Source organism: Lissotriton vulgaris, chromosome 5 (genome assembly GCF_964263255.1).
Source record: "Lissotriton vulgaris chromosome 5, aLisVul1.2, whole genome shotgun sequence".
Classification (NCBI taxonomy): domain Eukaryota; kingdom Metazoa; phylum Chordata; class Amphibia; order Caudata; family Salamandridae; genus Lissotriton; species Lissotriton vulgaris.
The window spans coordinates 288259741-288403919 of NC_141693.1; the positions used below are offsets into that span (position 1 = coordinate 288259741).

The following is a 144179-nucleotide window of genomic DNA, read 5'->3' on the forward strand; positions in this document are numbered from 1 at the left end:
AGAGGATGCTGATAATTACAAAGTCTTGAAGAGTGCTCTGATTGATGGGTTTGGCTTAACCACTGAACAATACAGGATTAAGTTCAGAGATACCAAAAAGGCCCAGACTCAAGACTGGGTTGACTTTGTAGATTGTGCTACAAAGGCTCTGGAAGTTTGGATACATGGCAGCACGGTGCATGACTTTTTAGGATTGTACAATTTGATTATGAGGGAGCAGATCCTTAATAATTGTCAAAAACAGCTTTTACACCAGTACCTGGTGGACTCTGATCTGACCTCTCCCCAGGAATTAGGAAAGAAGGCAGACAAATGGGTCAGGACCAGGGTTAAGCCAAAGAACCAGGGTGGTGATCAGAAGAAAGATTATTCCAAGAACCAAGAGAAAGGTGGGGATACATCAAAAGATAAATCCACTACAGGGCCCCAAAAGTACTCACCTGGGGGTGGGTCCCAAACTCCTTCTCCTGAAAAGAAACCTTATTGCCATGTCTGTAAGAAGTCTGGCCACTTGAAAAAGGATCCCATTTGCCCTAAGGTTAGCAATAAGAAAAATGTTCCTCCCAGCAATACTACCACTCCTCCTAGTACTATAAGTAGTAATCCCCCAGGTGGTAGTAGTGCACCCACAAAGTTAGGTGGGTTCTCATAGGGAACAGAGGGGGACCATGGTTTAGAAAGGTCCCCCTCACAGGACTCCTCAGTCTGTGATGGTGGCATGGGGTTTGCCACTTTTACTGTCAGTCCCAATTCCTTGCGCAGGTACAGACAGGAGCCACTAATAAATGGTCAGAATGCTGCGGCCCTTAGGGACACAGGGGCTAGTGTCACCATAGTGACAGGGAAACTAGTACCCCCTCAACAGCTTTTACCTGAGTTTAAGTACCAGGTGACCAACATTGATGGTATCAGGACAGATCTTCCCATGGCCATAGTCAATCTCAGCTGGGGAGGGGTCACTGGCCCAAAAAGAGTGGAAGTGTCCCCAAACTTGCCTGTAGATTGCCTGTTGGGCAATGATCTGGAAATTTCAGCCTGGGCTGAAATTGTATACCAGGCCCATTTAAGAATGTTAGGCCTACCTGGGAGAGTTGGTGGGGCTGTTAGGGCCTCAGCCCAACCCCAGGGAAATTTTGGAGTGGTGGAGCCTGACCAAATGACCAACTCTACTCCACCAAAGAGCAGAAGGGTTGAAGAAAAGTCTTCTTCCCCCAGACTATAGGTAGGGGTCAGCTTTCTCAGGGAACTGATCGTACCCCTACTGAAGAAAGGTCACCCAGAGGAGCTCAGGCCTGGCCTGGCAACACCCCTGAGGGCAGGGGACCCTTCCAAGGGGGTACCCAGTCTGGAGCAGGTATACTTTCCCTCTCAACCCTACCTCAATCAGTCTAGGGCTGCAGAGGTCAGGGAGGTCAGTGGACCCCTAAGGACCCACTGTCCAGAGGAACCCCCATTATCCACATATTATGGGCACCCAGTCTAGTAGCCCTAGCCGGGTGAAAATTCCTCAACACACTGAGGGATCCCTTTTACCCTTGTGTAATGACCTCCCCCAGATGGACTCTGTTGGACACATGCAAACCTGAGACCAAGTGGTTCCAAACCTATCATGTCCCTCCAATGTTCCAACCAAAGGGACCCAACCCCCAGCTGTAGGCAGTTAGAGGTTGATCCTTAGGGCCAGATACAACGTAGTCATGGAAAGAAAGGGCTCCATGGTGACCAGTGATATGAGGAAGCTGAGACCAACTTTATTAGGGCCTCACTTCTCTACTCAGACACCCCATCAGCCTTTTACTTTGCCAAAACACACTACTTGTAGTAATCCCAACTTTTGGAGAAAACCCAATACCCTTAAAGGTAGGGACTGCTTAGTGGACCAAAAGACAGGGGGTACCCATGCTAGTGCAGGATCTTCCTTATATGGCCACTTAGTCAATAAAAGCTCAGCTCAACTGGACAAGGTTAGCCATATCTCATTTTGTTTGGAGGGGGGTTACTTATGTAGGAAGGTGAAATCTGACTGCATGGTTACCACCATTTTTTTTCTTAGTGTTTTACTGGTTTTCGACTTAGTTTGACTGGGATCCTGCTGATCAGAACCCCAGTCTTTCTGCTTTCTCCTTAAATTGGTTGTTCATGTACTTTAGGTACACTCCAGATTGGTTTCCATGGTACACTTATAAGTCCCTAATAAACGGTATACTATATACCCAGGGCATAGGTACCCCAGAGGCCTCCCAGGGGCTGCAGCATGTATTATGCCACCCCTGGGAGACCATTCAAAATGACACAACAGGTCTGCTATTGCAGCCTGTGTACGATGGTGCATGCACCCCTTACTTAGATATAGGTTCACTATATCTACGTTATCACTGCACATATAAACCTATGTCACCCCTATGGCAGGCCTTATCAATCCTGAAGGCAGGGTGCTGGGTTTAATGTGAGAGGTTGCCCATGCTTGAGCAGAGCCCCTCTGCAGCCTTCGGAATCTATTCTCCGGGGTTGTTCTGTGATGCAGCCTACCATATGCTCTTAAGTGCATTATAACCTTGCGGTAAATGCTAACTTTAAAACGGCTGCATGGAAACATGTTGTGTTTGATGTCAAACACCTTGGAATCATACTTCCACACCAGTAACTGGTGTGGGAGGTATGATTCCACCATCCTACAGGGAGAAATATGGCTACACCGGTACACCCGGTACCAGCTGTTGTTCTAGTGATTTAATATTATGTGCTTTGTTCTCTAATCTCATAAAGAGGTTAGTACCTTACATTAATTGTTTATTTCACACACAGGGGTACCTTATTTTGTATGTAGTCACTCATTCTACAGTATGTCGCATCTAAGCGCTCTAATTGACAAATGATGCAGTTACACGATTTAATGGTACTCAGTTTATTGACCCCAGAAAGATGGAAAGCTGAGACGGTCTTGCAGGAATGGATATGCTTATTTGCTCATGGTATAGGACATCTTGATTGCTGTCTCTGTTAAATACAGCATTTTTTTTTATCCCTGTATGGGGGCGAGGGGGGGGGGGTGTGCTAGACTCGTCTTAGTATGTTAAATGCCCGGAGTGGAGGATTGGGATTAGGAGACAGGCGTTTTTTTTAGTAATTCTAAGATTATATGTAAGAGAAGGGTTTCCTTTTTGTCTGAAATGTGGAATGAATAGAAAACAGTAGTTTCTTCTCTGCTGACAGTACATAATTAAAAAGCCTTTCGCACATTATGTGCCACTGGTATTGAAAGCCAAATGTACATTGGTACCACATTCTTTCATGGCTTACATTGTTTTTTCCAGAAAGATGTAGGGAACTCCAGCCTTTCTGAATAATTCCATGACAACCAGTTAGAAAAGCCCGAATACCAGTGCCAATTGTGATTGGTCAAATGGCAGCCAGTTAGATTACCTAGTTGCTTCGGTCATTCTTATTTGCTGCCTTGCTCGTGGGATAGCCTGCTTTGGTCTGTGGCAATACTCTGTCTGCTACTTGTCAACCATTGCCCTGTCCAAAGCATAAGGATATGTATAATGATGTATCTTTCTAGCTGTCTGCAAACAAAAAAAATGGGATTATTAGCCCTTCTCTATTTAAAAGTGTTCCCATGTCAGATCTTAGTTCATCAAGTCTGCTTTTTCCTTGCCATTTTGGTTCTTGTAGTTTTGTGTTATCTGCTATAAAAGGAGTACTAGAATTGTAAGAAAACAGTACAAAAATAGACTAACTTGCTATATTGCGAGTTCTGTGTATCTTATTTGCTTGGATGACACCTGGCTTGGGATCTCGTGATTTGTGTGCTTCCGTTACCAGGAGGTGTTCTGGGGAGAGCGTTTGGCTCCAGACTGGGTTTAAAACCGGCGATTGCCCCACGGGTCCCAGTGGGTCCCTCCAGAGTGCAGCAGTGTGAAAACGTGCTTACTCCACGGAAAAAGTGATGGGCTGTAAATCGAAGGCCACGTGCTTCCTGCAGAAATATTCGCCTGGGAGTCTTTGATCACTTCCACCCATTTCAAGGGCTCGAGGAGCATCCCTCCGAGGCGCAGCGGAAGGGGCTCTGAGGGCCAGGCCTGCTCAGGAAAGGCTCACAGCACGGGCAGTGACGTACACACGGGAAGACATCCAGGGTTGATACTCATATGGGACGCAAAGCCCTTTGACGTAACAGTGCGGTGCTGGGAAGTCACAATAACGTCATAATCCGCGAGGCTGAGACGGGCTACATCGGCCCGCGCATGGCTCGTGACACTGTTAGTCGGACATTACTGTCAAGATGATAACGGGAGTCCGAGGGCCCGGCCCTCGCTGACGAGGAACCAAGCTCTCCGGCCATGGGACCCGGGGCCTGTGGATGTCGCAGGCAGAAAGCAATTCTGCAGACATGCTTCTGCTCGCTGGCCTTGATGTGCCTGGGGTCCGTGCTCTACCTGTACAAGCACTTACAGGAGAAAGTGCACAGCTCCGAGAACCTGCTCTTCACGTTCAAGCAGCTGCAGGAGGCGCTCTCTGCCCAGCTGCAAGGTGAGGGGCAACTGTCAAGTGAATTATGTTTTACCCCGGTGTCTCCACTTACATTAGTTGTTCATTTCACTCACAGGGGTACCTTACTTTGTATGTAGTCACTCATGATGCCTTTAAGCGCTCTAATTGACAAATGTTGCAGTTAACACAATTTAGAGTTACTCAGTTTATCGACCCCAGAAAGATGGCAAGCTGAGATGGCCTTGCATGAATGGAAAAGCCTATTTGCTCACGGTATAGGAAACCTTGATTTGCTGTCTCTGTTAAATAAGGTATTTTTGTTTATCCCTGTGTGGGGTGGAGGGGGAGGGGGGGGGTATTAGACTCTTCTTAGTATGTTACATTCCAGGAGTGGAAGTTAGGGCTCAGGAGACAAGTGGGTTTTTAGTAATTCTAAGATTATATGATAAGAGAAGGGTTTCCTTTTTGTCTGAAATGTGGAATGAATAGAAAACAGTAGTTTCTTCCCTGCTGACAGTACGTAATTAAAAAGCCTTTCGTACATTAAGTACCACTGGTATTGAAAGCCAAAAGCACATTGGTATCACATGCTTTCATGGCTTATAGTTTTTTTCCAGAAAGATTTAGGGAACTCGAGCCTTTCTGAATAATTCCATGACAACAAGTTAGAAAAGCTTGAACGCCGGTGACAATTGTGATTGGTTAAATGGCAGCCAGTTAGATTACCTAGGTACTTCGGTCATTCTGATTTGCTGCCTTACGGTTGGTATAGCCTGCTTTGGCCTGTGGCAATACGCTGTCTGCTACTTGCCAACCATTGCCCTGCCCAAAGCATCAGGATATGTATAATGGTGTATCTTTGTAGCTGTCTGCAAACAAAAAAATCGGATTATTAGCCCACGCCTACTTAAAAGTTTTCCCATGTCAGACCAGAGTAGGTCATCAAGTCTGCTCTTTCCTTGCCATTCTGGTACTTGTAGTTTTGTGTTATCTGCTATAACAGCAGAACTACAATTGTAAGAAAACAGTACATAAATAGCCTAACTTGCTATATTGGGAGTTCTGTGTATCTTCTAGAAGGTCAGTGTTTGAACGCAGGCTTTAAGTTCCAGATATAAAGGACCTGATTCACCTCACAAAACAACGACCCTCCCTCCTGACCACGAAAACGACGTGGCAGCCGGAGCCGACCTAGACCACGTGACCAGGAGGAACCAAATGGCATGGAGTCCCGGCGCGCAAAAGGACCGCTAGATTGGCGGGGGAGGTCTATATACCTACCTCCAAGCCCAATAGTGCGTCGAAAATACCCCATGGGTAGCGCAGGACCCCAGTGGGTCCAAACACTAGCCTGTCGGATGCACCCTCATGTGGTACTAGGGTGGCTGCCTTACTATGGGGTCTCCATGCGTGGGCCGCAGGCAGCCTCATTCAAGGGCTGTGAATAAAAATTCTTCTAGCTGACGCAACAAGAATTTTCAATTCTATTAACACCTTGCGTGCTGCCCCGATTTCCCCCCTGTGTTGGACATTCCATAACTGGGTGTGGTCGTGACGGAAACATTCCGTCCGGAGTGCTCATTTCTACTCAACCCTCAACTGCACATACATACTTTTTGCATCAGATCTGAACAGCCTCAGTGAAGCCTAACAACTGGGATGGCCTGAAGGTACTTGTACGCAGTCTCTTAATTATTTTTTATCCTGATCATGCTGGTTTTACATTCCCGGCCCTGAATCCTATAAAGTTTTCTGCCTGCAAACTATCCTCGCGACATGGCGGGCTTTTCTCTCCTTTCACTCTCCATTCCTAAGATGGCTGGGGCCACATACCGGAGCCATAAATCGCCCCACTGCCCACCAGATGACCATGAGACTACATACCAACGTGGTCACAGGTCAACAAAACAGTGATAAGACTCTCTCCTCGCCTCCAAGCAGCAGGGAAACTAAGCTCTCTCCTCCCCACCTAACACAGAAGATGGACTAACGCGACCTGCCCCCAAGCAGAAAGGGAAACTATCTAAGCCACACCAAAAACAGAAAAAGGACTACTACTCTTGTCTCCATATATGCTATTCTGGCGGCCATCTTTGACTAGTCCTTCATTGGGGGTGATCACCTTAGACTAGTCATCCCTACCAACTGCCCATTCGTAAGACCACCTGGGTTTACAGCCCTGTAATTTCACACACCCACCCACGGCCACCCCCCCCCCCTCCTCTACCTACGCTTCTTCCACTATGGAACGCAGGGGCAAACACACATACAAAATAAACTACCCACCCGAGCTCTCCAAAAAAAATGCCAAACGCTACAAACACAACTTCCTGAAGGCTCACCCTGAAATCCCGTTTGTGGACACCTACTTCTCATTGACCAATGGAGCCACAAGCACCGATATCATCTTCTATACACGGCGTAGAGCACAGTGGAGGAAAGCGCTCCTCTCCACTCTCACTAGCTCCATCTCCAGCAAATCCACTCATGCCCTAACGCTGTCTATCACGCCATCCCAAGTTTTCCCAGGCAAAGCCACCATCACCATCTACAACAACGGGACCATACTATTCCAAGCCACTGATAGGAACCTCGACCGACTTGACAACCTGTTCCCTACATTCTTAGAACACATCGCCAAACGGCGGACCTCCACTCCGAACACATCAAGTTACACAACACCGTCCAACTCCAATCCCCTATCTCCATCATCTCAACAGCTGATCAACACCCACCTTTCCCATCCCCCCAGCGCTATAGTCAGTCACACACCCAACCTAACATCTCCTCACCCCGCATCTATTGGCAGAGAACACTCTCCCTCATACCCCACGCCTAACACCACGGGTTACACAACACCCCCTAACTCCAAGCGTCAGTACTTCTGGCCTAAACCATCACAGCAGAGGAGCATCTCACACCTCTCCCCTCTGACCAGCGCGGTAATCAGTCACCCACCCGATCATACTTCCCAAAATCCCCCATGCGAAGATCACCCCCCCTCGCACATTCCCCATACCCCCACCCTCCTCACCCCCCACCTCACGACTCCTGCGAACGCCGCAGATCCCACTGTAATCAATCACCCATCCGATCTCACTTCCCCACACCCCTCATGCTCTGGTGAATATCACCCCCCTTCACACATCCCCTATACCCCCACCCTCCTTACCCCCATCCCACACCTTACACGAGTCTCGCAGAACCCACCTCCACCGCACTGTGCTTATCTCCCACGCCCGCGACACGACCAACTCTCACCCTTTACCCCCCCACTCTCACTCCCCACTACCCCACTCTACCGGCTAGACTCACGGAACACACCACCTCCCTCAACCCAACCCCTTATCCTCTATCCCCCCCATTCTTAGCCCCCACCATCCTACTGTCACTCCTTCCCTCTCCAGTCTACACTCATCCCTCATCTCACCTGCGCCGCCTTCCACCAGCGCCATCACCTACGCTACAAACCTCCCCCTGTCCTCATCCATGCCATCCACGCCCCTTGCTCACGAACTCTCTCATCCATCGAATGCCACCCCACCTACTATGGCCGCAGAGCCCTGTACCCCACCTACTACGGCCGCAGAGCCAGAGCCATGTACCATCGCATGCACATCCCGCCCGATTCGATCCAGTGCCCACCCCATTGCCCCACTCAATCACCCACCCACTGCTCTCACTCCCAATACCATCCCCAATCCAACCCTGGACATGATCATATCCACCCTCCTACACGTCAAAGAAGATCTTCACTCCATCAAAGAACTTCTTTTCACACACCCCAGACACACACTACCCTCCACTTCTGCGCCCAACAAATATACCACTCGCCCCTCAAACCTTTTCACTCATCATTCCCCGCATTGGCCCTCTATCCCCGATCGCAAGGCCACCAGCCGCCCCCGTCGCACCCTAAACCCCTTCTCTGACCGAGACTTGCACACTCTACTCCGCTCATATGGCCCAGGTCCCACAAAACTCCCACCCACCACACACCTTCCCATACCCACGATTCTCACAAATCCCCTCAGGCCCGCCACAATGAGCAATAGAAGCTCCGTCCCCTGTAATCTCAGAAAAGCCCCCCTCTCCCTAGAACACTCACCCACTCTCATCACCCCCAGACTAAAGTGTATCCTGCTCAACTGCAGATCGGCCCAGAGACACTCCTCCGGCATCGCGGATCTCATCTTATCAATGGACCTCTATCTAGCCATTCTGACTGAAACGTGGCTAACTGAAGCCTCCACACCTATAATGGACATACTAGTACCCCCCAAATATCACATTATTAGACTCAACAGAAATGGCAAGATGGGCAGGGGAATCGCATGCATCTACAGGAGCAACCTCGTTGTCACTGAAGGTACCTCCCTCTCCCTCTCCTCCTGCGAACTCATCTGCCTCGATATTACTAGCGAGGGCAAACCTGTGTGCTCCCTTCATGTTATCTACCACCCACCCAGGGACAACCTCACCTTCTCCCAACAACTCATGGACACGATATCCACCAACGCCGGTCGGCAGATCAATCAAATCTACTTGGGAGACTTCAACCTCCACTGGAACGACCAGAAAGACGCTGTGGTAAACAGCCTTAAGACTTTCCTCAACGCGCTGGACCTCACCCAAATCTGCAACCGTCCAACACATGAAAAAGGCTCTATCCTTGACCTTATCATCGCGAAAGAAGACTCTACCAGCTGGAGGCAATCGAACCCTGTGACTGGTCAGACCATCACATCATCACCTTCTTCATCAACGAAAAGGTCAAACTTAACCCAGCTCAACCTGCCAAAACCAAGATCTGGAAGAGGGACATGAAGAATCTTAACCCAAACTCCTTGCCTGCCCACACAGGCAGTCTCCTTCTTCCCCCGACGGGCGTCTCTGATGTGCACTCACTGACCGACCTCTACCTAGACACTATGTCTGCAATAATCAATGAAGCCGCACCCCTGCAAATGAAGAGAGTCGCCTCCAAGAACTCAAACCCAGGGTATGATGGTAGACTCAATGAAGACAGACGTGCTATGCGCATGGCAGAGCGCACGTGGAGATCTGACCCCTCAGCACTGCACCTTAGAGCGCTTAAGAGTAAGAGAAACGCTTACTTCAGAAAAATCAAACGCTCAAAATCAGTCTTCTTTAGCCAACAGCTGGATCAAGCAAAAAACCGACCAAGAAAACTGTTTGAGTTAGTCAAAACCCAAACCAAGACGCAACCCCTACAACCTAACAGTTCAACAAAGGATATTCCAAGTTGCGAAGACTTTTCTGCTTTCTTCAAGCAAAAGACCGACAATATAAGAAGTGATCTCCTCAAAGATGTAAGTCGATATTCCAGCTCCATATGCATAACTAACACTCAACCTAAAACCAACGCTTCATGGACGTCCTTCGACACCTATACTGAAGAATCAATTCACAAGCTGCTAGGCAACTTGAAACCTGCCAATCACCTCACAGACCCCCCCTACCTGCCAACGCTGTTAAAGCCCTCACCCCCCTGCTCCTCCCACTCTGGACTAAAATCATCAACTGTTCCTTGCAACAAGGACTCATCCCAGACTCCCTCAAGATAGGGCAAGTCACACCTATACTCAAGAAACCCACAGCTGACCCGGCCGACCTAAACAATTACCGACCTATCACCAATATTCCCACTCTGGCCAAACTGCTAGAAAAATGCGTACAACTCCAACTAACAAAACACATTGAGCAGTTTGACCTCCTCAACCCTCACCAATCAGGATTCAGAGCAAAACATAGCACGGAAACGGCTATGACACACATAATTGATGACGCCCTCGAAATCCTTGATCACAATGAGTCCTGCCTCCTCATCCTTCTTGACCTCTCCTCAGCATTTGATACGGTCAAACATGAGAATCTACTGGAGCTGTTAAATACCAGAATGGGCATATCCGGGACTGTTCTCAAATCGTTCACTTCCTTTCTGCACAACCGGTCTCAGAAGTTCAAGATCAACAACGCATTGTCCTCGCCTGTGCCCGTAACACTAGGCGTCCTGCAAGGCTCCTCCCTATCCCCCACATTGTTCAACCTCGTCATGGAACCACTCACCACCTTGCTTCAAGCATCAAATGTACACTTCTATATGTACGCCGACGAAACTCAGCTCTACCTCAAGCTTCAATCCCCTGAAGACATCAAACTTTTGAATGCCACACTAAGAAACACCCAAGCATGGCTGGCAGACAATCACCTTAAACTAAATGCTCTGAAAACTGAGTTCCTTCTGATCTCACCTCCTGTGAAAAAGGCCATCACCCAAACCTGGCTCAATCATCTAACCGCACTAAATGTACAGCCCACCATCGTGGACTCTGCAAAATCCCTTGGCATCACACTTGACTCCAATCTTGACATGCAGCAGCATATTAGCAAAGCAACTAAAGGAGCCAACTTCCAAATCAACACGCTGAGAAAACTCAAACCCTTCCTACCACCCAAGGACTTCCGAACTGTTGTACAAGCCCTAGTAATTCCTCGCATAGACTACGGAATTGTGGCTCTCAGCGGGCTCCCCCTAACAACAACGGCGCCCCTACGAGCCTCCTTGAACGCGGCCGCGAGACTCATCACTGGTTCAAGAAAACACTTGCATACATCCCCTGACTTAAAAGCCCTGAACTGGTTGCCTTTTGAAGCCAGAGTTCAGCTGAAAATTGCCTGTATGACACACTCGGCCGTACACCACAAGTCACCCAACTACCTCACTCACAAGCTGACTTTATCAGGAGGCTCAAGATCCAACAGAAGCACAAAGAATCTCCTCCTGAAACCTCATAGATTCCGGAAGGAAAAAACATACAAACGCTCCTTCTCTGGAATGGCACCTAGGATCTGGAATGCACTCCCGCCAGAAACTAGGCTTATCCCCTCCTCTGCACTCTTCAAGAAAGAGGTAAAAGCCATCCCTATGGCTAAGTTCACCTGATCCCTATTGCTACTGGAACAATGACAGTACATGGCTCCTATATTATCGGCTACCTGAATGCTTATCTATGTTAGACTCTTTTATGACTGCTACTGGATCAAAATCATTGCACGGATGCTATATTATTGGTTTCCAGATTGTTTATTAGGGCTGTACACTATGACTTGAGTGCTTTACTAACTTACAATCCACTCACTACTGCCTACTATTCTGTTTTCAACAGTGTGGTTCCTCACCCTCTGGGGTGCTATAATCTTATTCGAGTCGACACTGGACGGCTTCTATATTATTGTTTCTTGATTGTATTAGTGTGCATACTCTTGTGCGATTGCTACCCTATTTTGCAACTCACTCACTACCGAATTTTATACTGTTTTCAACAGTTTGTTTATCCTACCTACTGTTTTCTGTAAAGCGCTCTGATATCTGCAAAGATCTTGTTCGCGCTATATAAAACTTAAATAAATAAATAAATAAATAAAAAGCTCAACCGTGACTGATGACGGAATTGTTCCGTCACAAGCATCGAAGGGGTTAAGGACACAGAGGCGAAGATTATGCTTCTCTTTGCTTTACTGCAAAACGACAGCAGCCAATAACAACTTTGAAACTCAGCCTACCCCGGAAGTACAACCCCAGCATAGTATGCACCAATCACCATCAGTCCACTCTAATATATAGTCCGGAGTGACAACATCACTTCCTCTTTCTTTGCATTAAACTTTAACACAGTCCACAAACTTGACAGTTGAACACTGGGCCACCGATTACATCATCGCTGCGGATCCCCCTCAAGCACGTAATAGCATCCTCCGAACCAGATTCGATGTCACCATGCTCCATATCCGCCAGTTCTGTCCTTCTTCCGAACAGTGTCATCCTGAACGTTCAGGTCTATTTACCCTGATCTCCTATAAAGAGAATGGTGGTCGTAATATGCCATCCATGAACTCTGTGCATTGCATAACTTATATGACAGTCACAATTAAGCATCTCCAAATATCAATGGGTGGGAGAAAATGAAAATATCACCATGAATTATACATGAACCATTCCATTGACCATAATCCCATTATCATATGAAACATCAGTATGTTACCTGGGTGGGATAATCCTCACCTCCGTGTCCTTAATAGAATTGAAAATTCTTGTCGCGTCAGCTAGAATTTTTTTTATTCTATGTCAGTCCATGGAGGCTCAGATTATGCTAGTTTAAAGTTGATCCATAATCACCGAAGCCACATCCACAATTGGTTTATGATAAAATGTCTTAAACGTTTAGTCAGAGGACCAGTCCGCCGCAGTCATAATATCCTGTAATCGAGAGACTGAATAAAAGGCCTTGGAAGCCATTGCTCCTCTAACTGAGGGAGCGCCAAAAATGGCAGTATCAACACCTGCTAGTCTCAGTAACCAAGTAACCCACCTGGCAAAAGTCGCTGCAGTGACTGGACGGAAAGGTCTCTGCAGAGAAATTAACAATTGTCCTGCAACATCATTCCTGAACTCTCTAGTACAATCCTCATAACATTTTAAGCATTGAACCACACATAACTTGGTATGATGAGGAAAGGCAGGATATGAAATACATCTAGAATGCGTTTTTGTCTGTTTGGATATCGTGAAAGAAACTCCTGTAGGAGTAAATACTCTACCTGCTATATCCAAAGCTCGCACGTCCCAGACACGCCTGCAGGATACCAGGCATAAATGCATTGTACGTTTCGCTGATAACTGTTCCGGGATAAGCCCTCACTGGCTGGCCAAGCTTTAAGTAAACGTAAAACTAAATTAACATCCCATAAAACAGAATACCTGGGTTTTGGGGGATTGACCAATGGAATACCCCTCACCACTTTACACACCAGGGGGTGTTCCCCCACCGGTTTACCATCCACGTGTGGATGAGCAGCCGAAATTGCTGAACGAAAATTGTTCACCATCCGATATGCCATTCCTGAGCTGGCGAGCTCCGACAGGAAATTGACTATGAGATCGACACCGGATCCCATGGGATCTGTCTGCTGTTCAGAACACCAACTAACCCATCTACACCAAGCTGATTCATATTGCTTGTGTGTAGCAGGTGCCCATGCCTGTGATAAGAAAAACAGAGACTCCTGTGAAACTCCTGGCACTTGCCATTGTCGCCTGAAAGTCTCCACGCCATGAGAGGAGGCCTTGCATCACCAAAGGATGAGTCAACCCCTGAGGTTCCTCCAGGATCTCCGGAAACGACCGAAGTCGAACCGGAAGAGCGCATGACAAAGCTAGCGCCACCGGAAACCACGCTTGCGCTTTCCAACATGGAGTGATTAAAATCACCTCCGCCCCCTGCCGGTGGAGGTGTGCCAATACTCTCGGAATAATGGCGAAAGGAAATAGAATGCCCATCGTCCATGACTGAAGAAATGCGTCCGAGCTGATCGCTAGAGGGTCTGGGCCCCAGCTGTAGAACCGAGGAAGTTGCGCATTTAGTCTGGATGCGAAAAGATCCACTGCACATGGGCCCCATTTGTCGTTCAAGTGCTTGAACACCCCAGGATGCAGTCTCCAATCGCTGGCATACCTCAGGAAACGAGAATTTCAATCCGCTACCACATTGGAAGAGCCCGGAATGTACTCCGCCGTCACCGATATATGGTGGTCCAGGCAATAATGCCAAAAGTACTTGGCTATCACCACTAGAAGACGAGACCTCGTACCCCCCAGACGATTGATGTATCGTACTGCCGACACATTGTCCATCCGCAGTAAAATACAGCAAGTCGTCCGCTGCGGGAGAGCGTCCGAATTGCAAATGAGCCCACAAGACGCTCCAGGCAATTGATATGGAGTTTCAGTTCCTCTCGGGACCACCGACCCCCAGTTTCCATGAGCCGCATCAGGCTCCCCAACCTCATCTGCTGGCATCCGATTCTATGACTATCTCAGGGTGGGCTGAGAAAATGGCTTTGCCATTCCAAGCATCCATGTGCTCCAGCCACCAACTCATCTCGGTCCGCGCCTCTTCGGAAATCGAGATCTGCTCTGCATAACTCAGACCCTTGCGTAAGTGTAGAATCTTCAAACGCTGAAGAGCTCTGTAATGTAGGGGTCCTGGGAATATAGTCTGTATTTAGGCGGCCAGAAGTTCCACCAACCTGGCTAAGGTCCTCAAGGATATAGTCTGAGAGGCAAGCGCTCACCTCAACTCCTTCTTGATATCTATTCTCTTCCTCAAAGGTAATAGTAACTGAGCTGCAAGTGAGTCTACCTGAAACCCCAAGAACTCCATCAACTGGGTTGGAGTCAGAATGGACTTCTGCGCGTTGATGACAAATCCCAACTCTTGTAAGAGTTGGACCATCCAGATCAGATGAAGAAGAACTGTGTCCATATTCTGCACCATAATCAGAATATCGTCCAAATAAATTATGAGTTTTACCCCCCGTTCTCTCAGATACTGAACCACAGGTTTTAGTAATTTGGTGAAACACCAAGGGGCGGACGAAAGGCCAAAGGGCATGGCCGAAAACTCGAACCACTGGTCTTTCCATTGAAAATGAATGAACCTCCTTGAGGGGGGAAGATAGGCACCGCCAGATACGCGTCTTTCAGATCTAAACGCACCATCCAATCTTTTTTTAACAGGATGTCTCTCAACAAGTGTATGCCCTCCATTTTGAAGTGGCGATACACTACCCAGGAATTGAATTCTTTCAGATTGAGCACTCGTCTGAATCCTTCGTCCTTTTTGGGAACTAGGAAGACGGTACTTACAAAACCCAGCGGATGTGGGCACATGTGCATGATTGCCCCTTTTTGCAATAACGACTCGGCGTCCATGAAAGACGTCTCTGCAAGGGAAAAATGTAGGGAATGAGGAACCTGAACCTGATAGGGTGAGGATAAAACTCTATTTGAAAACCTCTTACCGTCTGAAGGATCAAAGGATTCTATGTGAGGCTTTCCCATACATGATAAAACAAAGCAATCCGGCCTCCCACCTTGGTGTCCCCAGCCTGCATTAAGCTTACCTGAGTAAGAACCATCTCCGGAGGAATTATTTTGTCCTCTGTAGCCTCTATGTTGTCACCCCCTGTCGCCGCGATTGCGGGAAGGGTAGAACTTTGAACGCTGGCCACCACCTCTGCCACGTTGCTCGGAGCCTCGAGAGGTCTGGTTAAATCCATGGCCGGTCGCTCGACCCCTGTAGCACCCGGCCCTGTTAAAAAGGCCAGTGTGAAAGACTTTTTTTATATTTGCTTGAGCCTTATCCAGGGCGAAAAATGTGTTCACATACTTCCCCATCTCCTTCACGAATTTCTCCCCGAACAGCATGCCATTAGCGAGCGTGCCCAGTTCTGTATTCGCCATTTCAGCCAGTTGTGGGTCAATACGCATAATGAAGGACCTTCTCTGTTCCGCTGATAGAGCGCAGTTCGTGTTCCCGAGGAAACACATAGCTCTTTGTGCCCACTCCAAAAGCTCTGTGGGGTCCAACGGGGTATTGGAATCCTTAGCGGTAACCTCAGCATCCAAGATCTTAGTCAGGGGACCAGACACGTCAAGAAGCTTATCCTGACAACCCCTTCAGGCCCTGTCGAGCCCTTTCTTGGGATCCTTCGCAAATTTCTTCATAAAAGCGGCCATGTTTGGGTCTATTTCTGGAGTGTCAGCTACTTTTCTCATTAGTGATGGTCGGGGACATTCGGAACTTAGGGTGGCCCTAACTTCCTTCTCAAAACCTCTCCGGAGGTTGTCCTGCACATAGTGCGCCACCTCTACGCAAGGAACCCACTCAGTGGACCTTGGGTGTATAATATTTCTGCGGTCAAACAAAAGATTCTTATTGGGCGGTTTGTCCTCAACGTTGTGAGATTTGCGTTTCCGCTTTTTTATCTTCTGGGAAGTCTGCGACGCCTGATCGGAATTAGACATGTCAGGCACGGCAGAAGACGACTCATCAGTCTCATCCGTCTGTGTCACCTGTGTTTTACGTGCCTTAGAATTCACACCACCGTGATCATGCATCACATTACCGGCCATCCTAGCAAGGACCTCAGCCGAGGTATGAGCAGAGGTCTCACCTTGCGCAGCACAAAACGTACGCCTGCCATAGTTCTTCAATGGGTTGGTAAAAGGTTGCAAAGCCTTAATTAATGCCATATTGATAGAGCCCTGGACGTGGGTATCCAGGGCTTCAACCAATTGCTCCTCCATCTGGTGCTCTTCAGGTTCTTTTTAATCTGCATATTCATTAAACTCTACCCACTGCTCTTCCTCCTCGCCGTAGTACGCCATTGTTATTGTAGGAGGTCTGAAGGAGTTTCTAGGGGGGAGAACCCAGGGGTGTACACTTGTGCACCGGCACCGATAAAACTGTCCCTATACTGTAAACCAGCTGCCCCTATGCCAGACGGTGAAAACTTATTCAATTGTAGTGGAGAGAGCCACCCCTATTCTCCCCTAAGGCAATGCCCTGCTCCGGAATCTACCCCGGTCGGCGTTCTCTTGGGACCGGGGATAGAACAGTCACTGACACTCGCTGATGCGCGAAGAGCCGATCGCGAGCGCTAGAATTGGCTCTCCGCACATGCGCGAGTCGTGGGAATAGAAATAGGACTGCTCCCCGCAAAGCGCGTCTAGCGCATCCCACTCCCGCTCCACAGAAGTACCGCTATCTGTACTAAGCGAAACACATGCAAGCTAAATGGGCACAATATTGCACAATGTTAACTGCACACACACCAAATACGAGCTGCCAAAAAGCAGTTGAAACACAGCACCACGCTGACGCGCGCCTACTCATTAAACAACACCGTAACGGCACCCCCCGGTTACCATAAACAAATTGAACAATAAAAGCATTCACCTTAAAAACTTTCGCAATGAAAGAAAGGGAAAGTACTTAACTCGCTGCTGCAGCAGCAAAGAAAGAGGAAGTGATGTTGTCACTCCGGACTATATATTAGAGTGGACTGATGGTGATTGGTGCATACTATACTGGGGGTTGTACTTCCGGGGTATGCTGAGTTTAAAAGTTGTTATTGGCTGCTGTGGCTTTGCAGTAAAGCAAAGAGAAGCATAATCTGAGCCTCCGTGGACTGACATAGAATTACTGCAAGTGGGAGACGCGTTAGCACCTGAGCACATAGAGAGTGACTTAGATTGTGTGTTCATGATGGAAAGCCCTAAAACATTGTTTGTTCCTATTTTTTTGGATGCCACCTGGCTCGGGACCTTGTCATTTGTGTGTTTCCGGTACCAGGAGGTGTTCTGGTGTCAGATCTGTTGAGAGCGTTTGGCTGCAGACTGGGTTTAAAACTGGCGATTGCCCCACGGTCCTCTGGTCCCTCTGGACGCACAGAGTGCAGCGTTGTGAAAAAGTGCCTACTTCCACGGAAAAAGTGATGAGCTGTACGTCGAAGGCCACATGCTTCCTGCAGGAATGTTCGCCTGGGAATCTTTGATCACATCCATCCATTTCCAGGGCTCGAGGAACATCCCTCACAGGCGCAGCGGAAGGGTCTCTGAAGGGCCAGGCATGCCCAGGAAAGACTCACAGCATGTGCAGTGATGTACACAAGGGATAACAAAGCTGTACTGCTCAGGGTGCGGACATAAAGTAGTTACCAGGGTTGATGCTCGTATGGGACGCAAAGCGCTTTGACGTAACAGTGCGGCGCTGTGAAGTCACAATAACGTCATAATCCGTGAGGCTGAGCAGGGCTATATAGGCCCGCACATGCCTCGTGAGACTGTTAGTCGATCATTACTGTCAAGATGATAACAGGAGTCCGAGGGCCTGGCCCTTGCTGACGAGGAACCGAGCTCTCCGGCCATGGGACTCTGGGCCTGCGGATTTTGCAGGCATAAGAGGATTCTGCAGGCAGGCTTCTGCTTGCTAGCCTTGCGGTGCCTCGGGTCCGTGCTCTACCAGTACAAGCACTTACAGGAAAAGTGCAAAGCTACAAGCACCTGCTCCTCAAGTTCAAGCAGCTGCAGGAGACGGTCTCTGCTCAGCTGGAAGGTGAGGGGCAGCTGTGCAGTGAATGGTGTTTTACCCTGGTGTCTTCACTTACATTAATTGTTTATTTCATACACAAGGGTAGCTTTTTAGGTCTCGCCTAGCAGCGCGGAAGCGCTGCTTTAGAGACCTCTTGGAATCTCTCCAGGTTTTATTGGGAACTCCTGCACATTTTGCACTGTTCCCAATGAGCTCTCGTGCACGTTTGGCGATTGCCTTGCGGGAGCGAGCAGCAGTGCCAAATGTTAGTAATTATCGTGCTGGCTCCCGCAAGGTAAACGCCGTGCACCACAGGAAAGCCTTCGTCCACACAGCCGCCCGCTTTAAACGGTGCCTTGGTTTCACGCCGATACCTCGGTGCAGCTTTGGGTATTTTACTTCCAACGGAGGAGGTGTCAAAGCCCGCCCTGGGGACGGTCTCCGGGTGGACACAGGGGGTTGTATCCGCTGTAAAGGGAAATCTCCTCGGTTCGGTTTCAAAATTCCTGAAGCGCTTCATAATTTACATAAGTTATACATGACGTGCATTGTCCGGAGGGAAGCACGAGGCACAGACGACCAATATGCACCATTTTTAAAACATCAAATGAAAAGTGCAAGCCATAAATAGAGATGGGGGCAGCGGAGTATGTGAGCGATTAGGCGGCTCTTCGCGTGACTGTTAGACCTGACATCATTGGCTTGAGTCTCTCCTCCATTTCTTTCTGTTTGCCTCCACTGTTTTACGATGTTTTTGCTGGTATATGCTTTTGGCACTGTGCCACTGCTGATCAGTGCCACAGTGCAAGTGCTCCCTATGTTAAATTACTGTATTGATTGAATTCCATGTTTGGCTTATTTGGTTTACTGTCAGTCCCTAGTCTAGTGCACCAGGAGTGCCAGGGCGTGTAAATGCAAATGCCGCTCGTGGGCTTGCAGCACACGTTGTGCCACCCACAAGAGCGGCCTAGTAAAAGTATGTCTGAGGGTCTGCCATTGCCAGACCCACGTGCAGTCTAGTATTGTCACGCTGACTGCGCAAGTACACCTACTTGCCAGTCCCTAAACCTTCCCTTAACTTCATGTTAGTCACCCCTATGGTAGGCCCAACGGCACGGTGCGTTGTAAGCATAAGGTAGGACAGGCCTGACCAAGTTGGCATGTCCTAATAGTGAATCACAGCCATATTCGTTTTTCACTATTACGAGGTTACCTGCTCTCCATTAGTTAGAATGGGCTGCCCGGATTATTAATGCTATAATCCTAGCGGGCTCGGGGAGCATGGTGCAATGTCGAGTTTGGTATCCCTGAACTCAGGGTTTAATTACGCATCCGTTGGTGTGGATGGTTTTTGGACTCCGGTTTTGAAAATAGCACTTTTAAAAAGTGGCTATTTTCTTGTCTAACTATTTCTGGTTTCTGCTGGTTTGGTGTGTGTGTGACAGGAGCTGGGTGGCTCCAGAGATCTGGATGAGTCAGTGTGGGATGAGTGGGACATTTGCGTTGAGAGTAGGGGGAGAGTAGTTGCTGATAGCCTGCCCTGCCTGATACAATGTTGGCTCCACCTCCTGCCAGGCGACTGATGGCTCTGTGCCTGCCATGGACCATCCTGGCCCCACCTCCTACCAGGAGGCCGATTACTCTGCTCCTGCCAGTGACAATGCTGGCTCCACCTCCTGCTGGGCGTCTGAGGACCCAGCCCTGCGCAGTGAATAGGCCAGGTGCCTCTGCCTGGCTACACCCACAACAGACCCAGGATGTTGGGAAATCCCCCTGCATGGACAAAGGGATTAAAGCCAAAAAGGGGTATAAGAGAAGGACCCCTGAACCAAGAATTTAGATCACTTCTGACAAGGAACCCTGAAACCAAGGACAAGAAGCCTGCTGATCCAAGGACTTGCCTACCCCTTCTGCCTGTGTGCTGTTTGCTGGGGGGAATCCTGCATTGCTTCTTTATTTTTGCCAAGGAACCAGGAGAGAGGAACTGTGTGTGTACTCTCACGCTTTGCTAAGAAAATCTCCAAGGGCTGGAAGAGGCCAGTCTCCTGTTGAAGTCACAGGGCTAAAGGACTTCATCTGCTTAAAGTGCTATTTGCTGGAACCTGTGAATCCAGCACCTTTGAAAGAATCCAGCAATCTCGACGCCGACGGACGTCGCCAAATCCAGCTCGACATAGTGAGTAACGGCTCCAGTGTCCCGCTTCCTCGACGCCGGCCGCCGGGCCCGATCGACGCCAGCAGCAACGCCAGTGAGTAGTGAGTTCGGCTCCAGCTCCAAGGGACCTTGTGTCTGCACCGCTGCTGATCGCATCGACTTTGAAGCCCTCTCGACGCCGTGAGCGCTGCTCACACTTCGTAACAGCATCATCGACATCGACGACCACTGAGGCCTGATCGACACCGACGACGCGACGCCGAATTGCTCGACGCCGCTGATTATCGTGTGCTTCATTTTCCTAAGGTACTGTGTTGTTGGGGGTCCGTGTGACTCCGGGCTCGACGTAGCGCTCCTCGCGGTCGACGCCGAACCTTTGGATTAACTTTGCCTCGACGTCGTGTGACTCCCGTGTGGGTTACATTGTTGCCAAGAACTGTGTTTTCAGGAAGAAGAGTTGCTTTTGATACAAAAGACTTTGTGCTAAAGAAGAAACTATATTTGAACTATTATTTTCCCTTCCAAGAGTATTTATTAAGATTGTGCATATTTTTGTCGTTATTTGGTCTTGTGCTAAGCCTTATATAAAAATCCTTATTTTTATAATACTACTGTGTCGTGTCCATTTGTAGTGTATTCACTTTATTACTGTATGTGGTCATAAATGCTTAACGCACAGCCTCTGAGATAAGCCTGTCTGCTCTGCCAAGCTACCAAGGGGGTGAGCAGGGGTTATCAAAGGGTGTGATCCCCTTGCCCTGACTAGAAAAGGTGTGTCCCTATTTGTCAGAAGTGTATACCTCTGCCAACTAGAGACAGCCGGTTCTAACATTGGTGGGTCAGCGGTGAGGATTTTGAACTTTGCGTTTATGACCCATGTCCAGTGATTAGTGTGCGCTACATAGTGAAAGCAGACCATAGCGCAGCCACAATCTAATTTTGAAGGATCCTATTTTTGTTCTCCGCTTTTCTGAAGCTTGATTTTTTTAACACTGCCAGTTTTGACCACGAGTGACACCGGAGTCGCTACCCCTGTTGTTGTTGTGGAGGAATTCGATAGAATTAAAATCCCGGATTACAGCAGGAAGCAATTAGACCATTATTGCAAGCAGTTCAATGTTCCTACCAAGAGCTGCAGAAACAAACCGGAAGTTGTCAAAGCCTTGGAGGCCTGGTTAGAGTCCAGAGATCACTCTGATGCGGTGGTGGTACCGCCAGGGGAAGGGGATGAGGAGGTGCCAGTGAATGGGCCTGTGTCCTCTCCCGGCAGAAGTGTTTCCTCCAAAGGTCTTTCCCCTGAAGAAAGAGAAGAAAGGGCGAAAGAGCGAGCATACAACATGGAAATGGCAAGGCTTAAGATAAATGGGCAGTTGGAGTTAGAAAATGCAAGAGGTAGGAGAGAAGCTGATTTGGAGACAAAAGGTTGGATTTTGAAAGAGCGTGATACCAAGTTGAGGGAGTTGGAGATCCAAGCTAAGAAGTTAGAATTGAATCCCTCTGGTGGCAACATCCCATCTGTGCCTGCAGAAAGTTGGTTTTATTTCCCTAAAGATGTGATAAAAGATTATCATAGGAATGAAGATATTGGTCAATGGTTTAAAGCATATGAGTTAGCATTGTTGGCCCACCGGGTCCCTGAGAAGGATTGGGGAGCGGGATTGTGGGGTCGCTTTGTGAATGAGGGGAGAGATACCCTGTTAGACATGCCTGTTGAGGATAGGATGTCGTATGCTCATATGAAAGATGCTTTAATGTTGCGGTATGGCCTAACCCCCGAGAAGTACAGACAAGCTTTTAAAGAATGTAAGAAGTTGCCTGGTACGACGTGGGTTGAATATGTGTCTTATTTTTGCAGAGCCATGGATGGTTGGGTAAAGGGCAGCAAAGTGGAAAGTTATGACGCTCTTTATGATTTGTTTGCTTGGGAGCATTTGTCTAATAACTGTTTTCCAGAGCTGCGCCAGCACCTTATTGATAGCAAGATATCTAACCCTAGAAAACTTGCTGAGGAGGCGGACCGCTGGGTCAGTACCAGGGTCCACAAGGGTCCAGTGGGAGACTCAGCCAAAGGTGGGCAGGGTCCCCAGCAGAAGAGTGGGGGGGACAAGGGTAAACAAAAGGAGTCCCAGAAAGGGCCCCAAAGTAATCCCCAAGGGATCCAAGGGAAGGGTTCCCAGCCTCCCCCTGAGAAGAAGCCAGGGGCCCGACAGGTAAACCTGTTCATAGGGGCCCACTGACCTGTTACGTTTGTGGACAGGTGGGACACCGGTATTATGACCCCCAGTGTCCCATGAAGAATTCGAATGCACCGCCACGTGCACCCCCCCGTCAGTTGGCGAGTGTAGCCCTGGGAGGGGAGGAGATGGTTGTCCCTGGTGGGAGGGGTCCCGCAGAAATGTCCCTGGTCTCGCTAGGAGACATGGAAATGGTCCCTCCACCCCCTCTGCCTAGTAACATTAAGAAATATAGGCAGTGGGTGACCATTAATGGCCATAGAGTGGAAGCTCTCAGAGACACCGGAGTGAGTGTGACAGCTGTCAAGTGTCACTTGGTGTCCAGAGAGCAGGTGGTTCCCCACACATTTTACCCCGTGATAGCTGCTGACAACTCCCAGAAAGAGTGTGAGGTAGCTCAAGTTTCCTTTGAATGGGGGGGAGTTTCAGGTACTCTTCAAGTTGCTGTAAAGTCCGCCATGCCTGTTGATTGTCTCCTGGGCAATGATTTAGAAGACTCCCCTTGGGCTAAGGTGGAGAGGGAGACGCAGTTGAAAATGTTGGGTGTGCCAGAGTGGGTGTGTGCAACCACTCGATCCATGACAGCAAGTTAGGGTGTTGATGGGGTCCCGGAGCCTGAAAATATGGCCCAGGACCCAGCTGTGAAGAGAAGAGGCAGGAGGCGCGGGAAAGCAGCCTCCGTAGTTCCCGTGGTCCAGGAGGAGGTAGACCTTGAGGGGGATGCCCTGGAGCCCACAGGGGAACAAGTGGCCGAACTGGTAGACCTGCCCGAGCTGACCCACTGGCAGCAGGATGGTGGTCCCTCCAGGGAGGAATTTTGTGCAGAACAAAAGGTGTGCCCTTCTCTTGTGGGTATGAGGCAGCAGGCCTCAGCCCAAACATCAGGTGATCAGTCAGGGTCACATTTTGTTTACTGGGAGAACGACCTCCTGTATAGCGAGCCTAAGGCTGCTGAGCCTGGGTCAGCCCGTGTGCTGGTGGTACCCCAGCGCTTCAGAGCCTTCCTACTGGGTTTGGCTCATGACGTTCCGTTAGCTGGACATCTGGGGCAGGACAAGACCTATGACAGGCTTGTCACCCATTTTTATTGGCCTCAGATGCGACGGGATGTAGACATCCATTGTAAGACTTGTCACACTTGCCAGGCAAGTGGGAAAAGTGGAAGGAAGCAGAAGGCTCCCCTCCAACCTTTTCCAGTGGTCAGTACCCCCTTTGACCGGGTGGGGATTGACATTGTTGGGCCCCTGGACCCCAAGACAGCCCTGGGCAACAGGTTTATCCTGGTCTTGGTGGACCATGCCACACGGTACCCGGAAGCCATCCCTCTCCGAACAGTGACGGCCCCCATGGTGGGACGGGCACTGATGGGTGTTTTTTCCCGAATGGGGTTCCCCAGAGAGGTGGTGTCAGACCGGGGCACCAACTTCATTTCCAACTATATGAGGTCTCTGTGGAAGGAGTGTGGGGAAACCTACAAGTTCACCACTCCTTACCACCCTCAAGGAAATGGGCTGGTTGAGAGATTCAACCGGACCCTTAAAGGCATGATCATGGGTCTTGAAGAACCAATGAGGCGGAAATGGGACGTCCTCTTGCCATGCCTGTTGTTTGTTTACCGAGAGGTGCCACAAAAGTCTCTAGGGTTCAGCCCCTTTGAGCTTTTGTATGGTCACCCGGTAAGAGGACCTTTGAGTCTGGTCAAAGAAGGCTGGGAGCAATCTCCCAGGAAACCTCCCCAGGATGTATACAGTTACATGCTGGCCTTTAGGAACCAGACTCGGCGCTTCAGAGATCTTGCTCAGGTGAATCTGGAGGCCAGCCAGGAAGAGATGAAGCGGTGGTACGACCGGAATGCCACTCTGGTTGAGCTTCAGCCTGGTCAGGAAGTTTGGGTCATGTCCCCTGTGGAACCTTGTGCGCTCAAGGACAGGTGGACTGGACCGTTTAAGGTTGTGGAGAAGAAGAGCGATGTCACCTACTTGGTGGACTTGAAATCTCCCAGGAACCCTTTGAGGGTCCTGCATGTCAACCGGTTGAAGCCCCACTTAGAAAGGTCCGAAGTGGGCATGCTCCTAGCTACAGATGCTGGAATGGAGGAGGAGAGTGAGGCTCTTCCTGACCTCCTGTGTGCTAAAGAGCAAGATGGGTCAGTGGATGGTGTTGTCCTCTCTGACACACTGACCCTTGAGCAGAAGCAGGATTGTCGCCAACTGTTGGGACAATTCCCTGATCTGTTTTCCTTGGTTCCGGGTGTCACTCATTGGTGTCTCCATGATGTTGACACCGGAGACAGCCCTCCTGTGAAGCACAAGGCTTACAGGGTGACTGACAAGGTCAGAGCGTACATTAAGGAGGAGGTTTCCAAAATGTTCGCCTTAGGGGTGGTTGAGTCCTCTAGCAGTCCTTGGGCCAGTCCAGTGGTCTTGGTCCCGAAGGCTGCAGCGCCTGGTGCTTCACCAGAACTTTGGTTCTGCGTGTATTACCGAGGACTCAATTCAGTCACGAAGACTAGCGCGCACCCCATCCCCAGAGCTGATGAGCTCATCGATCGGTTGGGGGCTGCACGGTACCTTTGCACGTTTGATCTGACGTCTGGGTACTGGCAGATCGCCTTAACCGATGGGGCAAAAGAGAGGTCAGCATTCTCCACACCAGATGGGCTCTACCAGTTCCGGGTGATGCCCTTTGGGATGAAGAATGCCCCTGCCACCTTCCAGAGGTTGGTCAACAAGGTCTTGGCTGGACTGGAGGATTTCAGTGCCGCCTACCTGGACGACATCGCAGTGTTCAGCGCCAGCTGGGAGGAACACTTGCGCCACCACCAGGAAGTGTTGTTGGCCCTGCACCGAGCAGGCCTCACAATCAAAGCCAGTAAGTGCCAGATTGGGCAGGGTTCTGTGGTGTACTTGGGGCACCAAGTAGGGAGCGGCAAGGTTGCCCCCCTGCAACCCAAGATTGATACCATCCTGGCTTGGGCGCCGCCCAAAACCCAAACTCAGGTGAGAGCCTTCTTAGGACTCACGGGTTACTACAGGAGGTTTGTCAAGGATTACGGTAACATTGTGCACCCCTTGACTTCGCTGACTTCCAGGAAGCAGCCACGAAATGTGATCTGGACTGATGCCTGTCAAACGGCCTTCGACACCCTGAAAACTGCAATGTGCACAGCACCTATACTCCAGGCACCCGACTTTTCTAAAGAATTTGTTGTCCAGACGGACGCTTCAGAGCATGGCGTGGGGGCTGTTCTGGCTCAGGTGAATGAAGAGGGCCGAGACTTACCTGTAGCCTTCATCAGCCGGAGGTTACTTCCCAGGGAAACGAGGTTGAGTGCGATAGAGCGAGAAGCATTTGCTGTGGTCTGGGCGCTGAAGAAGCTAAGACCCTACCTGTTTGGGACTCACTTCCGGGTTCAGACAGACCACAGGCCCCTCAGATGGTTGATGCAGATGAGGGGTGAGAATCCAAAACTGTTGAGGTGGTCCATTTCCCTAGAGGGGATGGACTTTACGGTGGAACACGGCCCTGGTACAGATCACGCCAATGCTGATGGTCTGTGCAGATTTTTCCGCCTTAGTGATGAGGACTCCCTAGGTCAAGGGTAGTTCTCCCCACATTTCAGCTGGAGGGGACACGTGTTAGACCTGACATCATTGGCTTGAGTCTCTCCTCCATTTTTTTCTGTTTGCCTCCACTGTTTTACAATGTTTTTGCTGGTATATGCTTTGGGCACTGTGCCACTGCTGATCAGTGCCACAGTGCAAGTGCTCCCTATGTTAAATTACTGTATTGATTGAATTCCATGTTTGGCTTATTTGGTTTACTGTCAGTCCCTAGTCTAGTGCACCAGGAGTGCCAGGGCGTGTAAATGCAAATGCCGCTCGTGGGCTTGCAGCACACGTTGTGCCACCCACAAGAGCGGCCTAGTAAAAGTATGTCTGAGGGTCTGCCATTGCCAGACCCACGTGCAGTCTAGTATTGCCACGCTGACTGCGCAAGTACACCTACTTGCCAGTCCCTAAACCTTCCCTTAACTTCATGTTAGTCACCCCTATGGTAGGCCCACGGGCAGGGTGCGTTGTAAGCATAAGGTAGGACAGGCCTGACCAAGTTGGTATGTCCTAATAGTGAATTACAGCCATATTCGTTTTTCACTATTGCGAGGTTACCTGCTCTCCATTAGTTAGAATGGGCTGCCCGGATTATTAATGCTATAATCCTAGCGGGCTCGGGGAGCATGGTGCAATGTCGAGTTTGGTATCCCTGAACTCGGGGTTTAATTACGCATCCGTTGGTGTGGATGGTTTTTGGACTCCGGTTTTGAAAATAGCACTTTTAGAAAGTGGCTATTTTCTTGTCTAACTATTTCTGGTTTCTGCTGGTTTGGTGTGTGTGTGACAGGAGCTGGGTGGCTCCAGAGGTCTGGATGAGCCAGTGTGGGATGAGTGGGACATTTGCGTTGAGAGTAGGGGGAGAGTAGTTGCTGATAGCCTGCCCTGCCTGATACAATGTTGGCTCCACCTCCTGCCAGGCGACTGATGGCTCTGTGCCTGCCATGGACGATCCTGGCCCCACCTCCTACCAGGAGGCCGATAGCTTTGCTCCTGCCAGTGACAATGCTGGCTCCACCTCCTGCTGGGTGTCTGAGGACCCAGCCCTGCTCAGTGAATAGGCCAGGTGCCTCTGCCTGGCTACACCCACAACAGACCCAGGATGTTGGGAAATCCCCCTGCATGGAACAAGGGATCAAAGCCAAAAAGGGGTATAAGAGAAGGACCCCTGAACCAAGAATTTAGATCACTTCTGACAAGGAACCCTGAAACCAAGGACAAGAAGCCTGCTGATCCAAGGACTTGCCTACCCCTTCTGCCAGTGTGCTGTTTGCTGGGGGGAATCCTGCATTGCTTCTTTATTTTTGCCAAGGCACCAGGAGAGAGGAACTGTGTGTGTACTCTCACGCTTTGCTAAGAAAATCTCCAAGGGCTGGAAGAGGCCAGTCTCCTGTTGAAGTCACAGGGCTAAAGGACTTCATCTGCTTAAAGTGCTATTTGCTGGAACCTGTGAATCCAGCACCTTTGAAAGAATCCAGCAATCTCGACGCCGACGGACGTCGCCGAATCCAGCTCGACATAGTGAGTAACGGCTCCAGTGTCCCACTTCCTCGACGCCGGCCGCCGGGCCCGATCGACGCCAGCAGCAACGCCAGTGAGTAGTGAGTTCGGCTCCAGCTCCAAGGGACCTCGTGTCTGCACCGCTGCTGATCGAATCGACTTCGAAGCCCTCTCGACGCCGTGAGCGCTGCTCACACTTCGCAACAGCATCATCGACATCGACGACCACTGAGGCCTGATCGACACCGATGACGCGACGCCGGATTGCTCGACGCCGCTGATCATCGTGTGCTTCATTTTCCTAAGGTATTGTGTTGTTGGGGGTCCGTGTGACTCCGGGCTCGACGTAGCGCTCCTCGCTGTCGACGCCGAACCTTTGGATTAACTTTGCCTCAACGTCGTGTGACTCCTGTGTGGGTTACATTGTTGCCAAGAACTGTGTTTCCAGGAAGAAGAGTTGCTTTTGATACGAAATACTTTGTGCTAAAGAAGAAACTATATTTGAAGTGGAAGCCCTCCCGCCGCACCCAAATTAATCACCACCCCCAGCCGCCATTAGCGCCTTCTGCACTTAGGGTAAAATCAAAGTGCTCTCTGCCTGTCCGCTGCAGAAAAGCACACTTTCCCAAACCTGTAATTCAGAGCTTTAAGTCCGTGCTCTGACAACCCTTCTCCCTTGCACCATTGATCTGCCGAAACCAAATCCTACAAATCAAAGGTGCAGCAGCTCCATTAAGGATGTATTTGTTGCAAGGAGCACCCGAAAAAATAAATTGTGAAATGCCCCTTTTCTTTAACCTCAAATGAATCCTTTTTCTGCCTCCACTGCACTGCATAGTATTTCCCTTACTGCATGCAGACTCAAAGGGACTTTTCATCATAATTCCAAGTAGTAGACTGGTGTTCAGAGCCCTTTACCGCCACATGAAGAAGTGAAATACTTTTATTGAGGCATTGACAAACAGCTTGAGTTTGGAAAAGTGACCACGGTGACACCAGGCTACAGCTGCATAAGTACAGATTATTTATTATCATATGCTTAACCCAGTTCACTCTTCTCGTTGGCACGGGTGAGTGCGCCAACAGCGCACCTGTAATTTGAGTCAATTGCAGAGCCGTTATAGCTGCATTTTTTTTGTGTAAGTAGACCCGGGTGCGTTTCTGGGCTTTTGGATCTCACCCCCCACCCCCACAGGATGAGAGGTGGTACCTCCCTCTCTCACATAACTCAGTTCCAGACGTGATTGGGCACTGAGGGGCCAAGCCAAGTACATTGGCCTGTAAAGTGGGAATGGGCGCGCGTGACACCAGTCAGAGGACATTAACAAAATCAACACGTGCGTCCTCCCCTGCCTCCTCTCTCCACCCATACACTTGTTTGGCCTCCATCTCCTGGCTGTGGGGCGCTCCCTGCTCCCACCGCGAACAAGCATTTGCAATGCAATAGATCTCGCATTTACGTGAGTTTTAGCTATTGGCATTGTAAATGACAATGCCTTTTATTTATGTTTGGTTTTTAAATGTAAATAAAAGGCATTGTCATTTACAATGCCAATAGCTTAAACTCGCATAAATGCGAGACCTATTGCATTGCAAATGCTTGTTTTGTATGTAGTCACTCATTCTACAGTATGTTGCCTCTAAGCGCTCTAATTGACAAATGTTGCAGTTACGCAATTTAAAGTTACTCAGTTTATCGACCCCAGAAATCTGGAAAGCTGAGATGGTCTTGCAGGAATGGAAAAGCTCATTTGCTCACGGTATAGGAAATCTTGATTTGCTGTCTCTGTTAACACGTTTACCGCTGCGGACATTCCGCCGCGGTGCGGGCGTTTGATGAAGTGGGCGGGGCTGCGTCGGCCGTTGGCCATTTGCAGCACTACGGAGGTAGTGCTCCCGTCGGCCAACAGCCGACAGGAGCACGCAACGGGTTATATAAAAAATAAACAAAGGAATAAGGAGACTCTAGAAGTCAGATGGGACCAAGGGTAAACATCTACTGGAAAAAAACAAGGGTTCCATACTAGTAGGATAGGTACAATAACACAGTTTTTACAATCAAAAATTGGGGTATAAGCATGTATTCACAGAATGAAAACATTTTGTTAAGCAATAGTTTACAGCACAAATTATACAAGAGGTGAGTGAGCAAACCGTGACGAGGTACAAGGAAATCAGCCAATTTCCTTACCACAGGCAAGTGACTTAAAAGGGTGAAAAATCAGTTAGCATCTCATACTCAATAATGTGATACAAATTGTAGTATAGAGTTAGAGACGTTTGTCGACGACGTTTCGATACCTGAGCGATAGTGGGATCTAATCAGGAGAAGGTGATGGAACAAGTGCCTGGGAAGTTTGCCTGGGCAGGTATAAGTAAAAAAAAAAGGGGGGGGGTTTAGAAAAGTAAGGGAGGAAGGGAGAGTGGAGTAGGGATTAGTAAACAGCAAGGACAATCAGGTTAGGTAGATCAAAGAAATAAACTATTGCTTAAATAAATGTTTCTATTCTGTGAATACATGCTTATACCCCAATTTTTGATTGTCAAAATTGTGTTATTGTACCTATTCTACTTGTATGGGACCATTGTTTTTCCCCAAAAGTCTCTGTTAAATAAGGCTTTTTTGTGGATCTCTGTTTTGGGTTGGGGGTGGGTGTTAGGCTTGTCTTAGTATGTTAAATGCCCGGAGTGGAAGTTAGGGCTCAGGAGACAGGTGGGTTGTTAGAAATGGGATTTTTGGTAGGCTAGGGTGCGGGCCAAAGCCAGGCAAAAGGCACTACTGTAGTCAGGATAAGGGATTAAACATCTAAAATAACCCCTGCTCACCCCCTTGGTAGCTTGGCAGGAGCAGCTAGGTTTATCTTAGAGGCTGTGTGTAAAGCATTTGCACATCACATAACCCACAGTAAGACAGTGTACCCACCACAAAAGGACACCACACCAGTTTAGAAAAATATCAAATATTTTTATATAATTAAACCAAGACAAAAAATGATGAAAATCCACAATACTATACTTAAAAGTTCACAGTTCAAAAATATTTTGATTAAAAAGGGTTCCTTGTGTGGATAGCTCAGTCCGGGCTTCCACGGCGTCATGAGCACACGATCAACTACGGTGTCGGGAAGACCCTCAAACAGTACCTTTTTAGAGATGCAGGGCGATGGAGCCCTTGAAGTCACTCGCATTGCAGGTCGAGCTTCTTTCTGATGGGGTCTGGAGCGCTCGCGCCAGCAGGCGTCCGGACCTGTGGTGTAAAGTACAGCGGTGTGGCTTGAGGTACCCCCAGGTTGCGGTGCGAGCAGCGACTCGGTGGCTGAGTCCGATAGCGTAGTCAGTGAGCCCAGGATCGCTGTGCCAGATGGAGGCGGGGCTCACCACAGTTCTAGCAGGTCATGGTGCAAGCAGCGGCGGTGTCAATGCTGAAACTCTGTCGTCGGCTGACGAACTGGAGTCGATGGTGCCGGTGTCGGTAGGCCAAGGCTGCGGTGCGGGATGAGGGTGGTGCGTCGTGTAACTTATGAGTGGTGCCCCCGAACCATGGTGCAAGCCTCTGCGTCGATTTCGGCAGGAAGTGGCGGTGTCAGGAAGGCCATGTCGTTGTTGTGTAGTGAGGTGGTGCAGAGTGCGGGCCCACAGGTCTCTGTGCGAGCAGCGGCTTGGTGATTGCGTCAGCAGGCATCATAAGTGGGACCAGGATCGCGGCGTGGCATGGCGGCAGTGCCCTCTGCGGTGCCAAAGCTTTGGCGGGAAGCAAGGTGGTGCAGAGTGCGGTGCCCACTAGTCGTGGTGCGAGCAGTTGCTCGGTGATGGCATCAGCAGGCGTCTTCAGTGAGACCAGGTTTGCGTTGCAGTGGGTGTCCTCTGCGGGACCTTCAGCACACCGGGTTCGGCAGGGTTGTCATATTCTTCGTCGAGTGGCGTTCTTCGGGTTGCAGCACAAAACACACAGTCTCCAGTGCTGTGGGTCGAAGAACCTGAAGTCTTTGCTGTTCCTGAGACTTCGTGAACAGGGAGCAAGCTCTACCTGAAGCCCTTGGAGAGTCTCATCAATTTGGTTGCAGAAAGTCCAGTCCAGGCCTTTCACTGCCCAAGACAGAATCAGCCACTGCAGGTCAGCCCAGCAAAGCACACAGCAAAGCGGTCGTTCCTTTTAGCAGCTTCTCCAGCTCTTCTTCTGGGCAGTCTTCTTGATCCAAATGAGTTCTAAAGTTCAGGGGTCTGGGACCCAGTATTTGTACACAAAAATCCTTTGATCTTCCAGGCAGAGGGTGTCGGTTTCCGGCCAGAACCAGTTGGGCCTTCTCTGGTGTGAATTCCTGGCAGGAGGTGGAGACTGCTTTGTCAGATGCAGACTAGGTCCTTTGAGGTGCAAGGAAATCTCCCCCCTGCCCCCCATCATAACTTAGGTCTATTTAGCCCTTTCCTGACCTACCTAGGCTATGGGGAGCCACCATGCTCCCCAGCCATCTGTCGTCTAGAAACCAGACTGGCAATCCACATTCCAGCAGTGGCACATGGGATGACCGAGCAAAATAATACCCACTTTCTAAAAGTGGCCACTATGAACTCCTCCGAATGAAAAGGGCACCCTCGCTAAAGGCTGCGTCTTTAGACGCTGAGTTCGTCATACCTAACTTCCTTTACTTATAGCTATTTTGGGCTACATACGTGGGTGGCACAATCCGTGCTGCAGGCCCACGAGTAGCGGTTGACTCACAAGCCACGGCACCTGTAGTGCCCTTTACTGGTGATTGACAAGTAAGTCACACATCCAATCATAACACAATTTACCACAGGAGCACCGGCGCTTTACCACTGACCAGCAGTGCGAAAAGCACGCAGGAAAGTTATACCAACAAAAACAGAGTCAAAACCGGGAGGGCAGAAAGCAAAAACTCAGGGGAAACACCCCAAAAGATGCCAAGTCTAACACACGTCCCCTCCAGCTGAAAGTAGGGGGAACTACCCACACTCCTGGAAGTTCTCCTCACTAAGGCGGAAGAACCGGGACAGGCCATCTGCGTTGGCGTGTTCTGTCCCTGGATGGTGTTCCATCGTGAAGTCCATTCCCTGTAAGGAGATGAACCACCTCAGCAGTTTTGGATTCTCCCCCCTCATCTGCATTAACTACCTGAAGGGCCTGTGGTCGGTCTGAACCCGGAAGTGAGTCCCAAACAGGTAGGGCCTCTGCTTCTTCAGTGCCCAGGCCACAGTGAAAGCTTCCCTTTCTATGACACACTACCTTTGCTCCTTGGGGAGTAGTCTCTTGCTAAGGAAGACTACCAGCAGGTCTAGGCCCTCCTCGTTCAGTTGTGAGAGCACTGCTCCCACTCCATGCTCTCACGCGTCAGTCTGCACTCTTCAATAGCAAGGGGAGCTTAGAGGGAAGTTATGGGTACTGATAGGGAAAAGCCCTCCACTCAGTGAAATCAATCCAAAAGAAATCCCTGTACCCAGGACACTAGTTATTAATTATCTAACGGGCATGAGACCATTGTCCGCCTGAATTCTCAATCGTAAAATTCCGGACAACACCTATTCTTATTTATATGTTTAGGTGTTCATTGTCTATAATGCCCTACTGTCCCAAACAAACATAATGGTTTGTAAATACTACTAATTATGGGGGGGTTCAATATGTTTTCAACTCGGCGCGACCTAAAAAATGTCAGCCCTACATAGGACCATACATATATCCACACATACACCCATTAATCCAGAAAAAATGTGTGGCGGAGAGGAAGGCACATCACGGGCGAACACCCTCGGGGCGATCTGGTCAGATGTTTACCAGAGACTTGGCCCTTTTCTCATCATAGGTGACCATTCCTATTCCAGAGTTTTGTGAACAAGTGAAAAAAGAGAGGAGTGAAGAGACGGTGCAAAGCAAGGAGCTTAGAGCGTGACTCCTTAAACAAACAAAACAGAGTGAGAATAAAATCAACAGTCAAACCTCTAAAACTACTTTATTACCGACTGAGGTATGCACAGTTGAAGTAAAAAGGCTGGTAGCTTAATGTCGCATACCACTACCTGCAACCGACATGTTTCACTGCCCAATAAACTGAGGTTCCTGGGATGATACAACGTTCCTGAATCAAGTTGGTACGGTTGAAATTACAACCGACAACCAGGCGGAGAACTGCCTTTTCAGCTGGTACGCAGGAGCATAGCTGAATTAGGCTCCCTGTTTTAAAGATGTCGGAAGTGGGTGCAGCAACAGAGTACTAACCCTGATGAATCTGCCATAAAGTTTATTGGGCAGTGAAACATGTCGGTTGCAGGTAGTGGTATGCGACATTAAGCTACCAGCCTTTTTACTTCAACTGTGCATACCTCATTCAGTAATAAAGTAGTTTTAGAGGTTTGACTGTTGATTTTATTCTCACTCTGTTTTGTTTGTTTAAGGAGTCACGCTCTAAGCTCCTTGCTTTGCACCGTCTCTTCACTTCTCTCTTTTTTCACTTGTTCACTAAACTCTGGAATAGGAATGGTCACCTATGATGAGAAAGGGGCCAAGTCTCTGGTAAACATCTGACCAGATCGCCCCGAGGGTGTTCGCCCGTGAGGTGCCTTCCTCTCCGCCACACATTTTTTCTGGATTAATGGGTGTATGTGTGGATATATGTATGGTCCTATGTAGGGCTGACATTTTTTAGGTCGTGCCGAGTTGAAAACATATTGAACCCCCCATAATTAGTAGTATTTACAAACCATTATGTTTGTTTGGGACAGTAGGGCATTATAGACAATGAACACCTAAACATATAAATAAGAATAGGTGTTGTACGGAATTTTACGATTGAGAATTCAGGCGGACAATGGTCTCATGCCCATTAGATAATTAATAACTAGTGTCCTGGGTACAGGGATTTCTTTTGGATTGATGAGCGTCAGTCTGCACGACAAATTCTTCGGAGAAGTCGGGAGCCTTGAGCACGGGGGGCCGTGCACATAGCAGCCTTCAGGGTATCAAACGCCCACTGGCAGGACTCCTTTTTCATCTGCTTCTTGGAAGTCAGCCTCAGTTAAGGGGGCCACGATGGCGCCATATCCCTTAACAAACTTCCTGTAGTATCTGGTGAGTCCTAAGAAGACCCTCACCTCAGTCTGGGTCTTGGGGGATCCCAAGCCAGAATGGTGTCAACCTTGGGCTGTAGGGGTGCCACCTGGCCGCTCCCTACCTGGTGTCCCAAGTACACCACAGACCCCTGCCCGATCTGGCACATACTGGCCATAATCGTGAGGCCTGCCGTCTGCTGTGCCCTCAACAGTTCCCTAAATGTGTTGCTGATGTTTGTCCTAACTGGAACTGAACACAGTGATGTCGTCCAGGTATGCGGCGCTGAATTCCTCCAGCCCGGCCAACACCTGGTTGACCAACCTCTGAAATATGGCAAGGGCATTCTTCAAGCCAAAGGGCATCAAACGGAACTGGTAATGCCCGTCCGGGGTCAAGAATGCAGATCTTTCTTGGGCCCCCTCTGTTAGGATGATCTGCCAGTACCCTGACGTTAAATCGAACCTACTCCGGAATCAGGCCACTCCCAACCGATCGATGAGCTCATCGGCTCGGGGGATGGGGTGTGCGTCAGTCCACATGATGGCATTGAGCCCCCGATAGTCCCTGCAGAACCGCAGTTCCGGAGTGGCACCCGGTGCCTTTGTCTTCGGGACCAAGACCACGGGGCTGGCCCAGGGGCTGCTGGATGGCTCATCCACCCCTAACGCCAACATGTTCAAGACCTCCTCTTTGATGCTGGCCTTGACCCGGTCAGCCAACTGGTAAATCTTATGTTTCACTGGGGGGCTGCCACCGGTATCCATGTCGTAGGTACACCAGTAAGTAACACATGGGATCAAGGAAAACAGTGGGGCAAACTGCTCCATCAACTGGCAACACTCGCTCTGTTGCTCTGCCGTCAGGGCCAGGGAGTGGGTCACACCATCCACCGATCCATCCCCCTCTTGGGTGTACAGCAGGTCAGGGAGAGGCTCACTCTCCACTTCCTCACCGTCGTTTGTCCGCCAAGAGCATGCTCACTTCAGACCTCTTGAAGTGGGGTTTGAGGCGGTTTATGTGGAGGACCCGCAACGTGTTCCGAGGAGCCCGCAAATCCACCAGTGAGGTGACCTCACTTTTGCGCTCCACCACCTCAAAGAGCCCCGTCCACTTGTCCTGCAAGGCACTAGGTTCCACAGGGGCCATAACCCACACTTTCTGTCCAGGTTGAAACTCTACTAGAGTGGCATTCTGGTCATACCACTTCCCCATTTCTTCATGACTGGCCTTGAGGTTCGCCTGAGCGAGTTTCCTGAAGCCGGCAGTTTGGTTGCAGAAGGCCAGCATGTAGCTGCACATATCCTGGGGTGTCTTCTTGGGAGCTGCCTCCCAGCCCTCCTTCACCAAGCTGAGAGGTCCTCGCACGGGATGATCGTACAACAGTTCGAAGTGGCTGAACCCAAGAGGCTTCTGGGGTACCTCCCTGTAAGCAAAGAGCATGCATGGTAAGAGGATGTCCCACTTACGCCTCATGGGTTCAGTGAGATCCTTGATCATGCCCTTTAAGGTCTGGTTGAACCTTTCCACCAGACCATTACCTTGGGGGTGGTAAGGAGTGGTGAACTTGTAGGTAACACCACACTCCTTCCACAAGGATGTCATATACTTCGATATGAAATTGGTCCCCCTGTCGGAAGCCACCTCTCTGGGGAACCCCATGTGGGAAAAGATCACCATTAATGCCCGGCCTACCACTGGCGCCGTCGTTGTCCTGTGAGGGATTGCCTCTGGGTACCGGGTGGCATGGTCCACCAAGACCAGGATGTACCTGTTGCCCATGGCCATCTTGGGAGCCAGTGGCCCCATGATGTCCATCCCTACTCTTTCAAAGGGTGTCCCCACTATGGGGAACGGTTGGAGAGGCACTTTCACCTTCCTCCCACTCTTGCCACTTGCCTGGCAAGTTTGGCAAGACCGACAATGCACATCCGATTGCCTCCGCATTTGAGGCCAGAAAAGTGGGTGACAAGCCAGTCAAAGGTCTTGTCCTGCCCCAAGTGTCCTGCCAAAGGCACGTCGTGAGCCGGAAGTACCACCAGCACCCGAGCTGATCCTGGTTCCGCGACCTTGGGCTCGCTGTACAGGAGATCATTCTCCCAAAAGATCCATTGTGATCCAGACTGATCACCAGTCACCTGGGCTGCGGCCTGCCACCGCAGACCCTCCAGAGAAGGGCACTCTTTCTGCTCCCGGCAGAACTCCTCCCTGGTGGGACCCCATTCTTGCTGCCAATGGGTCAGCTCAGAGATGTCCTCCAGTTCGGCTACCTGCTCCCCTGTGGGCACCGGGGCATCCCCCTCTAGGTCCGCTTCCTTCCGGGCCGTGGGAAACCTCAGGGGGAAGTTTCCCACACCCCTTGCCCTTTCTTTTGGCAGGGACCTGGGCCACTGTCTCAGGCTCCTGGTCCCTCTAATCACCTTCTCGGGCTGCCATCGACTGAGTGGAAATGCATGTGCACTCTGCCAACCCAAGCATCTCCAAGTGGGGCCTGAGCTCAACATCCTTTCATAAGGACTGCTCCAGGTCATTACTGAGCAGACAATCGACAGGCATGGAAGGGCTCACAACTACCCTCAATGGACCTGAGACCCCCCCACTGGAAGGGAACCTGCACTACTAGACACGGGCACTCTGAATTGTCGACTGCGATCACCTGGTGGAATACCCGGGGACTACCTGCGTCTCAGGGACCAGGTGACACTGAACTGAGGTCACACTGGCTCCAGTATCCCTGAGAGCCTCTTCCCTTTTCCCGTTGATGGTCACCCAGGTGCTATATTTCTTTGTGTTAGGGGCCCCATGGTCTCCTGGGACCATCTCACTGTCCCCTAGTGAGACGAGGGCCATTTCTACGGGCTCCCCATCCTCCTGTTGGGACTCCTCCTCCTCCCCAAGCGCTATGCTGGCCAACACTTTAGACTGCCCACCGGTGAGTGGGTGTGTCCCCTTTGGGCACCTGGGGCCTCCCTTCCTGTACCTCACCTGGTCACATTCAAAATATTTCCGGGGGCCGGTCTCAGCAGGCTTTCCTGTCGAGGCCCTTTGCTTCCTATGTCCGGGGGGATGGGAACCTTTACCCTGGGTGTTATTTTGGGGCCCTTTCAAGAACTCCTGTGTTTTACCCTTGTCCCCCCCACACTTTTTGGCTGGGGACCCTGTCCACCTTTGGCTGAGTCTCCCCCAAATGCTTTATTGTGGACACTGGTAGTCACCCAGTGGTCTGCCTCCATAGCAAGGTTCCTGGGGTCAGTCTGCTTACTATCTACTAGGTGCTGGTGCAGATCTGTAAAACATAGACTGGACAGGTGCTCCCACGCAATCAAATTGTAGAGCCCTTTAGCATCTGTCACATTGCTGCTCTTCACCCAGCCATCCAACGATCGACAAAACCCATCCACACATTCATGCCACGTGTTGGCATCAGGTTTCTTCCAGGATCTAAACTGATCCCTGTACTTTTCAGGGGTGGGACCATACCTGGTGAGAAGGGCTTCCTTCATATAAGCATTGGTGAAGTTAGGCCCCTTGCCCAATGCTGTCAAAGTATCCCTGGCTTCCTCTGGAAACAGAGACCACAATCCTGCTCCCCAATTCTCCTCAGGGAACCCCATTCATGTGTATCGCTGCCTCGTAACCCTGAAACCTCCTCTGTACTTCATCCCCCTTCTTGAAGTCTCTGCCCACGTTCTTCGGGATGTGTACGATTCGGTCTGTCTTGGCGAGTACTGCCACCATCTGAGATGGTTCTTTTCTCTCGATCCAGATCCTTCATCCTAACTTCATGTTCCGATACCATTCTCTTCTCCTCCATGGCCAATCTAATCTTTTCCAGCTCAGGGGCGGCTTTCCTTGCGTCCCGCCTGTCCTCCAGCTCCTATAGGGACAGGCCATTGCTGATTGGTCGGAAGGGTCCCCCCCCCTCCCAAAAACACATCCATCCTAGGACTAGGCCCTCAGTGCCTTTTGTAGCTCTTCCTTCTTAGTGAAGCCTCTGACTTGGACATTTAGGTTTTTGCACACAGACTTCAGTTCTCTCACAGTGTAGAGCTCCTCAAAGGCGATGTCCATGGATGCAACGGATGACGATATTGATTCCGGCATGATGAAGCAGAAAGTTCACCTGGCAAGATCACAAAAATCGGCCAAAAAGAAAACTGGTTAGTATGTGGCACGTAATGGTCTGCAATATGGCAGTAGGGCACACCAATCCCTGTAAGTCAAGTGCAAACGCAAGTCCGATCCTCACCGCTGACAACCAATGTTAGAAATGGGATTTTTGGTAGGCTAGGGTGCGGGCCAAAGCCAAGCAAAAACCACTACTCTAGTCAAGATAAGGAAGTTACACATATAAAATAACCCCTGCTCACTCCCTTGATAGCTTGTCACGAGCAGCCAGGTTTATCTTAGAGGCAGTGTGTAAAGATTTTGCACATAACCCACAGTAAGACAGTGTACGCACCACATAAGGACACCACACCACTTCAGAAAAATATAAAATATTTTTACATAATTAAAACAAGACCAAAAACGATGAAAATCCACAATACTATACTTAAAAGTTCACAGTTCAAAAATACTTTGACTAAAAGGGGTTCCTTGTGTGGATAGCTCGATCCGGGCTTCCACGGCACCGTGAGAACACAAATCCCAAAACAGTTCTGGCTGACCACGGGGTCGCAGGCCAACTACTGTGTTGGGAAGACCCGCAACCACTACTTTTCTGAGATGCAGGGCGATGGGGCCCTTGAAGTCACTTGCACTGCAGGTCTAGCTCCATTCTGATGGGGTCCGGAGCGCTGGTGCCAACAGGCGTCGGGTGCTGCGGTGTGAAGTGCGTCGTGCGGTACCCCCAGGTCGCGGTGCGAGCAGCGGCTCAGCGGCATCAGATGGCGTCATCGGTGAGACCAGGGTCGTGGTGCGAGATGGAGGCGGGGCTCGTCACGGTGCTTGCAGGTCACGGTGCAAGCAGCAGTAGTGTCCCTGCCGAAGCGGTGTCAGTAGGCCAAGGCTGCGGTGCGGGATGAGGGCGTTGCTGACCTATTTCTCTGGATCGGGAGCGGCTCTGTTGACCTGGTTCTCTGGCTCGGGAGAGGCTCTGCTGACCTGCTTCTCCAGCTTTACAGCTGCTCTGATGACCTGGTTCTACAATGGCTCTGCTGGCTCTGGTTCTCTGGCTCTAGAGCAGCTCTGCTAGCCTGGTTCTCCGGCTCTAGAGCGGCTCTGCCGACCTGGTTTTTTGCCCCTAGAGCGGCTCTGCCTATCTGGTTTTCTGCCCCTAGAGCGGCTCTGCTGACCTTGTTCTCAGAGCTCAAGAGCGACTCTAAAGACCTGGTTCTCTGGCTATACAGCATATCTGCTAACCTGGCTCTCTGGCTCTAATCAGCTCTGCTGACCTGGTACTAAGTCTCTAGTTCTGCTGACCTGGTTCTCTGGCTCTAGAGCAGCTCTGCTGACCTGGTTCTTTGGCGGATGTATGACATCACAACGCATGCTTTTAGCACGCATGCTTTTACATTGCAAGTTTTACAACGCATGCCTTTACAACGCATAGTGTTGAGGGGTGCTGGATAGTGAATAGTTTAATTTACTATTCCAAATGCAGTCCCCGTGGATAGTAGGGAAGGTGTTGGATAGTAAATTAAATCTATTCCCTATCCTAGAGCGCCCCCCAGCTCAATGCGTTGTAATGGTTTGCGTTGTAAAAGTTGCGATGTAAAAGCACTGCGTGGTAAAAGTTGCGTTGTAAAGGATGTTTCCCTCTCTGGCTCTGGAGCCGCCCTGCTGACCTGGTTCCCTGGCTCTAGAGCCGCCCGGCTGACCTGGTTCCCTGACTCTAGAGCCGCCCTGCTGACCTGGTTCTCTGGCTCTAGAGCCGCCCTGCTGACCTGATTCTCTGGCTCTAGAGCAGCTCCGCTGACCTGGTTCTCTGGCTCTAGAACAGCTCTGCTGACCTGGTTCTCTGGCTCTAGAGCAGCTCTGCTGACATGGCACTAGAGCAGCTCTGCTGACATGGCTCTAGAGCAGCTCTGCTGACCTGGTTCTCTGGCTCTACAGCAGCTCTGCTGACCTGGTACTCAGTCTCTAACTCTTCTGACCTGGTTCATTGGCTCTGGAGCTGCCCTGCTGACCTGGTTCTCTGGCTCTAGAGCAGCTCTGCTGACATGGTTCTCTGGCTCTAGGGCAGCTCTGCTGAACTGGTTCTCTGACTGCAACAGCTCTGCTGACCTGGTTCTCTGACTCTAGAGCAGCTCTGCCAACCTGATTCTCTGGCTCTAGAGCAGCTCTGCTGACAATGCTCTAGAGCTGCTCTGCTGACCTGGTTCTCTGGCTCTACAATGGCTCTGCTGACCTCATTTTCTGGCTCTGCAACTGATCTGCTGACCTGGTTTTCTGGCTCTCCAGCAGCTCTGCTGACCTGGTTCTCTGGCTCTAGAGCAGCTCTGTTGGCCTGGTTCTCTGGCTTTAGAGCCGCTCAGCTGACCTGTATCTCTGGCTCTACATCGGCTCAGCTGACCTGGTTCTCTGGCTCAACAGCCTCTCTGGTGACCTGGTTCTCTGGCTCTACAGCATCTCTGGTGACCTGGTTCTCTGGATCTAGAGAGACTCTGCTGACCTGGTTCTCTGGCTCTAAAGCGGCACTGCTGACCTGGTTCTCTGGCTCTAGAGCGGCTCTGCTGACCCTGTTCTATGGCTCTACAGCGGCTCTACTGACTTGGTTCTCTGGCTCTAAAGCAGCTGTGCAAACCTGGTTCTCTGGCTCTACAGCAGCTCTGCAGACCTGGTTCTCTGGCTCTACAGCAGCTCTGCAGATCTGGTACTCTGGCTCTAGAGCGGCTCTGCTGACCTGGTTTTCTGGCTGTAGGGCGTCTCTGCTGACCTGGTTCACTGGCTCTAGAGCAGCCCAGCAGACCTGGTTCTCACGCTGTACAGCAGCTCTGCTCACCTGGCTTTCTGGCTCTAGAGCTGCTCTGCTGACCTGGTTCTCTAACTCTGCTGACCTGGTTCTCTGGCTCTACAACTGCTCTTCTGACCTGGTTCTCGGGTTCTACAACATCTCTGCTGTCCTGGTTTTCTAGCTCCAGAGCGACTCTGCTGACCTGGTTTTCTGGCTGTACAACTGCTCTTCTGACCTGGTTCTCTGGCTCTACAACGTCCCTGCTGTCCTGGTTTTCTGGCTCCAGAGCGACTCTGCTGACTTGGTTTTCTGGCTCTAGAGCGACTCTGCTGACCTGGTTCTTTGGCTCTAGAGAGGCTCTGCTGACACGGTTCTCTGGCTCTAAAGCGGCTCTGCTGACCTGGCTCTACAGCAGCTCTGCTGACCTGGGTCTCAGCCTCTACAACGGCTCTGCTGACCTGGTTCTTTGGCTCTAAGTCAGAGAACACATATAAAATAACCCCTGCTCACCTCCTTGATAGCTTGGCAGGCTTATCTTAGAGGCAGCGTGTAAAGCATTTGCACATAACCCACAGTAAGACACCACACCACTTTAGAAAAATATCAAATATTTTTATATAGTTAGAACAAGACCAAAAACGATGGAAATCCACAATACTATACTTAAAAGTTCACAGTTCAAAATACTTTGATTAAAAAGGGTTCCTTGTGTGGATAGCTCTGTCCGGGCTTCCACAGAGTCGTGAGCACACAAATCCAAAAACAGTTCTGGCTGACCACGGGGTCGCAGGCCAACTACGGTGTCGGGAAGACCCACAAACAGTACCTTTCAGAGATGCAGGGTGATGGGGCTGTTGAAGTCACTTGGGTCTGATTGGGTCTGGAGAGCTGGTGCAAACAGGCGTCAAGTGCTGCTGTGTGAAATGCAGCGTGCAGTGCCCCCAGGTTGCGGTGCAAGCAGCGGCTCAGCGGCATCAGATGGCGTCGTCGGTGAGACCAGGGTCGTGGTGCAAGATGGAGGCGCGGATTGTCACGGTGCTAGCAGGTCACGATGCAAGCAGCGGCAGTGTCGTTGCCGAAGCGGTGTCGGTAGGCCAAGGGTGCAGGATGAGGGCAGTGCTGACCTATTTCTCTGGCTCAATAGCAGCTGTTGACCTGGTTCCCTGGCTCGGGAGAGGCTCTGCCGACCTGGTTCTCCGGCTTTACAGCAGCTCTGCTGACCTGGTTCTCTGGCTCTACAATGGCTCTGCTGACCTGGTTCTCTGGCTCTAGAGCAACTCTGCTGACCTCGTTTTCTGGATCCAGAGCGACTCTGCAGACCCGGTTCTCTGGCTCTAGAGTGGGTCTGCTGACCTGGTTGTCTGGCTCTACATCAGCTCTGCTGACCTGGTACTCAGTCTCTAGTTCTGCTGACCTGGTTCTCTGGCTCTAGAGCAGCTCTGCTGACCTGGTTCTCTGGCTCTGGAGCCACCCTGCTGACCTAGTTCCCTGGTTCTAGAGCCGCCCTGCTGACCTGGTTCTCTGGCTCTAGAGCCGCCCTGCTGACCTGATTCTCTGGCTCTAGAGCATCTCCGCTGACCTGGTTCTCTGGCTCTAGAGCAGCTCTGCAGACCTGGTTCTCCGGCTTTACAGCAGCTTCTACTGACCTGGTTCTCTGGCTCTACAGCATCTCTGCTGACCTGGTTCTCTGGCTCTACAGCAGCTCTGCTGACCTCGTACTCAGTCTCTAACTCTGCTGACCTGGTTTATTGGATATAGAGCAGCTCTGCTGACCTGGTTCTCTGGCTCTGGAGCTGCCCTGCTGACCTAGTTATCTGGCTCTAGAGCAGCTCTGGCTCTAGAGCATCTCCGCTGACCTGGTTCTCTGGCTCTAGGGCAGCTCTGCTGAACTGGTTTTCTGACTCTACAACAGCTCTGCTGACCTGATTCTCTGGCTCTAGAGCAGCTCTGCTGACATGGCTCTAGAGCTGCTCTGCTGACCTGGTTCTCTGGCTCTACAATGGCTCTGCTGACCTGGTTCTCTGGCTCTGCAACCGCTCTGCTGACTTGGTTCTCTGGCTCTACGGCAGCTCTACTGATCTGGTTCTCTGGCTGTCCAGCAGCTCTGCTGACCTGGTTCTCAGGCTCTAGAGCAGCTCTGTTGGCCTGGTTCTCTGGCTCTAGAGCCGCTCAGCTAACATCTCTGCTGACCTGGTTCTTTGGCTCTGCAAAGGCTCTGCTGACCAATTTCTATGGCTCGGTAGCAGCTCTGTTGACCTGGTTCCCTGGCTCGGTAGCGGCTCTGTTGACCAGGTTCTCTGGATCGGGAGCAGCTCTACTGACCTGTTTCTCTGGCTTTACAGTGGCTCTGCTGACCTGGTACTCTGGCTCTACAATGGCTCTGCTGACCTGGTTTTCTGTCCCTAGAGCGGCTCTGCTGACCTGGTTCTATTCCTCTAATTGACATTGTGTCCTCTTTGGGCAGGTACTTGTTTGCGGCGGGCTATTGAGGGAAAACAAGTACCTGAAGTTTTATGCCATATCACATTGGGCTTCTATGTTCTAACTAGCTAATATTTGCTTATGAAAGATTTGTTTTCGTTTTAATTGACGTATAGTTCTTATCCTTCTTTGATAAATAGACCAGTAGTGGGTACTTGCACTTTACTATGCCCACTATTAGAATGTCTGTACAGTACCCTCTACGTTTGTCTGAAAATATTCTTTTCATTAGAGGGCTAAATCACTTTATTATGGTGAATGTGTGTTTATTTAAATGACAGTATTGATCTATGAAGGTCTTAACTATTGGTATATTAGATTGCCTTTTGTATGCATTGTTTTATGAATGAAATCTGAATAAATAATTTGACTGACAGTGCTGTCGGGTGAAAAATTCTGCAACTAGGACTGAAAAATTAGGACGAACCACTGACTCTCCGGGTGGCAAATCCCATTCCATAGAGGATAGCTCAGAAAACAATGTTAATTCCAATCCCAAAATTACTGATACTCATAAAAGGTATGAAATACCCACATAAGAATTGGCGATGCCTTAGTAATAAGGACCTCTGTAATCAGCTTCCACCGACCATCACACTTTATTGCAATAGAGTACACTTTGGGGTATCCCAGCCGTCCAGCACAGTATTGCACTGTTCTGGAGGCACAATGGAAATATGGAGCAACCTCAGGGAACTTGCAAGTTGTTAAATTCATTGGGGGGTACAACATGGCGGCCATAGGAAGATGAACAGACGGAAGATACCACACAGCCCTGCCAAGTGTCACGCTTCAGACGTGACACTAACGCATTTCAGTGTGGTGGTCCGTATCACTGCACTGAAATGCATTGTCACGCATTATGGCACCTCTCAGCTGTGAAGCCGGAGCACTTATAATCCACCAATATTGAAATCTGCAGTGGTAGCGCGATGTGCGACTCCACACCCTTCCGTCCAGCACAAGGTTTTTCCTCTCAGTGCTTCGTTTCCGAGTGTGGTTGCCAGTGGTGGACACAGGGACTCATTTTCATGGATCCGGACTCACCTTCTGCTTCGATGCAGCGTAAGGGAAAGTAGGAAAAAGATAAAGATAGGAAAGCAGTGAGAAAGGAAGAACACAAATGAAAAAGATCTCCGTGTGAGATGCAGAGACAGGAAGTGTAAGGCGCCGTAATTAAGAGCAAAGCACGGCTTTCCCCCTACAAGAACACTCATTGATTACTTCAAACTGAAAATATGGATCACAAAACTGGGCAGGCCATTTACCCTATCATAACCTGCCAGACTCCTGATGTTCCACTTAACAGGGTCAGACTAGCACATATCACCTTTCATTGCCATAAAATGGCCAATGGATGATATGGCCATCATGTCCAGACTGTAACAGGCAACGCTCTGAAAAGAATTGTTATTTCCATGTTCAAAACCAACACAATTTCAAGGGGGAAGAAGCAAAAGGTCAAAAGGTCAAAAAACTAATTACCTTTGCTGGGCTGTACATTGGCATAAATGCACAATCCTGCAGTGTCTGCACTCCTTCAAACATTGCCCAGATGAACAGTGGTGCTGGGAGCTCTGGGCACTTGTGGTAACCTCTCCATGCTTCTTGTTTCTGCAGTGGAGTATGAGTACCAGTCCTGGCTGAAGCAGGCCATCCAGAAGGAGATTGCGGAGCACAAGAAGACTAAGGAAGGTAAGAGCCGTGTGGAACAAGGGGTGGTATTTAATGAATCAATACCATGGTGGGGAAGGCGATACTGCATGAGTTGGTAGATCACGTTCTATATTCATAACACAATTATTTAAGCTACTGTCAAAATGAATAAATCATGTATTTGGTTACTTAGAAAATCCATCCAGTGATCATACTTCAATAACACCCAGAAGAACTCATATCCACTAAAACAAATTGAGACATTCCATTTACTGTATCAACAATTCAATTGATAGGAAATCTTCTCATCGAAGGTAGCTCAACAAGAGTTAACTCATAGGTTAATCTTTCAGCTAATGCAGCGGTTCCCTGGTGCGCGTCTGTACATTTCCTGACTGCTTTCCTATAAACAGTCTGACTACGCACATTTCAGACTTTAGGTTGATCCATGATCCTCCATCAAGGAAAAATTGACCATAATATTGTTTTCCATTCTGTTTACTGGTTTTGTATTGTCAAAAAATGTTATTACGGTACCTAATTTGTAAAACAATATGTTCCTGAGGCAAACGTTTTCCCCAGAAGCCTGATCACGGCGCTATCCAAGGTCAAGTTGCCGAAAAATCGAGGCTGCTGAGCCTTGATTGAACCGCATGCCTTGTTAATCCTCCATTGGTCACTTTTTCTGTTTCTGTTTCTGTTTCTTTTTCTCTCTCTTGTCTAATGAGGGAAACTATGTGCCAGCCCCCCAACATGAGTGCCAGTGAGGCCCACCTGCATCCACTGGCTCAAATTAATTACTGCTTATACACCATCATCTGGAGATTTCCCTCCCAAGCTCTATAGTGCAATTTAAACCATGTGAGATCAAATTTGACTTCTACATTCTCTATTATCACTTTTTTTGGTCAAACGTGTATTTATTATCATTTCTGTTAGGCATACATTTCGTACATTATAGCAAAAGAAGTTTCGAAGTCAAAAGTACAAGGCATTGCAACATGAAAAGTAGTGAGGTTGTATTCGCTTATTCAATCATATCCAAGCCTTCCTTTATGGGGATTCTATAATATCCGGTACAGTTTTCGGTAGTGTACAGGCCTAGGATATCCCCTTCATGAAAATGTGAAAAGACAACCTGTCTTTCTTTTGTGAGAGTATTTTGCCCTACCCTTACAACCAGGAAGGTCCCCCAATAAAATCACAATTGTAAGAAAAAGAAAAAAATCCTAAAACAACAAAAAGAGAAACACCCGCCCCCTTCTCAGTGGCGGCAGCTCTAAATATGGATGATATTTCACCATCTGGTCATGTGCTAGATGTTTAGAATTGGAAGAGATGCATATCCCTGATTGAAGGTGGACATACTGCCAGTGGCAAGCCCCCTGTAAGAAAATCAACCAGTGGTCCCCATTTGTATTCAAAGCTCTTATAATTATCGCAAAAGTTTCCAGAGTCACGAGTGCCATAATGAAAGGGGGGGGGCTGATGTTTCCAAGCAGCTGCTATTGTTACATTCGCAGCTCCTATGCACGCACACAGAATGGCTTTATCTGCTTTGGTTTGGTGTTTAAGAGAAGGATCACGGATGCCTAAGAGGACCCCCTCCACAGTAGTCTGTATGGGGTAGTCTACCATGGTCTTAATTTGTGCTAGGATTTCCTCCCAAAATGGTCTTATGATGGGGCAGTCCCACCAGATGTGTTGGAGATCCTTGAGCAAACTACAGCCCCTCTAGCACCTATCTGATGTGTTCGGGAAGAATCGTTTAAGTTTGGCGGGATATAGGTACCAGTCCATCAGTGTTTTTAAATGTGCTTCCGTTAGTTCCAGAGAGTGATGACCATAGTGCAGCCCACTCTTTATCGAATATTTCTCTTTGTAACACTCTCTCCCACATAGACATGTATCTTGGAAGTGCTGAGTGTGTGGAGGAGAGCAGATAATTGTATAGGAAGGAAATCGCCCCTTTCATGGATCCAACCGCCCTCACAAATTTTTCAAAGCCCTTTTTCTCCCTTGTAGCTGCATTATGAACGTAAGAGGTAAGAGCCCAATATCGGAGTTGGAGGTAGTGGAAATGTTTGTCCTGGTTTATATGGAAGTCTCTTCTACAATTGTCAAAGGTGAGAATGTCATAATTTTGAAATAAGTGATCTAGCATAAGGCAGCCACCTTCTCTCCAGGCATCAAAGGGGCCTTCCCGCTTTGCCGGTGTAAAGGACGGATTGAAATGGATTGGTGTGTAGGGGGAAGGGAATTTGGCCCACTGTTCATTCCCCGTCACCGAGTCCCACACTCTCAAAGTGGTGCGTGTGGGGATGCTGATATACAAATTTGCGGGTCTCTCTTTCGTGGGCTTCCATATTCGGTCTCAGATTGTCCTCCCCGCAATAGCTCTATCCATATGGAGCCAGTGTTTCTCAGACTCCCTTTTAAACCACTCCCTCACTACTTGCAACTGAGCGGCTTTAAAATACAGACCTAGATCTGGTAGACCCACTCCACCCTCTACTCTTGGGCACCGCAATATTGAAAACTATAAACGTGCCCTCCTTCCTTGCCATATGAACCGTGTAAGCTGGACTTAATTGTAGGTAGGAATGGTGTGTCCAGCTAAATAGGCAGAGCCTGAAAGAGATGTAACAGTTTGGGAAGAACCGTCTTTTTGATCGCTTGCATTCGGCTGAGCCAGGAAATGAACAAAGTCTTCCAACGCTTAAAATCATATTGGAGTTGAAGAAGAGCAGTCGGGAAGTTCGGTTTTTAAAGCCCTTCCACCCGTGGCGTCAATTGGATCCCCAGGTACTGAAGAGAGTGGTCAGTCCATTGTAGTGGGGAGTGAGACTGTAGGTCGCCAGCCTTGTCATCTGGGACCGTGAGGTTGAGTATAAGTGATTTATTGAGGTTAATCTTAAAGCCTGCTACTGCCTCAAACTTGGCCAGCTCAGATTGCAGTGCGGGAAGTGATAGTGAGGGTTCTGCGAGGGACAGGTGTACATCATCCGCAAAAAGTAAGATTTTATGGTTGTCACCTCCGAAGGGTTTCCTTTTAATTGTCTGCGCCTCTCGAATGGTCATTGCCAGTGGTTCAATACTAAGCGGAAATAGTAAAGGCAACAATGGGCACCCTTGTCTGGTGCCTACCGTAAGGGAAAAGGGGGCCAAGAGCACTCCATTGACCTGCACCCTAGAACGGGGACGTGTGTAGTTGGCCTTAATTATTTGAATACATTTATCTGCGAAGCCGAGGTGCGTAGGCGTGCGGAAGAAAAAGGTGTGCCTACTCTGCCAATTTCAGTTCCGTCACTAGGTTTTCCCTCTCTTTAGTTCGTTGTCTATTTAGTGTGGAGTTGAGCTCTATGCAGTTTCCCCTTATGACTGCTTTAAAAGAGTCGCGGCGTCTGTGAGAGGGGCACGAGTAGTGACACAGCTATCCGCCGGAACAGTTGTGTTCCTTGGAACTCCACCCCCAGACGTCATTTTGAGTTTAATTACATAATAAGCTCGTATATGTCTCCCTTGTTGGCGGGATTCCCTCCACATGGGCTTAAGTGATTGATAAAATCTACTATTACCTCCTTAGCACCAGATCAAGGCAAGGGGGGTTAATGCATATGCATCGGACAGCCAGACGTCCTGAAGAAGACCGATGTGACCGACTATTTGTGGGCACGCTTAGGTCAAAACATGTTGACTTTACCAGTTTAGGAGGGGTGTTAGGGGTTCCTAATTTCCTTCTTTAACACCACCATCCGTAATTTATTTTAATCCTGACCTTGGAACCTACTAATAAAGGTAGACTAGGTATCCACGAGCCAGTTTTAATCTCACTATTCTGACTGCACTTTTTTGTTCTATCACTGTACCCAGTCTTGGACTGACACATTCTGTTGTGAACACTGTTGCCACTTCCAATTTTGTGTTTTGTCTTTGTGTTTCATGTTCCCCCTCCCTATGCTCCGCCCAGTGCGTGGCTAGGCCTGGGCGTCGCAGCATAACCCGATGATGAAGCATGTCACACACATTTGTGTGTGAGTGAGGGCAGTTTTTCCAAGTACATAACTGTGTCACTGCTTTTACGCTTCGTTATATGTGATTCTTACCTCTCCACCCCTCAACGTGTATATTATATTGCTTTAAAAGAGTCCCAGGTATTGCCCACTGAGGTGTCCTCAGCTCTAATTAATTTTAAAAAGTCTGTGATCGCTTCTCGCAGTTCTGTGCGCAGCACCCTGTCTCGTGTAAGGGAGATCGGGAAATACCATTTAGGCATGGTCGCCGAGGCCGTCCCTCGATTGTAAACAACTCAAAACGGGTCAGTGATCCGAAAGAGAGAGAGGGGAAATCTTAGCTCATTGAGGGTGCCCATTAGGTTTTCACAGAGAAAAATATAATCCAATCTGGAGTAGGTGAGGTGTACGTGGGAGTAAACATATAGTCTCTATCCTGAGGGTACATAGTACGCCAGGCATTGCAAAGTCCCATATATTATCCGCTTCATGTCTGCAGTAAATGAGCTAGCTTAAGTTCGGTGTGAGTGTGTGCTGTCTAAATCTGTCTGCCAGGTGAGGTTAAAATCTCCCATTAGAATCGTTAACCCATCTGCAAAATCATCTATTTTGTCTTGTACGGTAGCTAAAGAGCCAGTTTGGCCGGTGTTTGGCGCGTAAGCCGTGATAAAGTGCTAAGTTTACCCTGCAGTGTACCCATGACCATAACCATCCTACCCTCCTTGTCTGAATGGATGGCCAGTGGTTGAACTTTCGTCAAGATATGGAATAGGAGTGCAACCCCACGGTGCTTAGTGAGTGCTGAGGATCTGTAAATAAGGGGGTATTGTTTGTGTTTAAGCCTCGATTCTTCAGCCCTCCGAAGGTGTGTCTCTTGAAGCGCTACTATGTCAAAGTGGTGGTCATTGAGATATTTTCAGATTTTTTGTCTCTTTGTGGTGAATTTAGTCCCTTGCCGTTCCAGGACCCTATAGTAATTACCATCTTTCCATAGTAACCTCCTCCCCCATTCTCACATCCCTCTTGTGTAAGACGATGTTTTCAGTTTCACAAGCAAATACGCGTAGACCCCCCATTAAGCCTGTCTTGTTGGGTGTTCCCTGACCAGAAGTATGGTGTGTTGCCTATCTGAGTGAAGCTGCCACCACTCCTTTAACCTTCCCCCTCCCAAAAATCCCCTAAAAAATGGGAAAATCCCAACCCCCAACTTTACCAACAGTAACATGTGTCAGATCGATGGTGAGTCTCCGACCGTAGATGTAACCATCTATCTGGACGCATGACCGATGTCCCCATCCATGCACCTCCCAGGAGATTGAAAGTAGCAAATTTTGCCTTGAATGATGGCTCTCCAGAGCTGAGCAGCTCTATTTTAGCCTCCGACTGTGCACGAATGTCAGACTTAGGGAAGAGTATAGCTCTTTAATCCTTGTGGAGTCACATCCTGTAGTCTCTTGTCTCCAGCATAGCTTGTGATTCCCCCCTTGAGCTCGTGGACCATTGTGACGGAGATGAGCCAGTTCGATTTGTCCCTTGTACATTGTGAAGGTTCAGGATCGGTTGCAGAGAGTCCTATTAAGTCCTACCCTTCCCTCAATTATGTAATGTGACGTTGCTTGTTTTTTTTACTCAAAACTCAGGCCAAACGGGTATGTCCAGCGGTATCTGACTTTGTTTTTGAGTAATTTTGAAGTAATGGGTCGAAACTGCTGCCACCTTACTATGGTTGCAGTTGCCAAGTCTTGGTAGATGCTGCAGGTATGACCCAGGAAGGAGACCGCATTGTTTCCTGGCCACCGGCAGGACTGCTTCTTTCACCTTATAAGAGTGAAATGCGCCCGATCCTACTTGATTTTAAGAGTTTGTGGGTTTAGGATCTCTGCAAATAGGCCTTCAAGGAAAGCTTGAAGATCCAGTCCTTTCGCCCCCTCCTCTAAGTCACAAATCTGTAGGTTGCCTCTCTGAGCCCTGTTTTCTGGATCTTCAGCTTTCAATTGGGTTTGGAGTAGTTGGTGTCGGAGGGCGTGCATTTTGTCTTGCATGTCAGAGGTTTGTTTGTCGACTTCCTGAGCCTGCGTCTCCAAACCCACCACTCTGACTCCCACAGAGTCCACATCCTGTTGGAGGGTGGCCAGTCTCTCATTGAGGTCGGTCTTTAGTTGGTCAATGGAGGCCTTAATGTCCTGGCTAAGCTCATTTCGGAGTTCCGTTTTGTAATCACGTAGGGAAGCCATGAGATCATCCTTCGTGACGGCCATGATGTCTGTTCTGTCATTGCGTTCTGATGGCAAATCTTAGTCCACTGGAAGAAAGGAGTTGGAAACTTTATTTGTGGCTTTGGTCAGCGTCTTCTTTGGTGGCATAGAGGCGGGCCCAGTGATATCCCCACTTCTACCTTACAGGAGGACCTCTACCTCCCCCTCTTTATCTCTGCTGTCGGCAGCCGCCGCAGGTTGCTGGAGTTTTTTGGTGGGGATCTGTATCAGCCCCTTAGGGGACAGGCCGCAATGTGGGTACAAGCTTGTCGGATGTTCCCCTCGATCTCACACGGTCAGGGGTCCCGCGTCGATATGCAGACACGTGCCTGTTCTTCCCGCCAAAGCTAATTCCCACTATTCGCTCTTGCTGCGATGGAGTGGATCTTTACAGTTCAAAACCCAGTTGTGCAGCGGTCTCCATCTTATCCGCCGGTTCACCCCCTGAAGAAAGTGTGGCGACTGGGCCCTTCTTGCGCTTCGGACATAGTTCTTCCCAGGCGCACAGGTTCTTAGTGTCTGTCAGGGGAGCTCAGTACCCAGGAGCGATTGCGGTCTCCCCAGAGCACCCGGGCCCTGTGCCATGACACCGTCGCAGTGCTTCACCCTCGCCGCGGGAAACCAGAGCATGTTTGTGGGCCCTACACGGCGCTGATTGCAGCTTCTATAATGCTGCTCCTTCGTGTCTTGTCTGCCATTTTGAAGTCAGGCTCTGGTTGTATGGCGCTCCCGGGAGTCAACCGTCTTCCCACTCCGCCCAGCCCAGGTAGGACACTTCAAGCCTGTATCTCTCCGCTTGTGTAGCACATCCCTATCTCTGTATATATGGGGCCCCCAACGCACCTGATTGCATCAGCAATGTAACGTGTAACGTCTGGGCCGGCTGCAGCTGAAAGCCTTCCCTCGTACTTCTCCGCTTCGGCAAGGGCAGCAGTTGTGTTAATCAACTTGTTTTATTCATTGAGGGGAGCGGAGAACCCAAGCCACTTTATCTTCGTGGTCTCCACCGTGTCAGGCAGGCCCCTTGTCAGCTCAGAGAGTGGTGGTCGCCATTTTGAGAAGTTCCGCGGCCAGACTGTTGAGGCTCCATTATGGTCTTCCGCGGAAAGCATGCTGCAGATTCCTGGATTCCCTAAATGCACCAGCCTTAGGGTTCTCGCATGGTGCTCACAGCAGCAGTGGCAGCGTCGTGCTTCAACAGGTATGCTCCCGAGACTCGAGGGCGGACCGGGAGCCGAGACGAATTACGTCCGCTCGGCCATCTTGCCCAGCCTTGCCCCGTCTTATTATCCCTTTTGTTGGTAGAATCTGATATCATTCTATGGTCTCTAGACTCTTACATTCGCCTTCGCTCAGCTGCACTGTGGTTGGTAAAGACTCATCTCTTCATAATTCTTAACATGCAGTGTTTTGAGAGGCAGTCTTGCTGCATCTTCTCAGAGTGGTCACTCTTAGAATTGCGACAACGAGTTCCAGTCTAGCCTTGAGATGTTCTTATTGTCTGACTCGTCAAATTTCCAGCAAAAAACGAGTGTTCCCGGCAGAATTTTCCATGTCTGTTCTTAACATTGGAGTTTGTTCCCAGAAGTGAAGCACTCAGAATACATTATTAGTTGAATATAAAGATTACATATAGCTATGTCATATTAATGCATTTCAGAGTATTAACGTGTAAAATAATCTAGAAACAAAGTCCCGCGCACACAGATTCAGTACAAACAAGTAGAGTGCTACTATATGTAATTCACAGAGACAAATGTCCAACGTTGGTTCCTTGAGCTTTGATGTATATCTCCTTTTATTAGATCGTCACACCAATGGTAATTTACAGCCAGCCGACATTAGATCGTTACCATTGGTGTGACGATCTAATAAAAGGAGATATACATCAAAGCTCAAGGAACCAACGTTGGACATTTGTCTCTGTGTATTACATATAGTAGTACTCTACTTGTTTGTACTGAATCTGTGTGCGCGGGACTTTGTTTCTTAATTCTTAGGTGTGAATTCTCACATTTAAATTGAGGGGTTCTTGGGGTCCCCCCATCCCTGCTAGCACCAGTTACTGTTGTATTTTCATTTTATATACACGCTAATATTGTCTGACCGCCAATATTTCCCGTACACTTAATACCCTTTCGCTGTTGTGTGTAAAATAATCTCATCATAAAATATTAATATAGTTTCAAATGATTTACATTAGTACATGTATGAAGATAATAAGCTGAAGGCTTCAGAACAGTTCCACTAAAGATTGCTATGCAAGACCACTTTTTCTTTTGTCACATGTGCAGATTTTCACATATGCTATGATGAAATTCAGAATGAAAACCACTTCAATATCACATATGAAATTATCTAAAATCATGTTAGATTTCATTAATTCATCACACACATTAATTATTTCAATAAGGATGGTTAGAAACCTAATAACACGTGAGTACATGTCTTGCTTCACAATTTCAGATAATACAGAATCTCCCACACGGTGGCTCAAACACACAGCGAAGCAGGAAACATTACCCAACACTTTTAGAAAAGAGTTTTATTTTACACAATGCAAAGGCTCTTTTTAGAATAAGGCTTGGGGTTTATATATGCAATGCTCTCTAACAGAAAGGCTTTCCCTGATGCTAAATGCTCAACATTCAAATATATATATATATATATATATATATATATATATATATATATATATATATATATATATATAACAGGAACTCCGTTTTTTCTGATAGCTTGCTGCAAAATAACGAACCAGACCCAGTTAGGTAAATTTGCTTGCTTTATTCAGTCAAGTGCTCCGTCTGCCATGACGCGTTTCGGGCCCTGAAGCCCTTGATCACATGACATGGTCAGCCAATCCTTGTGTATTTAATGTGCATACAGGTGTCATCTGACCACCGGGCCTGTAGAGATAAACAACAGACTTCAGCCTAATCCTGTATCACATCGGCTTCATGATGTTTTCCTACATAATGTAAACAGTTTTCAAATAATGCAAATGTACAACATTATCTCCATTCTTTCTCACCCTCTGACACCCTAACATTAAAATGCGGTTATAACATACAGCATTCTAATTTTCAGTGCAAATTATCTCCTAGTGTGCAAATCTCGCAAATAAATAAATAAATATCAATAAAACCAACACTTTTTATCATACAATAATTGTAAACAAATCATGTTCTGTTAATATTTATACAATAAATAAATTAATTATTTGTGCAAATAAGCAAGATATGTGCAAAATTCGCATCGAGATTTGCGCAAAATAAAACAATGTTTTTACGGGGGATATGGAGAGGGTGGTGGGTGGGGAGTAAATTATAATAGTGCCCAAGTGGGCTAAATCGATGTTCAGGATAACTGCCTCTAAACTGCCCTTACATAGTGGTTCAGTTCCTGTCGCACGTTTCTAGGAGTCAAACATATAGGACAAAGTGCATTAAAAAAACAAAACAATTTTGTGTTTTTCCCTTTCACCCTGTGAAAAGATCTAAAAACTGTTCTTCTCAATTTCATAAAAAATCAGTCTGATGCTCTGACGACTCTCTCTATTCATACTCATACACTCATGAATATTTCATGGTTCTTATATAAATGCTCCCTCCAATTGATGTTTTTATAGGCAGGTATATAGGTCCTCTGTGGTGTTAAGGCCATTTGGAGTCTTAGTATTCAGTTCTAGGATGTACCTGGTTTCTAGTACTCTCAGGCGGGCCTCCCTGTCCCCTCCCCTCCGGAGTGGCAGTACTGTATCTATTGCATAATAGCTGAGGCAGCCTAAGCGTCCCTTGTGGCAAGAATTGATGTGTCGCGCCACAGGGTAAGACGCGTCCCTGTTTCTGACCGCCCGCATGTGCTGGAGTATGCGTTTGTGAACCTGCAGCTTGGTACTACCAACATACCGCAGGCCACACGCACACTCACACACATACACGACGAAGTCAGTCTTGCATGTTATTTTCTTGGTTATAAGGGGTGGCACCTCAGTGAATGGGGTCATGTACGAAGTTTTGTTCTTCCCATTGTGCATGCTTTGCATATGGTGCACTTAATGAACCCCTTACTTTTATGCAACCAGTTGTCCTTGTTGGCTACTTCTGGGCTACTCTTCACAAGCATATCGCTCATTGACCTGGCTCTACTGTAAGTGATCGCTGGACGTTCTGCCAGAGTTCCACCTATCACGGGATCCCCCTTGACGATGGGCCAATTTCTGCCAATGATTTTTTGTAACTGCCTGTGTTGACGACTGTAAGCTGTAATCAGTCTTGGTTGGCCACCCTCACCACTCATTACTTTGCGGTTTCCATCCGGTCCCCCCTCCAAATCAGTGGTGGTACCTAGCTTGTTGGCCCTCTTCATGGCTTTTTCAACTGTGATCAACGAATAGCCCCTTGCCAAAAATCTTTCTTTACTGCTCGCCTGCGCTGCTGAACACGACTCCTCTGTGCTGCATATTCTCCTGATCCTTAGCATCTCCCCATAGGGGATGCTTCGGATCAGGTGAGAGGGGTGGTGGGTGGATGCATGCAAGACCGTGTTACCTGCGGTCAATTTGCGATGCAGCCTTGTCTGTAATTTACCCTCCTCAATGTGCACCTCCACATCAAGAAAGTTGACATTACTTCCACTGATCTCCCCAGTGAACCTCAAATTCAAGTTATTTGTATTAACATCAGAGATGAACTGCTCAGCCTCACTCTTTGACACCTCCATACTAGAAAGAGGTCATCAATAAATCTATACCATGACACTATGTTGTTTTTCATTACATCAGCAAAAGCGACTCCCAGGACCTGCTCCTCCCACGGCCCCATGTGCAAGCACGCGTAGCTGGAGGAGAAGCAGGCCCCCATCGCTACTCCTCTTAACTGCTAAAAGAGTTGATTCTGGAACAAGAAATAGTTATTGGTCAGGCACACCTCAATCATTTCCTTGATCATAGCATTATGATCTAACATACAAGCTGGTCTATTGTTAAAAAAATGAGCCACTCCCTTCAGACCATCCTGATGGTTGATGCTCGTATATAATGTTGTCACGTCAAGTGTGATTAGTAAATAATCCTCCTGCCAAACTACTGTTTTTACTTTCTCCAGAAAGTCCATAGTGTCTCTCAAGTAGGATGGTAAAGTTTTAACATGCTCCTGGAGAAAATGGTCAATATAGCGTGATGTATTTTCAAAGGCTCCCTGTCTGGCCGAGATGATTGGCCTACCTGGTGGTTTTAACAGATCCTATGAACCTTCGGGATCATGTAAAACACCGGCATTACTGGGTAATTCATCTTAAGGAACTTAAGTTCATCACCACTCAAGAGTCCTTTGCTCTTCCAACCATATAACTAGGAATTGAACTTGTCCCAAGCTGATTTCGCCTTTTGTAAATCGCTCCTACAATAACATTGCCTGTCATTGAGCTGTTTTAAAGCCTCCTCCATATACAGGTGCAGGGGCCAGAGGACAATATTTCCCCCTTTGTCCGATTGCCTGATGATTATATTGCTCCTGCTCTGTAATTTCTTCATTAAACTACCATAGGCATTGTTATTTTTTTGATTTTTCTTATCCTCGCTCAATGATGATTTGTGGAGCTTTTTTACCTCTGCTGTTACAAGTTCATTAAATACATTGATATTTTCATGGACCAATATTGGATTGAACGTTGATTTAAGTCTAAATGGAGTTGCCCCTGGGGCATTAGTTCTCAAAGGTCTCTCTTCGTCCACAGCCCCCTCCGTCCAGCCTTCCTTATTCAGTTCTTGCAAGTCACAATGAAGACCATACTCCCCCACTGTGACCGTCATAGATTCAACACTCCCAATGTCATTCATAGCAGAGGTTTTGCGGGTCTTGCTCTTATTTACCAGGTATAGTTTCCTCAGTTTTAGCTTTCTTACGAATTTAAAAATGTCCATCCTGGTACGGGCATAGTTGAAGGTACTGGGTGGGCAATATGTTAGGCCTAATCACAACGTTCTAATCTCCCCTGGACTTAAATGCATGTCTGTAAGATTTATTACTGTCATGGCATCTCTTACTTGTTTCATTGCCGGCGGTTCCATCTCTTGCGGATTTTCAGCTTTGGCGCTGGATCTCCTGCTGGGCCTTGTTATCCTGCACTTCCTGCGCTGCCTGCGCTTGAGGTTGTTACTTTGGTTGCTGCAGAGCTTGCGGCGTGGGATCTCAGCGTTTGTTTGTGGTCGTTGTGAAGGCAGTCCACCTCCTGAGCCAACAACCGCTTTGTAAACCCCAACTGCCTGCTTGCTGCCCGTTGTTCCGGTTCAGAGTCACTGCCCGCCACAGAGCTGATATCAGTAGAGGACGCTGAGGTATGTCCTGTATTTATGGCCCCCTGCGGTGTTTGTGATGTGATGGTGCTTTTGGGGGGATCATACTTTCGTGAGGCCGTAAATATACGCCCATTCTGGTAGTCCAGCTTGTCAAGCTGGAACTTGAAAGTTTTCCGTTTTTTTATAACGTCCTCTTCTTTGGCCAGCCTCACTAACATTTCCTCCCTAAGTTTCTTTCCTTGTGTCTGTTCGGCCAATGCTCCGATTTGCTCATTCAGGTCCATGATTTTCTTTTGCACATTCACCCCATCACTTTCCGCATATTTGATGAGTATCCTTAATAGACGACTCGAGTTGACGAGATTACACTGCGCCCATTCTTGCAGCATATTCGGGTCGGGATTCTCGAAGCTGGGGGCCAGCATTATACGCAAGCCGCGTGGGATACGACCCACCTCCAAGTAGCGGTAGAGAGACTTCTGCTCCCACCACTTGGCTTGTTCTGTCCTCATGGCCTTCTCCAGCTGTTTAAATAAATCCTGTATTTTTCTGCCCCCTACTTCGGTTTGTGGTATGCTACCTGGGAATTGAGCATCACTTATTGGTGAGTCGTCGAACATGTCGACTGCTGCCTCCTCTCTGTTCCTGACCACGTCTGTGGCGGCCATTGTGATGCACTGGTTTTATTTCCAACCTTACAGCACCCGGTCTGTCGAGCCCCTTGTCCAACGTGGCACCGCTCGTCAGAACCGGCCTTACTCCAGCACTGGCGCGTTGTTTTTTGCAATCACTCCTTGAAGCCGGTTGTTTCTCCTGGTATACACTCAATCACAGCCGTGAGAGCGTTTTACCTTCGGTCTCCGACTCCGGGTGGATGTTGCTTGCCGGGGGTTGAAGCGGCTGCTCCTACCGGAGCTGTAGATGCTTCCGGGTCACCAGTCGCTTTGCTTCCTTCTGCTTCACCCTGTCACTGGAGGGGTCCGTTAATACACCTAGAAGCTCACCGGTCTAGAAACATTACAGGAACTCCGTTTTTTCTGACAGCTTGCTGCAAAATAACGAACCGGACCCAGTTAGGTAAATTTGCTTGCTTTATTCAGTCAAGTGCATCACTCCGTCAGCCATGACACGTTTCGGGCCCTGAAGTCCTTGATCACATGACATGGTCAGACAATCCTTGTGTATTTAACGTGCATACAGGTGTCATCTGACCACTGGGCCTGTAGAGATAAAAAACAGACTTCAGCCTAATCCTGTAACACATCGGCTTCATGATGTTTTCTTACATAATGTAAAGAGTTTTCAAATAATGCAAATGTACAACATTATCTCCATTCTTTCTCACCCTAACATTAAAATGCGGTTATAACATACAGCATTCTAATTTTCAGTGCAAATTATCTCCTAGCGTGCAAATCTCGCAAATAAATAAATAAATATCAATAAAACCAACACTTTTTATCATACAATTATTGTAAACAAATCATGTTCTGATAATATTTATACAATAAATAAATTAATTATTTGTGCAAATAAGCAAGATATGTGCAAAATTCGCATCGAGATTTGCGCAAAAAAAACAAAGTTTTTAGGGGGGATATGGAGAGGGTGGTGGGTGGGGAGTAAATTATAATATATATATATATATATATATATATATATATATATATATATATATATATATATATATATATATATATATATATATATACATACATATATATTTATATATATACATACATATATATTTAAATATATATATATATATATATATATATATTTTTGGCAACTTATTTCCAAGGAAAGGTCTGTGCTATCTACTCACATTTTAAGACACAAACTATCACTGACCACCTTTTACCACCCTCACTAACCGCTCTTAAAGACAGTCGTGAAACTGCTACCTCAGCTATTGACACCAAAACCATTCCGACTTTCCACAATTTTAGCCAGGTGTCCCCGGAACTGGTATCCCACCTTCTCACTACCATCAACTCTGGCTTCCCGGATGATCCTTGCCCTCCATCTATATTCAAACTATCACCTGAGATTATTGGCTACAAGCTTACTGAGATCTTTAATGCTATGTTCAAATGGGAGTATTCCCTTCCATTTGGAAAAAAACTGTTATCAAACCTTTAATCAAAAAAAGCACTCTCGATCCAACTAATGTCACCAGCTACAGGCCCATAGCCTGCCTCCCTTTTCCAGCTAAAATTGTGGAAAAAATCATGAATGCGCAGAACAACGCTTTAGATGACTCTCAATTCGGATTCAGGAGAGGACATGGAACAGAAACCGCCCTAATTAAAGCTTCTGACGAAATCGGATGATTTTAAATGGTGTGGGGGTGGCAGTTCTCATACTGCTAGACCTCTCTGCGGCCTTTGACACGGTCGATCATGTTACTTTGATCGAGCGTGTCACGGCAGCAGGAATATCACGATGTGCTATATCCTTTCTTTCCTCGCTAATCAGTAAACAGTCTGTATCTTTTGGCAAATTCAACTTGTCACCATTTATCTTGCCTTGTGGTGTTCCCCAGGGATCCTCGCTAAGTCCGACACTTTTTAACATCTATGTGTCTGGCTTGGCGAGGATCAATAAATCGCATCACCTGGCTTTAACATCATACACAGACGATACTCAACTGGTGCTGGCTGTTAATAACAATGGACAGAAAATGGCCCGCAATTTCCAACTTGGAATGATTGCAATAAGTGAGTGGATGACTGAGAATTGCCTTAAGCTAAACTGATGGTCTTCAGCAATTTCTCTCCGGCCTTGTCTCCCACATGGTGGCCAGCAGATCTTGGACCTCCTCCCACTCCGGTTGCCAAGGTCGGAAACCTGGGTGTCATTTTTGACAGTAAACTGTCATTTATGCATCATGCAAACGCAATGGTTTCCTCCTCGTTCTTCACTATAAGAATGATTAGGAAACTTATCCCCTACCTTCCTATCAACATGATTAAAACTCTGGTCAGCACTCAAGTGATGGCACGCATCGACTATTGCAACGGACTCTTTGTTAACGCTCAAGAAAGAGTATTGAACAAGCTGCAGTTGGTGCAGTATGCGGCAGCCAGATTGATTACAGGGACACCTAAGTTCAAACCAATTTCTAAAATCATCAGACAGCTCCATTAGCTGCCGGTAAGACACAGAACAAAATTCCAAGCCTTATGCATTGCTTTTAAAGTAAATCTTGCCTCTGGACCGGCTTTTCTGAAACAATCTCGATGTCCTTACAGACCGGCACGGTCTCTACGATCCTCCACAGCAGGCCTCCTAGAGGTCCCAAAAACAAAGAAAGTATCAAGGGGTGACAGATCTTTCATAATTACAACCGTCAAACTTTGGAATAGCCTACCATATCAAATTAAGATCAGCACATCCTTGTTAACATTTCGTAAGCAGCTAAAGACTTGGCTTTTCAATCAATAATCCTTGCCATACAGTTAGTGTATCCACAAGCGCCGAGACACCTACGGGTATTTGTGCGCTCAATAAAACTCCTAAATAAATAAATAAATATATGTAGATATATATTTATATGCAAGCAATAATAACACAAATGGAAAATCCAACAGTTAAATGTATGAATAATACTAAAGAATAAACAAGCAGCAAATAATATGAGATAACACTCAAGAAAATATAATATGGGATGTCCTGCAAGAGATCAGAAAGATATATGTACACACTAGATACATCAATGTATTACTTTGGATGTGCACCTCAATCATTCACACGTCACAAAGAAAACACCTCAAATGATCAAAGCTACGAGCCACACATCACAATGGCAATAATCAGAAATGTCACTTCACCCGATCGTTCACTCGACATCCTTGCCAATTTCCGCTGGGGGGCCCATTCAAAGCTGGTTTGGACTCTCGACCGGGACTCAAGTTCCATTTGTCTTACAGCAGTACGTCTACTCTGTAAGTGAGCTCCCAGCTGTCAACAAACCTCAGCTTTATGGTCTCAAAGCACACACTAGAAGGTTCAAGAATCTTTCCCCTGCACCAAAGGAATACTACTAGGACTGGCCGGCTTCAAAGCAAGTATTCCATGGCAGGAAGGAGTTACCACGTTCCCTTTACATTCTCGCATGTTCCAGCCTTTATCTTGATGAAGCTCACAAAAACCTTCCAGGGTAAGTTAAACAATCTCTCACATAAACTATCCTTGAACGTGATTAACCCAAACAACTCGCAAGCGGGGATGGCACGCAGATAAAGCTCAAGCCAGGCAGAGTCAGAATTCAGGATGACATGAGGCCATGCAAAAGCCAATAGTAAGAACTTAATCATACCACTAATGTGCTATAAGCACCACTGCTTATAGCATCACATACTTCATCAATCAATGTACAGTACACATTTGTGCACCACTGCTCATAGCACTGCACTTCGAGACCAAAAGTACATTCCACACCTCTTTCTATCATGCTTTCAAATGCACATCCCACACGTTCTGTTCTTGGCAAGGCTGTTCTACTCCCTGACCACTCCCACTGAAAGACTGCTAGATTACAAGAAAGAAACCTTTAAGAGAAATGAGGCATATGGAGGAAATCGTACATTCAGGCTAGGATAAAATAACACACCAAGGTCAATTAAAATGATGGTAGTCAAAGGTCCTCACAGGGTGTCAGACCACAAGAGTGCCTCTAGCACTACAGTACATCACTTTAACTATACAAATTGAAATGACAATTAAAGTTGCTTAATAACATATGAACGTATATTATTTAAGTATATGATTCATCTATCCTACACTATAATTGCATGCTTTTATGATGCAGCAAATAAGTTCCCACATTTAATTTTTCATGACTCACCGTGTGAATAGTGCACATTTATTCATGTGTTATTCAAGATGTCTCATAATCAATTTATATATGTCACAGGCTCTAGCTGCTTATCAGCTGCATCAATCTCAAAACCTTGCACTGTGTGAACACCAGAATTGTTGACTTTCTCAGTATTTAAATACCTTCCACCATTGTATAATCTATAAGCTGGCGATTAAAGGCTATTTTTCACTAAAGTTTTTTCCCCTCTTTTGGTCAACAGATTTTGAATTATATAATTTAGAATTTCAAAAATTTCAAGAAGCCCTGAGCAAAGAGAAGGTGAGTGTGAGTGAGTGTGTGTGATCTTGTTTAGCGAGGTACTAAGTTTGGTGGTGGCTGGGATATTTTCTGTATTAGATGCCCCGTTAAGTGTGCTCCTTTTACTTTTGATATTACAGATTTGCCGCCATCACTGGGTAATAGTTCCTTAGCTGCAGGCTGAGATATGGACTAGGTTATGTGGTGTTGAGTGGAATGCCCAACATGACTAGTCTATGGTGATGATTGGCATGTTTGGTGGAGGTAGGCTCATGCCAGGCACTAAATGGAACATGGCGGCTGATTGGCGGATGGAACATGGCAGCTGATTATTAGAACCTTTTTCTTTTGGCCATACCTCCACAGCAGATTAAATTTGCTGCAACCAATTGTTAGAGCCTCCTGCTTCTGCGAAAATCTTTTTGTGAAATGGGATGACTATCTCAATCAAGCAGGCACTGTTTGGCCGCCTTGCAGGAAATCTGTATAGAGATTTTTCCTTAGTACCTTTTCACCCTCTCAAATGAAAGTTACATGCACACCTTGTGAAGGGAAGAGGCGATCTTGAGAAAACTCTAAAGGGTTGTTTTACATGTTTACTGCAAGCTCCTCTGCTACCTATTTTATATTTTACGTGCTGTAGAAAATAAGCATTTCTCAGGGTAATACATGACACAGCCATAATAAGGATTCCAGAAAATCTGTACTTATGTTCCTCATTTTCACAGCAAGACTCACACCTCTTCAGTTTAATTGATTTTAAGAAAAAGCGCAAAATAGTAAGACCTGAAGGACAAAACATGCGTTTGTGCGCTAAAGGTGGTACTCCTGTTGAGGGGTGTTGGTGTGCTGTGCTGTAAGTGAAATTTTGTGTTTGGCTCCTATCGGACATTCTCCATGCTATAGTGAGAAGCTGGCACTAGAAGAGTCTGGGAGTCGGTGCCTGAGCCCCTCACATAAAGAAGGTCACGGAACTGAAGTCCAGCAGACTGGGAGGCAATCACAGTCCATATCAGAGGGCCCATAGAGTACGAGGTTGTCACACACAGTCTGTATGAAAAGCCTACATACGGAGAGGGTTTCACAGTCTGTATCAGAGTCCACAGACTAGGAGGGTATCCCAGTTGGTATAGGAGCCTACAGACAGGGAAGGTATTTCAGTCAGTATCAGGCCCAACCGACGAGGAAGGGATCATTGTCAGTATCAGACCAAACAGACAAGGAAGGTTTTTCAGTCAGTATCAGTCCCAACAGACGAGGAAGGTATTGCTGTAAGTATCAGACCCAACAGACGAGGAAGGTATCGCTGTCCTTATCAGACCCAACAGATGAGGATGGTATCTCCGTTAGTATCAGTGTTCACATACTATCAGGATATCACAGTCAGTATCAGTGTTCACATACTAGGAGGATATCACAGTATGTATTAGAGCCAATAGACTAGGAAGATATTGCACTCTGTATCAGAGTTCGCATGTTAGGAAGGTATCACAGTCTGTATCAGAGTTCACATATTAGGAGGATATCACAGTCTGTATCAGAGCCACATATTAGGAGGGTATCACAGTCCATATCAGAGTTCACGTATTAGGAGGGTATCACAGCCATATCAGAGTTCACATATTAGGGGGGTATCACAGTCCATATCAGAGTTCACATATTAGGAGGATATCACTGCCGTATCAGAGTTCACATACTAGGAGGGTATCACAGCCGTATCAAGAGTTCACATATTAGGAGGGTATCACAGTCCACATATTAGGAGGGTATCAAAGTCTGTATCAGAGTTCACATATTAGGAGGGTATCACAGTCCGTATCCGAGTTCACAGACCTAGGAGTGTATCATCCTCAGTCTCAGAGTCCACAAACTAGGTTTTTATCACAGTCAGTATTGGAGTCCACAGACTAGGAGGGTATTACAGTCCGAATCAGAGTTCACATATTAGGAGTATATCACAGTCCATATCAGAGTTCACATATTAGGAGGGTATCACGGTCCGTATCAGAGTTCACACATTAGGAGAGTATCACAGCCTGTATCGGAGTTCACATATCAGGAGGGTATCAGAGTCCACATCAGAGTTCACATATTAGACAACAAAAAGAAGGAATCAAAGCATAAATGCCTGCACAAGTCTCAAAATTGCCTCTCAAATAACATGAGAAAAGGTGCAAAAAGGGCTGGAGGCACAATTCCCTACACCCCCAAAACTGGGAAGCAGGTCAAGACCGTCTTCCACAAACCAAATATACACAATAGCCCAGCACACTTTTGTACGTAAATATGACAATGATATAATAATCAGAAAGCAGAGCTTGTTCCAAAGATGAGTCGAGGCTGTATTAAATTTGATTCTTTATTCAATTCTTTTAAAAACTTTTGGAACCGCCAACGCGTTTCGTCCCGTCCAGGGACTTCTTCAGGGCTACAAAAGTACATATAAAAAAGACCATTTACAAAATTGTACAAATAAATAGTAATTTTTTACAAACATCAACAATACGAGAACACTATTAAAAAAAGGAGAAACAATTAATTTTACATATGTATGTCCTAAAGCATATATTATCCTGTTCTTATACACACATGAACTCATTTTCATTATGATTTCATAGTTTGTAAATCATTTTTAAAGCTCCAGACCATATCGAATATGCAGAGTCAATATGGAGAAGGGAGGTACAACTCCATATATATACACTGAACACTGTTTATGCATTAGCTCCAAATGTGCATATCTGATAGTATATGAATGGGCAAATTCTAAGCTGTGTTTGTTTATCAGTAGTATTAACCAAAAATGAAGAGCTGTGAAAAAGTGTCAACAGATTAAAAGTTGCAACACTAATGTATTTAGAAGTATTTTCAGAATTTTCTGAGGTCGTTTAAAGTTAGGACTGCTTACTTTAAGTAATCAAGCAACGGCGTGGTTTCTCCATTGATTTTAAAATTTCAAATTTGATTCGACAAGACTTCTCATAGAAAGGCAAAGTATCCTATGGAAAGAAACAAAAGATCAAACTAAGTAGATGGATGTTGGGGTCAATATCCCATATTAAATAAGTGCTAGACAATCCTATGTTAGATCCTCATGCCACAGTATATACGCTGATTCTACACAACTTTTAAGGCTATGAATATTCAAAAGTTTTATCTGTCTAATTTTTATGGTCATAAATCTATTAAAAGGAACAGTATACACAAAATGTGTAATATAAGTTATGCCAGCTTTTGTTATAGGCTGGGCAGAAGTATGGACAAAAATTATCTAACTCATATACAAATTCTATTATAAGGTGTAACATTGTTAATTTAAAAAAGGTGCAAAGCAGAATAATCAACAATTTCTTTCTCTCAGGTATGGTGCTATGCAGCCAAAAGTGCATTTTTTTTGTCCTCATTAGCCAATTAGTCGTTCCAGGGGTGCTCCAACCGCACGACACAATCGGCTCTGTACCATTAAGAAACCAGAAAATGTTTTCATAACCTCCAGAAAGGCAGGCCTGATGTCTCAGCGAGAAAGAGCCCCACACGAACTATCTCCATTCAAGCCCATTATTGGCTGATGGTCCAGTAGCATTATGGCGTGGGGTGCTTCCCATTGGACTTGGAAACTTAGGCTTAATCATCGGACCCGGGGAAAAAAAAAACCCCGGGTACTCTAACTGTTCCGTCTCCACTCAATTAAGAAGTTCCAAAATCTCACAGTACGGGGGCTACAGGTTCTGGCTAGATCTACTTTCGATGTTGCATAGAGTAAAGACAACCAGTCCGCATGAGTCGGTGAGATGGTGTTAACCCAATTTATGCAAATTTGTCTTCTTGCTAGTAGAATAGCGTAGTACAGAAACTCTCTTTCTAAACCCTTGATGTTATTATTTAGCCCAAAGATGATTAAAGACCATGAGAAAGGAATAGAGATTCTAAGAATTGATTCAAGTGATGTCTTGATTTCTTGCCAATATATAGTGATGTTCGGGCATTCCCAGAACATACGTAGGTCTGAAGCTGCTGGGAGAAGGCATTTGCTGCAAAACTTCCCTGGTTGGAACTTAGAAAGCTTTTTGGGGGAATAGTACGCTCGATGTAGTGTAAATAATTGGTTGCGCCTCAACCATGCAGGTTTTATGATTTTATAGAGAAGGCTAAAGGATTCTACCTATTTCTCTTCTGCTTGGGGTTCTCCGTCTCCTCCCCATAATTCTTTCCGGAAGGTTGAAATCGCCCTCAACTTCTTCCATGATGTTCCAATAGTGAGAGGCAACCTCCTTACCTCCATAGAGTTTCTCAACTAGGTTCTTTTCTAGAGAACTATATCCTCCAATTTTAACCTTTTTCTTAATTTGAGATTGCAACCAACTGGACAGTTGTATGTAGACGAACCAGGATAGGGGTGAGGTTACCCTATCTGTAAATGATTCCCATTCCATTAAGGATCCTCCTGCTACTAATTCTCCCCATCGTTTTATTCCTGCTTCCGATAACACCGTTTAACCGTCTCAGTATATTGCGAAGAGAACCCTGGTAAATCCCAGATCTGTGCGTAGTTTGAAAAATATGCTATCCCGACCTTGGATTTAATTTGAGTCCATTCTTTTAGGGAGCAATGTAATGACTTTAACCTAAATTTTTAAAGAATCTCTAATGCCCAAACTTAAATAGGAATCCGTCCAATGGAAGATCGGAGCCCAGTAGCATTGCTTTGAACATACGGCCATTTGAATTGCCTAGCGGGATCTTTAATAGCATCCTGGAGTGGGTCAGATGGAAAGCCCAAGCATAATATTCCAGGTCTGGCAAGGCAAAACCTCCCTTTTCTCTCCTCCTTCTTAACTTCTTCCATGCCAGCCTGGTTGACTTATAGCTCCAAATAAATGAGTTGATGTTTTGTTGGCATTTAAGGAGTTGCTTATTATCGAACATTAGTGGAATGGTATTGAAGGTGAATGTGTATTTGGGGAGGATGGTCATTTTCACTAAGCTGGTTCTCCCATAGATGGTGAGAGGGAGAAAAGACCAAGATTTCATCAATGCCTTGGATTCTCGGGATATCCGATCCAGGTTAGTATGAGTCAAGAGGTTTAAGTCTTTTGTGATTTTGATCCCAAAGTAGCGGATTGAAGATTTTACCGGAAGCTAAAGATTAGTAATGTTCCAAGCCATTATATCTGTTTTTACCCGGCATTTATTTCATAGCCTGAAAATTTTCCAAATTCCTCGGCCCTTTTGATGACCGTAGGAAATGCCTGGGCCGGGTCCGTTGTATAGATGAGAATGTCATCGGCATAAAGTCCGACTTTCTTCTCCCATCCCGAAAAAGAAAAAGGCAGAATATTAATGTCCTCTCTTATAGTCTGAACAAATGGTTCCACATAAATATTAAATAAAAGAGGGGAAAGAGGACACCCCTGTCTTGTCCCTCTGCTGATTTCAAAGGGGCTTGTGCGTGTGCCATTAATTAACAGGCTGGCTCTCGGGTTTTTATACAATAAGCTTACCGCTCTACAGAATTTAGGGCCAAATTGAAACTTTTCCATGACTGCATTTAGATAGGACCAATTGACCCTATTGAATGCTTTTGTTGCATCGAGTGTCATAATAGCGAGGGGCAAAGGAAAGGTTGAGGCAATATCTATCGCTCCGACTAAATCATAAGTTAAGTCAGCCAGTTGTTGGCCTCTAATAAACCCCTTTTGATTTTGATGAATAATTGTTCCGATCTCTCTTCCCAAACGTGCAGCCAAAATTGTCGAAAAGATCTTATAATCGTTATTGAGAAGCGAGATTGGACGATATGATCCACAATCTGCTGGGTCCTTACCTGTTTTTAAGATTAAAGGGATATTTGCTTCTCCCCAAGAACTAGGTGATGTCTCACCCCTAATTAGTATATTATTGAATAAATTTGTTAGAATCGGGGTGAGAGTAGAGTTAAGCACTCGGTATAGTTCTCCCGGAATACCATCCGGTCCTGCAGCCTTTCCCTGTTTTAGTTGTTTAATAGCACTTTCTACTTCTGCCTCCGTTATCTCTTTATCTAAATTTTCAGACTGTAGCCTGTTCAGCTTTGGAAGGTTCACCCTTTTCAGCCACTCAGTTCTTTCCTCGATATTGATATTAGTGTCATCTGTATATATGTTTTGGAAAAAAGTACTGAAGGCTTCACCTATTTCGAGATCAGTCTTCCTGTTATCTGTTTCTCCATCTAGCCTCACTTCTTTTATATGGTTTCTAGTCTGGTCCACTTTTATTTTCCAAGCTAGCAGCTTCCCTGCCGATTCACCATATTCAAAGTGGGAAAGCTTACTGGCCTGCCATCGTTTGTTCAATCTCTCCTGCAGTAATGTTTCTAATTTATCCCTTAGCTCCCTTTTCTTTTCTAGATTTACCGAAGGCGCTTGATCTGCAGACTCCAATAGGGCCAGATCTTGCTCTATAGTTGATAACTCCTCTGGGTATTTCTTGTTCCTGTAGGAAGCCCGGTTAGTGATACAACCCCTTATATATGCCTTCGATGTCTCCCACACACTAACCAGAGAGGTAGAATCTATATTCCACTCCAGGAAAGGGGCGGTTTCAGATATAAGGTGTTCTCTTTCCTCTTCCTCCAGTAAGATGGTGCGGTCAAAAGATCATGAAGCATAAGTGGGTTCCTGATCTAGCATTATCGAGAAGAGAATAGCTGAGTGGTCTGAGATATGCTGAGGTAGATACGTTAAGTTCTTTATAGAGTCTTTTTTGGAGAAGCTGAAAAGAGCATAATCAATGCGTGATTTATGCTTATATTTAAAATTGTGAAAAGAGACACCCAAGGTTTTCACCCAAGGTGTATCTCTCATTTTATTGTGGACTACAGCTCTAGAGCTAGGGGATTTATCCAATTTTGCATCCAGCACTAATTTAAAATCCCCCATCCATATTATTGGGTCTGTAATGGTGATCAGGTGGTTTTGTAACATGTTTAAGTAGGAGGAATCATCTTGATTGGGACCGTAGTAGCCCACCAGGGTGAATCACCTTACGTCTAGCTGAACATTGGCTATCAGCCATCTGCCACTCGGATCTGTCCTCCAATCCAGAATCTGAGCCCTAACTCCCTTTTTGAAGATGATGGCTATTCCACGAATACTGGCATTATGATCTGTGCTTATGAATTTATCAACACATTTCAATTTTTTCAATATGTCTGTGATCTCTTGTTTATTTAGATGTGTCTCCTGGATTGTTATGATCTGCGCCGGCGAGTCTCTAAGGTACTGCAAGATTTTATGCCTTCTTCTTCGTACGCGCAGGCCATTTACGTTCCAGGACAGAAATTTAATATCCCTCATTTATCTTTATCAACTAGGTGTCCCGCTTTTCCCATCGTATTATTTCTACTATTTTCTGTCTATTATCTTTTGTATCAACCACTGGCTTTATGTAACACACCCTGGAATCGATGACTTTTAGGAATTTGGTGTTTTGCTTATGAGGATTTTTTTGTGCTTTCACCCCCCCCCTCCTACCCTCCTCCCTCCCCTAGAAACCCCCCCCTACTTACTCTAGCCGGATGACTTGCCAGATTGTCGTCCCCGACATACTCCTACCTGAGGCTCCATCTATTTCGTAAGTTGGTCAATATAATCAAAATTATGTAGGTGGCATATTTATTATTTATTCTTTTATTATTTTGGAAATAGACACAATGGCATCTGAAAGGAAGTAGATCGAGAAAAAGGCTGAAGGGAGAAAAAAGAAGAACCAATGACCGGCACATTCAGTTATATAAATTGTGTGTTATGGTGCTTTAGTCTACCACTTTATGGGCTGTAGTATTTCTTTCTTCTTAGAATTATTAACCCTGTAGCCCTGTGTTCTCTCCCTAGTGTTTATTTTTCTTTTCTCTTTTTTTTTTCCTTTTTTCCCCCTTTATATATATTTTTTTAAATTTTGTTATAGTGCGATTATTTATAGCTCTTTTTTTTGTTTTGTGCGACAATATATATATATTTTTTTTATAAAGCCCCTTTTTTGTTTTCTATCTCCTCCTCTTTTTCCTTTATTCCTAAATGAGATCGTGTATTAAGGGGTTTGAGAAAATTTGCTGATAGAAACTAGTAGTTCATCCGCCTCGAGAGGAGTCTTGATATTGTACATTTTATTATTGAACATGATCTTCAGGAAGGCGGGAAAGCGCATCTGTACAGTGGCTCCTAAAGCTCTGAACTTTTCCATCCGTTGTCCTAGCTCCCATTGCCTATCCAATGTGGTTTTGGATAGATCTGACCTTATTTTGAAGGAAAAGTCTGGGGTCTTCAATGTCTTAGCTTTTAGTGCTAAATTAAGGATCTTTTCCTTCATCGCATATGTTAGAAAATTTACGAGGATCTTTCTGGGTTTGGCCCTGCCAGGGTTAAGACCAAAGGGGTCGCGGTGTATCCTCTGAATATCTGATTCTAATTCTATTGTTGACTTCTCTAAGTTAAGAGCATCCTTCAGCAGAGTCACTACGTATTTCTTAATTTCGCTTCCTTCTTTGCCTTCTGGAAATTTTAAAATCCTAAGATTGTTCCTCCTTAATTGGTTTTCTAGGGACTCAACTCTTTCTTTTACAGCTTCTCCCTCTCTCCGCAGATTCTGGATCTTTGTTTCTGCATGATCTAATTTTGCTTTAAGTTAACCTACCGTATTCTCTAAAGCCCCAGTCCTCTCCGAGAGCCCATCCACTTTGGTCTCTAGATTTTCGCACATAGCCCGAATCTCAGATTGATTTTGCCTTGATTCTGCAAAGCTCTTTTTTGACTCATCAAAACCACATTTAATCTCATTTCTCATGTTGAGAAGTAAGTGCTGGAGGGTACCTTCACTGTCCTCATTGTTGCCCCCTGAACATAATTCGAAATCTTTTGCTACGCTGATAGTTTCTGGTCCCAGGAAGTTAGCAGCCAGGTGATCTGGTGGAGTCTTTATGGCTGTACTGAGTTCTGCGGCGTTGTGATCGATCATTGATTTATTTCCCTGTTCCTGTTCAATTTCCTCTGCTGCTGGAAGCTTAGTGCTATTAAGTGATACTGGTGAGCTAAGTGTGGCAGGAACTACAATAGGGGTGGATATATTTTGTGTGACAGTTGAGCTTTGCGGGCCCTGCGATTCTTGGTTAATGTTTAGGACCTGAGGCAGGATCTTAAAGTAGGATTTCGAGAGGGTGTGATCAGTGTAGCTTTGGTCTTTTTAGATTTACCTTTACTCTGTGCTGACTTCTGAGGTGACTCTTTTTCCCTGTTGCCTGGTCCCTCCACTACCAGTTTGGTGGTACATGGTAGCGAGTGTCCCTTTTCCCCACTCAACTCTTTGTCATGTAATGTCTGTAGTGAGTCTAGCTCCAACTCGGACTTCGTCTCTGTTTCTATTTCGCTTTCAGGGTTCCCTTCCGGCGCGTGTTCTAAATCTGGGTCCACAGTTTTGCCTAAATCTCCGAGAGCTGCGTCCTTCTTTCTGCCCTTCCCCTTGCCCTTTTGCTTCCCCAAGTTGTCGCTAGTGAACCCCTTCTTCACCCCTGATCTCCTCCTTTTGATCTGTGCCTTGTTGCTTTTCTGACCTAGTACTGCAGTGGAAAGGGCTTGCAATTTGCTTTTGATTTGAATCAGATTCGGGGCAGGTACGGGGCAGAAATCTTTTCCCGGTATTTGCACAGCGCTGGTTTCTTGATTCACTAGTACTGGGGAGCTTCTGTCTGTTGTGTCTAAATCTGTATACTTATGGCTGATATGGTCACCCTTGATATTAGCACTCGCTATCTTTTCATTTTTATTTGTGTTTAGGTTCACAATCTTCTTTCCTGTTAACAGTGCTTCTGATGGGACACCCTCCTCCCGAGAGCCCTCCTTACCACACCGTTTTACTGTGCTCGCTCCTCTAGCAAAGAAACTGTGTGTATCCGCCCTCCGGCTTCTCCGCAGCTCCACGGCTGCCGCGTACCAGCCTATAATTTGGACATATGCACAAATGCAGCCAAAAGTGCATTTGTGCATTTGTCCAAATTATAGCGCAATACACCAGTAGTTGGAGAGAACACAGGAACAAAAAATTTTACAAAACGTGCAGCGGATTAGCACTATTTAAATATTTATTGTTATGATCATCAGACTAAGATCCAATGGCAGCCAACCAGGATCTAGTCACCTATTCAAAGGAGAAACCACGCCGTTGCTTGCTAACTTAAAGTAAGCAGTCCTAACTTTAAACGACTACAGAAAATACTGAAAATACTTCTAAATACATTAGTGTTGCAACTTTTAATCTGTTGACACTTTTTCACAGCTCTTCATTTTTGGTTAATTCTACTGATGAACAAACACAGCTTAGAATTTGCCCGTTCATATACTATCAGGTATGCACATTTGGAGCTAATGCATAAACAGTGTTCAGTGTGTATATATGGAGTTGTTCCTCCCTTCTCCATATTGACTCTGCATATTCGATATGGCCTGGAGCTTTAAGAATGATTTTCAAACTATGAAATCATAATGAAAATGAGTTCATTTGTGTATAAGAACAGGATAATATATGCTTTAGGACATACATATGTAAAATTAATTGTTTCTCCTTTTTTTAATAGTGTTCTTGTATTGTCGATGTTTGTAAAAAATTACTATTTATTTGTACAATTTTGTAAATGGTCTTTTTTATGTGTACTTTTGTACCCCGAAGAAGTCCCTGGACAGGACGAAACGCGTTGGCGGTTCCAAAAGTTTTTTAAAGAATTGAATAAAGAATCAAATTTAATACAGCATCGACTCATCTTTGGAACAAGTTCTGCTTTCTGATTATTATATCATTGTCATATTTACATACAAAAGTGTGCTGGGCTATTGTGTATATTTGGTTTGTGGAAGACAGTCTTGACCTGCTTCCCAGTTTTGGGGGTGTAGGGAATTGTGCCTCCAGCCCTTTTTGCACCTTTTCTCATCTTATTTGAGAGGCAATTTTGAGACTTGTGCAGGCATTTATGCTTCGATTCCTTCTTTTTGTTGTCTGTATAGCTTTGAGCAGCCTAGCACAGTCTTTGCCTAAACTTGTGATTCACACAAATTTTGGAAATAATTTAACTATTCCTGACTATGATTTTTGAGGACAATAGGGAGGAACTATTGGATGATTTACTCAATAGAAAGGATGGAGGTACGACTTCGGTCCCTACTCAAAATGTAACAAACAAAGATGGATTAAAAAATAAATTTGTCCGACTAGAGAAACTGAAAAAACAAGAACTCACGTAATGGTGGGATGGCACCGCGGCCAGGGTGACTGACCCCAGAATCTGGGGATCACGGTTCGATCCCCGGGGCTGGCGGCAGATTAGCCCAGCACCATGTGACTCTGGGCAATAGCTTGCTTAATCTTCCCGACGGTCCCCAGCGCCTAGAGACCCTAACGGGTGATGGTTTGCTCTTTACAAATGTGGATTATTATTATTATTATTATTGACCTTGAAAAAATATTTAGAAAATAGACGCATCCCCAGAGGCCTCCGCATACTCATCTTTCCCAACTATGAAGAGATCTAGAACCCGAGTTATTGGGAGAATGGGAGGATGGTTTACATACTACCTCCCATAAAATGATGGATATACTAAACCGTAATTCTGAACAAAGAGTCAAAAAGATTAGGGAAGAAATTCTGATTCTTGAAAAAGAGATAAGTGAGATGAATCTGCCTGATCCAACACAAAAAAAATTGTAATCCTTAAGAAAGAACTGGCAGCATATCAACTATATTTAAAAGGTAAAACACAATTGAAAATAGAAAGAGACAGAAAGGATTATGAACGCGGGCGTATCTTCACGTTCGCCCGTAAATACGATGATGTCCCTACAAAAAGCACATTGACTGCTGCTGTAGAAAAGAAGTCAGTTAGTATCTCTTCAAGTAATACCTCAATTTCTTCCGTTTCCTCCATTGAAAGTAATCCTGGGGAGGGGACTCGTGCAGCCAGCCCCAATCTGAACCAAACCTCTGATTTTTTATGGCAGGTCCAGAGAGTCCGCGTGGGAAACAGAAAGAAAAACATAGGCGAAGAAACAGACGGGGTGGCCAAAAACACAAGATCCGTAACCAAGGCAAAACTAGGGAGCAACTAAAGAGTTTGAATTATGAGATTGTGCACCACTGTGTGGACAGTATGGGACAAGAAGTGGAGACAAATACTGTTAATGTTGTTAATTTATCGTCCAAACAGTTTGGTGATGATGAACTGATGGTTTTGAGCAAAGGTTTAAATTATTGTATAACAGGTAATCAGTCTCTGGACAATGTACATGTGGATCTGTTCCGCTTTGTTCCAAAGTTGAAATTAAAACAATTTTTTTCTGAACGTCCTACTGTCCGTCCTCCTGTTGTAAATATGCCTTGTGTGTCAGAGTATGAAATTTCTGAAATTGTCACCTCACACGTTAATGCAACATTAGAAGATGAAAATCTGTTTAATCTATTTCAACATGCTAGGATTTTGGACATTGAGGAGGATATGAGCATAGATAGTGGACTAAGAAATGCATCCAAATGTATGCCACCAGTTCATGCCAAATCAGCCATTGACACCTTCAGTGTGAGCGTTACACAGGACCTCTATAATCTTGAAGATAGACATGGTGTGAATTCAAAGTGTATCCATCAGCACAACGTCATGAAAAATGAAAAAGCCTTTCTTCAGTCATTTTTTTTTCTTTCATTTTTTGTTTGAATATATTTTATTAGTTTTCCAGTATTTATTGTCAGTATACAATTATGCATTGTGCAAGAGGAAATGGTACACAAAATCTGCATAACACCATAACGACAATACAGCATAATGATGATACATAGTGGGTCATTTAACACATATCACAGTTCTTTCGGCAAAACTGATGGGATATATGAGAAGAAATGTATATTTCAGAGAGTGTGATGTCGTATGGTGTTATTAGCAGCGTAGTCTGGGGTACGGGGATGAGATGTGATGTAAGGCGGCATGTTCTTGTGGTTGCGTGCCTTCCCCAGGTCACTCCCGCCAGCTAGCATGTAGTGCATCCCCCTTTGTGCGGTCGTATCGAGAATGTCGCGGATTAGTTGGGTATCGGTAGCTAATACAATATTCACAACTGTGTAACAGACATGTCACAGGTAAAGCTGCCTTGACATCCGAACATAACCAGTAGGGAAAATTTAAGTCGGGACAAATTAAAGATAAAAGACTCACCAACAGTATGAGGTTTTGGGGGGAGAAACGAAAAAAAAAAGATAACTTAAAGTAGAGGGGTGACGGTGAAGGGCTAATAGCTCAAGAAAAGTGTCAATGTGTGTCCGCGGAGGTATGCCTCGAGTTCGATGTGCTGGGCGTCGCCTACGGTTTCGAGGGTGTGCTTGCGGGTCCAAGGCAGCTGTCCAGTGCGTCTGCAGAGAATGCCAGCAGTCGCCGCTCGTGCTTAGCTCTCACAAGTGCACCTGTATGCAGTGTCCACTAGCTGTTGGGCCCCCCCTATTGCGGATATCAAAGTACCTGTCAGGGTGGTCCCTGGCGTGGTGTTGCCAATCCTGTAGGTCCTGGAAGTCCCCGGGTGGGTGAGGGGGGTGGTGGGGGAAAGGCAAGGGGGAGACTTGCTTCAGCGCCTAGATCCAAAGGCGGGCCATGCCGTGTCTATGGTGGCGTTCCGTGGCAGCCGTGGTATGTGCTGGTGCCGTGGTCCACCCCTGCCAGTGTGGGGCTCCACCTCGATCAGCAGTGTTGGGTCTCGCTCCTAGGGGGATCGCGCCTTTCTCAGCTGTGATGATCTAGAGGTTTCAGGCACAGTCCTGCACTCCGGGCCCCTTCCATGCGTCAGGCAACAGGAGTTGTGGGGCGTAGGAGCGCCAATGCGCGCCAGCAGCTGCCGGGACACCCGGGCACAGGTGTGTTCGCCTAGGTTTAAGTCCGGGCCTCCCGCACCTCGCTTTGTAGGCCTCGCCCTGAGGCCCAGCTCCCCGTTGCAGGCCCCGGCTTCCTGTGGTCGCGCTTGCCGGCCAGGCGGCTTGTAATGTGGCAACGATACCTTCAAAAGGACCACAGCCGTTGGGAGTGTCCACACAGTGCCAAAGCCGGCGAAGGGGCAGAGGATGATGTCCTAACACTACGCCCGCAATTCACAGGCAGCTGCGCTCTAATGGGCGCCCCGCGTGGCAGTTACTATGTGGGTTGGTGTTGCGTTATACCCTCGTCCACACGGGGTTCCATCCTGGCCTGCGATGTGCAGCCACGCTCACCGGGAGTTCATGCCTCTCTCAGCAGTGGCTCCTTGCAGGCGTCATGTGCAGCTCTGCTTTAGGGTTCCATCCAGCTGTGATCTGCAGAAATTGCGGGGCACAGGGGCACTGACGTGTGCCTGTGGTAGCTTGCTTCCCGGGGGTGTCGGCTTGCCTGCCCAGGTCCGATTTTAGGTCCGCAAGGGGACTCCGGCGTCTCGTGGTGCAGGCCCTGCCTCCAGGCCCAGTCTCTAGGTGCGATCCCCAGCCTCTCTTAGTCGGGCCCGCCGACCAGGCGGCGCCCGATGCGGCTGAAATGTCCCTGAAGGGCCCGGAGCAGCCAGGAGCGGCCACATTTCACCAGAGCCGGTAGAGCGGCGGAGAACGATGTCCGGTCACTCCGCCTGTAGTTTGGGCCGGTTACGGATAATGGTGTCGGAGTTTCAGCCCGAGGAAGGGGAGCTCAGGCCGGAGCTCTACCCTTGTGCGTCTGCCGCCATTGCGTGCCTAGCCACGCCCCAAGCCTTTCTTCAGTCATTACGAGATGACACAGACCTTGTCATCCGTGAGGCTGATAAAGGTGGCAATATCGTTATAATGAATTATGTAGATTATGTATCTGAAATTGAGAGACAACTCAACAATACAGAATGCTACATGAGATTACAATCCAATCCAACAAAAACGATTGAGAGAAACATTAACGGAAGACTTACAGAATGGCACGATTTCTGCCTTATAACAGATCTAGAATATAAATATCTTCTAGCAAATAACTCAAGACATCCGTGCATTTACATGCTGCCAAAAATTCATAAAGGGGGGTTTTTTCCCCTTGGGCATCCCAATATAGCGGGATACCTTCTTGCAACCCATAGTATGTAACCTTCCATCATATCTCAAAGATAGCAGAGAGCTTCTCTGCAAATTAGAAGACCTGATATGGGAAGACAACATCTTTACGTTCGTTACAATGGACGTGGAGAGCCTCTTCACCTGTATAGGGTTGGAGGGAGGACAGACTAAGAGCTCTAAATTACTTTCTGTATAAGCGCAATGCATGTCATCCGGAACATACCCAGATTTTGCTTGCAATGGCTGAAATGATCCTTACCCAAAATGCTTTTCTAAATGAGGAGGATTGGTATGTACAGAGACAGGGGAAAGCCATGGGTTCCAGGTTTGCTCCATCCTATGCAAACCTGCTCATGGGTTTGTATGAGATGGAGCATGCCTGGGGCCCAGGCGCAAAGGATTGGATGGATAGTATCTTCTATTACACCAGATACATTGACGATATCTTTCTGATTTGGAAGGGTAGCTCTGAAGAATTCAACAAATATTTCGTATACTTGAATAACAACAACGTAATTTGAAATTGACTACCAATAGTTCAAAGGATGAGATCACTTTTTTGGATCTTAGACTTTATGTTAAAAATCAGAAAATCCAGAGTGACCTATACATTAAACCTACTGCCTGCAACAGTGTGTTGCATGCCTCAAGTTGTCACCCCAAGTCTACACTATCCGCTGTACCATATGGCGAAATGGTGAGAATTCAGCGTAATTGCAGCGAGGCAGATAATTTTGAGCAAAATATACGCAGATTAAAGGGTAATTTTAGACTTCGAGGATATGATGAGGTCTGTCTGACAAGGGCAGAAAATAAAATCAAAAGGCGAACCAGAAAGGACACTCTGATACATAAGAAAGAAACTAAGAATAAAAAGGATCAGGGTCAGTGTGCCTTCATCACAGAATATGGGACCCTTAGTAATCATGTTTACAACATATTACGAGAAAATTGGCATTTATTAAAATCTGAAACTTTGCCAACTGATTTGGTACCTGTGAATCCGAAGGTTGTCTATCGTAAAGGTAGCACAATTAAAGATACACTATGCCCCAGTCATGTCAAAAAATCAAGTCCTGGGCCATCTACATGGCTACATGTAAACTTGGACTAAATAAAAAGAAATCCTTCAAGTACAATGGCCCGAAAGAATTTCAGATAAAAAGTTTTATCAACTGCAATACAACACACACAGTGTATGTCATTATCTATGCGTGTAAGAAAATCTATGTAGGGAGCAGTGCGAGAAGTCTTAAAGTTCGAATACAAGAGCACGTAAGGAACATCAGACATGGAGACACCACAAACCCAATAGTACAGCATATTCTTGAGAATCATCCTAGTGAAAGAGACATCACTTTCCATGCTATTGACTGCACTCATGATAATGCAAAGGGTGGTGACTGAACCTTACACCTAAGACAGTTGGAATCCAGATGGATTTGTAGACTTAGATGCGTTACACTGGGTCTCAATATCAATAATGAATTTCATTATTTCCTATAGGGAACTTATATATGAGTCTCATTATGAAAATAATCTGTACTCATATATCTGTTGTATTTTTTGGACAAGTCACTTGTGAACATGTATTTGGACAATCCAATATTTGTTTGAGTTTGATTTGTGGCCAATGTCAATTTTTATTGTATTGTAAGATCATGACAGATTTAAACTTTGTCCGAGTAGAGCCAAATATTGGTGTATGTTTTCACGTTATGATGTGCATTCCATTAATTTGATCACTGACATACATATCATATCATATTACTTCAGGCTTCACTTCTGCACCATTTCAGACATAATAATCTCTAGATTTGCTCTCACTTTTTTTGTTGTTGTTCTCATTGATTTATCATATAGTCTTGAAAAACATTCATCTATACCCTTAGAACAACGATGGCATCCATATATGTTCTAGATAAACCGCGTTGGTGGAACTAATAAATTAGGTCTATAAGAGCATTTATTGAGATATTCGCAATAATCTTTAGATTTGCTTTCACTTTTTTTGTTCTCATTGATTTATCATATAGTCTTGAAAAACATTCATCCAGACCTTAGAACAACGATGGCGACATATATGTTCTAAATAAACCGCTTTGGTGGAACTAATAAATTAGGTCTATAAGAGCATTTATTGAGATATTCGCTATGTGTGAGAATATCTATATCGATTTAAAAACAATTGATTTGATCTATAACATCAAATAGTGTGGTGATTGTTAAACTGTAGACAGACCGTAATCATACTGCTCAAAGATGGCGCCCATGAGTTATATTGAATCTGAGCTTTAATACCATCTAAGACTATATGCAGTAACAATCTTTTCATATCCAGATATATGTTTTATAGGCATCTTGATGCCCCGCGAACAAATAACCCGTGTTATGTCCCTCTTCTTAGAACATACTATCGAAACACCGTTACAAGATGGCGCCCGTTCACATCGATTCAACTATACCGTTCAAAAATGGCGCTTATGCGTTTAATCCGATCTGGGCTTCAATACCTTTTAAGATAATGTGAAGTAGTAATATTCTTATACCCGGACATATAATACATAGTCATATTTCATGCCCCGTGAAGTAACAACCTTTTGCCACGTTCGTTGTTCTATAACACATTATAACACCTTTACAAGATGGCGCCCAAAACCACTGATATACGATCGGTGTTTGTTTAACACAACATGATGTGATCTGACCATGAATATGCTCCAATTGATATTTGTGTATGGCGATATTAGTTAGTTTCCTTAGAATTTAGTAAAACCGTGCATCTTATAACTCTAGTGTAGATTCCATCGTGGGGTACTCACAGTCCATACACCACTCAAAAATGGCGCATACATAGATGACACTCAGCAATATCTATGCTCACAAAACCAGCTCTAATAATGATCCTAATAGTATTATTGACTAATTAGCAACTTAATTGATCAATTAGCATACGTTTTTAATGAGGACCGTAGATTCAGTTTGATACACGCCACTACGATGCAGGCACAAGTTTGCATTCCGGATCTAGGTGAGTGAATTGGGAACTTTATCTCGCCTCTGCGCTCTTCATGTTGGGAGTCCTTTTGACATGTAGCAATCCCTGTTCCACAACCGTGCGCATTCAAAGGGCATTTAAATTTGTAATATATTTTAACTTGCGCTAAAACTTTAATTTTTAATTCTCTTCTTTACTGTCCATCACTAAAATACGCCGATTAGGGGCGGCACCATGTGCTGTAACTGACTAGCCATACTACTCTCTTATTGGCCGGTGTATAGAAAGGGCGGGGCTATAGGTCAAAAAATAGCTTTAGCCTGTACGGGACAACACTCCATCTCAGCCCTTGTAATAGCTCCGTTCGTTTTACAGCAATTGTTGAGAATAGGTGACTAGATCCTGGTTGGCTGCCATTGGATCTTAGTCTGATGATCATAACAATAAATATTTAAATAGTGCTAATCCGCTGCACGTTTTGTAAAAATTTATGTTCCTGTGTTCTTTCCAACTAATGGTGTATTGCGCTATAATTTAGACATATGCACAAATGCACTTTTGGCTGCATAGCACCATAACTGAGAGAAAGAAATCGTTGATTACTCTGCTTTGCACCTTTTTTAAATAAACAATGGTCCACCTTATAATAGAATTTGTATATGAGTTAGATAATTTTTGTCCATACTTCTGCCCAGCCTATAACAAAGTGGGCATCATTTATATTATACATTTTGTGTATACTGTCCCCTTTAATAGATTTATGACCATAAAAAATTAGACGGATAAAACTTTAGAATAATCATAGTCTTAAAAGTTGTGTAGAATCAGCATATTTACTATGGCATGATAATCTAACATAGGATTGTCTAGCACTTATTTAATATGGGATATTGACACCAACATCCATCTACTTAGTTTGATCTTTTGTTTCTTTCCATAGGATACTTTGCCTTTCTATGAGAAGTCTTGTCAAATCAAATTTGACATTTTAAAATTGATGGAGAAACCACGTCGTTGCTTGATAACTTAAAGTAAGCAGTCCTAACTTTAAACAACCACAGAAAATACCGAAAATACGTCTAAATACATTAGTGTTGCAACTTTTGATATGTTGACACTTTTTCACAGCTCTTCATTTTTGGTTAATACTTCTGATGAACAAACACAGCTTAGAATTTGCCCGTTCATATATTATCAGGTATCCACATTTGCAGCTAATGCATAAACAGTGTTCAGTGTGTATATATGAAGTTGTTCCTCCCTTCTCCATATTGACTCTAGATATTCGATATGGTCTGGAGCTTTAAGAATAATTTACAAACTATGAAATCATAATGAAAATGAGTTCATGTGTGTATAAGAACAGGATAATATATGCGTTAGGACATACATACGTAAAATTAATTGTTTCTCCTTTTTTTAATAGTGTTCTTGTATTGTCGATGTTTGTAAAAAAAATCACTATTTATTTGTACAATTTTGTAAATGGTCTTTTTTATGTGTACTTTTGTAGCCCTGAAGAAGTCCCTGGACGGGACGAAATGCGTTGACGGTTCCAAAAGCTTTTAAAAGAATTGAATAAAGAATCAAATTTAATACAGCATCGACTCATCTTTGGAACAAGCTCTGCTTTCTGATTATTATATCATTGTCATATTTACGTACAAAAGTGTGCTGGGCTATTATGTATATATAGAGTTCACATATTAGGAGGATATCACAGTCCATATCGGAGTTCACATATTTGGAGGGTATCACAGTCCATATCTGTGTTCACATATTAGGAGGGTATCAGTCTGTATCAGAGTTCACATATTAGAAGGCTATCACAGTCCATATCTGAGTTCACATATTAGGAGGGTATCACAGTCAGTATGACAGTCCACAGCCCTGGAGGGTATCACAGTCAGAGTCTGCACCTCTGAGACTAAGGCTGAGTCCCAGTCAGTCTGAGAGCCCTGCAGACCAGGAGGACGTTACAGTCTGTTCCAGATACTAGGAGAGTGTGACCAACTGTATCAATCAATCAATCAATCATTTGTAAAGCGCACTACATACCCGCAAGGGTCTCAAAGCGCTGGGGGGCGCTACTGATCGAACAGCCAGGTCTTGAGTATCCTCCTGAAGGTTAGCAGGTCTTGCGTCTGTCGTAGGCTCAGTAGGAGCGTGTTCCATGTCTTGACGGTGAGGTGGGAGAAGGATCTCCAACCGGTGGTCGTTCTTCGGATGTGTGGGACGGTGGCGAGTGGGAGGTCAGCGGAGCGTAGCTGGCGGTTGGGGATGTACAAGGAGAGCCGTCTGTTGAGGTAGGGTGGGCCGGTCTTGTGGAGTGCCTTGTGTGCCTGGGTGAGGATTTGAAGGATATCCTCTTGTTGACGGGGAGCCAGTACAGGTTTCTCAGGTGGGGGTGATGTGGCCGTGGTGTGGTACATTGAGGATCAGTCGTGCCGAGGCACTTTGGATGCGTTGTAGTCGTTTGATGAGCTTGGTTGGGGCTCCCGCATAGAGGGCGTTTCCGTAGTCGAGTCTGCTGCTGACGAGGGCCTGGGTGACTGTCTTTCTTGTATTTGTTGGGATCCATCTGTAGATCTTGCGGAGCATGCAGAGGGTGTTGAAGCAGGAGGAGTAGATGGCGTTGACTTGCTTGGTCATTGAGAGCGTTGAGTCGAGGATGATTCCCAGGTTGCGTGCGTGGTCGGTGGGTGTCTGGGCTGCCCCCTGTGCCGTCGGCCACCAGGAGTCGTCCAAGGCTGAAGGGTTGGACCCAAAGATGAGGACCTCCGTCTTGTCTTGTCTGAGTTCAGCTTCAGACGGCTGGTCTTCATCCAGTCGGCGACGGCCTTCATTCCTTCGTGGAGGTTGGCCTTGGCGGTGATGGCGTCCTTGGTATCCGAGTCCTGCAGACTTGTAGGTATCACAATCCATTTTAAAAGCCCTTCTTCATAGTATCATACTCTGTGTTGGAGACCACAAGACTAGAAAGGGTATCTTAGTCGGCAACAGATCCCACAGTCTTCAAGCATGTCACAGTCCGTATCAGAGCCCCACAGTCTATGAGCCCCACAGACCAGGAGGGTATCACGGATACTGTCAAAGCCTCGCAGACTCGGAGAGGATCACAGTCAAAACCAGTGCCCTGAAACTAGTAAAGTGACAAACCTGGATGTACTCAGACTGGAAGAGTCTCTGAAATAGGGCTAAGCAGTCATAGACCTTGTGCCTAGGAGGGTCTTGAGGAGAAGGCCTTGGGGCAGGAAGGCTGTCACACCGGGTCCTGAATCCTAGAGAGGTGTGGGAGACAAAGGGGCAGATGTATCATCAAAAAATCGCTATTTGAGAATCGCAAATAGGTATCTTGATACATCTGCCCCTAAGCGCCTTAGTATAGACTGCGCTCATGATCTAAGCCTATTGACCTGATACAGCATCAGTCCAAATCAAAGCGCCTCTAAGAAGTAAGGTCGAACATTTAACCCCCCATCATATTTTCTGGGTATTAATCCGATTCTTTCACGTTATGAGTGTCTCCAGACCTTTTCCTCTGAAATTGAGAGGGTTTCAGAGTGGGATCCCCAACCAGACAGGAGTGGCACAGACCTTTAACATAGAAGTGGCTCAGAGCAAGGTCTCTCAGTTAGACTGGGGATGCAATGGGGTTTTGGGGCGATACATTCAGAGTTACAGATTGGGAGGATGTCAATAACAGCCCCTCAGCATCAAATGGTCTTGGATACAGTCCCCCTAAAAGCAGGATTCTGGTGTTCCGCTAACAAGAAGGGCCTTGGGTCTCGATTGCAGGTGACTGAGTACACTTTATACGGTACTGCACCCTATAATTACTGGGTTTGCTAAGCTCCGTTCCAGGACTTGGCCACCCCCACCCCCAGCCAGAATAGAAGGGTGTTGGGTTCTAAGACTTTAGGGGCCAGATGTAGGAGCCCAAATACCGGTCGGTAACGGCCGATTTCGGCCGTTACCGACTGTTATCTAGGAATTGGCATGTAGGGGCCCTATTTTACCGATTAGGTAAATTTACCAAATCGGTAAATTTAACGATTTGGTAAAATACCGAATCGGTATTTTTTACCGATTCGGTAACTTCCTGATGTAGGTGGGACTCTTCTGAGTCCCAAAGGCCTTACAGATTCGGTATTTTACCACCCAATCCAATTGGGTAGTAAAATACCGAATCCAGGTGTGGATGCACATGTGTGCATGCACACCTATGCCATGTGACAGACAGACATGCCTTAGGGCATGTCTGTGTGCCACAAGGCACACATGCCTGTATTTGGGGTGCTAGACGGTGTCAAAGTGACACCCCCTGCACCCTTACTGGAATCGGTATTTACCGAATCGGTAACCGATTCGGAAATGCCCATTGATTCCTATGGGCTTCAATGCCCATAGGAAGCAATGGGCATTACCGAATCGGTATTTACCGATTCGGTAAATACCGATTTTTACGGAATCGGTCATTCAATTACCGATTTTACCTACATCTCCCCCCTTCTATTTTACCGATTCATAAATACCGAATCGGTAAAATTCAGTATTTATGAATCGGTAAAATAGAATTACCTAAATCTGGCCCTTGATTTTGCTTTTGTAGAAAGTGACCTGCAATGATGGTTTGACCCAGTGGCGAGGTTCACCTCTAAGCTTTATCCACCTTGTCATCCCATTACTTATTAAAATATGCTTGAACGTTCACAAATACTTATGCAAAGCTTCGCTACATTTCTGAGCAAGGCTCATCTGTTCGGTTTTGTTTTGCTCTACATACGACACCTCTGCTTTGTGTTGCAGCAAGATGCCATGAACCGCTACGGCGCCCTCACCTCTCGGCACATGATCCTGAAGGTATGCAACATAAGACAAGTGCTCAGGTGAAGCCTAGGTGATGCTTATACTAAAGCATGTGAATTTGACACTCGGAGGCAGAACTCCTAATTGAGGCAGCAGAACAGAGGGGAGGGTGGATGGGACGTCCATTGATTGGTGGCTTATATCTTGATATCACTCACATTTGAATGACCCTGTGTATGTGTTCGACCATGGATGGGCTAGTGCAAGGGGGGCACATGTTTTTACCCAAGGCCACGAATAACCAAATTAGGTAAGAGGGCTTTAGCTCAAGACGAACGTCAGACATTGACCGCTATTTTCACAATGCAAAACGTAAAACTCACAGACGTATGATCTACTATGCATATATATGAATTACACATTCATGTTTGATCGGGATATTTTATCTGTCAGAGTAAGACAAATATATATATTGTTTTTAGTTACCCATGTCTGAGAGTTCTAGACAATATCTGTAACCTCATGTGATGTATCCTAACAAGAGACGTGGCAGAAATGGTACCCGTTAGTGGGCATAATAAAATGAAAAAAGTGAAACATTTGTCATTAATTAGATTCAAGAACCACTCAATAGTTGGTTTTATCACAATACATTGTAGCTCTATTCTAACTAGAGTTTGTTCTAATTCTTAGTCACGTGCCAGTAATGTTGCACAAGGTTTTAAAACCAAAAACATTCTATTCAACACATACACAATCACACCTGCAGGAGCCTTGGACATTGCAGGTGGACTGGTTTGACATTACAGACAATCATCCCAGGCTTTTAACATCTCATGAAATTGGCTTGATCGATCCCTTGAGATGCCCTCTGGTCTTCCTATTCCTTGACTTGAGATGTTTCACTCACATGAGCTAAAAAGATGGCGGCTATGGACAGATGCTGGCCTTTGCATCAGTCCAGAAGCATCTGTAGCATCGCATTCAGTCCTCGGAGCTCTCGCCTTTAGATTACAAAACATGGCCTTATAAAGCGCTTGAAGACCACTCCTTCTGACGACACCTACCTGCACCTGATTGCCTTTAATGTTACCACAACTGGATTTCAATAAGGCTGATCTTATTACGCCAATTGTATGCATCTACAAATATGTATTTTCATCTCAAACCGATGGAGACCTGTTAAATGTGACCTCTGGTCTCAGACCAGTTCACACTAGAAGGACTGACCTATCATTCATCACCTTCCTTTATGGTACCTCACTCCTGAATGACAAACAATTGGACCACATCCAGAATCATACACAGTTCTTTGTACTGGAGAATATATTTGCACATGTCTTTTGGAAAGATAAATTCCAAACCTTTGGTTGATTTCCCAGACTTTCACTACGTGGGTGACGGCCAACACACTAACATTCCTAAATTACTTTGTGTTCCAACACCTTAAACAAATATTCTCACAATGGCGTGTTACTTTGGTTGTTTAATGCACTTATGTAAGTAATGCACAATCACTTGTATTACATGTTGAAACTATGCATGAAGTGAAATGTTAATTTGCCATAGCTCCATCCTGCTATTATGAATATTATAAAGAGTTCAAATCAGCAAGTCAGTAGAGCAACACTCTGTATCCGGGCACTTTTTCAGGTCCCAAACCTCGAGTACGAGTGCCATCACTGGGGATCTTGGTAGATACTAGGGGTAAGAAAATATTGGAGGATGGACGTTTTTGGTGCATAACATGGGGGTCGGGAGGTCTGTGTTTGTGGCCGATTAGCGCATGTTTCCCCAGTCCACAGACATTTGGCCCCTTCCGGCAGCTAAATCTCCTCGTAAAAATACAAAACTCGGAATTTCATTTCTTGGCCTATCGGAATTTACGAGCCATTAGTGGTGAGGGCTTTAATCCGGTAGGTAAGGCTTCTGAAGCAACCCTGCCTCATCTACAGTAACAAGTCTGAGCTCCTGCCTGAGGTGGCGAGAGAGTGTTAGGACGCAGCATACAGAGTGACAAAATAACTAACACTTGAAGATAAATCCAAGCCTGTCCAGCAAAAAGTGTTAGGAATTCAATTGATTATTTTACGGTTGGCTAAAAGAACCTAATAATATCAGTTAAAGCATTGTATGCCAATCTGCAAACGTAGGGTTACTAGGAAACACTTGAATATGATGACCGTCTAAATAGAAGAAAGTAAGTCTATGGAGAGATCATTCCTTGACTCTCTTGACTACATGCATGATAAGGGCCTCGGTTGACCAGGCGCTGTAGCAGCCCGGCGACTATGATTGAAGTTCCCCGCTGCACAGATGGAGAATGTTATCCTGATTTGCTTTTGCTAACTCGGTTGGGGCACCTACAACAAAACTGTCTATTTCAGCCACACTGCCTTGTCACGGCAGCTTGGCTAACATTTAGTTTCGTTTTCCATAAATCAAGGTTCAATGGGATGGTTTGTTATCAGAATAAAAATATGAATGTCTCTGAGTCACATGGAGTTAACTCCAAGCGCCTGCATATCATTGTTGCTTTTTCCTGTGTATGATCCCCATACCATTAATAATGGCCATGGACAGGTACCACAGCATCAAGAAGCCGGGCTACATAGGGCCACCCTTCCAAGGTCGATAAGCCAGTGATCCTGTGGACCACCGGCTCATGGTTGTTGACCCTGCAGCGACCTTGGGTGCTGCTGTTGGGACCAAGAAGTTGTTAAGGGTATAAATGATGTAGAGACAGAATGAGGTAGGTGCAAAGATCCTTCACCCATTGTTGAGAGATGTCCTGTTGACTGCCATTGAGTGGTTGTTCTCCATATGGCCTAGGAATTTGTCCATTACAGCCAGAGCTGGGAGTGTGTTCACCCCACTTGCATGCAGTTTTGCTTACCATTCCTCCCACAAACCTTTAGGAACAAAGACAAATGTCACATAAGCTAAAAACTACATCTACATAAGTTACACACATGAGTAAATTAGAGACTCCCATATCACAGACTTTTACCCTTAGTGAATTATGGGTAATTAGGCAGTAGCACACCCGCGCCTTAACCTCCACTTTCTCTCATGTTCAGAACCAGCATGAAGAAGTGAAGAAGCAGCTCCTGGACTTGCAGGTGCTGTGTAACTCTCTAAAGCTGGAAAACCGCCGAATGTTGGAGAGCTACAACCAGATAAATGCCCAGCTGCAGCGGGATCAAGAGAACACAATGGAGATGCTGCTGGGTGAGTACAGGGAGGGTGCCATCTGGGTCAGACTTGGACTTGGGCTAAGGAGCCATGTGCTCCCCTGATCCAAAAACATATACTCACACTCACACCCTCATAATTGTGAGGCATCCGTGAATATGTAATAAATGGATCCAAATATTGACACTCTGATAGTGAAAGAGGGAAGCTAGTTTATTAAATGGAATCTCAGATGGAACTCCATATCATATGAGTTTGTTTTTTTTTAACTTGCATTTCCCTTTGTAGGTTCACTGTACTTGTTTGTAAGTGGTAATTTGGTACTAGACCATTTTAAATCTCTGTTGACACTCTATGTGGGATTTTTATGCATATTGCACCCACCCTAGAGCCTTCCACTCACCCAGGTGTATGTATATTTATTGTATTTATATGACACGAACCTTTATAAATAAATAAATAAATACATAAATCGATTGAAGGCAGTGGAGTTCTCTATCTGGACAAAGAGAAACATCTGGTCTAAGAGTGATTGGAGAGGTAGCTGTGTTCTGAGAGAGAGAATGTGGATTGATGCTAGTCATAATAGGGTAATTTAGCGCTACCTGCACAAGGCGTGACGTGAGTTACAAGGACAAGCAGTTACACTGGGACAAGTGCACTCGGCATGGCAATTGTACAACCTAAGGGCTAGATGTATCAAGTCATTTGCGATTCGCAAATGCCGGAATTCGCAGAATTCCGGCGTTTACGAATCGCAAACGGTCTTTTTGCATGTTTTGGCATGTAACAAAAATTCGCATTCCTTATTTTGCTTAAGCATTTAAGGAATCACAATTTTGTGATTCCTTAAATGCTATGTATGTAGCATTTTGGAATTGCGAATTTAGGTTAAGAAATCGCAAATTACCACCAACTTGTAGTTGGTGGTAATTTGCAAATTCTTTTAAAAATGCATAATTTGGCATTTGTGAAGGTGGCATGTGACGCACATACATGCCCATAGGGCATGTATGTGCGCCATATGCACAAACATGTAAATTTCAGAGGTGCAGCAGGGTGTCCTTGAGACACCCCTGCACCCTTGAAATTATTCTCAACTTGCGATTAGCAAATTGCGAATCGCAAATTGAGAATTATTTCACAATCATTCCTATGGGCCTTCTGGCCCATAGGAGTGAATGGGAAATTATTCCTTAATTGAGAATTCGCAAATTGCGAATTCGCAAATAAGGAAGATTAAGAAATCGCTAAAAAATAGCGATTTTCTACATACATCCCATTTTGCGATTTCTAAATAGCGATTCCTTAAAAATCACTTTTCAGAAATCGCAAAAGGGTATGTTGATACATCTACCCCTAAGTTCCATATGCAGCCCATAGTTTCAATTAAAATGGTTTGCCTAAATCCACTACTGGTCATTTTCCTAAAAGAAACCTTTGGTAAAGTGAGGAAAGGGACTTCAAATCCTAGAAGAAACTTTTGGTAATGTAAGGGATCAAACTTCCAAATAGAGACCATTAGAGGTATTTGCCCCTGAATATCTGAAGGATGGCCACATGAAAGTGTTTCTTCCTTTACTGGTAACAAAAGCATCTCCTGAAGTGAGAACAAACATACATTTTGAAACACACAATTGAGGCTGAGAAGAAAGCTCGCATCATACAATCTTCCATGGTAATCACAAACATACTCTAATGATACGTAGCTTTTGAGTGGACATGAAATATTGTCTACCAACCTTTCACTGATACGTAGAAAGATTGGAACTAAAGTTTATTTGGAGCCCAGTATTAATTCAGTATACTATATCCGGGAACTCGTGAAATCTGTGAGTTCATCTTGGTGGTAATCACCAACCTAGGTGTGGAGAGGGCACCGAGGATGAAGCATGGCACGATTTTTAGTAGGTGAGGTGTCCTCTCCAATATCTGTATATGGTTGTGATTAGGTAGGAGACAATATTTCATGTCCCCTAAATACCTACACACCACTAGTATATTTTTTTAACAATATACATCAGTGCTCCTTCACTTCCAATTAGGAATACTACGCGCATTCACAAAAAGAAAGGCAAAAGAAGTTTTTCTGCATTTCCACTTGCCTGACTTCCACCAGCAGGTAGTATGTGCTGAGGTCTAGGACAGTGCTTAATTTGTAAAGATTTTCTTTGTAGCCCACCATGGGGCAACCGATTACCTCAGCCGCCTAGTTGTACTGTTACTACGCTACATTTCCTTTCTCTTTAGTTTTTGCAGGTTCCTTTCATCTCATCTTTCCTCCTTTGTTGGCGTTATTCCATCTACCCCCTCAGGCGTCTTTCTCCCTGACCAGTAAAAAATGAGTGCTGGTTCCCACCTATAGCAACCTCTAATTTGGTGCTGGGCTCTGGACACTGTACACTTTCCTCCCTCTTAACCCATATGAAGGGAAAATCACAATGTTCTCACCCTGGATAAGGTCTGTGCTTCTAACCGGTATCACAAGAGCAGATGAGACCAATTTAAATAGAGGGTGGATGTTAGAAATATTGTTTTCCTTTCGGTTCATAAACAGCGCAACATTGGTGAAGGGGTTAATGACCCTTCATGGAGCACTTTTCATGCTCCCAATAAACTACTGGAGAGGGGTAGGCAGGAAAGAATCTGATATTTCAAAGTCCCTTTCCTTAATTTATCTCTTTATTGTATAGAAATAGTATCTCTTTTCATTATAAATAGCATTTTATGTATGACCCCCTTCTCCCGTTATTCTATTGCCTCATATCCCTATTGGTGTTCAGTTCATGTATGTATTATGTAAAGCGTGACTTGAGTGTGCTTCCAGATTAATCTCTAGCTCTGTGCTGGTTAAGTCATGCAGAAATGAGCAGTGTCATTTGGTGAAGGAAGATGTATTGAGCCCCAGTTTCCGTGTATGTCTTCCTATCTTCATATCTTAATGACTGGGCGTGCATGTCACTTTGCCCCAGTGCCTATGTCTCTTTATCCAGATGTTGATGCTTTTGCGACAGGGCTGCATTAGTCTCCGTGTCCATGTGTGTGTCTGTGTCTCCGTTTTAGTGTGGATCTTTCAGACCCAGTTCCTCTTGATGTCATTGTATGGATGTCTTATTGACATTCTCAGTGGTCTTGTGGTGGAGCATGTAAGGATGTATGACGTTACAACGCATGCTTTTACCACGCATGCCTTTACAACGCGGTTTTTACAACGCCTGCCTTTACAACGCATAGTGCTTTGGGGCGCTGGATAGTGAATAGTTTAATTTACTATTCCAACTCCAGTCCCCGTGGATAGTAGGGAAGGTGTTCGATAGTAAATTAAACCTATTCCCTATCCTAGAGCGCCCCCCAGCGCAATGCGTTGTAATGGTTTGCGTTGTAAATGTTGCGTCATAATGGTAGTGGGTTGTAAAAGTTTCGTTGTAAAGGTTGTTTACCAGCATGTGAACATGTGTTGGGGTATGTGAGTGTTTGGTGGTATTGGTAAGGGTATATTTATCGGTATATTTTCTGAATGCAGTTGCCTTGTGAATGCCAGTGAGTAGTTGCACTTGTAGAACTTTTGGCATGTGGAAAAGGAGAAATTGAACTGTTTGTCGGCGTTGTTGTAGTGTGGGTCTGCCTGGTTGCTATGTCTGAAGATGTAGTTTTCATGTTAGTGTGAGATTGTATAGTGGTTGCGCAAGTGGTTGTCTCTTTGGTGCTTTTGTTGGTCTTGGGTGGTGTGTTTCCAGCAGAAACTGTGTGTAGGTGCTGGTGTAAGTTGGAGGTAGGCAATTTTTCTTTGCTTGGTCTAGATATTTTTGTTTGAATAGCAATTTTGTCAGTAGTTTCCTTATGGTGAGGCAGTCTGACATTTTCTTGATGTTACGGGAAGAAAGTACCAGATGGTTGTTGCTAAGACTGATGTACCTTCTGTTATTGATTTCCTGAAGTTAGATAATTTGAGAAGTGTGACTTCTGTGCATCTTACTATTCAAACTTGCAGGCATTCAGTTAGTTTGTGTGTATAGGAAACCGTGGCCATTATTGTATTGCATGTAAAGCTTTAAATGTGATTCTTTTTTCATATGGTGGCTAATGGTTGGTGCATAGTTTCTGAGCGACATATTTTCTTTATCTAACATGTAGGAGTAGGGCTGCTGGTGTAGTTTGCTTCTGTTGAAGTGTGAAAATGTGGTATGCAAGTAGTGCCATTTTCATAGTCTGTTCATGAATGTAGTGGTGTCTTTTGAGGTGGAGGAAAGGAAGCTTATAGAGTTGGCGTCAGCTATGCAGATGAGTTCTGAAAGCGTGTGGACAACTTGGATTTTTCCTGTATTTGGGAGCGAGGACAGGGCTTTGTCTGTAAGCAGCCTCATGAAAGGTACGGCTGAATTTTAGAGCTTTGTATACAGTGGCGGCTCTTCCGCAAAGGCAGAGGAGCCTCGCCCCACTGCTTTTTAGCAGTGAAAAAAAGAGAAAATAAAATGATAACTCTCATTATATCGTTTTATTTTGTCCTGCTTCTGGCAGCTTTACGGGGCTGCTCTCCTCACAGAGCAGGGCAGGGGAGGAGTGGTAGCGCCCTCCTAAGTGCGCAGGATTGTTAGGCCGGCCCTCTTGGGCAGGCCACACAGTCATGCACACTTCGCATATTCTCTAAGCAGGCTGCATTACAGCCTGCTTGGAGAACATGCTCAGGCTCCCAGTCAGCGTCTGAGCACTGTGATTGGCTGACTGTGAGCCTGATTGTGCTTCCTGTTCAGGCCGGGCGAGGGGCTACGGAAGAGAGATGTGGAGAGGAAGCGATGAAAAAGTAGATTTGTTTTCTTTTTTCTTTTTTAACACCCCCCCTAAAACCTCACTCCCCCTCCTGCCCCCTACTTCCGATTTATGCCCGCCTCCGCTTTTTAGGTTTCGCCTGGCGTCCACTGCGCAGCAGTGTTCGCGCAGGCGAAATCTTTTGAGTTTCAGTACGGAGCTTTCACCCGCCTCTCTGTTCCATTGGCTAGCTCCATAAATGGAGGCTAGCCATTGGAACAGAGATGCGTCAGTCATTGTCCGAGCAGATTCGTGGGCGTTCCGTTGATTTTTTCGCTCTCCGCCCCTTTAACAATGTCATTGCGGCGGTTGGCGGTTGTTTATTTTTTTTTTCTTCAGAGGTTTTTTTTGGTCATTCCTCCAGGCCGACCGCCGCCGGAAGAAGTCCAGGTGAGTGCTCCCCTCCCCTCCTGCTGTCCGTGTGCCCATTCCCTCCCCCCCTCCCGCTGTCCGTGTGCCCGTTCCCGCCCCCTCTCCCGCTGTCCGTGTCTCCGGCCCCACTTGTAAATGCTTGTTGATGAATGTGAGGAATCATTAAGCGGGGGCTTTATTTGGGCGATGCCACTGGCCGGGAAAGCGTAGGCCTGCTCCTTTCTTTCGCGACGAGTTCTGGAATAGGATTAGCTCACGGATGGGTTGGCAGGGTAAAGAATCTCTTATGCACAAAGCTCACCAAAGAGCGTGGGGGAAGCTCATTGTGCGGCCATTATGTGCGCGCATCAAGGCAGGGGATTAGAGTGGGAGTGCCTACTCCTCCACTTGGTACAGGCTTAGCTCCTCACAGAGGTCACCATAAAAGCGCCACTAAATTGTTGCTGATCCATGCGGCACCATTTCAATGTTCATAGATACCGTTTTTTAAAAATGTTATGATTTTAAATGATGATATTTCATTTATTTCTGCTCCAGACTGTGGCCTGCCACACAATTATTATGCCAACAATGTGTCACCAAAAATAAACATGAGGAAAAGTTAACCATGAGATTGTGACTTGACAGCCAGAAATGCGATACCACACATGAAACTTTATTTCTTCATGGGTCTGGAGGGAAATAGTGTTGATAATATTTACGGCGACAGTTAAACGTGCATTTTGTAGGAGAAATTAAAAACAATACGACCCTCCCCCTGTGAAAAATGCAACATTTACTAGTTACGGTTGTGATTTTCTCCTCAATAAATCATATTGACTTCACTGATGCGGTTTTGATTTTTACAGCATCAATAACAGATTAATAAAAACATGGGCTAAACAAGTGTGTGCAAAAGGCTGTAGGAGTGCGCACCCCTGTTTGTACACGGCTATACCTGTCGTCTTGACTTTGGGTAAAGGGCTGTGGAAACGGATGTGCAATGGTGCTTACAATCGACTGCAGGAATGTGCAAGTTGTGTGCCTAAAGATCTGAATCAGTGTGCATGTCTGCGTGAAAGGGCGGCAGGAGTGACGAGCTTTGTGTGTGAAGGGCGGCAGCTGCATGCAGCAACTGAGTGAGTTACTTATTAAATAAGAGCACTGCTCGTTTGTTTAAATGCAGGTCTTAAACCATCCATGGCAGGGAGCTGGGGGAAGGTCACTGTTGTAAAGGGGCGGGGCAAGGGGGTGTAACTGCTTTTCAGTAACGCTATTCCCTATATTACATGTAGTGAGCGGCTACAATGTCCCTGCCTCTCGAAGAAATTGGAAGCTGCGTGCCTCTCACTCCGGCAGTGCTGCTTGCTGTGGTCAGCACACTCTCAAATAATAGGTGAAAGCGGGCCTGCAGGGACCCCGCGCCCTGCCCTTTACCTCACACGGACCAGCCTCAGTTCTCGCCAATGATTTGCTGAACTGCACAGTCTGCCATTGTGTTTTTAGAAAGTCACTCCAAACTCTTTCTGTCCCCTTAATATCCATTTCTTGCCTCTGACCACCCTAACCTTTGATGTCTAAGTCCCAGTGACTCTCAGCGAGTGTGGATTTACAGCCCAGCCCCTCACCCTCTCCTCGCTCCCCTGCAAAGAAGAAGCGTGCAACAAAAAGAGAATTGATAAAGTAGTAAGCTGGCTCTGTGCCCATTCTGGGAGCCGCTCGGGGCTCAAGCGCTCAGCCGAGGGGCTTCCTTGCTCTGGCTGCAGACCAACTTTGATGTTTTTGAAGGGCAGTGGTGGGATGAAACGACGAAACCATTAAACTCCACGTTTTGCGCAAATAATCTGGCCTCTATGCCCCCGTTTGTGCTGCGCTTTCTCCAAGTGTCAACGGAACATGTGCCGGATTCCTGGCTTGGGTGTTGCACATGAATTGTTTTCGTGTATTTTTTAGCTCTGGCCTTTCTTGTGCAAGAGACAATGCATGCTGTTTTCAAGGTTGTAGTTACAGAGGCGCCAGTCATAGGACCGCCAACATGGAATGTATGCATGCGTAGTGGAACTCCAGCCATTTAGGAAATCTTTCAAGACTTGATGTCAGCGCCTCCACGGTGCCCTGCATGCTTCTTCACAAGTAATTTTTAAACTACATTGGCTCTTGAAATTATGCTCTGGGGCTCTGTGTATGTGTGTGTGTGGCTCTGTGTCTGTGTGTGGCTCTGTGTGTGGCTCTGTGTGTGTGGCTCTGTGTGTGTGTCTCTGTGTTTGTGTGTGGCTGTGTGTGTGTGGCTCTGTGTGTGTGGCTCTGTGTTTGTTTGGCTCTGTGTGTGTGTGTGGCTCTGTGTGTGTGGCTCTGTGTGTGTATTTGTGGCTCTGTGTGTGTGTGGCTCTGTGTGTCTGTGTGTGTGGCTCTGTGTGTGTGGCTCTCTGTGTTTGTGTGGGTGCAAATGCAATAGGTATCGCATTTGCGAGTGATTAAGCTATTGGTATTGTAAATGACAATGTCATTTATTTATCTGTTTTCAAAACCAACACATAAATAAAAATGTTGTCATTTACAATGCCAATAGCTCTAACTTTTGCAAAGGCGAGACCGTTGCATTGTAAATGCTTGTTGTAAAACGTGATTTGTTTTTGTCTTAGGGGGTTTAGTTTCAAGTGCTGAGGCCGTTGGAGTTTTCTCTGGGATTGCTGCAGATTTTATCATAATGTGAGTGCCTTCTGCATAGTTTCGAAGGTGAGGTTGAGGCATTTAACTAGAGCGGCCAAAGTTATCAATCTTACGTTGAAAAATAGAAGGGACCCAGTGGAACCTTGCATCAGTACTCGATTTTATTTTGCAGTATAAAGGAAGCCCAAAGGCTAGTTAAGTTCTGTTGTAAAGGAAGTTGGAGATACATTTTAGAGCTAACCCATTGTTGACTATGTTTTGTAGTGTGTTTGTGACTATGTAATGGTTGACTGTGTTAAATGTCCATAAGCATTAAGCCTCTACCCCCGCCTGGGTGTCTTTAAAGAGGTCTTCTCAGACAGAGACACAGATGCTTTTGGTGAGTTGCTCAGGTCTGAATCTTAGTTGCGCTTATTCTAAGATGGCGTTTGATTCCATACAGTGTTAAAATTGTATTAGTTAATCTTTATAGTCGTTTTGGTGGAGAGAGTGTTTGAGATAAGCCTGATGGGTTTATGGTGGTCCTGTGCCATCCTGTCATGTTTGGTAATTCTCCCCCTCTGTCTTAAAGTATATTTTAAGTCTCTTAGCCACTTATTGTTTTTATTAGAATTGTTGCACTTCTCAGACTCTTCAATAACCAATCGTCATTGCTTCATGTCACTGCCTACTGGTCCGTTCTTAGCTCAGCAGGAAAATGTAGACATACAGACAGGGGCAGGTTGGTCTTTAACGTTCTAGGTGTAATATCTTGTCTGGCAGCTGTATTAAGGATTGTAGGACATACTGCATGTGTTCACATTCCACCTAATTAGCATCACTGGAGAAAAAACTGATTCAGCGGGACATCTGTGCTTTAGCTCTTTCTCTGGTTACTTCCACACACGTTTGCAAAATCGCATGTTCACAATGTGCCGGATAAAGTGAGCATCATCCAGTCTGGGTCTCTCAAGGCACCCTACCCAGGCTATTTGAAGCATGGGGTACGCTCCTGCATTCATCAACATCATGGTTGGATAATAGTCTGCTTTTCCAACCCTCATTACCTGATCTTTCTGTTCCGCCTCACCTCTTTCGATTCATAATGAGAGAGCAACCCAACACAGCAGGCTCCCCACTTGCCTATTATACCATGCAGCCTTTTTAATATAGTGAATATGCCCTGTTAAGGGACCCCTCTTCTGTGGCAGTGGCATTAAAAAGAGATAATCCTGTTTCTTTTGTCCGATCAAACATGTCATTGAACCTCTGAAGATGTACAGAGTTGTTCTAAAAAGAACTACTCGTTATTAATGCTCAGAATTGTAGTTACGTTATTGTAACAGTGCTTGGTTCAATTGATGTTTTAAAGCTGATTTTCCTCCATGTAAGTACATTCATTGCGTGCTCATAGCGTTTTGCGCCTATGGCTCTTCATCATCGACCATGGCTAGGTATCTCGGAAGTTTAAGTAATGTGATGATAATATGAAGCCCATGGTGCAATGGTGTGCATGGTAGAATTTGTCTAGGAGCACTTTGATCACAATTTGCTTTGTTAGGTGTTGTGTCTCATGGCAAGTGCACTGAAAAGCAATAGAATTCTGTTCAACTGAGTTTTCCAGACTTAATTGGAGTTACTGGTCAAGTGCTGACCTGAGATGGCAAAAAGTGTAGAGCACTAGCAATCACTCCCAGTATATTTGGAAGAAGTGTATTCTGCAGCTGCTTTGGATTTTCCTTTCTCTCTCTTGCAAAGGAGACACACAGATAATCTGGTGGCCTTGATATCTGAGGGTTGTCTCAAAACAACCAAGGGCAGTGGCCACTACAGAATTCACTTTACACACTATGTCCTTTCCGCTAGTATGTCTTAAAGTACAGTCACTAACTGGGAAGAGGTATATTTCTTAATGCATGCTCAAAGTACAACATTAGGACAACATTCTAAATCTAGCTGGACACTAATTGTTGTTTTCTCCTGAACATATACAAACTAGCTGTTCTAGGAATCTTCTCTTGGTTTGTGTTTTTTGGAGATGATGGATCATGGAGAGAAATACAAGAGAGAATTGAATACTTCATAAGATGAGGGAGAGGAGACTGAAACAACTGTTCTACAGCCATTTAAAAGGAACAGCTTAAAGCCTCATGAATGATTCCCTTCCTGAATTCTAGGTGTCCCAAAAAACGCCAGATTGGAAAGATAAGCATTTACAGACCGTTTCCACTTTTTCCCAATTCCATGGCCTCTTCTCTTTATCCAGGTTTCCCCCAGTGTATGACACCCACTGAAGGAAGAGAAAGGGTTGGACCCTTGTCCAATGAGGAAATACATTAGTAAGAAAGATATGCCAGTAGTGCCTGCTTTTCTCATATTATTGTCATGGAAAGATCCTCAATTCAGCTCATGAACGTCAAAGTAACAGCAGTCATGGCAACTTAAAATATGATTTGAGCCTCCCTTTTCAAAATATTTCAAGCATCCTGTCACAAGAATAAATGTATAAGTGGAGGGATTTGGATAAGATACAGTATTCCAGTTCATGTCCAAACTCATTCATTTGGAAAAGCAGATGCTGTACTTAAAAGTGTATCCTCCATTAGCCTGATTAGACTTGAAGTTGGAGGGCATATAAAAAGCAGATGGAGTCACACCACCTTCCTGGGAAATCATCTTTATGGACCTAGATGTGACCTTTCGATACATTGCTTTTCGAATAGCAGACGTGCTCATTAATTTTTATTTTAAACTAAAAACTGTTCCCCATCCAAAAAAATATCTTATCTAAATGAAGGAAAACCAATTAGTCACATTTCAGATCTGCTCAAGAATCAGTAAAGAAGTTGACATTTACCATACTCTGTGAATAAATCTATTGATTCGCCTCCTCATAAGCCCCCACTGAGTATGCTCCAGAGAAAATGTTTGTGTAAGTGGAATAAGTTGCAGAAAGTGTGGAAAAATAGTTTCAGATGTGTCACAAGGACAAAATGGAAAGGGCTGCTCAGTAGTGTACATTGTCAAACAGGTGCAACCAAATAGAGGACCCAGGATCTTCTGAAAATGATTGACATTGCATTAAACCAGCAGAAAGAATGTTTACTCATGAGTGATTCTGGCCCGGGAGGCACTAGGGTGATTCTTTGAGCTCTTCAACCTCAAAAAGGTCCACCTGATTGTGCAGACTGTATTTCAAGATGGAGACTTTAACACAACTTAAATTGCTGGGTTTTTTGGGGGGCTGGGGTAGGGAGAATTTTGATTTACCCTAGACTTAGAGGATGTCTATAGTCTGTACATATGCCCACAAGAAATAATTACCAAATATTTCTGCATTTTAGCATCCATGGATATCTAGACATTCGAATCAAACGTTTTTGCAAACATTGTGGCACTTCTGATGTGGCTACTTCATGTCAGGGGAATTCAACGCCAACCACACCTAGACAACTGTATAGCATATTCAGACAATGTTGCATGGATGCAAACATTTACAAGTGAGTTGTGTGATGTGTAATGCTATGTTATTGAGATTTGTAGTGTGCACAGCTACTCAATGAGTGTCCCGAAATGAGCCCAAGAGAAGAAGAGCAAAGTAAAAACTCAGCAAAAAGGAGAGAAAGCCAGTTAAAGAGAAAAGTTTTGAGTCTCTTTCTAAATTGCTTGGGATCCTGCAAACTGCATAAGTCAAATGGGATTGTGTTCCCAGCCACCACAGCCATGTAGGCCAGGGAACTGCCACCTGTCCTTTTAAGGCGGAATCTAAGGGATATGTTGGGAATCCATGGGTTTCTGATTCACAGAGACAACCCCCACATGGACACATGTAATGATCCATAACTCATTGGCCCCACTTCAGGATGGACATGGAGCTAGTTTTCCTTCCAGAGATTTGGCCACACAGATTGATGCAGCAGCAGCTATCGCACCTCCTTTAAAAGCACTCTGCTGCAGCCATTGAATGGTGTCTTGTTCAAGAAGACATTGTTAGTGGTCCATTTGGTTCTTTTAATTCGATATTGAATGATTGACAGATGGGATTTTGTGTGGCTCAATAATCTGCTTCAGTAGTTGTCATGTCTTGGGGCAGACTTCACCAGTTGTCTTTAGTGAGACACACCTCAAACACTGGAGTCCGCACTCCCAGCTATTTGATGCAGTGATTCAGGGTTCTCTTAAAGGCCAACAGACTTTAAAATGGTTTGTAGCACCCACCAGGACAACTGGCCAAAGGGGTTCCATTGTGTCTCCTAGCTCCATTTTTTCTGACCGCGAATGCTGCCGATCTTGGGTGGTGGGAGGTGGAGCTTGGAGGATGCATCATGAAGGGAACCACCATGTCCAGAGCCCTCTGAGACGGAGTAGTCCACATCTCTTACTGGGCAGAACTGATCAGTCCTTTTCTAGTCCCCTTCTCTTACTCCTTGTCTTTTTCAATATTTGTCAACTAATGCAAAAGTTACCTCCTCTCTTTTCAGAGACGTAGATTTCTGGCATTACCCTTGATTCCTGAGGTTCTGGGAAATATCAGGAGGGAAAAGGCCGTACCTATTCTGGTAAAATTGTGAGGGAGGTGAATGGTAAAATTATAGCTCTGAAAGAGACAGCAATAAGATATCCAAGTTCTCAGGCTAACTGATGCCCAAAACTATAGACATGTGTCTCCAACATGTATGTGTGTCTAGTAGTTTAACCAGATCTGAATGGGAACCTACATGGTCCTCACCCTTAAAAACTTGTAGTCATTGTTGTATGACATTCTAAACTTGATGCAGGGATGGTGGGATGCAGCCATGTACTTATGACCTGTATCAGATACTCCTATTTCTGTAGAAGGTCTTTGATCTGGGTCAGTCTCCTCAAGGCTGAAGGTGCAGTGGTGCTCTATCAAAGACATTAGGGAACCCTAACATGCACTTAGTGAGAGATAATCATTTAACACCTGCCTTCTGAGGGGTTGCCATTCTCCTGACCTGTGTGTTTTCTGAATCATGGGTACCTCTATTTGAATCTTTGAAGGAGATTTATTTAACCACAATCATTATTAAGCCACTTTATTTAACCCCTCCCATGCTCGTGACGGAACCGTTCCATCACAAGCCTCGGGTGGGCTGTGCTGGTGATGGAACGGTTCCGTCACGGCCCGCTCGCCACGCCTGCCCGGCGCGAATTCCGCGCCTGCGCTGACGTTCTGAAGAGCGGGCGGGGCCATGACGGAACCGTTCCGTCACAAGCACAGCTCACCCGCGGGCCGTGACGGAGCGGTTCCGTCACGAGCATGGGACCGCCGCGCGGCCCCGCCTCCCCCTTAGCGCTGCGGCGGAATAGCCGCCGCAGCGAAGGGGTTAAAAAACATGCAGACAAGATTAGGAAAATTTGGATCTTTTAAAGAGCCAGAGACTCCTATGTCAGAATATTCATAGAGAGAGACAGCCCCTAAATATTCCCATTAAGATTGGTTCTGAGGCATGGGTTGGGGGATTTCCAAAGGCTGCCTTGTGTTTCCATGGACAATAGGAAAATGTTCTTTCTCCAGAACTGTGCTGTGCAGAGGAGCATTGTCTACACCAGTTGGATCTCAGTAGAGCAGCAGTGCTTCATGTTCATCTCACTCTGGGGAGTTGCTATGGCAGCAACTGTCCTACATTCAAAGTGCAATGCAGACAAATCACAGAACTCCTCTATGCAGTGAGACAGTAAAGTGGATGAACAGGCCTAGAGGCTCCTTCCCAGATTTCATGAACAAGGATTCTTTGAAAATACGTTTAGGATGCGGCCCAACCTTTAGTTGAACATTCAGGGGTTGTTACCGGACAAATGTCGCCTCCCGCAAATAAGCTATTGAAATTGTGGACCTAAACATCTGCTTTATGAGACTGGGCCAGGCTTCGGGCTCAGCATAGTCGGCCCACAATTTATAAAGAGACCATTACTACATTGCATCCCCAGAGTGAGGATGCTGTTTAGAGGATGCTGGACAGTTCGTAATGGATCCGCTTTCAAACGAGCAAACCCATTTTCAGTTCCCCCGCTTCCTCCTCTTTAACAGATTGTGTGAACAAGGACCAATCATTGTATCCTTCTGCACATTGTTTCTCTTATTTGCTCACAATGATGGCGCTTAGAAAGGAGCAGATTGAATATTGAATTCAGTTTTTTAGAGGGATGTTAACATTTAGAAGAAAGGGTTTGGGCTGATGTGGGAAGTATTTTGAGGTATCTCGTAACAATCTTTGCTCAGGTGCCAGAATGTTTTGAGATCATGTTGCTCCCAAAGTTGTTGAATTTGACTCTGCTTTTCCCTCCTTCTCTGACAGATATAGTATCAAAACGAATGGAAGAAAGTATGGTTCTTCGCAATGAACATGAAGAGGTCCGCTCTAAGGTTCACAGTGCGCAGGTAAGCTGTGTGGCCTGCAGATGAAGGCACATATCTGCACAAGCTGGTATATCTTTGGGATCTCAGGAACTAGCAGCCCTTTGTTGACTTTGCACAAAAGGTTTCCTATACCAGCCAGATCTAAGATTTGTAGGTCTGACCAAGGTGTTGGACTAGTTCTATACAAACCTGCTCTGACCGGTCATACCAGGATGTTCCGTCTCATTGTGGGCAAATGACCGTCTTTCAACATGTCACCTTCCAGCTTGGAACTTCGGACTATACCTTCTTTGAAGGCATGTTAAAATATCCGTGGAAGATTCGATAAAATAAATTCTGCCTAATGTCTTCCCAGCTTGAGACTATATTTTGTTGTAAGTACTAGCGAGAGTCTATGATACGAATGATGAACACTAAAACCCCTTGTTGCAGGTATTGTGACTTGTGTGTTACCACATTACTGTTTGATCTTAATGTAAATAATAGTGATATTCATTTAAAAAAAAGATTTAACATTGACTGAACAGCCCAGTAATTGTAGTTTTGATTGTGTAAACTGTATCTGAAGTTCAAACTCTAAATAAAGTTCTAATGGTTAACTTTGGTTTGCAGAGTCTTATCCCAGGAGGAGCTTCTTGACATTTCAAGGAGCTTAAACATAGAACCCCACCCTCTAGGCTGGTAGAGGACATAGGCAATGCTGGTCACAAGTGTTTCCTTGTACACTGGAGTACCCTAGCATCCATGGAACAATAACAGGCCCTACACGCTTTGGTAGGGCAGCCTAGTTCTTATTTTAGAAGGATGGAGAGCGTTTTTCACCTGCCAACAGCAAAAAGAAAAGAATAACAAGGATTCAAAAACTGGAAATGTACTCTTACCATGGTGACCTTCCATGCGCATTGGCGTGAAGAACACAAACCCTTTGCTCTCCACATCACTTCCTGAAGCGCTCTGTGCACTTTGGCTCAGTTTCCTGAAGTTCGGCCTGAAAACTATTTCTTCCCAATTGAAATTTTGTTTTGAAGTGCAGTTGGCAAAGCTAGTATGTCTGGCTGTGCCAAGGATTGTTTCATTTGCGATAGTGTAGTATTCTATTTATCGTTTCAATAAACTAACACGCTGTGCATTTTGGTGTGGTATGCTAGTGGTAAATTATAACCAAATTCATTTTCAGATGTCTGGGAGGCTACTGGTTCCCTGTGAGGTAAAGATTAAACAAGCATTTACAATACAACGGTTTCGCCTTTGGAAATGTTAGAGCTATTGGCATTGTAAATGACAAAATTTGTATTTATGTGTTGGTTTTGAAAACAGATAAATACATGGCATTGTCATTTACATTGCCAATAGCTTAATCTTTCGCAAATGTGAGACCTATTGTACCCTACGGACGAGCTCAGCAGATAGTCTTTAAACTTCACTTATACCCGTTTTAAGAAATGGGCGAGGTGTCACAATATATCTTGAAGTTGCACAAATAAAGTGACCTACATGTTAACCCTAGATTTATGTAAAACTTGACTATGTGGTAAAGCCAGGTGTACTCTTCAGTGTTATAACATTTTAAAAGTTAAATAATTTTGGAAAGATAGCTGCACTGGTTTTGCCCGGCCATTTCGTAGCAAAGTATATTGCAATATGAAAGTACATCCCAGTTACCCTGACTGGAAGGTATCCTAATGTTTAGGTATGCGTTTACAATTACATAGATTAATCGAAATGTACTTTTATTATTGTCCATTTCAAAGCTTTGGTGATCTAAGACTATATTTACACAGTTTACACAGTATTGGCTGTTCACCTCCTGGTCCGCTCGTGCGCATCAGCTGAAACAAAGAAATCATTCACATTAGGATTTGGTCAGGAAAAGGTTGAAAGTACAAGTAGTATTCTCACAAAGCACAAAGATTGACACGTGTAATGACTAGAATTAGCATCTTCATCATTTACGACTCTTGTTCACGATATAAGGTTTAAATAGTGTCCCAGCGATTGAGGATAGAACCAGCCGATGAAAGCGATTCAGAAAAGGGGGTGGTGATGAACAGAGTGTCTGAATTAAGCAGACCACTCTTACCCAGTCCAAAGATCAGGGCTTGATCCATCACCGTTTTTTAGCTCACTGCACCATCCCAGCTCAGAACCTGGCTACATGCATATCAGTCTGACCCTGGCCCAGTGCATCATGGGAACAGGGCAGACCAAACTACCAAGCCAATTCTTATACTGGAAAGGAAACAAGCTTCTGGGGACCGGTTTCTGGCATTTCAGCCGTTTTCGGCCCGGCTTGCTTGAATCCTGATGTTGCAATGAGCAAGGGACTCACATCTGAGTATACCCTTCCACACTTATAGTGGACAAAAACGATTCAGAAAAGGGGGTGATCATGAACAAAGTGTCTGAATTAAGCAGACCACTCTTACCCAGTCCAAAGATCAGGGCTTGATCAATCACCGTTTTTTAGCTCACTGCACCATCCCAGCTCAGAACCTGGCTACATGCAAATCAATCTGACCCTGGCCCAGTGCATCATGGTAACAGGGCAGACCAAACTACCAAGCCAATCCTTATACTGGGAAGGAAACAAGCTTCCGGGGACCGGTTTCTGGCATTTCAGCCGTCTTCGGCCCGGCTTGCTTGAATCCTGATGTTGCAATGAGCAAGGGACTCACATCTGAGTATACCCTTCCACACTTATAGTGGACAAAAACGATTCAGAAAAGGGGGTGATCATGAACAAAGTGTCTGAATTAAGCAGACCACTCTTACCCAGTCCAAAGATCAGGGCTTGATCAATCACCGTTTTTTAGCTCACTGCACCATCCCAGCTCAGAACCTGGCTACATGCAAATCAATCTGACCCTGGCCCAGTGCATCATGGTAACAGGGCAGACCAAACTACCAAGCCAATCCTTATACTGGGAAGGAAACAAGCTTCCGGGGACCGGTTTCTGGCATTTCAGCCGTCTTCGGCCCGGCTTGCTTGAATCCTGATGGTGCAATGAGCAAGGGACTCACATCCGAGTATACCCTTCCACACTTATGGTGGACAAAAACGATTCAGAAAAGGGGGTGGTGATGAACAGAGTGTCTGAATTAAGCAGACCACTCTTACCCAGTCCAAAGATCCAGGCTTGATCCATCACCGTTTTTTAGTTCACTGCACCATCCCAGCTCTGAACCTGGCTACATGCAAATCCGTCTGACCCTGGCCCAGTGCATCATGGGAACAGGGCAGACCAAACTACCAAGCCAATTCTTATACTGGGAAGGAAACAAGCTTCCGGGGACCGGTTTCTGGCATTTCAGCCGTCTTCGGCCCGGCTTGCTTGAATCCTGATGGTGCAATGAGCAAGGGACTCACATCTGAGTATACCCTTCCACACTTATGGTGGACAAAAACGATTCAGAAAAGGGGGTGGTGATGAACAGAGTATCTGAATTAAGCAGACCACTCTTACCCAGTCCAAAGATCAGGGCTTGATCCATCACCGTTTTTAGCTCACTGCACCATCCCAGCTCAGAACCTGGCTACATGCAAATCAGTCTGACCCTGGCCCAGTGCATCATGGGAACAGGGCAGACCAAACTACCAAGCCAATTCTTATACTGGGAAGGAAACAAGCTTCCGGGGACCGGTTTCTGGCATTTCAGCCGTCTTCGGCCCGGCTTGCTTGAATCCTGATGGTGCAATGAGCAAGGGACTCACATCCGAGTATACCCTTCCACACTTATGGTGGACAAAAACGATTCAGAAAAGGGGGTGGTGATGAACAGAGTATCTGAATTAAGCAGACCACTCTTACCCAGTCCAAAGATCAGGGCTTGATCCATCACCGTTTTTAGCTCACTGCACCATCCCAGCTCAGAACCTGGCTACATGCAAATCAGTCTGACCCTGGCCCAGTGCATCATGGGAACAGGGCAGACCAAACTACCAAGCCAATTCTTATACTGGGAAGGAAACAAGCTTCCGGGGACCGGTTTCTGGCATTTCAGCCGTCTTCGGCCCGGCTTGCTTGAATCCTGATGGTGCAATGAGCAAGGGACTCACATCTGAGTATACCCTTCCACACTTATGGTGGACAAAAACGATTCAGAAAAGGGGGTGGTGATGAACAGAGTGTCTGAATTAAGCAGACCACTCTTACCCAGTCCAAAGATCAGGGCTTGATCCATCACCGTTTTTTAGCTCACTGCACCATCCCAGCTCAGAACCTGGCTACATGCAAATCAGTCTGACCCTGGCCCAGTGCATCATGGGAACAGGGCAGACCAAACTACCAAGCCAATTCTTATACTGGGAAGGAAACAAGCTTCCGGGGACCGGTTTCTGGCATTTCAGCCGTCTTCGGCCCGGCTTGCTTGAATCCTGATGGTGCAATGAGCAAGGGACTCACATCTGAGTATACCCTTCCACACTTATGGTGGACAAAAACGATTCAGAAAAGGGGGTGGTGATGAACAGAGTGTCTGAATTAAGCAGACCACTCTTACCCAGTCCAAAGATCAGGGCTTGATCCATCACCGTTTTTTAGCTCGCTGCACCATCCCAGCTCAGAACCTGGCTACATGCAAATCAGTCTGACCCTGGCCCAGTGCATCATGGGAACAGGGCAGACCAAACTACCAAGCCAATTCTTATACTGGGAAGGAAACAAGCTTCCGGGGACCGGTTTCTGGCATTTCAGCCGTCTTCGGCCTGGCTTGCTTGAATCCTGATGGTGCAATGAGCAAGGGACTCACATCTGAGTATACCCTTCCACACTTATGGTGGACAAAAACGATTCAGAAAAGGGGGTGGTGATGAACAGAGTGTCTGAATTAAGCAGACCACTCTTACCCAGTCCAAAGATCAGGGCTTGATCCATCACCGTTTTTTAGCTCACTGCACCATCCAAGCTCAGAACCTGGCTACATGCAAATCAGTCTGACCCTGGCCCAGTGCATCATGGGAACAGGGCAGACCAAACTACCAAGCCAATTCTTATACTGGGAAGGAAACAAGCTTCTCGGGACCGGTTTCTGGCATTTCAGCCGTCTTCGGCCCGGCTTGCTTGAATCCTGATGGTGCAATGAGCAAGGGACTCACATCTGAATATACTCTTCCACACTTATGGTCGACAAAAACGATTCAGAAAAGGGGGTGGTGATGAACAGAGTGTCTGAATTAAGCAGACCACTCTTACCCAGTCCAAAGACCAGGGCTTGATCCATCACCGTTTTTTAGCTCACTCTACCATCCCAGCTCAGAACCTGGATACATGCAAATCAGTCTGACCCTGGCCCAGTGCATCATGGGAACAGGGCAGACCAAACTACCAAGCCAATTCTTATACTGGGAAGGAAACAAGCTTCCGGGGACCGGTTTCTGGCATTTCAGCCGTCTTCGGCCCGGCTTGCTTGAATCCTGATGGTGCAATGAGCAAGGGACTCACATCTGAGTATACCCTTCCACACTTATGGTGGACAAAAACGATTCAGAAAAGGGGGTGGTGATTTGCATATAGCCAGGTTCTGAGCTGGGATGGTGCAGTAAGATAAATAACGGTGATGGATCAAGCCCTGATCTTTGGACTGGGTAAGAGTGGTCTGCTTAATTCAGACACTCTGTTCATCACCACCCCCTTTTCTGAATCGTTTTTTGGCCACTATAGGTGTGGCAGGCTATACTCAGACATGAGTCCCTTTCTCACTGCACCATCAGGATTCAAGCAAGCCGGGCCAAAGACGGCTGAAATGCCAGAAACCGGTCCCCGGTAGCTTGTCTCCTTTCTGGTGAAGAATTGGCTTGGTAGTTTAGTCTGCCCTGTTCCCATGATGCACTGGGCCAGGGACAGACTGATTTGCATATAGCCAGGTTCTGAGCTGGGATGGTGCAGTGAGATAAATAACGGTGATGGATCAAGCCCTGATCTTTGGACTGGGTAAGAGTGGTCTGCTTAATTCAGACACTCTGTTCATCACCACCCCCTTTTCTGAATCGTTTTTTGGCCACTATAGGTGTGGCAGGGTATACTCAGACATGAGTCCCTTTCTCACTGCACCATCAGGATTCAAGCAAGCCGGGCCGAAGACGGCTAAATGCCAGAAACCGGTCCCCGGTAGCTTGTCTCCTTTCTGGTGAAGAATTGGCTTGGTAGTTTAGTCTGCCCTGTTCCCATGATGCACTGGGCCAGGGACAGACTGATTTGCATATAGCCAGGTTCTGAGCTGGGATGGTGCAGTGAGATAAATAACGGTGATGGATCAAGCCCTGATCTTTGGACTGGGTAAGAGTGGTCTGCTTAATTCAGACACTCTGTTCATCACCACCCCCTTTTCTGAATCGTTTTTTGGCCACTATAGGTGTGGCAGGGTATACTCAGACATGAGTCCCTTTCTCACTGCACCATCAGGATTCAAGCAAGCCGGGACGAAGACGGCTGAAATGCCAGAAACCGGTCCCCGGTAGCTTCTCTCCTTTCTGGTGAAGCATTGGCTTGGTAGTTTAGTCTGCCCTGTTCCCATGATGCACTGGGCCAGGGACAGACTGATTTGCATATAGCCAGGTTCTGAGCTGGGATGGTGCAGTGAGATAAATAACGGTGATGGATCAAGCCCTGATCTTTGGACTGGGTAAGAGTGGTCTGCTTAATTCAGACACTCTGTTCATCACCACCCCCTTTTCTGAATCGTTTTTTGGCCACTATAGGTGTGGCAGGGTATACTCAGACATGAGTCCCTTTCTCACTGCACCATCAGGATTCAAGCAAGCCGGGCCGAAGACGGCTGAAATGCCAGAAACCGGTCCCCGGTAGCTTCTCTCCTTTCTGGTGAAGCATTGGCTTGGTAGTTTAGTCTGCCCTGTTCCCATGATGCACTGGGCCAGGGACAGACTGATTTGCATATAGCCAGGTTCTGAGCTTGGATGGTGCAGTGAGATAAATAACGGTGATGGATCAAGTCCTGATCTTTGGACTGGGTAAGAGTGGTCTGCTTAATTCAGACACTCTGTTCATCACCACCCCCTTTTCTGAATCGTTTTTTGGCCACTATAGGTGTGGCAGGGTATACTCAGACATGAGTCCCTTTCTCACTGCACCATCAGGATTCAAGCAAGCCGGGTCGAAGACGGCTGAAATGCCAGAAACCGGTCCCCGGTAGCTTGTCTTCTTTCTGGTGAAGAATTGGCTTGGTAGTTTAGTCTGCCCTGTTCCCATGATGCACTGGGCCAGGGACAGACTGATTTGCAAATATAGCCAGGTTCTGAGCTGGGATGGTGCAGTGAGATAAATAACGGTGATGGATCAAGCCCTGATCTTTGGACTGGGTAAGAGTGGTCTGCTTAATTCAGACACTCTGTTCATCACCACCCCCTTTTCTGAATCGTTTTTTGGCCACTATAGGTGTGGCAGGGTATACTCAGACATGAGTCCCTTTCTCACTGCACCATCAGGATTCAAGCAAGCCGGGCCGAAGACGGCTGAAATGCCAGAAACCGGTTCCCGGTAGCTTGTCTCCTTTCTGGTGAAGAATTGGCTTGGTAGTTTAGTCTGCCCTGTTCCCATGATGCACTGGGCCAGGGACAGACTGATTTGCATATAGCCAGGTTCTGAGCTGGGATGGTGCAGTGAGATAAATAACGGTGATGGATCAAGCCCTGATCTTTGGACTGGGTAAGAGTGCTCTGCTTAATTCAGACACTCTGTTCATCACCACCCCCTTTTCTGAATCGTTTTTTGGCCACTATAGGTGTGGCAGGGCATACTCAGACATGAGCCCCTTTCTCACTGCACCATCAGGATTCAAGCAAGCCGGGCCGAAGACGGCGGAAATGCCAGAAACCGGTCCCCGGTAGCTTGTCTCCTTTCTGGTGAAGAATTGGCTTGGTAGTTTAGTCTGCCCTGTTCCCATGATGCACTGGGCCAGGGACAGACTGATTTGCATATAGCCTGGTTCTGAGCTGGGATGGTGCAGTGAGATAAATAACGGTGATGTATCAAGCCCTGATCTTTGGACTGGGTAAGAGTGGTCTGCTTAATTCAGACACTCTGTTCATCACCACCCCCTTTTCTGAATCGTTTTTTGGCCACTAAAGGTGTGGCAGGGTATACTCAGACATGAGTCCCTTTCTCACTGCACCATCAGGATTCAAGCAAGCCGGGCCGAAGACGACTGAAATGCCAGAAACCGGTCCCTGGTAGCTTATCTCCTTTCTGGTGAAGAATTGGCTTGGTAGTTTAGTCTGCCCTGTTCCCATGATGCACTGGGCCAGGGACAGACTGATTTGCATATAGCCAGGTTCTGAGCTGGGATGGTGCAGTGAGATAAATAACGGTGATGGATCAAGCCCTGATCTTTGGACTGGGTAAGAGTGGTCTGCTTAATTCAGACACTCTGTTCATCACCACCCCCTTTTCTGAATCGTTTTTTGGCCACTATAGGTGTGGCAGGGTATACTCAGACATGAGTCCCTTTCTCACTGCACCATCAGGATTCAAGCAAGCCGGGCCGAAGACGGCTGAAATGCCAGAAACCGGTCCCCGGTAGCTTGTCTCCTTTCTGGTGAAGAATTGGCTTGGTAGTTTAGTCTGCCCTGTTCCCATGATGCACTGGGCCAGGGACAGACTGATTTGCATATAGCCTGGTTCTGAGCTGGGATGGTGCAGTGAGATAAATAACGGTGATGGATCAAGCCCTGATCTTTTTACTGGGTAAGAGTGGTCTGCTTAATTCAGACACTCTGTTCATCACCACCCCCTTTTCTGAATCGTTTTTTGGCCACTATAGGTGTGGCAGGGTATACTCAGACATGAGTCCCTTTCTCACTGCACCATCAGGATTCAAGCAAACCGGGCCGAAGACGGCTGAAATGCCAGAAACCGGTCCCTGGTAGCTTGTCTCCTTTCTGGTGAAGAATTGGCTTGGTAGTTTAGTCTGCCCTGTTCCCATGATGCACTGGGCCAGGGACAGACTGATTTGCATATAGCCAGGTTCTGAGCTGGGATGGTGCAGTGAGATAAATAACGGTGATGGATCAAGCCCTGATCTTTGGACTGGGTAAGAGTGGTCTGCTTAATTCAGACACTCTGTTCATCACCACCCCCTTTTCTCAGCCGATGAGAGCAGCTGGCACCGAAGACATAGCACTGGTATTGCTCTACCTCCGAACATTACACATCACAGTACTGGATAACCAGGACATGCCAAGAAATGGAGGCTCACGTACACATTACCGTGTAACACGAGTTACAGTTTCATGAGACTAAAGACCTTGTACATGGCGCTTAATGGCAGAAGCTATTATCCTTGCGTCTACGGTGACCAGGCGGGCAACTCGAGCCAAAGTTCAGGGGGTGGGGGCTAATTCTTCGAACCATAGAAAGTGACTGAAAGAAGCAGTTAAAACGCAACAAAAGCCTAATTTACAAGTACATGGTCTTTTAAAGACCTGTTAAGTACTCTGGTGCGGCTGCAATTAGATAGTCGCCCGCCTGGGCAGACACAAGGGGGGGGGAGCCTGAAGCCATGTGAGCCCAATTGGTGTTGCGCGCCTGCGTCTACCAGACATCAATCACCTGGGTACATTCAGATGAACAGAAGTAATCATATTATGTAATAAAAAAAACTAGATTATAGAGCGGTATGTCAAATATTGGATGCATGATCTTATTTACAGTTTAAATACTACGTGTTTATAAAGACAATTAAAGGCATTCTGTTATGTGCATAAACGCACCGTCCATTGAGAAACGGACTCAAGTTTTGAAAATGGTGATTTTAAGCATCGGAATACACGACGAGGATGCATTTTATATTCCACGTGGTATTGACCCGCCCGCTTCCGGATGATTCTAACTTTAGCGATATAGTCCCCCTGTGCACCGGTCAGGCTAAACTAAAACACGAGGGTTACATTCCGGCGATAATGATCCGATTGAGGTAAAGAGAAAATGCACCTTTTTAAAATTAAGTTTATAAGCAGGTGCGCTCGCAAGTCTAGGAGTGGGCTTTGGCAGGCGCGTGAATAGGAGGGAAGAGTGGCAAGCTCAATGCGGGCGATTTACGCAATATATAAGCTACTGCTCATAAAAACCCACAATGCTTCTATCAAGCAATGCCCCATCTTCCGCGAAAATCCTAAAGTGCCCCAAGTGTCTAGTCAATTCAATAACAGTTCACCCACACACGTAAAATACACACCTGCCAGCCACGACTTCAATACCAGTAACCACACATTATAGACATAATTATTTAAGTAAATTAGTGACGTTCGTTAAACGCATGCTAAAAACACCTACTATTTTTCTCCTAACACCTTATCAACAAAGGAAAATAAACTGGTACTCACTGTTTCTCTTAACACACCCAAAAAGAAAGAAACACTACCATAGCAGCCTTTATAGAGGGCGGAGACTGAATCTGCGCATGTGCACACAGCATTTCACCCTGGACCGATAGCTGAGGGGCAAGAGCGAGCCGCCTGTCTACGTCTTCGAGAATCTGGTACAATTATATCTGCTGCCAAGGTCAGTGCGCAACGTTAGGTAATGCAGACTTCTAGCATAAACACTGGAGTTCATGGTTATGTCATGGAATCTACAGTATACTCAGAATATCCGAGACTACAGGAAACCGAGACCAGCAGACCCCCGAGGCCCGGCTCCTGCCTGCACGTCAGCCACGAACAAATGAAACATGCCGCCCCCAAAAAAAAAAATCCCGCCCACCGCCAGAATAACATTTACAAAGGGGCGGAGAGCGAAAAAATCACCGGAACGCCCACAAATCTGCTCCGGCAATGACGGACAGATCTCTCTTCCAATGGCTAGCCTCCATTTATGGAGCTAGCCAACGGAAGAGCAGGCGGGACAAAGCCCGAGTACTGCTTCTCAAAAGATTTCGCCTGCGCGAACGCTGCTGCGCAGCGGACGCCAGGCGAAACCTAAAAAGGAATTAAAACCTAAAAGGGTAAAATCATTTATTTCACACTTTGTTCTCCAGTACATGGCACTGCAGTAGGCTACTTTTGTTGCAGATGTGCAAATTGTACACAGGAAAAAATGCTGTCACTCAAAGTGAGGGGAGACAATGGTTGAAGTGTGCTGACCCATTGGTCTGTTGTAAGCTGTGGTGGGCAGAAGCAAAATGTGATTGATATTAAAACAGACCAATGGATTAGGACGGCTGACTGAAAGTCCCTGTATGTACGTATGCCTATCTATTTATTCCTTAAGAAATCTTTAATGGAAATACAAAAGGTCTTGGGGTGACAACAGACCCAACAAGCATTGGCAACGCCAATAGGTCGCGGCAATTCCTGAGCTATTAGCCTAGTCATTGTGAATGTCTTTTAGCCATGTTGTCTAGCAGCACATTTGCTGTTCAGCCTGGCAGAACAAATGCATGACAAAATTCAGCTAAAGGTTTACTCAAGGCAAAAGCCTAGAAATGCTCTTTTCAGGTGAGGTTAACATAACCGTTATTCCTTTAAAATTAAATGTATTTATTTTTGATGAACACTACCAGTCACCTCTGAACTATGGGCCAAGACTTGCCACTCATTAGATAAATAAATCCTCTACAGGATCTTTGTTTGATGACCTTGTCAAGAAGAAATCCCAGCCCTTCATCTCAGCCATTCTTCCTTCCAAGTTTGATCAAATGAGTACCTGTGAGTTGGGTAACAAATATTCATTTACTCTCAGTAGCCCTAGGGGAGTGAATGAGCGCCCTACAAATACACCTATTATGTGTGTCACATCTGAGCAGTCGGCCACCAGGGAGATGATGTAAAGCTTAAATCTTTAGTCACCAGCCATTCAGGCATGGTGATTATCCGGTTGGCCAATAGATATCTTGCCTGATGTTGAAAAGACAGTGACATCTGCAGTGTCCTCTTATGGGGGTGCGTCTGGTCTCAGCAGAGGTAAGATTTACACACATTCTGAAGCGAGAGCTCTCACAAAGTTTGTGTCAGATCCTTCGATTACGAAACCTGGAGTCCGTAGAAACATGCAAACAGCACCAGGTAAAAAGAGGATTTTCGAATACTTTTAAATGTTAAAGTAGTAGCATCAAATCTCTCATACCATAGTTGTCCTCCCAGCTCTTTAGACTTCTTATTGGACTTGATAGTCCAAGAGATTTAAATTACTCAGCTGAACTAATCTATTAACTTTGGGTGTAAAGACGGGTGGCAGTCTGTGCTGTGGCTTTGCTAATGCCTCTGATGGTTTTCTAGGAACCAACTATTCCTTCCTCGGGCCCTGAAGCCCCCTAATATTCATGGTCTTAGCTGTCTTTGACTAAGGACACTATAATGGTGTGGGATTTGGTTTTTCTAAGGACTGCCGTGTGTACAGAGAAGTTCAGAAAACGCCTAACAACTATTCTCTCATAGTTTTGCACACACGGAGCTGGACTTTGTGCCTGCCTCTGGATACCTTTGGGTTTAGGCTGTTTCCAAATAGAACTAGGCTCATAGTGGCCAGTAAGCAGGTGCCAACCCAGTTGCTAGTATCAAGCTAATAGCCTTGTGGTAGCTGTGACCTTCTGTGGATGAGGCATCCCTCAGACCAGTGTAGGACCTTGCTCCTAATTTATCTGCATTAAAATCCCTTTCTACTCCCCCTTCATGGGCATACTTCTAAATAAAAGAGGGCAACCATGTGACCCAAACCAACTTAAGGTTGTTAGTCAGTTAATTGAGAGATCTTCTCTTTCCGAAGTCGTCTTTGGGCGAATAGCTGCTATGGGAAGGACGACTCAAGCCACATTTGGGGAAGTGTTTGCCACAAGGCTGGTGTTTTCTAAAAAAGCTTATTTCCGTTCTGTTGTATTTCTGTGCAACCGCACAAGTCACAACTTTTGCACATTATGCTTCTTGTGCCGGCCTTTCCCCTGTTGCAGATGAATGGGGTATCTACTGATTGTTGAGAGAGATTTATGTGAAACCAGTAAGCGTGAAACCAGTTAGTGGGATGCAGTAAACTTTTTTGTGGCTAACTCAGAGTTATGTAAGTGGTGGGCAGTAGTAGGTTCTTCTACAGGCTGATTTCACCATAGGCGAAGCCAGAATTCTTCAAAGTCAGGAACAGATTTCTTCACAACCATTTCCTCAACAGAACAGACCAGCGCAGGTCCCCTTGAGGTTAACATCAGTTTCTTTCGTACTTTTATGGTCTGCGACCGAATAAAGTTGATTTGAGTTTCTTTCACCAGTGGCATGACACAATATGATGGGTCCTTCCTGTAAAATGTGATGAGGGGCTACTCGAAGGGTTGATGCCACCCCAGCGCCACAGGAGCTGCAGGGCCCTGCATTGCACACCTGCCCCTCTATATTCTTCTAGAATCCCTATTAGTTTACTCAGTAGCTGATGCAGACTCTGATACTGGCGGGGCCAGAGTTATTTACAGGCAGGAAAAGACTCTTCATATCGAGTTGAGACTTCAGGGGGTCAGAAAGAATGGGCAGGGGAGCGGCAGGTGGTCGGCTGGTGAGGGGACAGTCGCCAGGGTGCTGTAACAGAATTAAATGCTTGCTAGGGCCAGTTTTCTCTAAAACAAGAAATATTCCTTTATAGGCAGGGCCAGATTTTACGTTAGATGAAGCCAGATTCTTCACAGGCATGGGCAAAGTCATCTGTTTGCATGGGCAGACTCCTCCCCTGGTAACTCCCTCTCTAGGAAGTGCCCGAATTCTCTACAGTAGGGTAGCTTCTTCTGCGTATTGAAGGATATTACCCTTGAGGCATAGACCAGCTCTGCACAGGTCATGCTGATTTTCACGTTGTATATAACCCAGTACAGACGGTTCACTTTATTAGGCAGTGCCAGATAATGACAGGGTCAGTACAAACCGGCGGTCATGATTGGAATCGACCAGAAAGTGACTCTACCCTGTCCAAGGGGCCAAGGGCCAGATGTAGGTAAATCCGATTTACCGACTCTTAAATACCGACTCATACCGATTCGGTATTTAAGAGTCGGTAAATTGGAAGGAGGCAGATGTAGGTAAACAATTACCGATTCTGTAAGAGTCGGTATTTACCGAATCAGTAAATACCGATTCTGTATTTCCCATTGATTCCTATGGGCCTTGAAGCCCATAGGAATCAATGGGAAATACAGATTCGGTATTTACCGAGTCGGTAAATTCCGATTGTTGCAAGGGTGCAGGGGGTGTCACTTTGACACCCTCTAGCACCCCAATTCCGGACTTGTGTGCCATGTGGCACACAGACATGCCCTAAGGGCATGTCTGTGTGTCACATTGCACAGGTGTGCATGCACAGATGTGCATGCACACCTGTATTCGGTATTTTACCACCCAATAGGATTGGGTGGTAAAATACCGATTCTTAAAGCCCTGTGGCACTCTGACATGTGCCAGCTACATCTGCATTTACAGAATCGGTATTTTACCGATTCTGTATTTACCGATTCGGTAATTTTACCGAATCGGTAAATACAGAATCGGTAAAATGCCGATTCTGTAAATGCATGCCCTACATCTGGAAACCGTAATACCGGTCGGAAACGGCCGAATTCGGCCATTTCCGACCGGTATTAGGGCACCTACATCGGGCCCCAAATCCTTTGTGGCAGGTCCAGAGTGATTCCATTCAATCCAAAAAATTCCCTGTACCCAGGACTCACGTTAGCAATTATCTAACGGGCATGAGAACATTCTCCACTAGAATTTTCTATAGTAAAATTCTGGATATACCTCTTCTTGATTCTATGTTTAGGTATGCATTATCTCTAATGCCCCACTGTCCCAATCAAACACCTGGTTTGTGAATACTAATAAAAAGGGGGATTCACTGTATATTCAACTCGGCGCAACCTATAATGTCAGCCCTAAATAGGACCATACATACACCCACACATACACAATTAATATAGAAAAAATGTGTGGCGGAGAGGAAGGCATCTCACGGGCGAACACCCTCGGGGCAATTTGGTCAGATGTTTACCAAATACTTTGCCCCTTTCTCATCATAGGTGGCCGTTCCTTTTCCAGAGTTTGTGAACAAGTGAAGAAAAAGGATTAAAGAAAAAGGTGCAGAGCAAGGAGCTTAGAGCATAGCTCCTAACAAAAACAATACAGAGTGAAAGTAAATCAACAGTCAAACCTTCTGAACCACTTTATTACTGACTGAGGTATGCACTGCTGAGTTAAAAAGACAGGTAGCTTATTGTTGCATACCACTACCTGCAACCAACATGTTTCACTGCCCAGTAGATATTATGGCAGATTCATCAGGGTTAACACTCTGTTGCTGCACCCACTTCAGACATCTTTAAAACAGGAAGCTGCCGAGTTGAAAAAAACAATGTAAAATTTTTTTTGTTAGAGCCCATTCTGAATTTTTTATAATTTTTTTTTAAACTTTTTAACCAGAGATTATCCTCCACCAGTTTACCATAAGTATTAAAAGCGAATAAAAGGGGAGCTTTACCCTGGATCAGCTATGCTCACTCGTACCAGCTGAAAAGGCAATTCTCCGCCTTGCTGTCGGTTGTAGTATCAACCTGTAGATCATTCAGGTGCAATAAGTACAGGAATAACATGCCCATATTGTCATATTTCAGTGATGAGCTATCATTACTCATCAGAATCATAATACCTCCAAATTACAAATTGTACCCAGAAGAAAAACCATGTTTCATTTCCACAGTATGTATCCTATTGATGTCAGATCTATTTGTACCCAGAAAAGATGTCTGACTTAACTAGACCATATCCGTGAGTAATGTTTGTAACTCAGGTCCCAGCGTGTTCCAGTCTATAAAGGTGTGAATATTAAATAATGACACCCTTTCTAAATTGTTCAATACCCCACTAGAATCATTCATAGTTCGAAACGATTTTTGAGCACATCGTAAAATTGTGAACCCATCGCCCTTGCCAAAGTATTCAGACTATCCCTCGAGTAAGAAAGTGATAAACCGAGGGACCGGCACCAAGAAAAACAACCTCCAGGGGCCCTCTCCTTACCGTGCAGCCTTTGTTTCGGAACCTTAAATCATCCCAGGAACAATGCCGGGAGAGCGTTCGCGCGATTTAAACCCTATGCGCGATCGCTCGAACAGTAAACTCCCCGATCATGTGATCGGAAGACCCCGTCACGTGATCTGGACAAGCGTGGCGTTAGTCCAGAAAGATTAAGTCCCAGGCTAATGCGGGGGCCATTTTGAAGTAGCGAGTTAGATGAAAACGATCGCATAAATATTGCCATGATCGTTTAAACTCGAAGTATACTAAATCTTTCAGGGGCGTTTTTCAAAAGGTATCGCACTAATCACTAACAAAATGTTACAAGGACCATTTTGGAGTAGGCATATATTTGAGAGTTACCTAAACCTTGCCAAACTTATTGGTATTAAAAATAACCTTTTGAAAATATATAATATACCTCCCATATTAGACCCTCTGAGGAGGGAATGGGAGGTGGCGCATAACTGAGTTCTTCTTGTTTCAGCAAGATTTAATGCATTAGTGTCTTGTGAAAACCATTTTAGATCAAAACTTAAGTCCTCAGATAAAACAAAAGTGGGAATTGTCTTTATGTGAAACTGGTAGTCCGTTACAAAAGCAATTGTTTCTTTAATCACCTGATGGACAAATTATTGTAGTTAACTTGACTGTAAAAACACATCCGAGAGAAAATAGAGTGCACGATGACTACACCTCTGCTGTTGAATATGTTACTGACGTTAAAAGTGTTGTGTTATATGAAGTGCTAAAGTGCTTGACCCAGAATGTTAATAACCTATATGAAAGTTATCTTGGTGTTTTTCATAAATATTTTGACCTGTAACCGTGTCACTGTCCGGGACATAGACTCCAGATATTGCACAGTTTGTATTGTGTGCTGCTAGAGAAGTTAAACACTTCACTCGCATCATGTGTTACCATAAACTATAATATTTTCCGATAGCACCTTGTGCTGCTGGACAGGCAGCTGGTAAATACTACACAAAAGGCGTTAGGTGCAGCCATACATACATACAGTAAACTCTACATTGTTGATACTGTGTGCTGCAAAATGCAGACAGAGTAAGCATTTCACTGTTTGTCATATGTGCCATTGAACAATAATTCTGAGATCTGAACTGTTTGTGTCAAGTGCCACTAGGCACTGCATTATGTGTACCTTATGTTTAGTGCAGGCAATCATGCAGGGCACATTTATTTTGCTTTTTTTTTCAAAACTTCACCTTTCTTCTACTTTCTCAAGCAGGTGGATTAAAAAAGTTGTGCTAAGCTTCGTGACGGCTCCTGTCCCTGCATGCATAACGCACTGCACTGTACCTTGGAGCCACAGAACATAGGTGGTATGAGGAGAGGCTATTTGAGGGCTTCAGAATTTTTGCAAAAAAAGAATCCAATGACAAACTTGTATGGTACACAGCAGTATGAGGTTCTCGAAAGCTGAAATGACTAGTGAGTCAGGTTTTCAACGTCTGGCTACTGACCGCTTTAGTTATCCGATGGATAGTTATTTTACTGACCCCTTATGTAAGTGTACATTGTATAATTGACCCCTTTATATTGTAGGTACATTTTTATACATTTTTGATCACAGTTTGAGGTGCATGGAATAAAGGGGCCTCGGTGTGCCTCCTTACAGGCAAGACGGGGTCATTGATATTGCCAATGCTTATTATTATAAGAATGTAAGTCTGAGGTCTCCTTGCCCCCTCTCCTCACAGTGGTCTCGTGGTGATTGATGCCCAAGTGCCACCAGATTTCCTGTGAATGGGGGACTCAAATGGCTGAAGATTTCTAAACTTGATTATTTATCATTCATGGAAGTCCATGGGCTTTGAGTGGGGGAGGTGGTGTAGCAGCTGCTACCCCTTCTTTGTCCCTTTCTATGCTTGCCATTGCTTCTGCTACTCTGGGTCTCAAGCAGGAGCAAAAGCTGAGCTGAACCCTCAGTGCTGTGTTAACTTTCTATAGTGTCCACTCCTTGCCATTTCTCTAGCCTCTTGCTACTTATTGGAGGCCAGAGTTAAGGGAGTCATTACATAGATGGCACTGGGGCAGTCAAAGGGGAGTGATATTTCTTCCAGCACTCCTTGCATTTTGATGCATTGCTGGTCAGGTTTACAGCCAATGTGCAATTCCTTACTTTGAAACTTACAGAACTGTCCATATACCAGTGGACATTATATGTAGCCTCTCACCTGTCTTAACCTTTGCCTGCTTATGTCGGAACCATGCCGTCATGAGCCACAGGCGGCGTGTGCTCATGGCGGCGTGGTTCCGTCATGCTGCGGCCTCTCCGCCCACGCAGCATTAATTCCCCACCTGTGCGGGCGAATTAATGAGCGGGCGGGGCCGTGACGGAACCACGCCGTCATGAGCACACGGCGCTCGTGGCTCATGACTGCAGCGCCCACCCCTATCCCCTCAGCGCCGCTGCGGAATTTGCGCCACGGCCAAGGGGTTAAATGATCCTGTCTGCTGCTCTGTTAAGTTTCTGCAAGCTACTTATGATGTCAAGGTCAGTAAATAGTGTGGCAACAATATAGGATTATATATTGATTCTCCCAAAAGCATTGTCTGTAAGTTAAGCACATCCTCACAGGGAAAGTGTAATTAGTGCAGACGGTTGCAAGTGGTGGGTCCCGGCACCATTTTTAGATCTGACGTTAAATAAGACCTTTTGGTTTTACAGTAGAATGTACTTACTCTAGGAAGCTGGCTCTCTATATACTGTACCAAAGTTAGGTGCACGATGTAGTGTGTATAGATATCCCTTACTAGTGTACTGGTTTTTGCTTTAAGAATCTAAAGGTGCTCTTTTTATGGTAGCGTGGGCAAGCAGTCTCCTGCGTATCAGAGGGGAGTGTTGGGCATTAGTTGCACACACAGAGTCAATAAAAGAGACACACACTCAATAAGGAAATCCGGCACCAATTTGTAAAAATAACACTGATTTTAATATAATTTTAGACACCAAGATGTTCGGGATCAGGTAAGTACTTTTTGTGTTCGCGATTTTCAGAAACCTAGATAATACAGCTGTCGGATTGGAGGCATAATCCAATCCAAACTAGCTTTATTCGACATCTAGTCATAAAAGCACATGATCCTCAAACGTGGTAATGTTATCCTATGGGAGTAACACACACTTCATAGGGTCACTTTCAAACAACTTACAGGACTGTTCTTCTGAACTTAAGGTAAGTAGGGGCCAAAGTCAAAGAAAGCACCAACAGTTCAAGTTTCCTTGCCCTGGGGTGTCCGGGTGCAGCGGTGTTTTTTGTGGTGGTAGCCTTAAACGCTACATGTTGAAGTCCATGGAGAACAGTACCTGCAAAGAAAGGCTGCCAGTGGGAACTGGGGGACCTAAAGGGTAGCTCGACTCTTGAGGGTCTCAGGACCACAGAGACCCCGTCTGTTTAAATGGACTCGGGTCTATAAGTGTTTTGTCCGCTGGGTCGGCGAGTTTGAGGCTCCCACAGTTCTTGGTTCACCTGCAGAAGAGGGGAAAGAAACTCAGCCAGACACAACACAGCTTGGTGTTTGTAACTAACTCCAGTACCCCGAGTATTGGTGCAGGGAGCCTCCAGGGTGGATCGGCATCTCAAAGACGGGATGGATTGGTGGGCCGACCTCCTCCTGGGCTGCTGCTGCGTCGGTGGACCCAGTGGTCAGCAGATTGGTGAACCGGACTGTGCTGTCGGAGCCTAGAGGCTGCAGTGAAGTGGCTCCTCCATTTCAGGAGAGATGCTGACAGATTGTCGAAGTGCTGGCAGCCGTCTGAACTTTGATAGGTTGCACAGCTGAAGGATAAGTCTGGTCTTTGCAGTTGCCAGGAAAGGAGTAGGCAGGCAGGGTTTGACGCCAGGTCCACAGCTAGTACACAGTTCTTGTGTTCTTTGGCTCTTCTTTGTCCTCCTTCTTTAGTCAGTTGAATCTGAGTTCCTGGTGTCAGGGCCACCAAATACAACATTTAGGGTGTTAAGGGGTGTATAGGGTGGTGGCCAATGGGCTACTTAATCTGGGCATTACTATGCCCTTATATGAACTTGGGACGCTCTTGGAGTGGGCATAACCCTTTCCCAGGGCTCCTAATTCCACCAATAACAAGATGGCGGAGCCCTTTTTTCAAGGAGCACATCAGATATCCCACCTTAGGGATGTGACTAGCTTGGTGGTGCAACACACCTAATGCATATCTAAGTTCCCGTCTGTCTTGGTGCCAAATGGGCCACACGTCAGGGGGTGGCATCTCCCAGGCCTGGGTAAAACCGGGGTCGCATATCAAAGATGGCAGGGGCTGTGAAGCCCCTGACATTGATATGCTAAATCACTAGGCATCCTGCTGGAGGAGGTGTGAACACCTTCCTCTGGAGCAGGCATTGTTTCTGGCCTAAGAGCATGGTCTCTGACTTGTAGTGGGTCAGAAACTTGTCTGTGTTAGCGGGCTGGATGATACCTGTCAGGCAGGACACTAGACAATCTTAAGCTTTTCAGGGGCACCCCTTAGGTGCCCTCTGGGCGCACGTCATAATAAATCTAGTACTTGCAAGAGTATAGATTTATTAGGTGCAAGATGTTTGATACCAAACACCATAGTTTTCAGTAAAGCCATCATGTAGCTGGGTAACTTGTAATGACTAGTGCTGAGTACATATACTTAAGATGGTTTCCCTGTTCACTTATACCATTGTGCAATTGACCTAGACAGCACAGGGGCACATCTGCTCATGCAGGTATGCCCGCACATGTCATATATTGCACACTGCCTTATGGCTACAAGGTCTGCTGTTGAGGTGACTTGCATTTATTGTATGCAGTGACTTTGGCATGACACACAGTGAGGGTACCATATTGTGTTTTCACTCCTGATTTGCACCATGATTCACAGTTTGCAATGGCAGGCTGCATGCAGGTTGTATGGGGTCCCTTAGGGGGGCATAATCATGCTCCTTTGTACCCTTGCCCGAGGTACCAGGGGTACCACTTAGTATGACTTACAGGGGTGCTAATGTGTGTTTTTTGTCTTGTAAAGTTCGTGTCAGTCTTGTGCTGTTATATATGTATAGATCAGAGAGGTTGTTTTTTTAAAGAGGCAATAGATCGAAACATTGGGATTATCTCAATATTTAAGGGATTCCCTGGGTGACTAATTCTTTATCACTTATGTTTATCGATCAATAAGTAAATATTGCCAAGAGAACTAGGATTGGTGTTGTTGAATGACGTATAGAGTGGAGGGCGTCCTAGTTCTGTCTTCCCCTCTAGACTCCTATATTTTCTTGTGCCTTGTGTACGGCGGCTCAGCCGTGAGAGTATTCTTAAGCAACCCTATTTCTAAACTCTGATTTTTATTGTATGTCATATATGAGGTCAGTAAACCCTGGTTTTCCAACTCTTACTGCACAGTCAAACCACCAATAAGTCTGTATTGTTAGAATGGACAAAAATTGTCTGGCTTTTACGGACGAACAGATCGCTGCGATTTTAGCTGGCCCGTCATTGTTTGAAGACAATCCCCTCTCCGGTAATAATAAAGTCAGGGAAGAATGGGAAAAACTTAGTAACCTAAAAAAGAAACACATAAGAATTGCCCTGCATGGGGCTCTTATGTCTGAATACTATCAAGCTGGAGCCTCACCTGCAAGTCTAATAGTGAGGATCGAACCACGGATCTTCCTTGATGATAAACTATTCCGGCGCAATTGGAGTTATATCGCAAATAAGTGTACCAGGGATTGGTTAATTCTAATAATCAGTACCGCCCAGAGGTTAAGTGAGGAGGTGTTAAAAGAAATCGTAGAATTGGAGGAGGCCATTAGTCGGGACAGTAGCTTTACTGACGCAAAAGAACATCAACAGAAAATCAAAGAAGACCTTGATGAGTATAAGCAATATATGATAACTCAGAAAATCAGGGGACTACAGCGTAATTTACAACGCTACACACACGAGTGGGCCTTCCCCTATATCAACGACTCACACTACCAACCCGCCCAAGAACAACAACAACAACAACAATTTGGAGGGGGGAGAAGAGGTAGAGGAGCCAGATTTCAGCAACAAAGGCGAACACCTTCCAACTGGACATTTGATAACACGTCCAGCGAAGATGAACCGGAGCCAGGTCCAAGCACTGACAGAGTGAGATTTAACCAACCTGAAGCCTCCAACACTGATCTGAGTGCATTACTGCGCAATTTTTTAGAACAGGGACAAACAACCAACAAGGGGCCGGGACAACAAGGGAGAGGAAAAGGACGTGGCAATCGTCTCCCGCAACAATGGCAAACATTTTCCCCACGACAGACACGGAGCAGGGGAAAGAAACCAGTCTGACAAGTATTGTGGTCAACTTATCCGACCACCAGCTAACTGTGGAAGAAGAGCGAGTACATAATAAAGGGCTGGGATTTGTTCCCACTCCGACTCATGATGCTTTCAAGTGTCGCACTGAATTTCATGAGACAATGCGAAAAATTAAACTAAAGAAATTCTTTGCGAAACAACCATTTGAGGAGAACAAAGGCTTTAATACCAACCTAAAGAAACCCTCTACTTTTTGTCCCCCGATGGGGGCACTCGGCCCGGAAGTGGCAGTATTTGAGGCCAAAGTCCTAGAGGAAATCGGGAAAATAGAAAGTAACAACAAAACAGGTGGATTTAAAAATATGACGAAAGAAGACTGGGATGCAATGAAGTCCCTCCAGAAGAATGATAATATAACTATAAAAAGCGCTGATAAAGGCGGAGCTGTCGTCATATTAAACACTTGTGATTACGAGGCCGAAGTACGCCGACTACTCAATGTGAGAGCCAACTATCAACCCCTTAAAAAAGACCCCACTCCGGAACTGATGAAAATAATAACTGACCTCATTGGGAATGCAAAAGAGAAGAAGTGGATCAGTGCGAAGGAGGCGGAGTTCCTTATCAATACCAATCCAAGGACCCCCGCCTTCTACATCCTTCCGAAGATACACAAACCGGCCCGGCCCCCGCCGGGCCGGCCAATTGTATCTGGAATCCAATCAATATTGGAGCCTTTATCCCAGTTCGCTGATTATTACCTTCGCGAATCGGTGGTAACCCAGAAATCCTATGTTAAGGACACCACAGACATCTTAAATGTCCTTAACCATATGATGTTTGACCCTGTCAAAGAATACATTGTGACTATTGACATCGAGTCCTTGTACTCTTGCATCCCTCAGGATGCCGCATTAGTGGCTACATCAAGAGCACTAGCCACACAGGAGTGGTTTTATGATGCCCCGCAAAGTTTTGTATTACAGTGTGTGGAAATAGCTCTCACAAAAAACTTTTTCAGCTATAAGGATGACCTGTTCCTCCAAGTGACGGGCACATCTATGGGGGCGACGATGGCACCTAGCCTGGCCTGTATTTATGTGGGCCAATTTGAGGAGCACGTCATCGAATCTGACAACAATCCCTTCAAAGGCCATATGCGCCTTTGGAGGCGATATATTGATGATGCGCTCCTCCTATGGGCAGGGGAAGAATCAGCCCTCCTCCAATTTTTGAATTGGTTAAACACCCAAGATATGAGCCTCCGTTTCACCTGGAAATATCATCACACGAGCGCAGTCTACCTTGATCTAGACATCGAGGCATCTGAAGGAGGATTCCGAACAAGTGTTCATCAGAAGCCCACCGATAGAAATTCACTGCTATCGTATCGGTCATACCACCCGAGAGCATTAAGAGACAACCTCCCTGTGGGCCAATTTTTGAGGTACAGGTGAAATTGTTCATCGACTGAACTATACAAGGATCAAGCAGGAGTTTTGAGTATGAAATTGGAAGCCCGTGATTACCCACGGAGAGTAATCAAACAAGCTCAGAAAAGAGCCTTAAAAACACCCAGATCGGTTTTGTTGGAGGCACAAACAAAGGTGAAGACAGACTGTCTGCCGGTGGTCATGACCTACGACCCTATGACCACAAAGATCCGTCAGTCTATTAGGAAACACTGGTCTTTACTTTCTACAGCAGATTTCCAGATGCCCCCACCTCGTTTTGCCTTCCGAAGGGCTAGTAACCTGAAAGATAAATTGGTCCACACCAGGAGTAACGGACGACCTGAAACAGAGAACACCACCATCCCTAAAGGACATTTTCCATGCGGGAACTGCTCAGTTTGTCCCCTTACAAAAAAAACGACAACAGTGACTTTACAATCTGGAAAAACCTGGGCACTGAATCACTTCAGTAACTGTAACACTACCAACGTGGTGTATAGACTAAGATGTGAATGTGGGTTGGAGTACATTGGACTCACCACACAGAAGATCAAACTCCGCATTCAAGAACATGTCAGCACAATAAGGATCGGGAAACTGACTACCAAACTAGTGCAACATTGCCATCGCAATAAACACACCTTCACGTGGGTAGTGCTTGAGAGGGTGATGGGTGATGTTCAGTCTGCTGAAAGACGCTTCATTAATAAGGAAGCGCGTTGGATATATCAAGAGCAAAGTGAACTGAAGGGGCTGAATGAACTCCTGGAGTGGAACAAGTTACGCTGAAATATCTATGTTTGTGTTTCTGAGCTCAGTGGTCTACTGTCCCCCAAGTACTAGGCACCTCTCCATCTTAGATACTTACATATAAAGTACTTCGGCCATATAAACAATGGGAGGACACATTAGAAATTCACACTTATTATATTATATCATGAGCAATAATAAGAAAACACCTCCTCTCCCTGTATGAGCTAGTTGTCTGATCCTTTTATAGGGTAGGAACTTCTGGAACATGTCAATGATGTTAATTATATAACATGAGTCCGGGTTCCCACATATCTCTAAAAACATCCGAGATAAATAAGTAACTGTACCCATGTAATGACCCTGTATGACACAATAGAGTAACATGGCCGCCATGCACTAACTCGATCTCAGCATAGCCTACACAATGCTCTTAGATGGCCGTGTCACTCTCTGACCAGACACTGTCTTAAGATGGCCTCCACTGATATAACATTCTAGCCACTGAACAAATAGCTACTACCATCAGTAAATAGAGCTATACGATAATCAACGAGATGCGCTGGGAATTCCAAAATAAATCTAATGCCCAGGCGATTACTAACACTGGATCATTTCTTTAATCCCGAAAACCGACGTGACTTCTTGACGTTATGTATAGAAGATTCTTGCATGCAGTGTATATAAAACACCTTAATACTCTGCAGGGGTATATGCATTTTGCGACACGAAATATATATAAACAATGGCTTGGGGACCCTTTACAAATGTCCGCGGTAGTCTCCAGACTCAACGGACCAATCAGAATTCCCGAAAACCGGCATCTGGGAACTGTGGCAGTCACCTGACTCCCCGGACCAATCAGAGCCCTCGAAAATCGGAACTCTAGAATCTAAATAAACCCGGTTTGCTCCAGGTCGGCGTTCGAGTGCTGAGAGGACGCCGACCTTTTACTCTCCACCGGTAACATCTAAATGGACCTTTGTCCATGACTGTCTAATGTTTTTAAATACTTGCAAGGTGTGAGACCGCTTCTAGATTAAATAACTCTGTGGCGTCTGTGATTTCCTTTTAGTAATTGAACTAAAGGGAGAAAAAGGGCCACGCTCACCTTTGGGGGCTGAGTTCCGAATTACAAGTCCTCCTGTCTGGTATGAGAGGCAGTGCTGCTTGTAGGGTAATAATGATATTTACCAAATACAGCATGGCTGTTTGACAGTGTATGGAGATTCATGTGCAGAATATAAGGGAGGACACCAGGTAACCTCATGTATGTTTGTTTGTATTACAGCACTCGAGATACAGTGTCTCTTGCAGTGGCATTTTAATTAAGTTGCCCTGAAGAAATTGCCTGATAGAAACCAAGGCAATGAAACATGTCGGCTGTAAGCAGGGTGTGAGTCGATAGGTAGTATTCACACTCTCCTTTTTTAATGTATATGTGTATATGTGTTTACTGTTTGCAACAAAGAAAGGAACGTGAGTAAAGTTGACTGTCCAGGTTGCACAGTAACTTGTATGTTAAGTGTTTAACGTTGTGAGTTTTGTCACATATAAGTTGTGTTCACTTCACCAATCACTGTCCTTTTTATTTTGGGTTGGAGACACGTTTACGTTACAGCTTCATGGCACCAATGATGAGAACAGGGCCAGCCTGGTGAGTACCAGCCAGGGGTCCCATTGGTGGTGCGCCCGTGAGGTGCCATCTCGCTTTTCACACATTTTTTGTCTTGTAAAGTTCGTGTCAGTCTTGTGCTGTTATATATGTATAGATCAGAGAGGTTGTTTTTTTAAAGAGGCAATAGATCGAAACATTGGGATTATCACTTATGTTTATCGATCAATAAGTAAATATTGCTAAGAGAACTAGGATTGGTGTTGTTGAATGACGTATAGAGTGGAGGGCGTCCTAGTTCTGTCTTCCCCTCTAGACTCCTATATTTTCTTGTGCTAATGTGTGTGCCAACTGTGTTACAATTAGACCATTTTACCTTCTTTTCAGGGAAAGAGAACTGGCCCTGGGTCCTGGTTAGCAGGTATCCAGTGCACATCATTCGAAAAACATCAGTACCAGTAGCAAAAACCAGGACAAAAAGGGACACTTTCCTATACTTGTAAGGACGTTCAGCCAGCCTTCTTCATCCTTTGTTTTTTTGTTGTCATTCAGATTTTTCCTTTGCCCACTACAGAGTACAGCATGGGAAAGTGGTTCAGTCCACTTCAGGCACTGGCTAACATCATAGTGAATGACAGCATTTTGCCCTTTCACAAGGAACACATCAACATGCAAATTTGCTCCAGTAGGTGCTAGGGCGTAGTATAGCAATGTGTGGTTTTTGAGATCAAAAAATATTTTTGATTTTTACTCCATATTACTGTTTTGCAAAAACATAACAAAATGAGCATTGACAAATCCAAAAGGCTTGTGGGCAATGCACGACGTATGGGACTGCCAATGTTTGTTGGGGATTGGGACTTTTCATCTTCAGACTCTGATCCAGAGCAAGAGATCAAAAGGGAGAACGGTGAGAGGGAAGAAGAAAGAGAAAGAAACACTGTCAAAGGGAGACAGTGATGAAAAAGAACCTACAACAGTAGGATAAAGAGACATGAAGTTTATGGTGGTGAGAGGTGCAGGAGGTAAAATCTTGACAGACAACCTCATTAAAAGCGAAAAGCTGCATTACACAAATTGCACTAATGTTTTGGAGTTTATCAACCACACAGGTGGAACTTGAAGCCATCATTTGCACAGATTGGTGGCAAAACATTTTCACTAACCTGTACAAAATGCAATTTTTGCAAATGTTTTTTTAGCAGCCCATCAGTGAACAACATGATGTACAGTGTCATCATCACTACGTGAAACTTTCCTTGACAACAGTGCAATACATTTGGTCAGTGTCTTACAGTTCTTTTTAGAAAAAGTGGCCTTTTTCCTCAACTGTGGATTCCTGGGGAAAAATAAAAATAAATATCAAGTCTTGTAAGCACAATGAGTGACGTGTAGTAAATTGCTGATGGTTAACAGCCACATGTAGACCATCTAGTGGGCGGCACATTGGGTTTTTACCTCAAGCCGGTGAATATTCTGTTATAAAATCCTGCCTCCTACAGACTGGACAGCCCCTTAGGCTGTGCTCCTATTATATCCTGCTTTAGTGATCCTACTTACTCCCTATTTAACACATCTTCTCTTGTTTCCCAGCATTCCCGAGCCTTTGACGCTGAATTGCAGCGTATTCACAAACAGACTGGCCTACAAGCGACTACTCTGGACACGCCGTCAGACTCTGGGAAGAAAACCCCAGAAAGTGCTGCCCAGACCACAGAATCTATTAGAAAATTGTTGGTACCCCGGACAGGGTCTCTTGAAGTTCTGCCACAGCCAGCCTTGCCTCTGTGGCTAGTGAAGGGCAGAGATGGCCGTGGCGTACGCTTCTAGAGGACGGAGAATAGCATCCAGGCTGGAGACGAGGTAATATCCACCGTGCGTGGTGATGATCTTTGCTCTCTGTAGAGGTCTCTCACTAACTCCAGAGTATTTATTTAAATAGAAACAGGGTATCCTCTCTAGGTCCAGGAGGACTAGATCCATGCCTCATTTTCAGGATAGCCTCTGTCTATTTAAATGTGTATCATTAAGATGAATTTACTCAAAATTATGTTATTCAGATATCCTAGAATCTGGCATCGATATAAACTTTATGTAAGTACACTGGCCTTCTTGGCACACTCCATGTGAGGTATCAAATGTTACTCACCTTTTGTCACTCCCTAGTCGTTGTTGCTTGCCACCCCCCACTTTATTGTTGCTTGCCCTACCTGGCCATGTAATGTGTCAGAAGTGCGCTTGTCATGAGTAAGGAGAGAAGTATACTTAATCGCACATTGTCATTAACAGGATCTTATTGCCATATTTGTTGTCTTTCAGCTGCTGAAAGACTTAAAGACGATAAACTTCACCTTGAGAAGCAGCGCCATCAACTATGATGAATTTGTGAACATGAATATTGGATATGATATTCTGACCTGGATGATGGACAAGAATGGGATGACTTTTCCGCACTGTTGGAGAGTACACAGGAAATCTGACTCTTGATGCCGATGAGATTCACTGGCACAAGGAGAGCCAGCTAACGACCTCTGATAGACCTATACTCCAGTGTGTGTGAAAGAGAAAGGGACTGTGAAAGCTCTCCATCAAAGGGGCCAAATTTGGAATTTAAGGAAAATTGGATTCCACACCACTCTTGTAAGCCAGGTACTGGAAGCAATATTACTCTCTCCCTTGAAGAAGACAGTACTGGAAAATCTCTTATTCCCGGCCAACCAGGAGAGACTAATGAAAGCCAGGCTACTCTTCTTCATTCATAGAGAATCTACTTACTCTCAGCCAGTATATATTACTGGAATCCACTCTCCCTCTCTCAGTGGAGCATAATTTGATTGCTCTTTGATTGTCCCCCTGCTTTTTATGCCTTACATCTGCCTCAGGTGCCCCCTTCTTTGTGAGTGGTTGTCCACCTGAAAATATGCTTACCTGACAGTGAGTGAAAAGTACTAGCAAGATGGCTAACATTGCTTATTCCAGGCCAACCAGGAGAGACTACTCTTCTTCATTCAAAGAGAATCCACTTACTCTCAGCCCGCAGATATTACTGAAATCCACTCCCCCTCTCTCAGTGGAGCATAATGGGAGCAATGCCATCCACTTCCACCCGAGAGAGAGTGTTGGGTGATCTTTTATTGTCCCCTTCCCGGCAGAGAGCAATAGAAGACCTAGCACTCTTTTCCACCCGGAAGAGAGCCGAGGAAGTCAACAGACTCTTCCAGCTCATAGGAGAGGAGTAGAATCTTCCTCCTCACTCCAGCCAAGACAGACTAATGAAAGCCAACCACCTCTCCACCCAGAAGAGAACAGTAGCAGCCGTGTTACCTTCTACACCCGGCCATTATACACTCCCACTTTCTCACCATCGCAGTGCCAAGGGACATCAAATACCTTTTGCCCCTGAGAGGCACCTGTAATACCCTTTAAATTCAAGGGAATCAGCACTGGAGTGGTATGATCAGACACATCCCATCAGCAGCTCTGGCCTGTTAGTACATCTAGCTATTTCCTCATTGCCTTAACCTGATATGGGCTACATAAGGAAGACCTCACTACATTTGATGACTAATGATGCACCATTGGTTCTTAACCACTTGCAGGGAGGGATTCTAAAACTAGGTTCAAAGTCAATTTTCACAGAAACCTACCTCACTCTTTCAGGTTCTAGGCCATAGAGGGTCCTGCAGAATGTTTGCCCACTAGTTTTTTTTAAATTAATTTAGCACTTTTTTGAGAAAGGTCCCTCTGCTGCCCTTGGTTTTACATTTTTTTGTCATGATGTCTCTCAGCACAGTGGTACCCTACACCTTTGCTATAGTTTTTAAATACTAATTCTTTGTTACTTACCTTCATGATGCTATTCCTTTCAATGTTCAGAGATGGCCGCTGGGCTGATGATCACCTCTAAATCTGAGGGACGTGGTTCATCAGCATGATGGAGGTAATGCTCTCCGCCACTCTGTCAAATAGAATACCATCTTTCAAATGCTAAATCAGCCCTCAGGAAAGAATAATTATACATGAACTCAGTTTGTGGAATCCCACACATCCAGTGATCCTGATGCTCTTTAATAAAACATCAGAAATATTGTTTGATGGTCTGATTTACTCTCCGTCTGTCCATCTGTTTGTGGTAATACCTGGTCTTATTACCTAGTTATTACCCAGTTGAGATATTAAGGCTAGCCAAAACTTTAATGTAAGTTGTGAGCTTCAATTTGAGATGATGGTTATAGGTAGAGCATGTAGACAAGCTATCTCTTTCATAAAAGAATAGGCCAGTTCTCATGAATATTTTCACCAGGAAATCTGTCTAATATGTTGGCTTAGATCGCAGTCGAAATATTCAGTATCCCTACGATTTCCCAAGCCCTGTTAATATTTATGAAGTGACTCATGCCATTAAATAATGTATTTCTGGAAATGCTCCTGGCCCTGATTGCGCTCCAGCTGACATTTTTAAATCCAACATTAACTTATAGGCCCCTTTGTTAACAAATGTTTTTGATCTGTAGTGCCAGACCCCATTCCTGATTCCTGGAGGATGACTATTGTTGTCCTTACCTTTAAAAAAGGGATAGGTCCCAGCTAACTTGGTAAATACCAATTTCTTTATTGGACTTTAGCGCCAAGATCCTGGGTAGAGTATTACTGTTCCTCCTGGAAGATTGGGCTGTGGAAAGCAATGACCTGACGGGAGCCCAAAATGGATTTAGATAGACCTGGAACTCTTAAAACAGTAACTAACCCTTTATCCCTGACGTAGTTCCCAGAATGAGATAAAGAGGGTTCATTACATCTGGCCTTCATCGATTTATTGAGTGCATTTGATTTGGTGAATTGCTCCAAGCCATGGTATATGATGGAAAGACTGGGTGTTGATAAAGAGCTTCTCATCCTTATAAGGCACTTACATCAGGACCTCACAGCGATGGTCCATTACGGTCCTGCAGGTGAATGCTCCACTCATATTAGCTCTACCCGGAACGTTAGACAAGAGTTATTTTGGCTCCGTTCCTTTTCCTGCTTCAGGGGAATGTGATACATAAATACTTAGTATAAAATGGAAAGGACAAGCCACTTATGGGAAACAAATCCATCACCATTTTGTTATACGCTGACGATGCCTATACGGCAAATGACCTACAGACCCTTTTAGATAAATTATTAAAAGTCTTATATTATGACTTATTGTTGTCGAATTCCAAGCATTTTATTATGGGGGAAAAAACATTTAGCAAAGTTGAAATCTTTTCATTATTTGGGAATCCTGTTGTGGACATTTTCTAGCTGAACTGCATTATTAACCTCAAGAACACAAGATCTTAAGAGGAATATTTAGTCCATATTTAGATTTGCACATAGATTAAATCACAAACCAATCAAAGAAATGCTAAGCTTCTATAAAAGCATATGTATTTTGGTAGGGATATACAGTGCAGTGCTATTATAATCACAGGGGCCCTTCACACCTTCTGAAAACCATTTTATGCGTAGGCCAGTGGTTCCCAAAGTGTGTGCCGTGGCTACCTGGGAGCCATCAAACCTAGCCAGGAGAGCCGTGCACCAAGCACTCAAATGCATTTAATGTTGAATGGTAAGTTGTATGTTGGCTTCAGGTAAACTAATTATACTTAAACGCAATGGCCAATGGGTCAATGGAGTGTGTTTAATGGACAGGACATCTGTAATTTCCTGGGGGCAGATGTATCATCACCATCATTTGCGATTCTTAAATAGAGATTTTTTAGAAATCGCTATTTAAGAATTGCAATTTGGGATGTATGTAGAAAATCGCTATTTTTTAGCGATTTCTTAAAATTCCTTAATTGCGATTAGCAAATTACTAATCGCAATTAAGGAATCATTTCCCATTCATTTCTATGGGCCAGGAGGCCCATAGGAAGGAATGGGAAGTTATTCTCAATTTGCGATTCGCAATTTGCTAATCGCAAATTGAGAATAATTTCAAGGGTGCAAGGGTGTCTTAAGGACACCCTGCTGCACCCCTGAAATTTACATGTGTGCGCATATAGCGCACATACATGCCCTAAGGGCATGTATGAGCGCCACATGGCAACTTTACAAATGCCAAAAAGTGCATTTGTAAAATAATTCGCAAATTACCACCAACTACAAGTTGGTGGTAATTTGCGATTTCTTAAGGGAAAATCGCTAATTTGAAATGCTTGATGCATAGCATTTTAAATGCTTACGCAAAATGAAGGAATCGCAAATTTTGAGATTCCTTATTTTTGCTATGCATTTTGCTTCATACATTCCAAATTGCGAATTTTTTGTCGCAAACGCGGCTTTTTTGCGATTCGCAGCATTTGCGACTAAAAATTACCTTGATACATCTACCCCTTGATAACTTGCATTGGTGTAAAATGCATTTGGAAAAAAACTAAACTATTAGCGAGTTGAACATAATAAATCGGGCATCTTCCGCTTACTTTGGGAGTGTTGGAACGTGGGGATCCAGTAAAATATGTAGGTCATCTCCCTTGACATGCCATCAATTAAGCACTTGGTTTACAGCTTTAGGCATGTCACTTACAAATCATTGAGATCATGCGTTTAAGTCTAATTAGTTTAAATGAAGCCAATATACCCTTCAGCATTAAATGCATGAAAGTGCTTGGTGTGTGGCTCCCCTGGCTAGGTTTGATGGCTCCCCAGGGAGCCACGGCTCATGGTTTGGGAACCACGTAGGCTATTGTCTGTTCCTTGGGGTACTGCCTTGCTTATATGCCATGAGAAACTTGTAATGTCTTGCCTGGAGAACTTGATTGGGCTTGCCCCACTGTTACTGAGGATTAAATGTTGGGAAACCCCGGATGCTAGCCTCGTCAGACTTTGTAGTACTGATTGTCGCTTGACAGGGCATACCTGGGGGCATATTATCAAGGGGGTTTATCTCCACTTTTTATGGCTTTGAAAGCCAAGAAAGCGGAGATAAAATTATCTCCCTATTACCTAGCTGTCGCTAACACCAGTTAGCGACAGCTAGCAGGAGATAGTGACCATCTTGGGCCCCACTTTGCATGCCAGTGATATTTATCACTAATGACATGCAAAGTGGGCATGCCAAGATGTTAGCGACTGAAAACAGTCGCTAACATCGCTATCTCCTATTACCAACTTTTGGAGATATTCGCGCTAAACGCGAATATCTCCAAAAGCTAACACCTGCCCTGAGCAGTTCTTAGCCATGTTATCCAATGCGAGGTGGATAACATGGCTAAGAGCATTAGCTCGGTAATGCATGAATATCGCTGACTTTTCAGCGATATTCATGCATTGCGGCGATTTTTATCGCATTTGCGATAAACCTTGGTAATACCAAGGTTTATTTGCGGTAAAAATCGCCGCAGCTCAGCGGTAAATTTTTGTCTCTAACCAAGCAATAGCGATAATTATCGCTATTGCTTGGTAATATGCCCCCTGATTCCTTGGCTTTCCTATTTAAGGGAAATGTTTGAGACTATAGGCCCCCGAGAACTATACAAACCGCTCTTAAAATTGGGCCTAAACATAAATAACTGGTTAAACGGAATTACTTAGATTATTGTACGAACTTACACCGAGTGAAGGCCCAGTCCAAGGAACCAAATGTTAGATACTCATTCCTACCAACAACAAGGAGCTTAGAACCATATCTAAACTTTGATTATGAACCCCACTTATCGTCACTATCTTACACTTTTCAGGTTATGCACGTTGCACTTTAAATTTGCTTTTCCTCAGTCAGGGACCTGGCATCAGGATCCACCTCCCTGTTGTTGTGACAATGTTTCGATGTTAATCACAAGTCACTTTATGTTGTTTTGCCTTTGAACATACCCCCCAGCCTTCCTTTTTGGTCCCCATTTTACGAAAGAAAAAACAAAGACATTATAAGGATGGGCTTGTGTTTCTGCAGGGTTTAGGCTCCTTAGACATTTGCCATGCAATTTTAAACTTTATTAGAGTTACTTTATTATTAGGAAAAGTTATGCATTTTAAATATTTGAGATACATATGCTCTGTGAATTGTGCATTGTAGGAGAGTAGGGTCTGCTATCCTATGGTCACCCCAAATTTTTGCTTTTTGCTTCACTGGTTTCTGACTTAATGTGGCTGTGGGCCTGCTAATCAGACCCACAGCCTGCTGTTCTCTCTCTAAATTACTGCCAATGCACTCTAGGTGCATTATGAATTGGAACTGGTTCACCTTATGAGCCCCTGTAATAGTGCACCCTAGGTGCCCAGGGCATAGGTGTATCCAAGGCCTACCAGGGGCTGCAGCACGTATTGTGCCACCCCTGGCCTGGCCTCCATATTTGACACAACTGGCTGATCACTCAGCTGGGGTAAGTCGGTGTAACCACCTCTTACTTAGGCGCAGTATGTCTGTGCCTAACCCTAAACTGGACACATATGTTCCTATCAGCCACTCCTATGGAAGGCCTCATCAATCCTGGAGGCAGAGTGCTTGGAAATATGTGAGATGGTGCTCTGGCATGAGCTGAGCCTGTCTGCAGCTGTCGGGAACAACTCCCTAAGCTGTTCCGGGATATTGCCATACCATATACTCTTAAGTGCATTATAATCCTCGCGGTTAAATGCTATCTTTGGTTTGGCTTTATCAAAACATGTCGAGTAAGGTGTCATACGAATTGGAATACTATCCCCTCGCCAATTCTGGCGACGGGGATAGCATTCCACCCTTCTAGAGGGACACGACATGTGCGTAGCCTTAACCCCGGGTAAAGTTAAACAGAGCCTCAGCTTCACAAAATGGACGCTGCCACCACAGACACAAGTCTGGCCTCCTGCTGCTGACCGAAACTCGGCAGATGGTGGCCTGGACAAAGGGTTTCCTGCCTTGGGAGGTGCGAGCACCACCCCAGACAGGATTTTGTGTATTGGGTAGGACAGGGCTGAATAGAATCAGACATGCCCGGGGCACACAAGGTGTCCCCGTGCATAGGCCAGCCCAAACCGGTTCTGGGGCCTTCCAGCCCCAGTCCTGGCGCGGAGCTGGACAAAGGAAAGGGGGTGTAACCGCCCCCCTTCCTGGTTCCTCCCAGAGGAGGGACCTAGTAGGTGATCCACCCCCTAGTTTGGGAATAAGAGGGGGAGCAGTGCCATTGCACAGCAGATCATCCCGAAATCAACTTTAAACTAAGAAGAAGACTGGACTTCGACATTCTGCTGCACAGAAGACTGAAGGGAATCTCCCTTGTGGCCAAGGAGTGACCACCCTGTGAACACAGGTACCAACCAGCAACTCGACGTCTGCTTTGCCGCCGCCTCCCGCCGGAGACCGAGCCCAGAGCCCGACAAGAACCAGACTCCTAGACCTCTCAGAGCCCGATCCACAGTCCCTGCGAAGAAGGGACCCGTGGAGGCACCGAGTGACGTGGGACCGGACCTCTTGAAAGACACCCGAAAAGCTGACTGCGCAGCTTCTGAGGCATCCTCGACGTTGTGCTTTGGGGATTGAGAACCCCTACCACCGAGCAGCCCTTGCACCGAAGATCAGCCCTCCAGCATCTCCACGATCTGCGTGGGGCCCTTTTGCACTGTGCCACTCGACGCGCCATCCCGGCCACTAGCCACGTGGTCAGCGGCCATCTTGGCGACGAACCCGAAGATTTAAACAGCAGGTCTGGTTGCTCCAGACCTACCCAAGCTCCTGTGAAAAGGAGCACCCGCTCTGACCTTGCTGGTCCGAGTGAACAGCATCTTTCAACTTCTGCGTGGCTTGCATTTGCCAAGGCCTGTTTGCTCCGATCAGGTCGCCGACACCGCCAACAGCGAGAAGCCTACGTGGGACAGCTCGTGACCGACTCCTGGACGTCCTCGACCCCGGGTATCCACGTGGCTGCAGAAAGAAGCTACCCGACAACGCCTGTTTGCACCCGACATCGCCTGGTTCCAATCTGGTTCCACGGTAGTCACTGGCTAGTGACTTTGAACATTGTCCCCTCTGCTTTCAGGTCTTCACCCCTTCAGATCCACCCTTGGATCCACCGTAACTCTTCTCATTGAGCCGCCTGCAGCATCTTCAGCTCCAAGCACCATCGACCAGCGTGACGAAACCCGACACAACTTCGACCCTGTGCACCCGCTTCCTGTGGGTGAGGTAACTCAGCTCCGCCGGTGCTCCTGCACTGGTACACATCCCAAGGGCCTGTGTTTTAAGTTTCAACTCCGTAGGTCACTCGGAAGGTTCCTAACTTTCTAACTTTGTGCTTTTTACGCACCATAGACTTTGTATTGAGAAGTGCGTGCACTTTGAACACTGCACCCGAGTCCCGTGGGCCTTTCCCGACTTAGTTAACTCCAGTCTCGAATAGCTCCAGCGATTCCCAAGGCCCTAGGCCTCTTCACTTTCCTCTTGGTATCTCTTATACCACTTTCTTAGTATATGGTTTAGGTGGCCCCTAGGGCTCATCCATATTGTGCAACTTTTGTGTATTTTAAACTGTCTTGTGATTTAACGCTTGTGCTTCTGTGCTCATAAAGAGTCCAGGGGATTTTAATAGTTAATAAATCAATATATATTTTCAATATATATCTGTGTGGTGTCCCTTTCATTTGGTATTCAAGGGGGTTGTGTATGGTATAACAGCTGGCTTCACATGCCTTTCAGAGTTTAGCCTAAGACTGCTTTGTCCACGTTACCACTAGGATAACTGGTCTACAAGGTTGAATTACAACCATCATCATAAGGGTTGCTTGGCATGGTACAAAGTGATCACTAGAACTAGTGAGCATTATATACCAGGCCAACTTCTCACATGCATGAACACTCTATCTCCCACTGTAGGAGACCATGCCTCTGCTGAGATGTCAATATTTTGAAATTTATTGCTGATCCTCTGCTTTTCTGGCTCCGGACGATTAAAGATATTTTGATTGAGTGATTTTTGGAAGTGTGGGCAATGGAATGAAACATCCCAGGTTATTAAACAGATTCACTGCCACCCATAGGGCTATGCCAGACTCAGAAAGTACCAAGTCTAAAATAAAGTCCATCAAAATTATTTTCCACAGCCGCTAGGGTGTGGCAAAGTTTGTAACAATCACATAGGCCTAGCAAGGGTACTCTTGGCTTGCAGATTAAATTGGCAAGGAGACACATAACGGTATACAGACTTGTAGACCACTGTAATAACTGATTTTATAGCTGTGAAGTCGGAACATAAAGCTTACCCTGAAGAAAGAGTAGCCCAATCTTGATCCTTCTCTTAGTGGGCTGTTGTTGTGCCCATTGTGTCTGATTTGTTTTCTGCAATAACATTAGTATGAAAGGAGGTTCCATTTCTTCTATTGTATTATTTCTTGACAACGGATCTGCTTTCTGTGTCAATTTACAGGACGGAAATTGATCTAATATCAAAACTGTGTGTAAAATAGCATCCAGTGTGCCTGCCCATGATTTTCTCCTGCATTGGTATTTTAATAACCCAGGTTCTGATCTCTCCATGCCGCCACAACATGATTGGCTACTTCTAGATAATGAAATAACTATCTAAATGTGTCTTTGATAGCCAACAACTCTGTCGCACATGGTGAAATGTCTCAAGTTTCTGTCAATCTTCTGGAGTAATAAGTGGATAGATGTAATGCCTCATCTCTTTGGGACAAGATGTCTCCAATAGATGTGGCAGCTCCGGCTGTTTCGGCTGTGAATGGAAGCTTGACTTAAGAAAGTCTCAGCATAGAGGCAGGTGTAAAGGTAGATATCAGAGGAGGAAAAAGCTTGTTCTTATTCAATGTCCTATTTGAAGAGCACTCCTTTCTGTGAGTGTGAAAAAATAAATAAGAACTGGTGAGAAAAGGGAATGAACAGTAATAAATGTTACCAAAACCTACAATTCTATGGATAGCTTTCACAGATTTTGGTGGCAGCCACAGCATAAAGGCTTGGGCCTTCGATGTGTGCATATGTATTCCATGTACCGGAATAGTGTATCCAAGAATGATTACTGAGGTGTTGTTAAATTCACATTACGAAATTTGGCATAGCCCTTGCAGGATTTCTCTGAAATGTTGTTTGTGCTATTTTAAGGTGCTAGACAAGATGAACATTTTGTCCTTGTAGACCACCACATATTGATCTACAAATGTTCTCAACACAAGTGTTGAAATGCAAGAGGGGCACTGCAAAGCATTACAAAGCACTGTTAAAAAGCTGTTTACCACTCATCTCTGTGATGAATGTGCACCTGATTCTATGGACCACAGAGGTCAAGATAGCTGAACCTTTGCTCAGTACGTAGTTGGTCTAAAAGAACAGTGATGAGTAGTAAACAATCTTGGTTTCTCAGAGCAATTGCATTGGGTTTTTATTAGTCAATGCAGGGTATAAGCTCACCATGGTGCTTGTGCAACCTTCCGGAAATGTTGAATGTCGAACACAATCCATAGCTAGGTTTTCTTTAGAGTAATTTATTTGAAATAAGACCATGAGGTACCACCTGGTACCAAGTCGATCATACGGGCCAAGTGGAGATAACTGGTCACAACCATCTTTTCAGAAATCATCCTCCGTAACTTTTTATTCATCAGGAAGCACATTTGCCAAGGTTTCTCTGTTTATTGCACTAATTATGTAAGGAAAACATGTTTCTTGACATTTAGGGAAAGAGAATCAAATTGTTCCTTGTGGGTTGTGTTGTCATTTGCTATCGGTGTCAATGGCATCCACGTCTTCTTGGTGCGTTTCTTCCTGCACTATTCTTGGAGGACAAAGTGCTTACTGTGGTATTGCTATCCATTAAGAGTGGTGGGAACCCCTTGCAGGTCTGACAGCTACTGGCAGATTTCAAGCTGATTTGATATCAAGGAGAAGTCCACATTTCCCACCCACGGAATCCACTTTGACTTACCTTGACAAGATTGCTGTTTACAATCATAGAATGGCAATCTAGAGTGACTGCAGACGTTGATGCTGATACGGGGTTAATTTGACCATCATGTCCATCAAATAGGAGGCTCATCAGTGCCCAAATATGTGACCACAGTTGTCCCATCAAAGAGCTCCAAGAAGCAGCCCTGGAAAGGGACCTTGACCACGAGGTGTCAGAAGCCCATCACTGCTCTCATGTCTTGAAGGTTCCTTACTACTCTTAACCCTTCATTGTGCAGACAAAATAGTTGTGACAGTTCTCACACAGCTCTATGACAAGGGCAGGGAGCACTCGGTTGCCTTTATTAGTCGGACACTGAATCTGGTGAATAGAGCAGGCGCTATTGTAAAGCAGTGCCTTTCAATACGGTGGGTCCTTTGTAAGATTTGGGCTTTACTTTTGTTGTACCAAGTTTTTGGTCCAAATGTGTCACAAACACCACTACTGACTGAAGGCTATGAAGGGTGAGGGTGAAATGCACCTTCATGAATTATTGCTATGAGAGAATTCATAAATTTCCCTGGTGGGCAATGTCTTCACAGGGATTGGACTTCACAGTAGAGCACAATGCTAGATTACAATCTAAGCAGGGTAACAGGAATTATGCTATTCTACAGTGTTTTCTGCATAGCTATGGATTTGCCGCATTTGCCACATAATCAGTCATCTGATGCATAATTATGCAAATTTTAACAATAAAAAACGTTTTTGTTGCTATGCAGTGGCAGGCCCTATGCAAAAGTTGACTGTCATCTTCCAGTGGAATTTTATTGTATTTTAATACAATACTTGTACTAATCAAGTTAAACCTTTGCCCAAGCAGTGTTCACGTGTGAAAAAAGTAACAAAATTATGAAGTAATACTATTAGAAAATGTGATGCATTAGGTCGCATAATTTGGCTTTTCTTGCTGTATAATTTAGTCAACACTGCCACATAATTTGATCTTCCCCTGTGAGTGGGACTGTCACAGCTACCGGCCTGACCACTACTGCTTTGTGGGATGCAGAGGCATCTAGAAGGAGGGAGACTGCGTGGGTAAAGAAGTACCGACTGGGCTTTTGCAGCAGCAAGGCTCCCCTCCAAATGAAGGGGCTTATTTATGAGTCCCTTGCAACACCATTTGC

The 144179-nt window shown here is 45.7% G+C and overlaps 1 protein-coding gene and 2 pseudogenes across 1 annotated transcript; 1 reads left to right on the plus strand and 2 right to left on the minus strand.

The window, feature by feature from the left end:
* The first annotated feature begins 4343 nt into the window (after nucleotides 1-4343).
* LOC147710726 (Golgi integral membrane protein 4-like) lies at nucleotides 4344-104625 on the plus strand. The gene is made up of 6 exons (XM_086921457.1): nucleotides 4344-4533; nucleotides 46015-46089; nucleotides 63704-63762; nucleotides 86646-86699; nucleotides 89726-89876; nucleotides 103967-104625. The coding sequence occupies exons 1-6, from the start codon at nucleotides 4344-4346 to the stop codon at nucleotides 104071-104073; spliced, it is 636 nt and encodes a 211-aa protein (XP_086777583.1). The 3' UTR covers nucleotides 104074-104625.
* Nucleotides 13449-15000, minus strand: LOC147710727 (uncharacterized; annotated as a pseudogene).
* Nucleotides 104626-113118: 8493 nt separating the features above from the next.
* On the minus strand, nucleotides 113119-113233 carry LOC147710728 (small nucleolar RNA SNORA57; annotated as a pseudogene).
* Between the last annotated feature and the right edge of the window lie 30946 nt (nucleotides 113234-144179).

What these genes read in the sequence shown, in the direction of transcription:
- LOC147710726 (XM_086921457.1), top strand. Translation starts at nt 4,344, where the DNA reads ATGGGACCCGGGGCCTGTGGATGTCGCAGGCAGAAAGCAATTCTGCAG. An exon ending in AAGCCCTGAGCAAAGAGAAG is followed by an intron (nt 63,763 to 86,645) that starts GTGAGTGTGAGT and finishes TTTGTGTTGCAG; the next exon opens with CAAGATGCCATGAACCGCTA. An exon ending in CTCGGCACATGATCCTGAAG is followed by an intron (nt 86,700 to 89,725) that starts GTATGCAACATA and finishes TCTCATGTTCAG; the next exon opens with AACCAGCATGAAGAAGTGAA.